We start from the raw sequence: 144179 nt of genomic DNA, 5'->3' as shown, positions 1-144179 counted from the left end.
CCCAGCACTGACTCTTCTTGATTTTGGTCTTTCATTCCTTTTATTCTTCAAATGCAACCAGAAAAATCATCCTAAGAGCTGACATGATGGCATCAGTCTCATATTTAAAACTCCTTGGTGTGGTTGTTAGATTGTTTCTCTTTATTCTTTTAGAAAAAAAAATTAAGCTCACATGGCTACAGGGCTCTTCCAGACTGATTTCCTTCTTTAACCTCATCCTTCAACTTCTGATATCCATTACTCTAGTCATATCAAGTTACCTTTATTTTTATGATGGATTATGTTCTATTTTGCTCATTTTTGTTCCTTCACAGAGAATTCTTCTCCAATAACCCATCCTCCTCCAAGACACACTTAGATGCCCTGCTAGGTACTTGGATATGATTTTCTATTTTACTACTTGGCTTACTGTATTTTAATTATTTGTCTCTTGTCTACATCTTACCCACTAGACCATAAGCAATCTGTATCCTGTTCATCTATGAATGCACAGCACCTAACATGTTATTCATTTCATACATTTCAATGCAATTTTATCTCTCATTCTCCAGCTTTCTTTTCATATTCTTTCAATAGCAATTCATGTCATAGTTTCCTTGTTTAAAGATTTTAAAATGTACTTATAGATTTATTAAGGATTTTACTGCACATGAAATATAAAATATTCAGTTCAGTCAAAAATGTAAAGATACTCTTATTATAGGGATCGAAAAGTATCTATAGTTTGTTAAAGATATTTATACATTGCTAAAAATAAGATCTTTCAAAATCTTAAAGTATTTTTAGGTTGTGCTATTTCTTTTATATTTTTGCCCCTTGGCAAGATTTTTTTTTCTATTGAACACAAAATGTAGCCACTATTAACTTGATCATATGTTTCAAATGATAAAGCTAAAAAAAGACTTTAAGAAGTTATTCTTCTTCCCCTTGACCAGGTTGTATTGAAAACTTTCTAAAGATAAATCTGTTTAAGAATAACCTCAGAATGTATGTTTTAGAAACAAGATAGCATGAGCATTAATTATAACCAATATTTATATGAATACAGAATCCAGTTAGTTCAAAAATTATATTTTGTCGATGAGTAATACTACTTAACATTACAAGATTTACAGTAGACTCCTAAATAACTTCTTTAAATACTGAAATATATTTATATATACATTCAGATAGCAAAGATAAAATATGAGTCACATTTTTCCATTTGGGAAACTTTATGTTTCTTTGAGCAATGTGATAAAAATCTCAGTTTAACAAATAGTGTAAGTTTATAGTTTATTCCCAGTTCTGTGACTTTTCCTGTTTAGTTTTTAGCTTACTTGGTTACATAACCATTGCTTTTGCTTAAAGGTCAGCCAAGAGTAAAGTTATATCTTGCTGGAGGTGAGATGTAAACAATGTCTGATCTTGCCCTGCCATTTTTCTTAAATCTGCCGCAGAGCTGGGTGAAATTGTGCCAGTATTCATAAAAGAAGATTATGTTTTAGAATCTGTATTGTATTATTCAATAAATATTTCAAGGTATCTGCAAACAGGGATTAATGGGTATTATATTTCAGGAAACCAGAAAAGTATCAACCCGAGGAATTAAATAAAACACTTATGTTTGATGCTCATATAAACTGTAACTTAAAATAAAACGTGTGTAAACTTCCTTTTCCTTTTGTTTCATTTTCCTGTCATAAGATAATACGGAATAAAGTGAAATAAGACCAAAATGAAGGGAGATTTAAAAAATCTAAATTTAACCTTCACACTGAAAAGTAAGACCTTTTTTCAATCATCAGTGTTAATAGCCAACAATAGTGTCTGCATGCAATTAAAACATCTGGATGAAAAATGAGTTTCAAAGTCTCAGTAGTATGTTTCACTGGTGCACTGCAAATCGGTGCAATTGGAGGCGTCTGGATAAGAGGGGATACTATCATAAAGTATTTCAACTGAATTTTTGGGTGTAGTATATATTAAAAAATTAAATAAATGACTGAATACTGTTGAAAAATTCTTAGTTTTAAAAAACCTATTCTGTTTGCGTTATTATTAGAAAAGAGTTTGTTATGTTGGATATTAAGTTGGATCTCCATACTTGTACTTAGGAAATTGTTAGTGATCTTAAATGAATATTTGATCTGCTGTAAAAGTCCTACAAGAGCCTATCCAAATGCCTCATACTCATGTTTTTCTCTCTGTTCCTTCTCTATAAAAGTCAGTAAAAAGGCAGCTACTATTGCTTAAAATATGTTTTAATAATTTAAAAGGTTTTTTATCCTCATTAGCCATATTTATTTTTATTTTTTAAAGTAAAAAAAAAATCAAAGGTTAACTCCTCTCCTTCAAATGTAACGTAGACCTTGAGCAGAGAAAAAAAAAAAGTGTACAATCCAAGATATCTAAGTGTTATTTTCATTGGGTTTTCTTTCCTAGAAGAGTCATATTTTTAAAAATAATCCAGGTCAAATTCTGGGAGAGGGTTAAGAGCTCCAGAGAAGACTAATTCTTCCCTATGTATTTGTATTGTATTTTTTTTATCTCCAAGCTATTTTTTAATTGAGATAAAATTGGCATATAACATTATATTAGTTTCAGGTGTACAATATAATAATTTGATATTTGTATATATTATGAAATGTTCACCACAATAAGTCTACTTAACACTCATACAAGCGATTTTTATGGAATTAAAGTTTGAGCAGTGAGGCTTAGAAAAGTGGCTCTTAGCCCAGGTTTCCATGTAGAATCTTAAGTGAGGTTTTCAGAACTATAATCATCTATGCCCTCCCTCACCACCCCTGCATAGATTCTTTCAATTGGTCTGGGTGGGAACATCAACGTTGTTTTAATTAAGAGCTCTAGGTGATTTTAAGGTGAGAGCAGGGTTTAGTATGAGTGCTCCTGTGTATATTTATGAGAATTGAGTCCAGCCTTTGAGAATTGAGTTCATGGGGAAGTAACAGGGTTTCCTCTATGAGGGTTTGGCAGGGAGGTCAGTGTAATACATGTTATCCGGGCTATAGCAGAATTTTGGGGTATCTGTGGGAAGAGAGAGCCCCTGATAATAGGGAAGAAGAAATTCAAAGTTTGGTCTCATTGTTGGACCTTGTTCCTGAGTTTCTCCTGAGACAGAGGATAGGGAAGTATGAACTTTTCTGTATTTCAACTCCCTTCTGCCTGTGGATGTGGTGGTAGCACACAAAGAATCTGTGCTGAAATCTTTAAAGTCATGTTCTCAAGATAAATTTGTGATTTATTTTTCCACATACTCTCACCTGAGGAAGAAACCCGGCAAAGGAAGAGGAAGACAGTAGGTTCACAGGTAAGTGTCGTGCCTTGTGTCAGAGGCCACATCCTCTTTTCCTCCTGAAAAACCACGGTTTTAAAATGTGCAAACATTTACTTCTGTATCTCTGGTGTTCCTGCCTAACGACTTTGATTTCAACAACTTTTTTCCCTTCTTTTCCTGTAACAGTCAAAGGTTATTCCTTTAGAACTTTTCTCTCCTATATCCCAGAGGCGTCTCTCCATTTTCTTTGTTCAGACTTTTGATATGTCTTGACCAAGTCCTAAATTAGTATCTCCCATATACCAAACATGTAACTTTTGTGACACATCAACTTGGGAAGGTGCTGATATTCAAACTTCCAATGAAGAATAAGGTGGGGTCCTGAGGTATCAACAAAAGTGGAGAGTATGTTGTCTTTATGTACTATCTGGATGTTCCATCAGCTTTGTGTAGACTAGAATTAAGAAAATGCACATTTGTAACAGGATGGCATTAATGGCCCAGAATAACTCAGATATTTCTGAAAAGGAAAAGTAATTAGAAGCAATGAGATCTTTAGAATACGAAAGAATGATACATTAGTAGAGATAACAGAATCTTAGTGCTACATTTGGCTCAACATTTAAATAAAACTTATGTCTTCATGGTTAGGTTTAAATTATGATTTACTTGTCTTTTTTTTTTCTTTTATTTTTTGGCTAATAATATCGTAGCAGTGATTATATGTCCTTCGACAAACATTAGGCACCTAATATTAATTTGCCCTGTTATAGGCACTTAACTTCATTCACTTGGTTCAAGTGCTCTCTACCAGATTTCTCCACTATCCCTCGTTGTACTTAAAAAAAATTACTCAAAAATAACCTAAAAATGTTATTCAAGGAAATAGATTAATATGGAATTTTTTAAAGATGCCACTTGTCTATGAAAAATAGAATTCTTTTTTGTGGTAAAACCATATATACATTGTGGGCTTATAATTAACTGGAAACTGTGTCCACACACTTACTCCTATATAGTTCTACACCTAAATCTTTCTCACATGTGATGACTTATTTGCTCAAAATTAGGTTCTGCTGGTAGTCAACCTTCCCATTGCTATTACCTTAAATACCTTCAGTTCAATTTTTTCACTTCTTTTAACTACATTTAAGATTTGCTAAAAGTAGTCCTCCAGGCTAGGATCTCCCAAATGTGCCTTTGGATACAGTATAAATGTGTCTTTGATAGAATCTATTAGAATTATCATCAAACTTGACACTGAAGAGACGGTCTAGGAAAAGTATCTCACGTATTTATCATTTCGGCCTGTGGATAAGAAGCAAGAAAACAAAACAAACAATTTTGAACTTGAGAAGGAGTTATTTTTGCCTACACTGATGCTTTCTCTTTCATTTCTTTTTCCTTGAAAGTGAAGTTGCTACTTTAGTGGCTAACAGTTTCCATTTATAGTTAATACAGAAATATTTGGAAATACCATCCTGATATAATAGTAATGAGAAAATCAGCAAGAAAGATTAACTGTCTCAATGCAAATTCAGAAACTTTACTGGCAATCTCCTCACCTATTGCAATAGAATTTTAACCTCCTGAGAAAGAAAGTATGTTATTTTAAAATATCATTTCTTCTCCTTTCCTATAACGATACAATTTGTGATGTTTAACTAAGCAAATGCTATACAAAAATGCAAACTACATTTTTATGCCTCTATTATCCAAGAGTGATTTACTGCATTTAGGTTCTGACAATTGGAATGAAAGGGAAAAGTGATAAGTGCAACTTCTGTGATGTTTTCTTATTGGGAGAGGACATGCCTTCTGGTTGGCTGGAATGTGGATACGGTGGCCAGAGGTGGCACAGGCACTTTGGACATTGAAATGATCTAGGCAATAGAGCAACAAGATGAAAGGAGCTTGAGTTCTTGGTATCTTGAAGTGACATAGAAAATCTGGGTCACTGACCTTTGAACTTATTTGTTTCTGAATCATATGTGTATCTGTCACCCTCATAGATAGTGATCCTCAACTTAGCTGCACATTAGAACTACCTCAAGAGCTTTTAAAATTACAATTTCCTTTCCAGATTTCAGCTTCAAAAGTGGGACTTCTGTACTAATATTATTTTTTAACTGAGATATAATTAATGTATAACATTTTATTAGCTTCAGATATATGGCATAATGATTCAATATTTTGTATATACTGTGAAATGATCAACCTAAATCTAGTTAACATCCATCACCTCAGGTAGTTACAATTCTTTTCCTTGTGATGAAAACTTTTAAGATTTACTTTCCTAGCAACTTTCAAATATGCAATAAAGTATTATGAACTATCGTCCTCATGTTATGTATTACATGACATTTATTTTATAATTGAATTTTGTACCTTTTGACCACCTTCATCCATTTTGCTGCTCACCACACCCACTTCTGACAACCACCAATCTGTTATTTGTATCAGTTTGGTTTGTTGTTTGTTTAGATTCCACATAAAAGTGAAATCATACATATCTGTCTTTCTTTGTTTGACTTGTTTCACTTAACATAATGCTTTCAAGTTCCATTCAAGTTGTCATAAATAGCCAGATCTCCTTTCTTTGTGGCTGAATAATAATATATATACATTAGTTGCTGCAGATTCGTGGTTCCGGGTAAGGGATATGAGACTCAGGCAGTTGGAAGAAAATGTGGGGAGCATAGGCAGCTGGGACATAGCTCTTTATTCTAGCCTCACAGAGTGGTAGTGTTATCCAACAAGGACATGGCACCACCTCACATGGTGGGGTGCCTTTTATACACAGGTTAAACAATAATGGCACACTACCAGATAAGCCCACACCTACATACAGGGGCACATGGTTACATAAGGGGAGAAGTGCTGAGTTTCCTCCCCTTGGAAGTTAGCTATGGGTGTGGTGGGAGGGAGCCTGACTACAGTTATCTTACTTTCTCTGCAAAGTATATCACATAATATATGTATATAAATATCACATTTTCTTCATCCATCTACTGATGGACATTTAGGTTGCTTCGATGTCTTAGCTATTGTAAATAATACTTCAGTCAACATGGGGGTGGGTATAGCTTTTCATTTCCTTCAGATAAATACACAGAAGTAGAATTGCTAGACCATAGGGTTTTTGAATCTTTGAAGAGCTGCCATACAGTTTTCCATAGTGGCTGCACTAATTTACATTCTCATCAACAGCTTTTTGTTAATAGCCATCCTAATAGGTGTGAGGTGATATCATATTTTAGTTTTGATTTGAATTTCTCTTATGATTAGCGATGATGAGCATCTTTTCATGTACCTGCTGGTCATCTGTATGTGTTTCGTAGAAATATCTATTCAAATCTTCTGACCATTTTTTAATGAGATTGTATGAGTTCTTTCTATATTTTGCATAGTGACCTGATATATGATATATGATTTGTAACAATTTTCTTCCATTTGCCTTTTGTCTTTGTTGACAATTTCATTTTTTAGATACTACTCTAGTATCCTAGTGCTGGTAACTAAACATAATACATGGAATGGAAAAAGTAATGTTATATATCCAGTTTGGTAATGATATTTAACTTAACAAAATATATTCATAAAGCTTATAATAAAATGAAAAATAGTTATTTCCATGTAAAAATATGGAATACATAATTATTATATAATAAGGCAGGAAAAAAGACAATCATTTCTTCCATGGTCTATTTGGTATTTGAAGTAATTCTCAAAATAGAATTCTTTAAACATTCCACTTCAGAATTTCTATAAAAGACTTTCTCAAATTTGTGAATTATATTCTAAAAATTCTTATGGTCACTCTAGAACTTTTTTCACTGACTACACAGAAAAACAGTTGGAATTTTATCCCTTCTGTTTAATTTGTCGACTTCCTTAAAAATTCTAGATTTGACTAACAACATTATGGAATGTTCGAATGAGTATAGTTTTTTTTCATTAATGTAAAAAATTTCAACCTGTATCTTTTTAGTAATTATCATTTATTGCAAGTTGGTACCTCTGTTCTGTTTTTGATTTATATATGTAAAACATGTTAAGTAAATTATTTGCATACATAACTATTTTGAGGGATCAAATGACAGAATTTAAAATATTAAAAATTGGTGAATTTCAACTTCGAAAAGAAAAAAATTGAATTGCCATGTTATTGTGACTATGTAATAAAAGATCTATGTTTGGGGGAAAAATACCAGAAGAATACACCAAAATATTAATAGAATAAAATCCCAGCTAAAATATTGTATATTGAAGGGTGTTAGTCAAAAACAGTGGTTACCAACTCTGTTCTTTCATTAAATAATGAAGAGTTTTCAAAAGACAGAATTGCCCAAACTCTGTCTTTTAACTATTATATTACAATCCTGTGAGCAGTGCCAGAAAATCTGTATTTTTGGAAAGTTTCCAAGGGACTTTTAAGAGCCATGGTTTTGTGTATGGGACCTTCCAGTCTAAAGAGTACAGTAACTATTGATTTTTAAAACAATATTCTAATTTGTAGAATTTCCCTAGTAGAGCCAAAACTTAACCATCCTTCACTTTTTTAAAGAATAGCTATAAGAAATGATAACATATAGAGTATTTTCGAATATTCTGCAAAATTATCACTAAGGATAGTATCAGGGGATATGCATAGGCCTGGTAAATGGTGTGAGTATCCACATGCTCCAGATATTTGTTTTTAGCCTAACTTGAAAAATGAAAGTCAACAAGAATGAAGGTCATCAAACTTAGACTTTTGACATTTTAATTTCAAAACAGTCATGAGATTTATGAATGTGCTATAAGGGTTAATTTATTGCATGTAAATATTTTAAATATATCAACAATTTTATAATCCTGCTTTCCTCTTTATTTTTAATATATTAAGGACTAAAAAATCTGATGTGGCTGACTTCTCTTGACTTTGAATGCCCCTAGATCATAAATATTTAATTTAAAACCTCATGACAAGAATTTTCTTTGAAAATCAGAGATAAAGAAAAAGTAGTCTATCATGGTAAATTGTGAGACTGGCAGAGAACACGAATGCTGATCTGAGTTTAAAGGTTGCCAACAATAACAACAGGGACCCAGTTTAAGATTACTTTCTTCTTGATGTATATCATTGACAAACCAATAGGGCAGATATTCCACGGGATCAGAGAACATACATCTCTTTGTTGTCCCTCTTCCTCTTATAGAAACCTGCACTTCAGTAGTCACCTGTGGAGAGAGAGGGATGAGTTCAGTTAGAGGAAGACAGGGCCAAAAATTTCTTCCTTTTATATATTTATATATCCCTTAAGGTCTCGCTATGCCACAGTGAGAACTTCTGAGTTTGGCCTTACTTCATATATGGACCCACAATGGGCCTGATCAAGCCTATCCCAAGGTTTTAACCCATCAATTATATCACCATGTTGCCCTTTTCCTTGGTTTCTTGGGTTGTCAGTATTACTTTTTGAGATCAATCTCAGCGCACGTGTTCCATGATGTCAGGAACTTAGTCCTGTTCATCATTGAATCTCTAGTGCTTCCAACCATGCTTGGCTGGTCCAGAGCCAGTTCAAGTACGTCCTAAAAAATGAATAAATAAGGAACTTCTCTTAAGCTTAAAAATTAACTTTTAAAATTCATAGCAGTTAATTTTTTGTGCCTTTTAAAAAACCTCCTCAAAATTTTTCTAGAGCAAATCAACCTATTTATTTTCTGAAAATTAAGTTGTACTAAGATATATACTTTAAGTTATTTAACTTTTACTTTTAATTTTTAAATCAATGATATTCACTATACATATAACACTATACTGGACACTTGGGGAAATATGAAATATATAGAAGATTTGAACTATTTGACCTATAATGAGATTTAAAAAGCCATCTACTTAGTTGCATATTCCATGGGGGAACTAAACTTTATAAAATGATAGAATCTTTATAAAAATGACTTTGCAAATAAGTATATATAGATGAATGTAAGAAGAAGATTATGTGGCTAAAATTCGATATTGGTTAAAATTATTGTAATTACCCAAATCCTAATAACATTTAAATTTTTAATTTTTCTATTACAACTGACATACAATATTGTATTAGTTTTAGGTGTGCAACATAGTAATTAGACATTTATATTCATTCCAATGTGATCACCTCAATAAATCTAGTATTAATTTTATATCATACATAGTTATTACAATATTATTGACTATATTACTTATGCTATACTTTATACCCCCACGACTACTTTGTAACTACCAATTTGTACTTCTTAATTTCTTCTTTTTAAGTTGCTCCCTTAACCCCCCTCACTTCTGGCAACTGTCAATTTGTTCTCTGCATATGATTCTATTTTGTTTGTTTTGTTTTTTTAGAATCAACTTGTACGTGAAATCATATGGTATTTGTTTTTCTCTGTCTGACTTATTTAGCATAATACCCTTCAGGTCCATTTATGTCAGTTTGAATGGGAGAATTTCATTCTTTTTTATGGCTGAGTAATATTCCAATAAATATATATACTACATATTCTTTATCCATTCAACTATCAATGGACACTTAGGTTACTTCCATATCTTGGCCTTTGTAAATAATGCTGCAATGAACATAGGAGAGCATAGACTTCATTGAATTAGTGTTTTGATTTCTTTGGATAAATATCCAGAATTGGAATTGCTGAGTCATAAGGTGGCTCTATTTTTAATTAATTAAGAAACTCCATACTGTTTTCCATAGTAGCTGCACCAATTTACAATCTCATTAACAATGGGTGAGGGTTCTCTTTTCTTCACATCCTCACCAGCACTTGTTTGTTGATCGATTGGTGATAGTTATTTTGGCAGGTGTGAGTTTATTGTGGTAGAAGAAAAAATAAAAACCATATACTTTTACTCATATACGAGATATAAAAAAGAAAGCAAGGAACAAATAAAACAAACAAAAAAGTCATAGACAGACAAAAGTAGATTTTCAGTTGGGAAGGGGTGAGAGGAGGTAGAGGAGTATAAAGAGAGTCAAATACATGAGGATGGAAGGAGACTTGACTTTGGGTGTTGAACGCACAAAGCAATAAAAAGATGATAGAGTATAGATTTACACACTTAAAATCTATTAACCAATGTCACCTCAAAGTTTAATAAAGTTTAAAAAAAGATATATGCAGTCCTGCATTTATTAAAGCATTATTTATAATAGCCAAGATATAGAAGCAACCTTCGTGTTCATTAATAAACTAATGGATAAAAAAGATGTGGTTCATAAAATATTACTCAGCCATTAAAAAATGAAATCTTGCCATCTACAACAACACAGATAGACATAGAAGGTATTATACTAAGTGAAATAAGTCAAACAGAGAAAGATAAATACCAAATGATTTCACCTATATATGGAATCTAAAAAACAAACTAAAGGAATAAACAAAACAGAAACAAACTCATAGATATGGAGAAAAAACTGATGGTTACCAGATGGGAGGGGACTGGAGGAATGGGTGAAAATAATTTAAAGCTGCACATAGAAAAGGAAGAACAAAAGGATTCTCATAGGAAGATACACTTATGTGTGTGTGTGTATGTGTGTGTATGTTTTGAGAGTTGATATTTGTTAAGATTTGAAAAGTACTTTCTATATAAAAGGCATTTTATATAGCATGTAAGCTTCGTCAATATGTAAACTAGAAATCTTATAAAGTATGTGGAACAAAACATATTAAAGAACATTTGGAGAAACCATTTTTCTCAATTAGAATTGTTATATTGAAGGCAGATCTTTTGCTCTGAGTTCTGCTCTAGCTGGTGGAATGTATCCCTGCATTGCTCTCTGGTGTAAAGCAGGAATACCTTTCTCACTATTAGCACATTTTTTTTTTTTTTTTTTTTTTTGCTAAAGAAACTTATTATGACTCAAAATTAGGCTAATATGCAAGTTTAATAATTTCTTCACATAAAATTTTTCCTAGCTCACTAATCTAGATTAGTGGACATGTTATGCTTATGTTTTGTGAATGAGAGTTAACCATTCCATTCCCTTTTGTTTCTGTGACTGGCGACCTTCTTGAGGCAGGGCCTCGGAATATTATAGTCAGTGATTATTCAAATACTTTCTTTTCTAATACTTCTCAGAAATATTCAATTTGTAAATATAAGACAGAGTGGTATGATTGTAGCAGAAGAAAAAAATGCCTATGCATAAAAGGCTGACTCCATTATAAAAACAGGATCCATTATTCACTTTGAAACTTAAAAACTTAACAATAAATTAAAAGTATCATTTGCTATTTTATTAAAGATATATAATACATTACAGATAAAGCAAATTTTATATTAAACAGTATGTCAAGAGCAAAATATTCTCAAAATTAGCACCTTGCCAATGAGGTAAGATATGATGAAATAATTAAAAACAAATTATCTTAGAAAATAAAACATTGTTTATATATACCTCTCCACCAACTGTGAAACTAGGTTAAATCAAATGAATGGTTAGTGCCAAATAAGTTAGCCATATAAAAATTAGATTAATTTATTTTGTACTAACTTTGAAATATTGAGGTAAAATTCTGAGTGAAAAAAGATATACAATAACACGTACATGTAGAAATATAAGTGGATAGAAAATGTAATGGCTGAAATACTCCTAAATTATTAACCATGTTTCTGTAGTTATCTCAGGGGAAGTGATTAGAAATAGGGAATTGGGGATAAAAGAGAAACTTCTCTGATTTACCATTTTTTTTCCTTGTATCAAATCCTTTACATTAAAACTTCTCAAGACTTTCGGGCAAGATGGTAAAGTAGGTAAATGCTGTGCTCCTCTCCTTTTAAAATCACATAAAAACTGCAATGGAATTGTGGAAAACTCACCCTTAAGAACCACCTGAGACTAACAGGACATAAATCCTATAATTAAGTATATAAAAGAGAAGCCACACCTAGAATGGTGGGAGGATAGGCAGTAACATAGAACAGGTAGGTCTCATACCCACAGTGTGGCAATTAAGAATCAGGAACAAAGGAAACTATCAACAAAACAAAAAGACAACTGACTGTTTGGGAGAAGATATTCACTAATGATACATCTAGTAAGGGGTTAATATCCAAAATTTATAAAGAACTTATACAACTCAACAGCAACAAAAAAACAAACAATCCAATTAAAAAATGGGCAGAAGACCTGAACAGATATTTCTCCAAAGAGGAAATCCAGATGACAAATAGACATATGACTAGGTGCTCAAGGTTGCTAATCATCAGATAAATGCACACATGTCAGAATGGCTATCATCAATAAATCAAAAATAGCAAGTGTTGGCAAGGATGCAGACAAAAGGGAATCCTCATACATTGTTGGTGGGATTCCAAATTGGTACAGGTGCTATCGAAAACAGTAAGGAGGTTTCTCAAAAAAAAAAAAAAATGATATAGTTTTTGACCCAGCAATTGCACTTCTGGGTATTTATTCAAAGAAAACCAAAAACAATAATTCGTAAAGATCTCTGCACTCCAATATTCATGGCAGCACAATTTACAATAGCCAAGATATGAAAGCAACCTAAACACCCATCAACAGACAATTGGATAAAGAAATTAAGATTTATATACAATTAAATATTACTCAGCCATTAAAAAAATGAAATCCTAGCATTTGCAATGACATGGATGGACCTAAAGTTTCCGCTGAGTGAAATAAGTCAGACAGAGAAAGATAAATATCATATCATTTCACTTCTATGCAGACTCTAAGGAACAAAAAGAACAAATTAAGCAAAAACAGACTCACAAATACAGTGAACAATTTGGTGACAGACAGAGGGGATGGGGGCTGAGAGAACGGTGAAGGATTAAAGAAGTACAAATTAGTAGTTGATAGTTGGTCACCGGGATGGGGAGCATGGCACAGGGAATGCAGTTAGCATTAATTTGATGGCTACGTGAAGAGCCAGGGGAGGGAGGGAGCAATTAGGGAGATCGTTTTATGAATAATATAGACGTCTAACCAATGTTCTGTAAACTTGAGACTAATTTAAATACATTTGTTTAAAAAAAAAAAGAATCAAGAGGAATATATCTACTGCAGAATTCCCATCTGAGGAATGAGTGGTCCCAGCCCCACAACTGGTTTCCCAGCCCAAACAACCAGTGCTAGGAAGAGGAGTCCCCACAACCAGCAAGGATGGTATCCGAGAATGAAGCTGCTGAAGACCTAGGTGCTGCGAGCCTTAAAGGGCTCATGCACAGATGCAGTCACTCACAAACTAACTCACTCTGGGCTCCAACATTGGAGCAGCAGCTTGAAAAGCACAAGGACATATGAGAAATAACTAAATAGATTAGCTTCAGGTTGAGGGCTGGAGGGGCAAGGGTCAAGATGGCTCTCCCCAAAGATGGAAGTGCTAGAAGGCACCATCATTTCTTTGTTGAGACCTCCTCTACCCAGCCAGTCTGACACAGCAAGGCACCAAGTCAGAGCTCTCCACTAACCAGGTTAACACTGTTTGCCTTATCTTGGTGATTCCCTGGGACCCCACCTTAACCAACTCTTGTACCCAGTCAAACATCTTTCAGTGACTCCTCCACACAAGAAGTCTTGTTCTGCTTATGCTAAAAACTTTTCCTAACTTTCTCTTTGTCCCTAACTCCCTATTTCCAAAAGCCCAAAACCCCAAACAAGCAGATGCTGGCCTCAATGTGCCCTGTACCCTTGATAAGTGGCCTCAAGGCTGGCACAAGTGGCAACCGATCTCAACTTGCATTGTAACTCCCATCAAGTAGTTCCAAGACTGTCATAAGCAGCATCCGGGCTTGGCTTGAAACATAGCCCCAACTAAGCCACAAATCCTTCAGCACAAATGGCAGCTGACTTCAGCTCACATCATGGTGCCCACCAAAGCATCCCAAGAATGATACTAGTATCAGCCAGACTCAGTTGGCAGCATAGCCTCTCCCATGCATCTCCAGGCTCTGCACAAGTGGCAACCAATAGTATATCACTTTATAGCTCCTAATAGATGGTCCAAAGCCAGGTACAAGTCATGGTCAACTACATTAGAGCCCCCTCCTAAGAACAAGCACATGTATTGGCCAGCATTAGACATCACAAGAATACAACCCAGCCAGTTAGCTCTACAAATGACATACCTAAAGGGTAGACTATGCTAGCCACTAGAACTTCGCTAAAGTGACTCCAACACTGTGGGATTAGCCCCTGCACAACAGCTTGTATACTATAGTCATAGCTAGCCCTCACAGTCAGTCAGACTGAGGGCCAATTCTTTGCACTGGTGAACCAACAGCAATCAAGGCTCAATGATAACAAGAAGGCACACACAACCCATATAAGAGCCAACACTGGTGAACTCATATCAGGTGAACAGGAACACTATCACTAGGCCTCACAGAACACCTACAGCTTAAGGTTACTCTTCCAAGACCAAGAGATGTAGCCGATCTACCTAATTATATATAGAAACAAATACAGGAAGTCAGCCAAACTGAGTGAACAAAGAAACATGTCCCAAATGAAAGAATGAGACAAAACCCCAGAAAAAAAAATAGCTAAACAAAATGGAGACGAGCAATCTACGAGGTGCTGAGTTCAAAACACTGATTGTAAGGATGCTCAAAAAAGAGAAGAATAGTTTAAGTGAGACTTCAACTCAAGGGAAGAATAGATTAAGTGAGAACTTAGAACTTTAGCAAAGAAAAAACATAATAAAGAAGATAGAAAACATAAAAGAACCAATCAGAAATGAAGAAAACTAACTGAAATGAAGAATGCATTAGGAGGAATCATCATCAAATGAGATGAGTCAAAGAATCAAATCAGCAAACTAGAAGATAAAGTAGAAGAAAACACCCAATCAGAGCAGCAAAAAGAAATAAAAATAAATGAGGAGAGTTTAAGAAACCTCTGGTACAACATCAAGTGTACCAACATTGCATCATTGGGATACCAGAAGGAGAAAAGAGAGAGCAGGGATTTAAAACCCATTGAACTGATAATGACAGAATATTTTCTTAACCTGGTTGTGAAATAGATGTACAAGTACAGGAAGCACAGAAAAACCCAAACAAGATGAACCTCAAGAGGACCACACCAAGATACATCAAAATTAAGATTCCAGATCTTAAAGACAAAGAGAGAATCTTAAAAATAGCAAAAGAAAAGCAGCTAGTTAATTACAAAGGTGCTCCATTAAGATGATCACATGACTACTCAACAGAAACTTTGCAAGACAGAAGGGAATGGCAGAAAATACTAACAGCGATTAAAGGCAAATACATATAACTAAGATTGCTCTACCCAGCAAAGATATCTTTAGGAATATAAGGAGAGATAAAGAGTTTCTTATACAAGGAAAAACTAAAGAAATCAATCACCACTAAACCAGTATTATAAAAATGTTAAATTGACTTCTGTAAGAAAAAAAAAAATATTAAAAATGTTAATAGGAAAATAAAGAAAAAATAATTCTCACTGACAAAGATGAACACTTAGTAAAAGCTGGGGATTAATCAATTATAAAGTTAGTATGAAGATAAAAGGACAGAAGTAGAAAGATCATATGTAAACATAATAATAAATTTAAAAATATACACACACACAAAAGGTAGCAAGAAATGACAAAAACATAAATGTGGAAGAGGTAAGTAAAAATTGCAGTGATTTTACCATGCATTCAAACACAAGTGATCATCAACTTAAAATAGCTACAAAAATAGTTTAATATATGTAAAGCACATAGTAACCACCAACCAAAAATCTATAAAATATGTACAAGAAATAAATAGAACAGAACCCAAACATAATATTATAGGAAATCACCAACACAAAAAAGAAAAGAGAATTAGAAAGAAACAGAACTACAAAACAATTGGAAAACAGTAAATAAAATGACAATAATAATAAGTCTATTAATAATTACTTCAAATGTAAATAGACTAACTGCTCTGATCAAAATCCATAAGGTGGTTGAATTGATAAGAAAAAAAAAAAGATCTGTACCTATTTGCTTATAGGGACCCACTTTAGACTGAAATGCACATAAGACTGAAAATAAAGGGGTAAAAATAATATTCCATGCAAATGAAAAGGAAAAAAAATTGGGATGGCAATATTTACATCTGACAAAATAGAGTTTAAAATAAATGCTGTAATGAGAGATGAACAAAGGCATTTCGCAATGATAAAGAGATCAATTCAACAACAGGATGTAACTCTCAGAAACATCTATGCCAATGTAGGAGCATGTAAATATATAAAGCAAATATTAATGGACATAAAAGGAAATATCAGCAGTAGCATGGTAATAGTAAAAAAAATTTAACATTCCATTGACATCAATACAGAGGTTATTTAGACAGAAAATCAACAAGGAAACAGAGGCTTTAAATGACACATTTGACCAGATAAATTTAATTGCAAATTTTAGAGCATTTCACCCCAAAGCAGCAAAATATACATTCTTTTCATGTGTACTTGAAATGTTTTCCAGGATAGAAGACATATTAGACCACAAAACAGTCTCAATAAATTTAAAAAGTTTGAAATCATATCAAACATCTTCTCTGACCACAATGGTATAAAACTGTAAATCAATTATAAGAAAAAATACTGAAAAATACATAAACACATGGAGGCTAAATAACATGCTACTGAATAATGGATGGATTAAAAGAGCTCAAGTAAGAAAGCAAAAGATATCTTGAGACAAATAAAAATGAAAGGACAATGTCCCCTCCCCCCAAAAAAATATATGGGACACAGCCAAAGCAGTTCTACAAGACAAATTCATAGCAATACAGGCCCACATCAAGATAAAGGAAAAAAAAAAAAAAACTTCAATAAATAACCTAACCTTACATGTAAAGGAACTAGAGAAAGAACCAACAAAACCTAAAATGAGTAGAAAGAACAGAATAAATTCCAGAGCAGAAATATCCCAATTGAAGTCTAAAAAAAAAAATTCAAAAGCTCAATAAAACCAAGAACTGATTCTTTGGAAAGATATACAAAATTAATAAACCTTTAACCAGACTCACAAAGAAGAAAAGGAGAGGACCTAGATAAACAAAATAATAAATGAAAAAGGAGAAGAAAACTGACACCACAGAAATACAAAGAATTACACCCATTCCTAAATTTACATGGATCTATTCCATATGCTTTTTTTTCACACAGAAGAAACCCATGTAATGAGTCTACCAGTACACAAAAATTTAAAAAATAATACTAAAGAAATAGACCAATATGTCATAAAAGTATTTATTTTACATAGTTTCACAAAAAAAATGCTAATGAAAATTCAGAATAAAACAAAATAAATTTTATCTGATCTTGGTGTCTGTAGCATAATCTAGAGTAATCAACCTTTTCCTTTTAATTGGCAAAAGTCACTATCTTCATCATTCGAATTATTTGAAAGTACTACTTCAGTTTCATTATTTATGTTTATGTTTTTAGCAACCCCAGCTTTTGCTAAGTTTTCATAAATACGTTGGTATTCACTGCAACATTTTAAAAAATCTTCTCAAAATTTTAAGGCTTGTTGGATGTTCAGATCTAGAATTGCAGTTTTCAGTTTTGTGGCCTATTGAACTTTGTAAATATTTTCTGCAATGAATAAAACTGGTTCATAGTTACTGCCATATTCATTGGTAGAATGGGCTTCAGATATTAAGTGAATTAATTCATTATGAGTTAATTTATGATCAATCAGTATTTCACTAATATCTACATTCAAATGGTCAGAGCCTTCTTCTTGAAATTTATTTAATAAATTAATAATGCCAATCAATCCCTCTTCAATTGTTAGAACCATATTCCCTGGTACTTCTGGCCATATTGCTTTCCAGTAAGTATTTAAAATTGACAGCTTTATATCACTCAAAGTTAAAGCAATATTCTTGACAACTTAAAATTGTGTATTCACTCCAGGCTTCTGTAAGTGTAAGTGATTTATTATCTTCAAGTTTATTAAAATATCATCAAAATTACATTTAATATAAGTAATCTTAAAGGTGGAAATAATGTATTGACATAAAGGTTGTTTCTAGGAAGTAATATGTGGAAGCAAATTTATAACTTTTATATTTGAATAGTTTAAATTGTGTGGATGACCATGTGTGTTATCTAAAAGTAAGTGTATTTTAAAAGGAATACATTTTCCTTCATATAATTTTCAGCTTCTACAACAAAATATTTGTAAAAACAATCCTGAAAAACATCAGTAGTCACCCATGCTTTTTTATTTGCCATCGAATAGCAAATAATTTTGTGTTGAAAAGTATTAGTTATTTGTATGTCGCTGAGTTAAGCTACTGACTTTTAGAAAGAATAATAATGGAAATTAAAAAGAAAGAACCTGGTAAATTGAGAATGCCTAAATGGAAACCACATATAAAAAGTCTACATAAATGGGAATATTTATCATGTATTAAAAAAACTTGCATAAAAACAGCTTTGTTTTTATGAGCATGTGTACCACAATACACAATTCCATTGAAATAGATATATCGCATTTAATAAAAACAATTTAGAATTGTTTGCTATATTTTATTGGTTTAAGAACAAAATCAATGTTTTTCCGAACAAAGCAATGACGTTTTTGTAGAAAGGAAAAGATTGTTTCAGTTTGGATTTCTTGCCAAACCAGGTAATGGTTTTGCTTTACACACAAATTGCTAAGTTTTTTTTTTTTTTTAATGGAATATAAATGCCAGTATAGAAGACATATGTCTTCGGAAAGGCTATCATAAATTAAGAGTTGAGCCAAAGAAGAGATGTCATCTGGTGTTTCCAGTTTGATATGTAAATAGCTTATGATTAAATTTATCACAGAAAAATCCATAAGCATAGAACTTTTACCTATGAGTGAAATCATACAGTTCTTGGCTTTTTCCGTCTTACTTTGCTTAGCATAATATTCTCAAGATTCATCCATGTGTTCGCAAATGGCAGTATTTCACCTTTTCTGATAGCTGAATAGTAGTCCATTGCACATATGTACCACATCTTCTTTATCCAAACCTCCATCAAAGAGCCCTTAGCTTGTTTCTATGTCTGAGCCACCGTGAGTAATGCTGCAATGTAGTCAAAATGGCCACATTACCCAAAGCAGTATATATATTTAATAAAATTCCCATCAAAATCCCAATGGTATCGTTTAAAGAAATAGAACAAAAAGCCATCAGCTTTGTAAGAAACCACAAAAAGTCTCCGGATAACCAAAGCAATCCTGAGGAAAAAAAAATACAAAGCCAGAGGATTCACACTCTCTGACTTCAATTTATACTCCAATGTGACAATAATCAAAACAGCATTGTATTGGCAGGAAAATAAACACACAGACCAATGGAACAGATCTGAGAGCCCAGAAATAAGCCTGTTTATATAAGGGCAAATAATTTTTAACAAAGGAGCCAAAAACATACAATGAGGAAAAGAAATACTCTTCAATAAAGGATACTAGGATAATTGGAAAGCCACATGTAAAAGAATGAAACTACAATACTGTTTGTCATCATACATAAAAATTAACTCAAAATGGACCAAATTCCTAAATATAAGACATGAATGATAAAATACATAGAAGAAAACATAGGTACTAAACTTATGGACCTTGGTCTTAGAGAGGATTTTATGAATTTGACCCCAAAATCAAGGGAAAGAAAAGCAAAAATAAAATGGGACTATATTAAACTAATATATGTTTAAAAACACATTTGTTTCTAATGATATATGTACCTTTATGATTTCTACGTATATCTTTTGGAATTAGTATTTTTTTATTTTTTCAGATACAAACCCCAAAGTGGAATTGCTGGGTCATGTGGTGGTTCTAATTTTTTGAGGAATCTCTATAGTGTTTTCCATAGTGGCTGCACCAATATATATTTCAAGTAAGAGTACAAAAGAATTTCCTTTACCCCACTGCCTACCAACACCTGTCATTTTATTTTATTTTTTATTTTTTTTTTTGGTAATAGCTACTCAGATGAGTGTGTAGTGATATCTCATTGTAGTTTTGATTTGAATTTCACTTATAATTAGTGATGTTAAGCACCTTTTTATGTACCTGTTGGCCAGTTGTATGTCTTTGGAGAAATATCTATTCAGATCCTCTACCCGTTTTTGAATTAGATTGATTTTTGCTATTCAGTTATATGAGTTCTACATATATTCTGCATATTAATCCCTTATCAGATGTAGAATTTGCTAATATTTTCACCTATTCTATTGGTTGCCTTTTTATTTTAATGGTTTCCTTCGTGGTGCAAACCCTTTTTAGTTTGATGTAATCTCACTTGTTTATTTTTGCTTTTGTTGTGTTTGATCTGGTGTCAAATTCAAAAAATAATAGCCAAGACCAATATCAAGGAGCTTATCACCTGTGTTTTGTCCTAGGAGATTTATGGTTTCAGGTCTTACATTCAAATGTTTAATCCATTGGGTTAATTTTTGATTATGGTGTAAGAGAGTAGTCTAATTTTATACTTTTGCATGTTGTTGTCCAGTTTTCTTAATTTCAATTTTTAAAGAGACTGTGCTTTCTCCTTTGTTTGTTCTTGGTTCTGTTGTTATAAATTAATTAACCATATATGTGTGGGTTTATTCCTGGGATCTCTCTTCCACTGATCTGTGTATCTGTTTTTACACCAATGCCATACTGTTTTGATTACCTGTAGCTTTTTAATATAGTATGAAATTAGGGAGCATGAAACCTCTATCTTTGTTCTTTCTCAAGACTGTTTTTGCTATTTGGGGTCTTTTGTATTTAAATACAAATTTTAGAACTGTTCTATTTCTATAAAAATTATATTAGAATTTTGATAGGGATTACATTGAATTTGTAATTGCTTAGAGTATTATCAACATTTTCACAATATTAATTCTTCCTGTCCGTGAGCACAGAATATCTTTCTATTTATATGTGTCTTCTTTAATTTTTCAATAATGCTTTATGGTTTTCAATAAAAAGCCATTATGTTTATGACCCTATAACATTATCTAAAGTATTTAAAATCACACAAAAACTCATAAATTGTATTGCTTTCATTTACTCAGTGACCAGAAGACCTTCAAATATTCCTCAGAAAATTAAACAACGTGTTGGATTTACATTACAAGTTTAGATTATATCTAGATTCATTTATTCAGTAAAAAGCTAGCTACCTGTGATACAATATGAATTATTCGATGTCTATAAATTTAACTTCATGTACATATTGCAGAATTGGGAGATTTTCAGATGTTTATCTAAACTGTTGCATCTACTACAAGACCTTTAAACGTAATAGCTATGAACTGAGTATAATAAAAATATATTCATTACGACTAATGCTGATGATTCTTCTACATAGACTATATTCTGTTGTTGAGGATATCAGTAGGAAGGAGCTCCTAAAAATAAAAACAACTTTTTGGTCATGTAGCCATCTGAAAACTTGGTTTTCTATTTTCTGCTACAAAATTTAGGAATAACATTTAATGAATAGTAGAATTGTAAGTAATGTTTTAAAGTAAATAGCTTTAGAATGTTATAACTTTTTAATAAATATTTTACTATGCATTCAATATGATGAGATATTATGCAAATATATTTTACTGTTAATATGCATTCATAGCATAGATGGATAATGGTTCCAAAGGATCTATAAGATATACTCTATACTTTACATTCCCATGACTATTTTGTAGCTACTAATTTGTGCTTTTTAATCCCTTCCCCTCTTTATCCACCAACCGCCCTCCCATCTGGCAACCACCAAAATATTCTTTGTATCTATGAGTTTGTTTCTGTTTTGTTTGTTTATTTTGTTCTTTAGATCCCACATATAAGTTGAATCATGGCATTTGTCTTTCTCTGTCTGACTTATTCTATTCAGCACAACACCCTCTAAGCTTATCCATGTTGTTGCAAACAGCAAGATTTCATTATTTTTTTATGGCTGAGTAGTATTTCGTATATATGTACCAACTCTTTTTCATTGTTAGTTGGACACTCAGGTTACCTCCATATCTTGGCTATTGTAAATAATGCCGCAAAGAGCATATGGATGCAGATATTACTTTCATGTATTTTGGATTCCTTTTGATGAATAACCAAAAATGGAATTATTGAGTCTTTCTTTGTCTCTTGTAGTTTTGACCTTTTTCTTCTTTTTCATCTTCTTCTTCTTAAAGAAATGCCTCTAATATTTCTTGTAATACTGGTTTATTGTTGATGAATTCTAGTTTTTTCTTGTCTGGAAAGCTCTTTATCCATTCTTTGATTCTAAATGATAGCTATGATGTATAGAATAATCTTGGTTGTAGGTCCTCGCTTTTCACCATTTAAATCAGCTGGCAGTTTTCTGGGAGCTCCCATGTAGGTAACTGACTGCTTTTCTCTTGCTGTTTTTAAGAATCTTTCTATTTAACCTTAGGCATTTTAATTATATTGTGTCTGGGTGTAGGCCTCTTTAGATTCATCCTGTTTGGAACTCTCTCACTTTCTAGGGTTGTATGTTTATTTCCTTTGCCAGGTTAGGAAAGTTTTTTGTTGTTATTTCTTTAAATAGGTTTTAAATCCCTGGCTTGCTCCCCTCTCCTTTGGGTACCCCTATGATGTGAAGGTTGTTATGCTTGATATAGTCCCAGAAGATGCTTAAAATATCCTTATTCTTTTGGATTTTTTCTCATTGCTATTATGATTGGGTGTTATCTGTTATCTTGTCTTCTAAATCAGGGATCTCCAACCCCCAGGTCATGGACTGGTACCAGTTTGTGGCCTGTTAGACACTGGGCTACGTGGCAAGTGGTGAGCAGCCGGCAAGTGAGCAAAGCTTCATCTGTATTTGCAGCTGCTTCCTACTTTTAGTTTCACTACCTCAGCTCCACCCTACATAATTAGGCATTAGGTTCTCACAGAAACACTGGTCCCTTGTGCAAAAAAGTTTGGGACAATTATTCTAAATTGCTGATTTAATCCTCTGCTTCATCTAAACTACTATTGATTCCCTCTACAAAGTCTTCATTTCTGATTATATTTTAATGTTTTTTATCTCACTGTTAAGGTCCTTATTGAGTTTCTCTACTCTTTCTCTAAGTTCATCGAACATCTTTATAACCATTGTTTTGAACTCTGCAGATGGCAGTTTGCTCGTCTCCATTTTGTTTAGTTCTTCTTCTGAAGCTTTATTCTGTTCTTTCATTTGGGACATGTTTCTTTGTCAGTCCGCTTTGTCTGCCTCCCTGTTTTTGTTTGTATTAGGTAGAGCTGTTATGTCTCTCAGTCTTAGTAGAATGACTTTCTGTAGCAGGTGTCTTGTGGAGTTCAGCAGTGCAGTCTTTCTGTCACATGGGCTGGGTGCCCCAGGTATTTCTCTTTTGTGGGTTGTGTGTGTCCTCCTGTTATAGTTGAGCCTTGACTGATGCTTGCATGTCAATAAAAGGGATTGACCCTCAGACCCATTGGTTGTTAGAACCTACTGTGACTACAGGGGAGAAGCTATTATGCATGTGCTGTCCCTACAGAACAAGATTCACTTTAGCAGAGCTCTAGTGCCTGCGGATTTTACCTTTTGGTATGTTTTTTTTTGTGGAGGTGGTTGGATGGTGCTCCGGCGTGGTCTGAAGCTGGCCTTGGTTCTTGATTCTGGGGCCTTGGTTCTGGGACCTCTTATGAAGTGTTCTGTTGTAGGTGAAGTTTAGCTGCTGCTTATGCTCTGTTCTGGGCCACTTGACATGAGCTACAAAATGATCTGCAGATGGTTGCCACTTGTGCTGTGTTCGGAGGTACCCAGGAGAGGCTAACCTACAAAGTAAGATTGGCTGTCACTAGTGCCAGTCTTGGGGCATCTTAGTCAGGTGTATGGGGCATGCCAAGGCCAGATGCTGCTTGTTTAGGGTCTGTGACTCTTTGAGAGATTCTTAGTAAAGTTTACAATATGAAACTAAGACAGGCCATTTGTATGAAAAAGCCACTGGAAGTGGCTTGGGTGGGCCTGCAAGTTGGATGGAGTGGGGATTTCAGAAAATCAGCAGGGCTGGATGACCAGTGTTAGCCAGGTTGATGGAGACTCAGTTATTGTGGCAGCCTGTGTCTCCATGCCTGGAGTGGGGAGGGCTCACAAAGAAACAGTGGATTCTACTAGCCCTTCTAAGTGTTAGTAGACAAAGCTGCCCCTCCAGCTCTCACCCTGAAGCCAGACAACTCAGTTCCTTCCCTTTATGTTCCTGGTACCTTTCAAGCTGCTGTACTAGTGCTGGAGCTCAGAGCGAGTGAGTCTGTCAGCAAGTAAGTCCATGCACAGGCACTTTAATAGGAATGCCTGGAACTCCAGCTGTCCTCCTTCTCACTCAGCCACAATATCTGCTGGTTTTCACAGCCTGAAGTTGTAGGGATTGCAGTCTGTAGCACTGGAACCCTATGATGGGGAGCCTGGTGTGGGGCCGAGACCCCTCGTTCTTCTGTGGGGAACTCCACTGCTGAGATTTACCTCCTAATTTTAAACTATCATCATATGTGGGTGTGGGGCTGGCCCATTCTGTGCTGCCACTCCTCCTACTTGTCTTGAGGTAGCTTCTTCTGTATGTCCTTAATTGTAAGACTTTTGTTTAACTAGACTTCAGGCTATTCTCAATGATGGGTATTCTATAGTTTAGTTGTAATTTTGATGTTATTGTAAAAAGAGGCAAGCATAACCTTCACCTGTTCTACCATTTTGACCATAATATTATGGTCTTTCTGGTGTATGAAATAAAAGACATCTCAAGGTAACCACTGCCATAAAAACAAAACAAAGCAAAACAAAACAAAACAAAAACAAGTAACTGTGAAAGCAAAAAAGCCAGAGAAGGATAATTCTAGATTCTGTCCATTAATTCTACCCAAGTCTCTGAATCACAAAGACCAAAAAATTAAACTGGGATTTGAGATACCATAGGTGAGGCGGAGTTTCAGTTTGAAAATCAAATCAAGTTACTTACCTGCCAAAACAAAAATATCAACACGCTTCAAAGAAATATAAAGGAATCCGGAGTCTCTATAACACTCTAAGATACAATCCTAGATAGTCTCTATCTAGGATACAATCCAAAATTACCTGATAAAGAAAGAACTAGGAAAATATGACACATTCTCAGGAAAATAATAATCAATAGACAGTGTAGTTATTTTTGTTATTGCATAGAAAATTATCACAAATTTAGCAGCATAAAACTATACATGTATTATTTCTCAGTTTCCATGGATAAGTAGTCCAGGCACAGCTTAGCTGAATTTTCTTTTCAGAGTTTTGAGGTCACAATCAAGGTTTCTGCTGGAATAAACAATCATCTGGAGGCTTTACAGAGGAATAATCTGCTTCCAAGCTCATTCAGATTGTTGTAGAATTCATTTCTTTTTACAACTACGGACCCCAACTTTTTGCTGGTTGTCAATAGGAGGCCACCTTCAGGAACTAGAGGCTACTAATAGTTCCTAGAGGCAATCTGCAGTCCATTGATATGTGGGCTTGTCCAGGGTGGCTTCTCATTTAATCAAGAATGGATAGAAGTAAAATGAGAAATAGATAATTCTACAATCATAGTAGAATATTAGGTCTGAGATTTGACTTTACTTCACTTATAAGATATTAAAATAGCCAATTACTCTTTCGTGGATGTTGTCTGAAAAAATATAAGACTCCTGGGTAAGAGAAAAAAAAAGGCGTTTATTTTTCACAGCAAGCAACATAAATGTCAGTATATCTGTATCAGTATCCTTCTTGCTCCCAAATATTATAAAGGAAACTAGGTGAGTGTTCAGTGCAGATTAGGAATATTGAAATTGAGCAATCCACTGCTTTTATAACATGCAGTAAGTGCTTCATCTCCTAAGATTACCATTGGCATTAATATCCCAGGAAATAGCCTAGGTAAAGAAGAGTCAGAATTTTGCAGTCCTGGCACACTCAGCAAAATATGTAGAAACATAAGAGGTCCAAGAATAACTGTATTTCACAAAAGAGATTTTTAATATAACTTGTAGCAATTAATAGAAAAACTAGATAAAATATTAGTAAATACATAGAGAATCTAAAAAAAACTATAAAAATAATTTAATCCAATTAATATAGTGCTCCTTGTATGTTTACCAAAATAGACTGCAAGTAGGGCAATTAAACAAGTCTCAATATATTTAAAAAAATAAAAATCATATAGAGTATGTTCTCTGACAAGAAAAAAGTTAGAAATTGATAACAATAAAATTTCCAAAGAGAATCTTTGGAAAATAACCCATTGCTAAATAATTTATGGATCATAGGAGAAATTACAAAGGAATTTAGATATTTTTAATTGAATAATATTGAAAATACAAAAATCAGACTTGGAAATATAGAGCTACAGCAACACTTAGAGAGAAAGAAAAAGGGAGAGGAACCTGAGAGACTGAAAGAGAGGGAGTAGGGGAGATTGAGAGAGGGATTATCATCACATATCCTACAGATATTAAAAGGATTACAAAAGAATATTAAGAATGACTTTCTGCTAAAAAAAATTGCTACTTAAAATATAATTTCAAAAATTAACACAGGACAAAACAGAAAATCTGTAACCTAAGTATAGGCAAGATTTCTTAGAAAACACACACACAATTATACTTCAGTAAAGTTGTTGAATAAAACACAGGGTTTGGGAGTAAATTCTTGGTATTATATATATTTTTCTAACTGTAGGGCGTCAGAGTCTTCAAATATCTGCATCAGAAAAATTTCACAGAATTTCACAGAAATGTGATGCTTAAGCACACTATGATAAGAAGCTTCAACATGGCTCCCAATGATCTCCAGTTCTTGGTATCCATTCCCCTTTGGTGTGGCATGAACCTAATAACTTGCTTTTAACTAATAGAATATGGTAAAGTGTTGGAATGTCATTTCTGTAATTACATTACAAAAGATCATGTCTTCTCTCTTGCTAACATCCTTTGTCTTGCTGGCACTTTTTCTTGCCTTCTTGCTTGCTGACTCTGATGAAGCTAGGTGCCATGCTGTGAGATATTCTATGGAGAAGCCCAAGTGGCAAGAAACTGTAGACAGTAGCTCATAAGGAACTGATATGTCAGTTTGAATTCTGTCAACAATCTCATGAGTGAGCTATGACATGATTCATTCCCAGTAGAGCCTTGAGATGAGTGTGATCTTTTGAGAGACCCAGAGCCAGAGAATCTAGTTAAATCAGTCTCAGTTTTCTAACTTACAGAAACTATTACATAATACATGTTATTTTTTTTATCTACCAAATTTTAGAGTAATTTACAACAATATTTGCAGCAATAGAGGACTAAAACACTCACCTGCCCACACACATACCTACACCTAATATATGTTAAAAATTGAAGGATAAAAGTATAAAGGAAGATAGATTTTCAATTCTGAATATTCATGAGTAGAATTAAAGAATTGGGAAATCATAATGATAGTGGTCTTTAAAATCACCACATTCATATGTATACTAAAGCCACTTCTTTTTATCCTCATGCATACTAAAGTTTTATGATTTGCCCAAAGGCATAACAGCATGTTTAATTGGGATTTCATTACCAAAGTATTACAATTGCCTAATGATGTTTCTAGTGGTTCTTCACAAATATGTGTATATTTCTTATCGATTTCACAATGTGACCCTAGCAATGTTGACTGAAGGTTTGTGATGAAAACAATGTATATGAAGATAAATATTAACATCAAGTAAAGATGAAATGTAAGCAGATACTGTTTATCTACTATATTAAGCAAGGAATCAATGGTTCAGACAAATAAATGAACAATAAATGAAGTAATATTCAGTCAGCCTGTAAATGAAAAAATGTCTTGGAAAGTTGAGAAATATGCTCATGAATTAAATTTACATTGGCATACAATCAGTATTACTATCATAAGCTGATGCTAATAAAGTGCTAAGCACTGTACCTGGCACATTGTGTTAGAGATTATTATTATTTTTAGGAATAACTAGTTTCTGTCCTTAATTTTTATTTAATACCTATACGAGACACCAATTAATGTGTAGGTGACATAAAATTATGCATCTTGGCAGTGCGTCTATGTGTACATATGTAGCCTATTTCTTTTTTCCTTTTGTCTCCTCCCCTCTCTCAATAAAGATACTTTCTGTATCTTTCCTGTACCCAGAGTAATCCATGCCGCCACCTTAAACTTATGATTTTATATTTTTATGTATATGCAGTCATATTTCAATTCCTCACATATCTATATTTACATCGATATATATACACATCCACATTCATATGTGTATTATGTCCATATCTGTTTCTATATCTATAATCAATACACAAAATACATGAACAACATGTTGTACAGCATTGTATACATGAATAATGCTCCTGGAGTTGTGTAATAATAGAGGTTAGGTAATATTATATGTTTACACATGAATGCATATTGATGTTAGAACCTAGGGAATTTTTTATTTGTTTTTGGTCTATGTTTTATAATATAGTATATTAAACATAGGTGCAGTTTGCTTTTGTAGCTCAACAGTATCTACTGGGGACTGTTTTGACTGAGCTTTAATTCTTTCTCTTTAATGATAGTATACCAGATTATAATGTGGACTGTGGAATATTATATTCAATGACTCTTTTAACAATGGGCAGTCACATTACTTACATTTTTTTTCTCTAAGCACAGTGTTGCCATAAACAACATTGCACAAGTATCATCACCTACTGGGAATTACATTTCTGTGGAATAAATTCCTAGGAGTTGCCATGGGTAAAAAAATATTTGTAATTTTTTGTTTTAATTAGAGTTGCCAGATTACTTTTTAAAAACCAATCTTTTCTCATATTACTACCAGCATTATAATTTGCAGTGTCCTCTGCAACAATGGATATTGTTGTTCCTCACCATATATATATGTGTGTATATCATTTAGATTATAATATATAAAATATAGATCATAAATATATTACATATATGTAATATATATATATATATATATGAATTCTAGTTTTTCTGTCTTGGTAAGATGTATCCCCTGTAGACATAGGTTTACTTATAGATTATATATGTAATTGCCTAGTTTCCCACAAAGATCTATAGTTTTATTTTTTACATTTATATCCATTTGAAATTGTTTGCCTGTGGTTTAAAATAAGATATGATTTTATTTTCCAAAGAGATAAATTATTATATCAGCAACTTTTATTAAATAAATTCTCTTTCTCCACTAAATTGAATACCTTTGACATATATATGCACATATATTTTATACATATGAAAAATATATTTGTCATATATGTAGGTTTTTCTAGATCTGTTCCACTAATTTCTCGGTTTATTTCTTCATCAATACCATACTGATTTGATTACTGTGACTATATAGAAATTTTTGATAACTAATAGGTAAAGTCCCTTCAGTGTTTTTCTTTGTTATATATCTGGAAGTAGAGCATGCAGGTGTTCTCAGGTATTTTTTCTTTCATAATAATTTTAAGATTATTGTACTCCCAAACAAAGAGAAAACAGAAAATATATAACTGGAATTTCAATTGGAATAACATTTAATGTATAAATTACATTTGAAACAAATGTCATAATATTAAAACTTCTTATCTAAGAATATAGGCCTTTTTTCTATTTGTTCAAATCTTCTTAGGTCTTTTAAAAGGATTTTGTATTTCATGTTGGTCATGTACTTTTTCTTGTGAAATTTATTTGTAGCAATTTCATAATCTTTTTCACTATTGGGCAAAGAATAATTATCTTATTTCTATTTCTAGTTTCTTTCTGCTTATTTAGATAAAACTTACTAAATTAAAAAAATGCTTAATTTGTATCCACTGCATTACTATTATGGTAGTTACTGTTTTTACTAGTCTCATAATTCTAGGTATACAACTGTTTTCTTTTCCCCCTAAATTTCCATAAATAAGTAATACCATGCAATATTTTCTTTCTCTGGCTTATTTCATTTAGCGTAATACCCTCAAGTTCCATCTATGTTGTCACAAATGGCAGGATTTCCTTCTTTCTCATGGTTGAGTAATATTCTATTACATATATCTTACAACTTCTTTATCCATTCATCAGTTGATGGACACTTAGGTTGTTTCCATATCTTGGCTATTGTTAATAATGCTGCAGTGAACATGGGAGTGCAGATATCTCTTTGATATCCTATTTTCATTTCCTTTGGCTATATACACAGAGTGGAATTACTGGATCATATGTAGCTCTTATAATTCTTTTAATATCTCCTCCACAGGTCTTTCTGAATCCTTTCTAATGTTGTGTGTGTGTGTGTGTGTGTGTGTGTGTGTGTATAGTATATATTTACATGTATAGAAATATATGTATATATATTTTGACTTTATTCTTGATCAAGACCATGTTGAATTTACTTATTTTATAGATTTTTTTTTAAAGATTAATCATTGGATTAGTTTATCAATTCTATCTTTTAAAAAAATAGTATCCCATTAATTAAAGCTTTATTTCTTTAAGCTATCTGTCTGATAGTTTAAAAATACTTATTATTAAAGTTTCTTAAGATAAATATTATTTTCTTATTCATCTGTTTTTTTTTAATTTTAATAATAAAGGCATTTAAGGCTACACATTTGTCTATGAATATAGCTTTTTATATCTTTTCTAGGTTTAGATTCAAAATGTTCCCCAATTCTTTGTATTATAGTGAGTAGTCTGTAATCTCAGTTTTTATTTTCTCTTTTATTTAATGATTTTTCCAAGAGTGTATTTCCTAATTGTAAGGTAGTTTAATAACTTTGGTCATTTTATTACTTTTTAAAAATATCCATAAATCAAATACATAGCTATATACTAGTAATACACAGTGGGAAATTTAAATTTTAAGATTCCATTTAAAATGCCACCTAAAACCTAAGATTGTTGGGGGACAGTTGTCTATGCATCTCTCTCATTTTGGCATGTCCTGCCAGTGCAGGCATTGCCTGTCTTTGTTCTGAATAACCTTTTCAAGGGTGCTTTTATTGCAAAAAAATATTTTTTAGAAATGTCTTCTCTGGAAGACAGAGATAGTATCTCCATACAGAGCAAAAAGTAGGCTTGCTTACCTCTTTATAAAATTTTTAGGTCTCTAAGCTTGTTTGGGGTGATGGTACATAGATGTATACAATTGTCAAAACTTATTAAACTAAACATTTATAATCTATACATTTTATTATGTATTAATATTTCAATTTTTTAAAATATCAGAATATTTGATTCTTTAAGGAGGCAGAAAAATTCACTTATTTACCCAGAGGCATGATGGAAAAAAATTCAGAACTTATCCTTTGTTCGAAGGACAACTCTTGTATTTATTTGGGTTGAGAAGCAAAGCAAAATTAATCCTCTGCTCCTGGAATATCAGGCTAAGTCCTGGGCAGGCACTAACGTAATTGCCAAGGCTTAAGCTCTCTCTTTACAGTTCTGAATGGTGTTTTATTGTATTCTGTGGATTTAGAAATAAATAAAAAAAAATTGCTAAATGATTGCACTAGTTATCTGTCTTACATTATAAATTATCCTAAAACTTAGTGGCTTAAAATTACACCTGTTTATTATCTCACGGTTTCTGTGGTTAATGAGTGTAGGTAAGACTTAACTGGATCCTCTCCATAAGGGTCTTTCTCAGGCTCAAATCAAGTGTCAGCAAGGGCTCTGATCTCATCTGAAGGATCAATTGTGGTAGGATCTGCTTCTAAATTCACTCATGTGGTTATGAGCAGCACTCAGGTTTTTGACGGCTGTTGGCTTAGTTTCTTGATATTGGGCACAGAAAGACAGCATGTTAACAAGATGGATTTCTGAGGGTTTAGCAACTCAATTATGGAAGATATATATTATCACTTTTTCCCTCTTCTGCTCATTGCAAGCAAGTCACTAGTTTCAGCTCACACTTAAGGAAAAAGACTACACATGAGGTGAAGATCATTGAAGTTTGTCTTAACAAACTGCCTACCGAGATACTTACTAATGTGCCTAAAATAGGAATATTAAGTGTCAGATACTATTTTACAGAAAGTTATACACACACACACACACACACACACACACACACACATGCATACGCATGAGCTATATTGAATAATAATAAGAAATTTACATAATAAAGAGTAAATAAAATAATTTTTAAATATACCTCTATGGTATGAAATTATAAGTACATTGACAGAAGAACAAAGGAATTTTTCAAAGTTATAAATTATTAAATTTGTCTTACAATTTGTAAAGTTAAGTACTAAAGGGAATAGAGTTTAAATAATTACTTTAATTCAATTTCTTAGACAAATGGATCATTTTAAAAAATATAAACCTGTGCATGGTATATTATAATAGTTTCTGTAATATAGTAGACATAACTTGATTGTATAGACAATTGATTATGTGTTGGCTTGATTTTTTAATGACAGAACTCATCCCAAACCATCAAAAACAATTATTTAACTTTAAAGTTGGCTTTCTAAAATAGTGATTAAAAATTTATTATGCACTTAAAACAGTTATGGAAGCTAAACAAGTTTGAAAACATTCTAATGTGAGAAGAATTTTTAGCTCTTTTACTCAATATTTTGAAATAATCATTGGGCATCTACTGAATACACTGAGCTGCATGCATATAGACAGGTTTTATGAGTCAAGTTTCTATATCATTCATAATTCTAGAAAAAAGGATTTCTTTCGTTTCATCTTGCTTACAGTGTACAATTTTTAAAAAAGTATCTGTTACCTCAGTTCAGAGGCCACAATGGAAAGTTATTTTTATTTTTATTTTTTCTTGAAATAAGCTTTTAAATTTTCTAATCTAAAGTATTCTCTTTTCCTCTTGCCCCATTGTCTACCCTGATCGGTGCGAGGAGCTAGGAGACGGATGTGGCTCTTGTACTTAAGAACTACTGAGTCTTGGGAAGCATGAGTGTAGTAGAGCCAAAAATTGGGAATGATTTTTTTCATTATACTAAACTAAAAATTAGAATCATAATTTGAGTTAAGAATCCTCCATAGCCTTGTTTTTAAGGTAGTTATTATTACTTTGGGACTTAACTCAACTTTTAAAATGGCTTTTAAAAAGCGATGCTAAGAAAATTCCAGACCTTCTCCAAGGATTGATTTAACAGGAAAAAAAAAAAAAAGTCTAGGTGGTCCTAAAAAATTGTTTCCTTCTGGTTATGAAGGCATTCACATCCTTGTAAGAAAGAAGTTTAGTGTCTGTAATGCAAAATGATCACAAGAGTGACTATCAGCTGGTATCTAAGAAAAGAGCACTCTGGGTCTCAGTACAAACAAAATGGAATATTCCAAAGTTAGTACAGCAGTTTTAAATGTTATGTGATTTTTTTTTAGTAGTTTATTTCAGCCTTATCTTTCTTATTATCTTTGGCATGAATAATTATGTTTTCTATAATTTAGGGATTTCCTTTTTTTGAAATAATTTTATAATTACACTTTTATAAACATTATTCCTTCTCTTTTGTTTAAAAATTATCTTTTGCTTATTAGCAGGTTTTCCAAATACCACTTTCTAAAAATAGAGAGACCCAGGAGGTATTCTCTGCTTGTCGGAGTCTAAAAGATAAAGGCTGTAGGATAAAAAGAGACAGATGTCACCAAGGGATTCTAACCAGTGTTATACTCCAGTAGTACTATGGGCCAACAATTTTCTAATATCGGTAGTATTGATGGTGCAATTTATAATGTAAATGCAAGCGAGCTTTCCGAACTTCTCCCTCCGTCTCTCTCTCCCTCCCTTGCCCCGCCTGCTCCCCCTCCCTTCATCAGGTAGATTTTTGCCAGTATCATGTAGCCAATAGCATCTTGGGAACATTTCACACTGATTGTTTGGTCACCAGGGGGAAATTGAATTAAAAAGTCTCATTGTTAGAGAGTAAAACACTTAGTCAGAAATCCCTCTAAAAAATTTTGAGATGAATCAAAAACTTCTGCAATGTATGAAGTTTTTTTTTTCTTGTTTTTTTTTTTTTTTTTTTTTTTTTGATATAAGCAGACACATTGTAAGAAATACAATAGTACAGGTATGAGATTTGGAGTTGTCTGAATGTGCCCACTTCTCATCTATACTTCTTCACTTGCCTTTTCTCCTTCCTCTCCCTCTTCCTGTGGTGAAGTCCTTACCCACAGTCTTTTTCAGACACATTTCATTATTCAAATTCCTCTCTCTGGGTTGATTTTGGTGCTGTCTTTTGTGTCCTGTCACAGGACACAATTTATGCTTAATAGTATAGATCATATTATATTTTAATCTTCTCTTTGCTTGATGCTTTACCTACTCTGCTGCTAATTTCTTTCAGAGCAGAGACTTGATCTCTAATTCTATGCCCCTCTTACACACTCTCACAATTCTCCATCATTTTTCTTCAATAACCACTATTCGTACTTACATAGTTATCTGTGATTACTTGACTAATGTCTACATGCCCCAAGATTCTAAAACTTTATGAAGTCCAGGGCACATTTGCTTTATTTTCTATTTTATTCCAGTGTGTAGCAGAGTAACTGATATCTTGTAGTTAAACACAATACTAGGTATATCTAGGTTCACTTTCTATGTACAAAGACAAAAATCTCCTTATTGTTTTTTGCATATGATATGCTCATTTTCATGTCTGTCATCACTCATAATGTTCTTATCTGACATATGCCACTGTATGCCTTAATATCTCCCTTCATTCAAAACACAAGCAGAAAATTACAGTGACAGCTAGAAAATACCCTGCAGGCCAGTGCTGGTAGACCATAGGAGTCAGCCAACTGAGAGCTTACAGGAAAAGGACAAGTCTGGCTAATTCAGCAACAGGAGATTTTGTGCCCAGTTCTTTTGTTACACATTTACAACAGAAAATCTTTGGTACTCCTAAATATAAGATCAAGTATGCCTTGGCTTTGCTATCTCTTAAAAATGATAGATTCATTTACATGACTTATCTGGATAACTGGAGCAAGAAGCCTAGATATAAAGAAACTTAGGCTCTTAGTGCTGGCTCAGTACTGAACTTACTAAACGACCTTTGCCAAGTCATTTAACTTCTCTGGGGCTTTCACACTCTGTGTCTTTGCAGGCATCATCTTTTCAATCTGGAATTCCCTAAGCTCTTTGACAGGCAAACTTTTACTCATCAGCTATACTCAACTTGGTATCATCTTCCCTTTGAAATATCCTCTGACTCTCCCCACCTACGCCTGCGCAGTTAGGTGCCACTTCCTTTGTACTCCTGTGCTACAGTAATTATTTGACTGTCCCTCTCCCACTCTGCTCTCTTCCCTCACCCCTAGGCTTACACACAGTATTTCCTCTGTTTTTGAAACCCTAATAATGTTCAGCAGATGATTGGACATAAACACTCAATATATGTTTGTTGAACCTAATGAAAAATTTTTGTCTTTGTATTGCTTCCTATCTTGAATGAGGGAATTTGGTAAGAGTTATAGTTTTCAAATGTTTAAAAAGTAGAAGAACTGGTTTTCTCAGTTAAAAATTTAAGGGAAGGACCACAACATTATGGAGAAAAAAGAAGATAGTGCTCCATTTGAAGTGAGAATGGAATTCTAAAACCTGTCCAACTGACCTCACCTAAGAGAGCACTGGAAGGTGGAGAAATATAGTTAAAGCAAATTACCCTAGAATTGCAATTGCTTATTTCCCTTGAAGCTTTAAAAATGTAATTCTGTGAAAGTTATTCTTTCAAGCAGCAACATTTTTTTTTATGTGGACATTTTTTTGTGGTGCAATTTTTCCTAAAATATAAGAATACTGGCTTGCTTCCTTCAAAAACAGAATGCAGTGCTGTGGTAACTGAATCTTCCCTTAATGACTCAGGCCCTCATTAGGAACACTCACTGTGCTGTTCTACTGAGCTGAATTCATGAAGGCATTGTTATGACGTGTTTATTGTCCTGTGTCTTCCCTGTCTGTCAGCTGTCATTTTTTCTGCTGTCATTTTTTTCTGACCTAATAGCTCCCTTAGCTAACCCTTTTTATCAAAGCCCCCAAACCCTAAAACAATAGAAAATAAAGTTTGTTTAGAAGGGTATGTTCACACACACACTCACACACACACACACACACACAAAATTAGTAAGATTTGAGAAAGTTGATGACCATTGTGTTGGCACTATGTAAAGGTCATGAAGGTTATTTTAGGTGTTTAGAGGCTTTGGGTTATTTCCTGGTTTCTATGTCTTGTGCACCCCCTGGGATACATGCACAGTTAAATATCTCACTTGTAGATCTCTGGTTTAGATAACTATGGCAGGAGAGTAACTTTGACTTTAGCTAGGCAGATAAGCCTCTGCCAAAGTGAAAATTAATTTAGTTTCTTTTTAGACAACTCATTTTTTTTATCACCCGAACCTAACATTTGGTCTAGCATATAGTAGGTACACAAAAGATATTTCCTGAATGTTGAATGAACGAATGATGAAGATTAAATAGTTATAAAGATGCTTTCTAAACACTTTTAATTAGTTCATTTTATCTGCTTAGCTCATGTCAGACCTCCTTCACAACAAGTTCACATATTATTATGTCATCATTAGTGTGTACATCACTAGGCAGGAATGGTTGTAAGGCACATTGGAATTTCAATGGTAGAAAGCTTTGAGCCAGGGATAGGGCATCCAGTGGAAAGCTAGCCCCCATGCAAGGTTTCCACTCATATAGATTGCTATAGTATGAACCATGACAGAATCTGGCTTAATAAATACCATAATGTAATACCCAGGAGCATCTGGATTAGTGGCTGGGACACTAGCAATAGTAGTAACTAAATAATGGTGATTCTCAAAGCCAGGCAGATAGCAGTATTATGACATTGGGAAGAGTTTGGAGAAAGGCCAGTGAGGACACATTTGAACTAAGTTTTAGGGTATAACTGTGCCTTAGGCTTTTTGCTTCTATACTACGCACTCACCTTGGGCACTCCAAACCTCCTAGCTAGTATTGCCTATGTGCTTATATTCCAGACAGTGGTCCAGCAGCCTACTGGATGCTTCCAGTTAGCTGTCTTGCAGGTATTTCAGACTATACATCATCTACAGGATTAACTCAACAGCTTTCTTCCAAACCTGCTTCTCCTAAATGTTTCCATCTCTGAAGTATTAATATCATCCACCTATGTGCAGAAATCTGGAAGTTGTCCTCGATCCTCTAGCTCTCTCATCCTTTACCTCTATCTATCTGGCTCTATTCCTTCTTCCAGTATCTTTCCTTGCATCCTAATTGGATGTCTTAGCTCTAATCTCGTACCTCCACATCATTTACACATTACACCAGAGTGGCTTTTAAAAATAGAGATTTGGATAATATATCCTCCTTGTTCAAAGAAGATAAGACTCCTTCTCTGCTTTCTCTTCAGCTTCATTCTTCATCTCTCTTCCCCTTGCATTTGTTTATCTTCTTAAGTTGAATTTATTGCAGTACTTCAAGGATGCTAGGACTCAAAACTCTGGGCTTTCACCCACACTGTCACTCTTCATGGAACAGTCTTTTTTCCTATTTTCACTTTCTCCTCCTTGTCTCAGTGGAGACGTAATTTTTTTCCAGCAAAGATTCTTTAATTCCTAGATAAGACTACATCTTTTCTAGCTATTAGTGTAGCATCCCAGAACTTCCATCACCATCTCATTCAGTGACTGTTGTTGTAAGTAGTTGTGTCCTAATTTCCTTTTAGACTGTGAGTTCCATGAGGGCAATGAATACATTGTCATCTTCACTGCTGCATTCCCAGCACTCATGACAGGCCCTCCACCTCCATACATGTTTGCTGAGTAAACAAATGAGAGGACGAAGGCCCTGAAGTGCTCATCAAGAACAAAGCTAACAGATTAGTCAGACAGATTAAACAAGTACAGCAAAGGATGGGGTAAATGGGCAGCTTGGAACACTTAGCAGCTCACACTTAATTTTTGGTGTATCAGATACCAAGCTTGTGGACTTCTAGGTCTCCCCAGAGGGGAGACCTGAGTTTAATTAGAAATTTAACTAAATCCTATAAGCATAACCCTGGCAAATTATGGATAAAGCCAATGTAAGAATCACTGAGAAAATTTGTGTAAAGTTCATGGCCTGTTTACCTAATTTTTTGATGTGATCCTTATAGTATAGTCATTATGCCATGATCAACATTACCCATCAAAATGCTTCTGCTGTGTAATAATGGTAATAGTCAATATTTTCGAGCACCTGTCCTCAAATCTGACGTTTTTCCAAATGGCATGAGAGAATTATCTAGTCCTCAAGGGATCCTATGAAGAGTTTCTCTTATTTTCACTTAATGAGACAACTGAGGCATAAAAAGGTTGACTAACTTTCCCAAATTTGCACATCTGAGCAAGAGACAGAATTTGCCTATCTTAGCGATTCTTTCATTTTTTCCTTATATTTTTATTTGAATTTTATTTCTTTTCCATTAAAAGGTATAATGTTTAAATTTAATTCAAGGATTGTTCATTGAATTACCTATTATGTGTGCCACATTAGGTATAGTGTGAATTTAAATTAAAAAATATTTGTTACTGATTATGACTTTCTTGAAGAGTGCTGTAACTTGTTGATATTCATAGGCTTTAAACATTGCGGGGAGCAAAGTTTGCCACTGTAAAATATTTATCCTTGGCATAACTTTCTTGGGATATTTATTATTTTAAGTCGATTATTTTTAAGAAACAAAAGACTCAGAAAGAACCTGTAACCTTCCCCTAAGGGTTTAAAAGAATTTAGATAGAGGACCTGCTCCAAGAAAAGAAATATCATCACAGATAACTATAGTTTAACATAAACTAAATGTGACAGGGAGGAACCTAGCAAGAACCATTTGATCAAAGTCCTCTTTGCGTCCCATTTTTGAAAAGGGTCCACCAAACGTTTATTCACCAAACATCTGCTTTTCCTTCTTCTTGTGAATTGTCTTCCTGACCTTCGAAGTCCTAAACTACTTTTCCTTTGCTCCAAAAAGTCATATAAGGCTCAACTGCCCAATGTATCCTCAGATCTCATAGTCTTATGGAAATCTCATGTGTCGTATGTGATAAATATGGTCATTTTCTCAATCTATTTCATGTTAATTTGATTATTAGTCCAGCCAGAATAACTTAGAAAGCTATGAGGAAAATTAATTTTTCCATTTCGATAATATCTTAGGAGAGTAAACAAAAAAGAGGCAAGGAAATATGTAAGAAAGGGATAAAACAGAATCTTCCAGAGTATCTACTTTCTATTTTGCTCCTTTGGGTGCAGACCGAGTTGCACTAGGCAGTAATTCATTCTCTAATGGTGGTGCTGTCCTCCTCGGAATTGATTGGCTTCCACCAAGCAGGTTCCAAATAGTACATTCCCTATACAAGTTTTCGGGAGAGTTAAGGCACTTTTATACACACTACTTCTGAAATTTCTAAATTAAAATTAAAAAGCATTTGTTAGTCATAGGTCATTGGGAAAAATGTCATTGTATTTTGGAAGTATGGTCTGAGTAATTGTCATCAGAAACTTCAAAGCTGAGTGTTTTTCAGGTTTAACTGAAAGCATGTTTGGTGGCACTAACTTTTTAATGGTAAGAAATGGATCTTCTCAATCAATTGGAATTATTTGCAATTTTTTTTTTTTGAATAAATGAAATCTCTGAGATCTTTTTAATGATATATTAATGATGGAAAGAAGATGTATCCATTGTATATTTTCCTCAATTTTGGTAACATTACTATGATTCTTCACTTGTCCTAGAGATTCAAAGAATGTGTTTGTTCTAGCTTTCTACAAATGAGTTCTGCATTTCATTCAATTAAATAAAGAGCAAAAGTTATCTGAATGTATATTTTAAGTACTTTATATCTGCAAATTATACTTGTTCTTGGCTCATCAGATTAAGCTACAATCAGAACAACTTTATAAAAGGAGAGTTGATCTGCTATTTACTTCCAACCACAAATTTATCTTGCCACACAGAAAAATCAGTCCAGGAAGACTGCAAAAGGCCTGGCTTGGGGCCTTGGACCAAGGTGTCACCCTTGCCTGCCTGGATGCTTCCAGTTCATTCATGTAACTGTAACTGATTTTACCATATCCAAAATCCTGTATGACCAAAATAAACACAAAACTGAAAAACAGATTAAAAGGAATTTCAGAGCCAGAGATTAAATATGCATCTAGGGGTCAAGGTTACAAAGCCATAATTTATTCCACCAGGAAAGTTTGATATTTTTGTATTATTATTATTATTGTTGTTGTTGTTATTATTATTTTGCATTGTCCACCCTAAAGGTTTCTTCTCTCACAGCATTCCCAGGATTTCGGTTGTTCTGGGGCTGGACCCGGGAAGAGCAGCTGGGAGGGAGGGATGGGGTGACTGGGATCCGAGAGAGGGGGAGAGCAGAATCTTAGGCAGTCAGGGACCAGCCAATTTACTCCTTTCCCCAGCCTGGAGATGAGCTCTTCTCAGCCCTATGTCTTTGGCCTCCTGACCCAGACAGAATGAGGCACAAGGGAGCGGGCAGCCAGCCAGGTCGCTGCCCCCAGCCTAGGGGCCGCGGGCCAAGAGTTTGAGTCCTCCCCAGTCCGAATATGCTGAAAAGAAGCGACAGAGGGAGAGGTGTTTCAGGAGTGTAAAAGTGGTGGAAGGGGAGAAGAGAGACAGAGGGAAAAGTCCCCTTTGGAGGAGAACTCGCTGGACTGAACTGGCTAGAAGAGGGGGCGGAGAGCACGGAGTCAGAGGAACAGCCACTACTGCAGTTGCCGCCACTGCGGTGTCTGGCTGAGCCTGAGGGAGGCGGGGAGGGACACGCTGGGGCGGCCTCCACCATCAGGCCACTGGGGCGAGATGCAACCTCTGCCGGAGCCTCACTAACTTTGCGGAAGAGGAGGAGGAGGAAAGGGCTTTGAGCGACTTGGTGGGGATGCCGAGGTAGGTAGTGGTCTTCTGGGTTGGGAGGAGGAGGGGTTTGGTCTCTTCCCTAGGGTTTCTCCCAAATCCAATCCCCTCCCGTCTTCAGTGGACCGGGCACCCCCGAGATTCGGCTGCTGTCAGCTTTCTGGGTAAACAGTTTTCCTCCCTGGTTGGTTTCAAATCAAAACTTCCCAGGGGTGGGGTTTGGGGGAGGGAAATGGAGAGACGGGGAGGGAATGTCCCACAGGGGTGGTGTGCTCTTCTCTAAAACACCCCCTTTTCCCTCTCTCCCCCACCCCCCACCCCAGAAGCAGTCACTTCCCTGCACCCAACACTTAACGGCCTTTCAGCGTCCGCCCCACGGGGCGGCCAGCTAGGCGGCAGTCGGTGAAGCAGCCCATGTCCGGCGTGAGTGAATCCTTAACTCCCGGGCCCCAGCGCGGGGCCGAGGCGGGCGATGGCCGCCTGGGCGCACCGGCCCAGGGTGAGTGCGAACTTGCAAGTTGCAAGCTTCTTTGTCATTGCTGAATTTTAAAATTTGTTCACATATTTTTCTGATGGCGGTGTGTATGTGTGAGCGTTTTTTTTGTTTTTGTTTTTGATTTTTTTAGAGGGGGGAGACGGGGGGAGGGGTGTCGGTATGGCAGGGACGTATTCCTACCTCATTGTTATGAACTTTTTGCACAGTTAGCGTTACTCAATCAAGTTCCCCAGGATTCCTGCCCTAGATCAACAACCGGATAAGAGGGCGGAATCCACTGGTGCCTCCACTCCCCTTTCCTTTGGCTGTGGAGAAACAGGATGACAGGATCGCTGCTTTTTAAAGTATATGTATGGGATGGGGTTTAAAACTCAGAATGTGTGGGTTCTAAAACACTTCTACCCTAGGTCTCTATAGTTTTTACGTGTTCTTCGGATCCAGGACTGCCTCTGTACTCTGAACAAGTATGCATTCCCTTCATCTTTCTGTTTCTTGTGGGCTACTCTCAGCTCTGGTTTATAATCTAGGTTTCTGTGACCAATTGCTTTGGAATGGCTCATACATAGGTTTTCAATAATTGTTTTGTTTCGAAATAAACATTCCTTTAAAGAAACACTTTCCAAGTGTTCTTCCAAAGTGTAAACACACACAGGCTATGAAAGAAAATATCTTGTTTCTGAGAAACTTCTGTAACAGTCTTATGAACAAGTCAGACTTTCTTCTCTTGAAGGTAACATCAGATTTCCATTGGTTACTAAGATCAAGGGCCTTACTCTTCTGCTGGGTAGGCTGGTTCTGATTTGAAGAGTTCTGATACTGTTATGAACTAATTTCCCAGGGCTCAAAAACCTACTTTATACTTTTGATTTTAAGCATTAGCTGATGGCTTTTTCCCCCTTTAACAGTACTGTAGTGGGGTTCTTCACATTCTTTTCATTAAAGGCAGCAAAAGTGGAAAAGTTAATATTTAATGCACAATAGAAAGCAGAAAACATCCATGGCTAAATCAAAATGTTCTGGCATTCAAGGCTGTTAAATCGAATTATGTCTATCATTTTTTTTCCCCCTAAACAGTTGAGTCACTTTTTTCTAAACAGAAAATAGAGAAAATCTGAAAATCAGAAAACTAGAATGATAAACATGTTTTTCCAGAAGCAAACCGTGTGCTACACATTGTACTGCCAACACAGCCATTTTCCTAGCCTTGGACATGCTCTTCGTAGTCATTGCCTCACTCTTATATGTTGTTAATCACTATTGTTAAACAATGCTTATGTCAAAATCAAAATCAAGCACACTAGAAAAACAATTGATTTGGAAATAGTTGATGTCTACAATATCCTACTGAAAAACTGCAATTTTATAATAAGCTAAAAGATCTTGGCGGTGATACTTAATGCACCTGTGCAGATATAGTGCTGTAAGGTATCACATAATCTGACTTTAAGAATGGTCTGAAAGAGAATGTTGGCTTAATACAACACAAACATTATCAGTGTGGAAACTCTTAGGTTAGATTTTACCTGAAAACTGACTTAACCTCAAAAACGAAGTTACATATTGCTTTTTTTTTAATTAGCTTGACTGACAGCATCCTTTAGATAGGTATCAATTTAATTGTAAATGGAATATTACGTTGACTTTTTAAAAAGAAAATTCTAAGGATCTTGTTAAAATATTGTGTCTCAAACTAGCAGATTTCATAAGGTGTACTGAAAGAAAAACAATTGTTAGGGCAAGTGATTAGAAAAAAAGCCTCAAGATGTAACCTCCTTGGTTAGGTTGGTTTTATTGATAAACATGTAGGAGGAGCTTTGAAAACAGGACTTATCAACTCTTGAACCCCTACTCAAGTTCTTTCATCCTTTTTTTTCTTTCCTTGAATTCTTTATCATCTTTTCTGAAGAATAGCTTAATGATTTTCTAGTAGAATGCGGCTACTGAGTTAACTGAAACTTAATTTTAAAATTAAAATAAGTGAGAAAAAATAGAATGTTTTATGAAAGCTAACAAAATTTTTTTCATGTGGATAAAGGATAAAGTTAAGTTTTTCTTGCAAACAAAGTTAAATACATAAACACGCAAAGAAATATAGTATATAACTCATATTGTGATGAGCTCTCTATAATGCTAACCAAAGGCACCAAAGGTATAGAATGTTAAAGTTGAAGGCAGTTTTAGGGGGGTCTCTTCTGAACTCCCCATCAGGTCTAGAATTGCTTTCTACATTCTTTATGGTGGTTAGTTAGAATCCTATAGTGTCATGCATTTTACAGCATTCAGAGTTATGAAATTTTTCCTTATTGGGAGCATAGCTCTGTCTCTTTAAAATGTCTACCCTTTCGCTGTGATTCTATAAGCAAAATTCTGTTGCTTTGAAACATTAAAAATCTTTTTTATGGATTTTGAAAATTGTTATAGAGCAAGGATATAAGCTCATATGCTCCAGTATGTAAGAGGGTACATCAAAAGATAGGGAGCAATGGGAGGATTGGGCGTCACTAGAGAGCTCATGGGCCAGTTCACTGTTGTCATTTGGGTTAATATCTTCCAATATTTTAGGAGACACTGGAAATATGGATTTTTATAGATCATCTCTTATTTTTTAACAGTTGGTGACTAATTACACATAATTTTTATCTAGGCCAAACAAATAACACCTGTAGGCTTGACCTCCAAGCAGCTAATTTGCAATCTCTATAAAAAATAGAAACTAAAAGTGCAATTTAAAACTATTTCCTTATATGTGACTAACTTTTGAAAAATTGAGTTGATTTGCATATCTGTTCAAAGTACCCTTGAAAGTATAGGTGAAGGATTGTTGGGGCCAGTAAATGTGGCTGTCATTTTTTTTTTTCTTTTTGATTAAGCATTTTAAAATTCATTGTGTTATCAGCACTCAAAATGTAGATATTTGAGCTTTTTTTTTGCGCTATAGTTAATAAAATCGATAGAGTCAAAAGAACCTTTTAATTAAGTGCTCCTTCATAAACCTGAGACTTATAACTAACTAGAAGGATCTTTAGAAATAATTTAATTCAACTGGCTCTCTTTTTGGAAAGAATGGCTAAAGAATTTAAGTGACTTGACCAAGGTCTCATACATAGTCAAAAATCAGTGTGGAAGCACTAATTGTAAAATATATGTCATTGTGATAAATGTGGTTGAAGCAGAGAATCACTACACATTTCCTGTGGATGGACGAATTAAAGATAAGAGGCTTTAGATATTGTGAATCACTTGAGCCTGTTCCCTTCCCTGCACCACCCTCCCCCCACCCGGCCACCTCATTGCTTTTGCCAAGATTTAGACTGTTGGACTTTGAGTGCCTGAATATACTTTAATGTGATAATGTGTGATTTAATGCACTCTTCTCTCTTGGGAGAGTCCTCTGAGACTATTAGGCGGACTTTTCATAGCAGGATGCAAAATGCCAGTGAAGTTAATTAAAAATAATTTTAAATAGAAGCTAGGGAGAAAATATTCAAGTCGAAATTACATGAGAAGAGCTTTGACTTAGAAGCTTAGCTGAGTTGTCAGGAGTTTATAGAGGCTAATCAGATTTCTTTTATGGGAAGGCTGTTTATTTCAATTTATACAATGTATGCTTGTAATATTCATATTCTTCTACTTTTATCACATTATTTTATTCTTTTGATTAAAAATGGCATTTCTCAAAGTGTGTCAGATTTGGATAGCTTCTATCTCTGGTTCTCAATTGGGGAAGATTGTGCCCTCCAGGAGGCATTTGGCAAAGTCTAGAGGCATGTTTTGTTGTCATAACAGAGTGGAATGGGTGCTCTGTACATCTAATAGGTAGAGGCTAATTATAATAGTAAACATCTTACACTGCACAGAACAGGACAGCTCCTTGCAACAAAGAATGATGTGGCCTATAATGTCAGTAGTATTGAGATACTATCCTAATCTCTCAAAGCCACTGACACTGTTGGCTCAGAATCTCTTAGTGTAAGACTAAGAATCTGCATTTTTTTCACACACTACATGTGCTCTTTATCTCTATTTGAGAGTTATTGTTTTAGAGGCTTTTATCTGTAGAAAGTATGTTACATTGATTGATTTTTAAAAAGTCTTTTCTAGAAGAAAAGCTTCAAAAAGCTTTTTAAAAAGTATCCTTTTCAAGTTCCAAACTTTAAATCATATTACTTTATGTATGTATATTTTCACCTAGTGATCTTCAGCATTTTTATCACATACCCCAATTTAAAAATTTGTCCTGAGTATTAATCCTTAAAAAAGTTTCTTTTCAAAATTCTATGCACAGAATACAAGTAGATTTTGAGCATTAGAAAAAAATACTTAAATACAAATTAAAAAGGGTGAGATAAAAATAAGCAAATAAATAGATAAGTTAGTACTTTCTTCTACCATGTTAGTAGATGTTCTTGGCCTGCCACCTTACATTTCTTTTTGGAGATCCTAGCATTATGGAACAAAGTAGTCCCTAATTTGCATATGAGTTGTATTCATGTGCGAGTCAGATTTTTGTAACCTGGATTATTTTTTCTCATAGAAACAGAGTGATAAATGACATTTAGTTCCATAATAAATCCCAAAAGATTATTAGAATTGAATTTTATTAAATTTTTTTATTCACATGTTTACAATGATAAATCATAGAGAACATGGTATTACAATGCTAGCAACCAAAAATAAATAACTTAAAACTAAAATAAATTAAGTTGAATAGAAATTGTTTTGAGACACTTGAATATAGAAGCTTGAGAAAAGGCAGACAATCAGAAAACTGTAGAAACTTATCTATATTTCAAAGAGGATTTGGGGACATTTTTCAGCACCTTAAAACTATGAGCTAATGTTCATTTTATGTTTAGTTATAGAAGTACAGGGCTTATCAGGTATGCATATTCATTTTCCTTTGGTAAGAAAAAGAATCAAATGACTAAGAAAGAACATAGCTGGGAAAAAAACTAAGAGGGGAAGGTGGGAGGAAGGAAGGAAGTGGTTAAAGAAGAAGTCTATAAATTTAAGAAAGTCTTTGGAGAAGTTGAACTGTTTGAACTGAGAACCATGAAAAAAAAGTTCTAGGGGATAGCATGGTATAAGTTGAGCTAGTGGCTGGCTAGTTAAGAAAGTAGATGATGGGGTAAAAGGTTGGGTTCGACAGGTAGCACTGCTGACCTTGAAATAGTCCCCCAAAATATTTGTGTAATAAATGATTGGGTAAATAGAGGGCTTGATTGCTGCCCAGAACAAGTGTGAGTCAGGTCAACAAATGACAATGAAAAAAAAAAAAAAACAATTTTGAGGTCAAGGTGGAAGATGTGAATAGGGAAAGCATTTATATGTGTGTCTTTGTAATTCAGGACACTGTATAGAGGTTTAATTTTAGTATTGATTTTCATCTTTACCATAGCCTTTTTGTTTCTCTTTACATTGCTTACTTCTGCCCTACTTAGATGCATCTCTCTCTCTCTCTCTCTCTGTATGTGTGTGTGTGTGTGTGTGTGTGTGTGTGTGTGTATACACACACACACACATCCCTGATATATGACAAGTGCAGAAAGAAACAAATTGATGAATGAAACACGGGGCTTCTAGGATGATGGGGGAAATACACATTAACACAAGGTAGACTTATAGGTGCTATAATGGAGGCACAAAGAAAACGAGATAGCAGAACATGGAAGAGAGAAAGCATCTCTAGCTAGGGCATTTGGAAAAACCTGAAGGAAATGTTCGATTTTAGTTGGACCAAGAAGCATGGTCACAGGACTCAGCTCCGTGGAGATAGATGGTAGAAACCAAGCCTTGGAGGGGTTTATTACAGAATGTTAAGTACTTCAGCTTTGCTAAGTAATTGTTTGGGCTGCATAAAGGAGCAGGGAATGAGGTAAAGTTGTAAAGACAGGCTAAAGTCATTTCGAGGATAACCCCATTCTCTTGCTGAGAAGTTTGCATATCCTTTTGGTAGACTTAAAAGCTCTTGAAAGAGGAAGGACAGTACCAAATTGGTGTTTTTTAGAAAAATACATCTGTGTCAATTCAAAGGATGATTTTGGAGGGAGGGGCAAGAGTGAAGACAGTGATTATCCAGAAGGATATTATAATACCCTGACAAAAGATTAGAGAGCCTAGGGCACCACCATTGGAAGTAGAATTGAGAAAATGGATTTAAGAATAGCAAAAGATAGAGCTCTTCCTAGCTGTGAGAGCCCCTTGAGGGCATTGATATTTACTTATTCATCTTGGAATCTCTTAAAACCAATCACAGTGGCCACATTTATTGAATCGATATGGTTGGGCAACACACTTAATATGGGAGATAGTGGAAAGATAGAAATTTAAGGTAATCCATAGATTCGCTTTTCAGCCTGAGTGAAAATATAGGAGGAGCTGCTGAATCTTCTTTTGATCATGTTGAGTCCATGGAACTTATACCTAGGCATGGTAGCCGTGATAGTCAGTAGGCCAATGAAAAAGAGAATTTGTAACTAAAAGAGTTGTGAGAGTTAGGCTCACAGACTAAAACTTCACAACCAGGTAGCTGATGAATGGGCACAAGAGTGAGAGAGAGGACTGAGGACCAGATTTGGGGGAATGACTGTACTTCAGTGAGAAGAAGCACTATAATGCAGAAAAAAGTCTATTAGGATTGGTCACAGAAATGTCAGATGTTTAGTGGTCATGGAAGAAGAGAAGAGCTGAGTTTGTTAAGGGAGAAACACGGTGTATAGAGGACTATTTTTGAATGCATGAACTTTTAGCATGCTCACCACATATTAATGGAAAGAAAACCAAGGATAGAAATAGATTGAAGATAAAAAGGGCATGTGCTAGAGCAATGATGTGGTAGGCATTTATAATTTAAAGAGTAAAATTCTGGGAAGGAATGAGGTAAAGAGACCAGTCTTAGGAAAGCTAAGAACGTTCCCTTTTGAGATGGGAATAGGAGAAAAGGATGAGTGATAATCTAAGAGAAAATTTGGTATAAAAAGAATATTTAAGGCCTAGATCTTCTCAGTAAAATAGATGGTAACATTTGCTGAAAGCAGATGGGGTCAGGATGAGTCAGGAAATATGAGATGTGTGGAAAAGATCTGAAGAATGAAGAATTCAAGAGGGAGTCAGTTTGGGGCAAACAAAAGGGCAGCTCAGTAACATTGAAGGCTTAGTTAATAATGAATAGCATAAAATTTTAGTGGACATGGTCAGCATGGTTGATTGCCTTTCTTAGCAAGGAGCATGCAGGAACATGGGAATAGAAGAAGATAGAATGGATTTTTAGAATTAGTACAGAATTAGAGGTTGGCAGGGTGAAAGTAGTGGGGGCAAGGTGAAGGGAGGAGGATCACACATATGTGGGAAGAATATATTTGTACTAACTGATGTTGAATTTCAGGCTGTTTGGAGAGCCAGAGAAACCAGAAGTGCAATTGGCAAGCAAACATTTCTGGCCAGCAAGAATCATGCCCTGCTGGCCTTGTTTGGTCAGTTCACATACAAGGATTTAATATACATAATTGACCTTTACAGGGCTACTGGGGAAGCTGTGGAATTTTTGGGTGTGTAAGGGCCTTTCCTGTTTCTTTGAACCTTATTTCCTAAAGATTTGAGGAAATATGGAAACATAAATTGACATAATCTAAAGTTATACCATTTGCAAATGGAAAATTAGAACAACAAAAAGAGAGAAACCAACTAAATTGTCTTTCTAAGTTACTGTGATTATTGTACTGTGTAAAGGAAGGGGGCGTATTTTTTTATGTTTTTATTTCTAAAAACATTCATTTGATTTTTATTAAGGGGACACTGATTTGGTACTGGCTAGATTCTAGATGTTTGGAAGTTTAACTTTGGTGATTTGTTAGAGCGGATTCAAGACGCTGCAACCCTTCCTGTTATCTTGATCAGCTGTGTGCCGATGCGTCAGTGTTTTGGGTACTCCTCTCTCTTTCTTTTTCCTTTTTGCTGTCTCTCTGTCTCTCTGTCTCTCTGTCTCTCTGTCTCTCTGTTCCCCTTGCTCCCTGTCTTGCCGTTAACACTTTACTGAAGTTACTTTTTTCATATATTTTTTTACATTAGCACACATATCCTGAAGAAGGTTAAGTTTTTAACCTTGAGTTTTTGAAATTGAGTTGTATTTTCTAGATTCTAATTCTAATCACTTAGGGTTCACTAAGTAGGAACTATGAAAAGAGTTATTTTAACATTAATTTCGTTTGTGGTTTCTACTTGCAGTCCACTTCTGTTTTTAGATTTACACCCTCAAGATCTGAAGTAAGATGATTCTTGTACATGTGCTTTTGTGCCTTATTTTTTAGTAGTTTCAAGAATAAAGTCTGAAATAATTTTTCATGCCAGTACATTTATATCAACATTTATTTGAAGGGGAAACCCTGTCAACAAGTATTTTTTGTGCCTATCCTGTACAAAGTCTTGTGAATATTTAAAATGTTTAATACAAAGTTTTGCCTACAAGGAATTTGTAAGCTTGGAAGATGAGGTATAAATATGTGCCAAATTAAATTGTAATCCCTGTCTAAGTATCAATTAAAGATTATCATAAATACTATATGAAAGATTAGTGTATGCTGAGTTGCCAGCTGACAGGTACTAAATGGAACATACAAAGTTAGAGGTTGAGAGGGAATCTCAGGATAGCAAAAAAAAAGTTGGTTTTGTTTGAGTTGTGCTGCTATTGGCCCCGGCTGAAGAATACATAGTTTGTAGATGTTTTTGATTTAGATTATACAGAGTTGAGCACTAAAAATAAGGAAGCTTGTGGTTGAACAGGTGACAGGCCCTCTGAAGGTAGGTTGATGGCTGAGCACAAAGAAACTAGCTTCCTCTCTTCACTTTTTCTATTCCAAGATATACTTCTACTCTTTCATAATGGATCAGCCATTGATCTTTTGGGTCTCTCTGTACATAGACCTACTTTATTCTTATTTCGTCCATTACCCAAGCAACATGCAAACTCTTTAGTTGAGATATTTTACTATTTATTTCTCGATGAGATACAAGATAAAATTTTGGAGCATGAGAAAAGCGTAGGAGTTTACAACATTAATATATGTATAATGTTAAAATAAATATATCAATTTTCATCAATATGCAAAATGAATTTAATACTTGAGCAAAAGATTAGCATATTCAATCTCTGTGTTAAGAAAAAAATTATGGCTTGAGGATGAAAAGATTAAAGGCACTGGTAATAGATATAGAAAATTAAGTACAGATTTGAGAGAAATTAGGAAGTTATAACTAGCAGGATCTGGTACTTGATTATGCTGGGGCAGGGAAAATAAAGGGCAGAGTTGAAAAATGACTCTGTGACCACCACTGACCAAAACACAGACACTATTGGAGAAACAGGCAGGGATAGAAAAAAAAAATAGAGATGAATTTTAGGAAATGTGTTTGAGTTGCTAAAGATATAATCATGTAGAGCTGAAACTTCAAATATTTAGGTCAGAGCAGGAATCAAAGCTAGAGAAATGGATTTACAAGTTATCCTCTTTCAAGTGACTGAAACTGGGAGTTAATAAGATTGCAAAGATTGAGGAGCAAGAATGGGTCGGTGTTCCCAAAAGAGAATCCAAAGAAGCATTGTCCCAGAGAGATGGTCCAGAAGGTAAGAGGCTGGGTTAGTGAGTTAAATGAGGGGCCCCTGATTTTGGCCTATAGGAAAATTACCAGTGAGGACACATCCCTTGACTTTTAATCTATATCCATGATTCTAAAGTTCAAGAAATCAATTTCAATATACTTTGAATTCTCTTATCTTATTTGTGGTTCTACCACTTTTGAAATGTTCACTTGTTTATTTCAAGACAGCTTCCAATAATATCTTTAAAATGCCTTTGCAGATTAAACAAGCATCCTTGGTTCGTTCTTTTTTTATTATTTTTTTATTTTTATTTTTACAAGAGTTTATTTGGCCAAACTGATGATATATGCCGGGGAGCAAGATCTCAAATGCTTTCACTTTGGTTCACTTTTAATTTCCATTGGCTTTCATTCTTGTTAACCAGAGAACTTGGGAAAGAAAGTGTTCTTGATAAATAACTCATTGTAACTGAGAGGTAACAGACAAATTTTAAAATTGTGGCGCTTATAACAGTGATCATGCTAAAAGGCTAAAGAAGGGTATATGTCATCATTTTTAAAAAGGAGAAAATGGTAGAGTTGTCAGTTCCTTTTAATAATAGTATTAATTGACTGCTAAGTAAGGGAACTTACTTAGCTATAGATATGGCATCTCTAGATTTCAGCAATGAGTGAGCAAACTCTCTCATGATAATTTTCTAGGCAAGAGTAAGAAGACTGTCATGCCTAGGGGAGTGAATGGAATGTGAACACTGAAAAACTATTGACTGAATTGAGGGTATTTAGTACAGGGAAGAAAAAGACAAAAACATGAGAGGTTTTCTAATATGAGACTATCACACAGAACAAAGGTTAGACTTTATTTTGTTTGATTGCAAAGAGCAACATTTGGTAAATCAGTGGAAATTATAAGGAAGTAGATCTTAGACAATTGTGAGAAAAGTCTGAATAATTAAGCAGTCCCGAAATTGAGTAAACTGTCCTCTGAGGCTGTTTTCCTATTCCTAGAAGTATTCATGCCAACTCTCCTTGGCTTATTCTAGGGAATGTTGGATATCGAATGTTTTCATATAAATTAATGCTATTAGGTTGGGCTAAGAGACCTTTAAGAGCCCATCTAACTCCAAATTTCATGAGCCTGAGAGTGGCTTAGCATGAATATACTCCTTGGTGGAAAGAGCACAATTGAACCTGTAATTGAGGAGGCTGGAGTTTACTTTGCCTCAGGGTCAGTTGTCTTGAAAAACAAAAAATATTTTGCAGATGAGGAACTTTAGATTAGATATAAAAGGTACAGGAGATAAAGAAGGCTTAGATAATGTGTCCTGGTCTTCTCCCCTATCAGCCTGCTGTCATCTAACCTCTCCAATACACTTTTGAAGTGGAAAGTATCTAATTAATCTTCTCCAATTTATTTAGAGCCCTGATTTGAGATATTATTTGAAGTATTGCAGAATTTTCATACCTATCATTTACATAGCAATTATATATGCATGTAATTTTGTAATCTTTTTCCACTTTGCTGTGTGTATAACTCATTCTTCTGTATTTACTCCCAACCTGTAAACTAGTTGAGCCCATGTCATTTTTTTCATTCTTTTAGATCCGAACACACTATAAATTTCTAAAAGCATAAGAAGCCTTTGGAAGGAATGTATTTTAGATTTTGCTCAGTCTTGTGTTTCAAAGTATTGGTAATAATTAATTGATTTAAGCATTAAATTTATGCAACAAACAATATATCTGTGATTATATAATTTTTTGTATTTATAAAGCTATGAAATTTTATGTATCTGCTTATTTATCTGTTAAAAATGGTTTGTTTATTGCAACATGTTTTTTGGAAATGAGATTTTAATCCATTTTACGACATTAAGCAAAGCAGGTAGGTTTTCTTAAAGGTCATTCAGCTTGAGGGACTTTTGTTTTTCTGGATCAGTGAAGAAGTAAAATTCCAGAGCCTCAGGTCTTCCTTATCTTTGGTTTAATAAAGGTTACATTTGGGAAGCATTTGCAGATTTCCACATTGTTCTGAGCCTCCGGGAAATACAGACTCATATTTTTTACTTTTCCCAGAGATTTTTGTCTTAGATTGCTTGAAATTTCATAAACTGGAATACAATAGATTGCCCGTATGTGATAGAAGAGTAAACTGTTTAAAGAAATTTTGTTTACAAATAAAGGAGGTTTGAATATAGATTGCATAGCAATAAGAATATACAAATTTTATGTGGATTATACTCTGTCCTAGGTTATCATCAAGTATTTAATTGAAATAGATGTGATCTGACATTGAAAAGTCTCAAAATTCAAGTAAAAAGAAATCTGCTATACCACTTCGTATAAGAAATAAATGTATTTTACACTGATTATGTTTTATGAGGTTTTATAAGATTTTATAAGGATATCTGCTAAGCTCTGTCATTTACATTAGTCTTTCATGAAGTAAGCAAATAAAGTATGGATAACAAATAGCAAATGTAATTCGATAATTAGTTTGTGCATTTACACATTTCTCTGCCTACTTCAGCAAAATATTTGAGGTGGCTTATAAGAGAACATTTTTTGAAAAAGATTAAAATGGAATTACAGAATAATGAAAATAAGTGGAGAAATCAAAATGTACAGTCAGACAGTGGAGTCAAACCCACATATTCAATTTTGTCTGTAAATTTGAATAAAAAAGAAAATGTTTTCTTTAATACAATTTTTATTGTCCATAATGAAAAAGAAATAACATACAGCTTCTCAGAGGAAGCAATAGTTTTCCTTATATTCAGCCTGGAAACAGATTTCTTGCATGGTTTTTCACTTAGGAATTAGATATTTCTCTCAACGGTCTCCCTCTGATATGTTTCTAGCAGCTTTTAAAAAGGTGCTTATTGCAATAACTCTTAACAAGTGTGACCAAGCCTTTATTGTATACTAGACACTCTGCTTTCCAGGCATGATTCCATTTCTTACCACACCCACCTTATGAGATAGGTACTGTTGTTATTCCCATTTTACAGATGAAGAATCTGACAAATATTAACTTGCCCAGGATCCACATCATTAGTAGTGGACTCGGGCACCATGATTTCAGATCTTGTGTTCTTATCCACATCTTCAGTGCAAAGTACAATTTAGGGATTGTATTTCCGTCCCAAAGACCATAATGAGAGTCTTTTTATTATCAGGAAGGATTCAAATATCTGGACTTTTAGGAACAGTATTGTTCCTATTTCTTGGAAAACCTTGGAGAATACAGACCTTTATACTGCATTTGAAAATTCATAACTCCAACAAGCTAATTCCATCCTCATGCAACATTCCTAGAGTCTCCTGTTACTCTATCTGTTAAAAGTATTTAGTTATTGAGATATTACATTGGCTTGATTACAAACTGGTGGTTTGATAGTTCGAATGGTTGTTTTTTTAGAAAAGTTTAGTCTTAATATTTCTACCTACAACAGCCAGAACTGGGAATAGTTATAAATTACCTGACAGCAAATTGATGTTCAAAACGAAGAATAATTTATTTATGAACCAAACTAACCAAGAATAAGGTGTTCTCTTTCTTTAAGATTTTGGGGAAAGGATGAGTATTGCAGTTGGGTTTTCTATATTGGGTGGGATAATAAGTTAGCTGAAATGTAAAATGTTTTCCAATTCCGAGTTTTAACATCCTATTTCCAACTGAATATCTGTCTTGAGACTCACACATTTTTCTCATCAATAAAATTAAGCTAACATTTTCTTCCTTATATTGGTTATAGTTCTGAAGATTAAATAAATATATGTTGAAGTCCTTTGAAAATTGCTAATAATGTAATTGAAAAACTTCATTAATTTTTTCAACAAAAAAAGTATTTTACTTTTTCTTTGTACTTATTTAACAACCAAATACCAGCTTGAGTTGCTACTATGTGGCACATATAATACTTTACATCTATTATTATTCAATTTACTTATTTGTAAAGCTCTTAGATTTTTCTCTTTTTAATCATCATTCAATTATTTTGTTCTCCAATTGTCAGAGATAAGTAGAACTCTCAAAGTTTTAAATTTGGATAATGCTAACTATGTAATTTTAAATTGAATGGAAATTCTATTTGCCTGAATCTTTCTCATTTTTCTTCAGCAGGGATAATCAAGATTAGAGAGAGATTACTTCTCACCATCCATGCGCTTCTTTAGAAAAATAGTAAAAATTAAAGAGTATTGATTTCTGAAAAGGACATATTGTATTTAAATTCATTGTTTAGAACTCTTTTTACCCTTTGATTCTTTTGGTTAATTCATGCTTGTCACTTTCTTTGAGAATTAACTCAAATCCAATGCCTTACAAACACTCTTCTATGATTCCTTCTACTCTGTTCTAGACACCCTTTGGTGTGGATATGAAGTTTTGGTTCTCTATTATTTAGCCCTTGTGCATGGTCAGGTTTACAGGATATTAGAGCCAAAAAGGCCTCCACAACCATCCAGCTCAATGCCTTCATTTCCCACTAAAGAGAATGAGGCCCAGACCCAGTCACACAGCTGGTCAGTCTTTGAGCCAGATGTATGATCCAGGGCGATTTTCATTACTTTCTGTTTTGTACTTGCTTGTTTATTTCATGTGTATGTTTGGTTTTCCCAGCTAGATGATTTGTTGTCAGGAACAAAGCTCTGTTTTCTTTATTCAAAGATTCTTTTGCACTTCTGTGTTCAGAGTAGGCTCATTGGAATGCCTGAGAGCTAGTCTTTTGGAAGCAAATGCCTGTGGTATAAGACTATGTCTAATGCTATTTTAAAGTGTCTTCACTTTTTATTTTAATATCTAAATCATGTTAAATGTTTATCTATTAGTACAACCGATTGGCATTATATATAATTCAGGTTTTGTATTCTCGTAGTTGTCCTGACATGGAGACAGAACTAAATACCTCTGTATTAATTAGCAATTAGATAAAATTGCTTTTTCTGATTAATTGGAGTACTGTGACAAGGTAAGGAGAAGCAAGGTATGTATCTCAATATCTGATAGGCTCTTCTAAGTTTTCTCTAAATTATTTAGTACATTAGAGCTTACTTAGAACAGTGACCCCCAACCTGGCCATATATGATAATGATATCCCTTTCCCCCCATACTGCCAAAAATGGGACCTTCGAGGTTGGTACCTGTATATCTTTATGTTTAAAGAACTTTAAAAAAAATCAAACTGAACCATTGGCTTAGAAGAACAGTGTAACTGACCATGGTGAAGTCACCCTTTTAAGAGAAAATTGCTAAGTTGGGGAGGAGTGCTTGTTGACATATATGTAGAAATCTTGTAGAAAGGTATAGATTGATTTCATGCATCACTGAAGTCACTCGATTGTCTCTGGGATGTGTCTTTCAGGCCCACAGAGTAATCACACTGTAACTACAAACCTCCATAAATTTAGAAAGGAATTGATTAAACCAGGATGACTATGGCCTCTGCTTTTGCAATTCAGAAGTGACACAGCAAACCTATAGAAATCTGCTATTAGAAACTGCTGTTTTGTCATTGTAGTGAGTTGTGGCTGATCTAACTTATTGAAAGTTGTAGTAAGGTTGGTTCTGTGTCTGGACATCGTGACGCCCATCTTACAATTGTCTATTAATTAAATCTCTTTCCATGCGTTTCTTCAATGTTAGGTGTAACTGCATCATTTATGAGGCTTCCACATAGGTGTTCTTAAATATGAAAGAGATGTTAATAAAATAATGTATACACATGAGAAAGTCATAGAACAGTCAAGTGGTCACAGAGTTTAGTTTATAGAAGTGGAGAATTGGCAACGGTCAATTTAAATTTTATACATGGATTGTGTTTTGAGTTTTGCTTTGGGCTGGGTGCTATGGATCATAGCAAAAGCCTGACACCAACTTTTAGCCAAGATATTTAGTTTTCAAAGGAGGCAAAGTTGTATAGACTAATGATTGTTTTTTAATAGTAATTACATGTCATTTATTGTTTCTTGAACATGAGAAAGAGAATGATAGTTTTCTTTTTTAATTTGAGGACTTTGGGATCATCTAATTCTAGAATTTCACAGACAAAGAAACAAAAAAATATGATAAACTGTTCTTAAAAAATATCTAGAGCAGGAATAACTTTATTTTCTTCTTAGTAGTAGATCAGTACTAAATCTGTGTATATATGGACCACATGGCAATTTCATTTATTCAATGGATTGTTGAGAGGTTCTGTGTTTAGTACTTGAATATTGGACATGATTCAAATGTGAGTCAAGTGTGTCTAGAGGCTTTATTCATATCTATTTTCTTTTAGTCAGCAATACTTCATAATGCCCTGGTTTCATGAATTAATTTTAATGGAATTAAACTTGAACAGCTCAAAATTATATAATTAATTTCATTCAGTTTCTATTAAAATTACTAATTGAATCAAGCCTACTAGCATGACACCTGGCGGCAGCCAACTACCTAACAGTAACAACAAGTAATGGACTCTGCTGATGAGAGAGCTCGTGTGTACGAGTGAGTTTGTTTAAAAATCTTTTCTGTTGAGACTCTCAGAAAGGCCTTGAGTTGACTGTAGAAGTGGAAATATTTTTGGAGTTTAAAAAAACAAAGATTTTTAATTGAAACTAACACATCTCATGAAGATAATTTTCTCTATGATAATACTAAGTAAATGTTACATAAATCTAGACCATATTGGTTTAGTGTGCTTCCAATTTATATTTTACTGCTCTCTGAATATGATTTTGCTTTCTAAAAATACTTAGCATTGAAGGCTATATATTTTTTGGAGCTCTTAGCCTCTGGATTTAGTCCTAAGTGGGTGTCCATCTATTTTCATGTGTTGAAATATGTTTCATGGCAGAACTTTTCAATTGTGAAATCCCCATGGTACATGAGAAACTTTTGCTTGTGCAGACATTTTTTTCCTTTCACAGGAAATGTTAATACAGTTGACTAAAAACTTCTGTTTGACTCTCCTTTCCTTGCTTTTATGGCTTGATATCATCTAGCTTTTCTTCCTTCTTTGATTCTTTCTAAATGTACAGACCCCATTTGATACACTTCTTTTAATACACTCACTCTTTTGTTGAGACTAGTAATTTGGATGGCTTCAGCAATCAAGTTTTGGAAGGTGACTGTTTTTAGCTATAACCTTATTTGTGACTGCAAATTAAAATATCCAACACTAAACTCATTCACTAAACTGTCAACTCCATGAAGACCTAGGCTGCGTCTCATAATTTATTGTATACCTTCTGCCTAGCCTAATGCCTAAACACATACTCTGTATAAATCTAGATAGGGTGTGTGTGTGTGTGTGTGTGTGTGTGTGTGTGTGTGTGTGTATTTGATTGATTAATAAATTATTTTCCTGGTCTCCAGGTTTTCTCAGTCAAGGCTAGACTAAAGGAACTCAGTTATTTCCAGTCCCTTCTTTTCAATTATATCTGCAAACCTCTAGTTATTTTTTCACATCATTTTCCACCTTGTTATCCAGTTGATTAAACTCCCAGCAATTTCTACCTGTACTATGCCAAGTCTCCCTTTGGTTTTTCTTGCTCTCTTCTCCGTGTTAAATATATCCATACTCCAGTGATTCTCAAGGATACAAGTGAGGTAGAGGTAGAACCACCTAAGTGCCCCTCCCCTAAATTAAAATAGAATCTTTGGTGATGAGGCCAAGAAATATATTTTTTAAAAAGCCCCCCCTCCCCAAATGAATTAAAATATAGTCAAGATTGAGAACCAATGATATGCACAAATTTATTGCCTGATTAGGCAATTCATTACAACTTTAATGATGACTTTCGCTTATTTATCTTGCTTTTTAAATTAGGTCCAGATTTCTTACCTGGGCATAAAGATATCCATTCTTTGTCTCTATTCAAACTTTACTGTCTTATTTGCTAATGTTCCTCTTAAAGTATTCTCAGTCCAGAGTTAGGACCATTATTGCCCAGTGTCTGCTTTCGAAGTTTGGCCATGCTATTCTTCCACCTGGAATGAACTCTCTCCCACCTCCACTTTTAGAATTCCCACTGATCTTTAAAGATTATCCAACATACACCTTTTTTTTTTTTAAGGCCTTTCTTAAGCTCTGAATCTTAATGAATTTTTTTCTTCTTTTGAATTTTTTTTTTGTGCTCAGACCTCTTATAATATGCATTTTACTATGTAGTTTTCTTTTTGTGAGAGTTTTGTTCCCAGTGAGATATTACTTTTCCTTACTTATTGACTTTCCTTTTGAGAACTTATAAACCCACGTATAGGTCCCTCATTCTAAACATCCTTCCTCTGTAGAATGTATAACACAATTCTTGACTCTTTCCTGAGTTTCTATGGAGATAACTCTGTATCTCTTCACTTCTCATTCAACTGCAGTCTGACTTTTATATATACCACTCACTAGAGTCTCTTCTTTTTAGTGTTTTCCCTACTACCCCCACACTCTTCATGTATGGACTAACTCACTTTCATCTTTGATATAACCTTTCCACAGTTCTGCTTCTGGCAGATTGCTTGCTGTGTTCCTGTAATGTGTTCAAATACTCTCAAAAGATTACTTTTACTGTAAATATCTCTATTTATTCAATGCTAGGCATTTAGTAGGTGCTCAGATCAATATGTATGTAGCAGTCAACAGAGATACTGTTGCCATTTTCTTAAATTATGGCAGACTTAGAAGATTTTAGAAGAAAAACCTATAAAGTGAAAAAAAGAAAGATATGTCACATTTAATGATAATAAATGTATGTTTTCTTATTCAGAAAAATGTGATAAAGAAAATACTGAGAGAGATATAACTCAAGTCACCAATAGCTGCTTTACACATGGAGAGATGCAAGACCAGTCCATTTGGGGAAATTGTTCAGATGACGAACTCATCAGAAGTAAGTATTTTTAGAGAAAATTGGAATGACTTAAAGATATGACTGCGATAATATGCTCTGAGTTAATTTTGCTGGAAATCTAGAAATCAGAGTTTTCGGAGTTTTTCTGAAAGTGTTTGTATGTGTATTTTAAAATGTAAAGTTAAAACTAAGATGTAAATAATACTTTGCTATCATTCTTTCTTTAGAAAGGAAGCATTAACCTGTAAATTTTGGACTCAGTTCTCATAGATATTTAGACAAAACTTAATTCCTTCTTGAGCAATGACTAAGTAGAAGCCAGACAATTCTCAGCATAGTAGACTGTGAAACTGAAAAGATAAAGACAGAGCTAAAAGACATTAAGTAGTACTTTGATAATGCCATCGTGGCCCCTGTCCTTTTAGCTAAACTTTGTTTTTTACCATGAATATCTTTATCACTACTTAGTTTCTTTTTATTTTCTTCCTCTGTGTTCTTGCTCTGCAGAATACATATAAAAGCTTCGGTATGTTTTCATTTCACCCTGGGAATGTCTGGGAATACCAATATCTTTTGGCTGCTATTCAGATTTCTAATTGACTGTCAGTTTCTCCTCTGGAGCTTAGGTTCTGGGTACTAAGTTTCCCCAAGTGGGTGTGAGATAAATTTACCATATAATCAATTATTCTCTGTAGTAAATATGTAAGTATAAAGATCACTGTTATGCAACACCTAGAAGAGCATAGGAGTAAATCTTTTGGAATTCTCATTCATGATAACCAAGTTACCATGTTTTCTTCTTATTCCCAGTGTGATCAGAGGAAAAGAATTTTTTAATTTAATTCAGTTTAGACAACTCTATAATAGAGACTTTTGTGTGTGTGTGTGTGTGTGTGTGTGTGTGTGTGTGTGTTACATATTACACTTACTTTGGATTTCTGAATATTTTCTTTACTCTCTAGAATGCCCAGTATCTGTCCCTAACTGAAAACCAAACTGAATAAAGCAGGAAAAAAGGGGAAAATCAATTTAGTAGAAAACATACCATAAGAATAAAAACAGCATTGAAGGAAATTTCAAGATTTCAAACAAGATCTCTAAAAGAGAGTTTGTTTTGATTTAATTTTAGAACCATTTTGGTTTTTAATACTTTATCTTGGAGAATGGAATGAAATTGGAGGAAATGAGACTCAAATTAGTGAGGAACAGAATTTATATAGCTTTTCCCAAAGAATCAAGCAATACATTATTTCAAGTAAACATTTATCCCTTAAACATATATTGGTTTTCTTCTACCCAAATGTTAACTCTACTGTTGTGAAAAATGATTTTGTGAGATACTAGCATATATTATCTGTGATTTCCTAACAACTGGAGAGTTAGAGCTAGAAAAGTTCTTAGAGGTGATTTTACCTTTACCTTTTAGGAGCACAACTGTTTTCTCATTTTTTTTTCATAGTCAGAATTTTAAGTGTGTGTGTGTGTGTGTGTGTGTGTGCGTGTGTGTGTGTGTGTGTTTCATTTAATTGATTTAGTTCTCTATTTTCCCAAGGGAACTAGGAAAAAGTTAATAAGAACTCATGACAAAAACTGAAATGTAAGCACTATTGCATAAGGATATGGAGAGTCATGTTTAATGTTTAAAAAATTTTTTGCTATTTGATCAAGCTTATTTTAGTCACAGAATTCTTACCATTAAAGGGAATAGATTTTAAATGAACTACTCTATTGTCTATATGGATTAAGTGGATAGTGATAAAAAAAATATTGTAAATTGCATGAAATCATTTCTTTATTGAGATAATGATGCAGCCTGTACCATAGGATACTGGAGCATTTGGGAACTGTCTAGTTTCTTACTAATATGCACTGAAAGAATGCAGAGAGAGATTTATGGCCCGCTTTGAGAGAGGTACTGGGAAAACTGACAGATGAATGGATATACAGAGGATAATGGCCAAAGATAGTAATGCTGCTCCTGCCCGAAACATAAGCTGACAAGAATTTCCAAATATGTGTGGGTTATAGCATGCATGGAATTCTGATAACAAATTTCAAAAATTATATGTTTGTTATTTTCCTGGTCACATTTTTCTAGACAAAAACGATTTTGTTGGGTCTACAAAAAGATTTGAAGTCTGGGTTGTCAAAATGGAACGTTTTATGTCATCTTTAAACCCAACTCAAGTCTGGATAGCATTTGAAAGTTTAATATTGTGATAGCTTCTGCTATTCTAGGTCTCTAAAACAAAAACTCTACAAAGCTGCCTGAATTTCTTTCTTTGGCCTTTCCCATAGAATCTTTGGCTCTCTTGACATAATTTAATGTTTATTAGGGAGATATATTTTCCTCTTGATTCAACATCTAGCACATTTTTGGGACCTAGTAATTTTTTTTGTAATAACAGTAGACCCTGGAAAGAAAGCTCTGGCTCAGAGATGCATGGGGGAGGACAGGAACATTTGTGGTGAGTCAGGACCCAGCTGGCTCTTGTTCCAGGAGTCCTGTGTGGCTCCCTGAGAAGAGGCAGACAGCTGCTTTCATGGAATTGCTTTTAGTGTTCCCACTATAGTGTGAGGTCGATGGGATTGAGGGATCGTCAGAAAAATGAGGCCGGCTGGGGTGTGGGAACATTTTCAAATGCACAACCCACTCTTTTTCCAAGCTTCCATGGGACAGCTCAGCTGCATATGCAAGGAGTAAAGGAGAGTGACTCTGTTTAATATGACTTCTTTTTCTCTATCTATTCTTGAGAGTGGTTAGTGAGAGCTGACAGCTAACATCTCCTTTTCCTACATAGCTATTGCCTTCTTTGTTGGACATTTAAGGCATAATTTATAGGGGACTGTTAGCTGTCAGTATGTTGAGGCTGTTTTTACTTTTCTGAGAATAACTGAGCTCTGGAAAGTCAAGGGAGTGGCTGCTTTGGAAATTGTATTCTAATTAAAGGGTGTATTCTCAGGCCTCATAAACGAGATCCAAGCTGAGAATAATTTCCAAATTATTCTGTGAACTTTAACCCTGACCTCGGTGGACCACCCACTTGTGGCTCATACTTTGTTGGTTATGCACACAGAAGTTCGAGCTTTGTTTGCCTATTTTGGTCCTTCTAGAAAACATTGCAGGTGGCAGACCTGAGGTACTGTGCTCTTAGGGCCTGGATTCCAAATTGCCCTTGAGTTGCTAACTTATAAGAGAGAATTCTTTCTGAAAGTTATAAATAAAAGAGAAGAAGTCCATATGGAATCAAACATTTCGAATAAATAGGCCACACACAATCTGGTCAGGGAATGTGCATTGTGATTCTCTTTCTTGTGAAATGTAAATTAAAAAGATGATTTAAACTACTAGTTAGTTAAAAAAAAAACTAAAATCAGTAAAGAATTAAAAAGTAAATAGAAGTTTTGTGAAAAAAATTTATATTTGGAAAGTTTTATTTCTCATTGTATGATTTTTTTTTCTTTTACAGTTTAAAAGGCTTTCACATTCTGAGAAAATATTTGGGGGTATAATTTAATTTCTGAAGTGGGGCTTAAATTGTCAAGTTCATCTTTTTATGGAAACACCAGTTAAGACTTTGGTTTTTCCCTTCTGATTATCATAAATGATACAGTATATAATTTGGAGCTATGCTTTTTTTTTTTTTTAATAATCACTGTTCCTCTGACTTAGTTAAATGAATGTTGCAATGAAGTGACAACCACAGTATTAATTTTTCTATTTAACTTATGTATAAAATATGTAAACGGATGAGAAACAATAGGCAACATTTCATGTTTTAATTAGACTAGAAAAAGGGCAGAAGTAACATTCAGTTTGTCTTTAGGGGAATTTCTAAGGTAGGCATGTGTATGTGTGTGTTTGCGTATCTTTCTTTGCTTCTACTCATAGGCATGTATAATATTTTCCTTTAATTTAGGTCAAATTCTACTATTCTAATTATTTTCTATGTAGAGAGAGCTTACATTTTCTTTGTTCCTCTTTCTAAAGTGCCTCGGGTCTCTATCTCAGATTTTTCTAGGTCTTTCTGAAAATTTTTATTTCTTAACTTTATCCTTGGATATTGCTTTTACATAAATGCTTCATAATTCTAAATGTCATTACTTAACTCCAGAAATTTTCCTTAGCTTCTCTTCTGAAATAAATTTCCCATTAAATTAAACTATTTCGTTCTGCTAATTCTCTCCTTTGTGATTTTGTAGAATTCCCATGATCTGAAGCAAAGTTAGAATGCTCTACTTAAATGGTAATCCCCATTCTATTTAACCCATTTATTCATTTTGAAGCGTTTTTAGCTCTCATAATAGTAAGCGCTAAATTGGTAGTAGAATGCAAGCCCTCTTTCTCTCATTCACACCTGCCTCCTCCTTATGGAGCTGATGCATTATGCTTTTTCACTCATCTTACTCCTTGAAACCTTTCTCTTGGCATCCTCTGATATTTGAAACACTATTCTTTTCCTAGCCTTCGCCAACTTACAACTGGTCACTCCTTAATAACATTTCATCACTGTAGAGAACTCTTCCTCTATGTAAAATACTGAAAGAAAGGCAGATACTCAGGTGTACAATTTCTATACTTAGGACATTTCTTTTTTTGATGGTAAGGAAAGAGCACTGAAAGGTTTGGATTAATTTTTTTTTTTTCAGCAGCTCTCATGTTTGAATGTACGTTATGTTAAGGATTATTTGGTTTTCTTTAGAATTCACTTTAAATAAAAGAGACTATAAATAACACTCTCACCCCTGATAAGTAACACCCAGTAAGCTGGAAGATGTACCTTTTGTGTTGCCTTTCTCAGGTAATCTTATTCTTTCCCTAATATTTCATGCTCATTCATTTTGGAAGCCCATCTTGGGAGAAAGGCATGGGACTTTCATCTTGCTAGTGTCTTTAGTCCATTTGTCTCTCAGAAAAAAAAAAAATTGTTTTTCAATATACTGACTAAACACTTACGGAGCTGCAGTTTAGATTCTTTGATTATTGCTGTTAAAGAGGAATTTTTAACGATTAATTATTCCACAATTCAACTCATGATTAGATTTCAGTGTTGGGTGGATAATCATAAGCCATTCTGATGGCTACCCATATTTATCTCACTGGTCAAAGACTGCCATTAGGCTGCATTCCAGAGTGGAGCTTAAGTCCCTGGCAGTACTTCTTCAGGGTGCTTTGTTCCATATTCATCTGGGTTCTTCCCAAGAAACTAGAGCAAACCATTGCTCATCCTTTGTTTTGAGCATCTTGTGTTCAGGGTCCTGGAGCCAATGGAAGCCAAGTGCCGGGATCCAGACCCTGGATGTGTCATGACTACTGGTGCTGGGCAAGTCACCTAACCTCTTTTAACTCCACTTTCTCATTTTTAAGATGGAGGTACTGATACTATATGCTCCATTGTGTAATTTTTGAGGATTATACAAGAAAATGCATATAGTGTGCTTACTAAGAGAGTAAACGTTCAAAGAATTTATCAGTTTTTATTTTTATTGTCTTTAGGCCAAAATATCAGTTTTAAGGCTTTGTTATTGTTTTTTTCTGCCTTTTTTTTTTTCCTCTGTGGTTCCACTGGGTTACATGTTTAGACATGCAGGGACATAGACCCGGTCTTTCTGAGACCCTTAATATTTATGTACACAACAATCAGCTTAATAAATTTTTAAGTATATTGAATTGATTAGAGGAGAGAAGAGGTGTTTTATACATGTTGCTCCTATTATTTCAGACTTTAAGGTCCTATGGTAAAGATTCTAAATCATTACATTTTTAAAAATTCCTTCTAACCCCCTTTGTACTCCCAAACCACACATGGTTCATTCATGTCATTTCAAATATTTATAGATAACTCTAATGATATTAAAGCAATCAAGACCCTAGTTTGACTGCTGTTCACCAATAAGGCTAATCTGAAGAGTTCTCAGTGAACTTATAGCAGTGCTCTGATAACATTTAGGGTCTATGGAGGTGGGTAAGAATGACACTTTATGCATGGCATTTCGCTCCCTTATTCTTTATTTTTCCTTCCTACTTATAAAAAATAAGTTGAAACTACTTTAGTTCCCTCCCTTCTTTATCCCTCATTCTCCTGCCTGCTTACTCCCTACCTTTCCACCCTCCTTACTTCTCTCTCTCTTCCTTCTTCCTTCTCCTATCTTTCTCTGCCTTTCTAAAATGGTTTTTAAATGCTTTGTATACTATAATAATGAATGTTGTTACTATTGTTCTTATTATTCTTTTAATTCGTTATTTTATTCTATAGTAGTAGTAGTGGTGGTAGTAGTAGTAGTAGTAGTAGTAGTAGTAGTAGTAGCAGCAGCAGCAGTAGTAGTAGTATTTGTTACTTTTATTCTATTTTTTTTACTTTATTCTTAACTCTTATATACCATGACCTATTCAATTTCCCATCTATATCTTATTACACTTTGTCAAAGACTTTCAGTCTCTTCATGATATTCCTAAAACTGATCGATTTTTCTTGAAAGAGTTGAGATGGTATTGAAATAACAAGTGGTGACTGAAGTCTCGGTGTGGGACCTAGATTTATTCCTTTTCCATTTGGGAATTCTTAAAACCTAGGGAAGAGCTAAGGCCTGGGAACTAGCTTTAAGATTACTCTGAAATGCTAACCACTGAAGAAATAAATAACATTTAATGATCAAGACCATAAATGCTGCAGTCTAGATAACTTTAGTTCTCAATCCTCAAACTTCCTAGAATAAACACTCTGTGAATGTACATGTAATTATTTTTTGTAGAACATGTTATTAGAATTAGGAGTCAAATGATAACTTTGAAAATAATAAAAAAATAAGTTACATTAAGAGGTAGTGCTTACAGTATGCTGACACAATGTTATGGTGGGGCTACAGTGATGAAAAATACAGGTGTTGTGTCTGCATTCAGAGTTTACAGTCTGGTGGAAGAGACAGACTGTTCATCCTGAAATGATAATGAGTGTTTTGAGTGCTATGATGGGAAGTGCAGGTGCTGTACATTCGCATTTGAGAAGCACATATCCTTGTTTGAGGGAGGAGTCAGAAAAGGCTTATATCTAAAGGAGTTAGCTAACCCAAGTCGAAATGGGAAGTGTTGGGGTTAGAGTGTTTCAAGCCAAAAGAATAATACACATATAGGTTGGAGATAAGAGAGCATCTGGCCAGTTTGAGGTGAGTTGGAGAAGTTTTGTACAAGCTGGGATATAAAATGTTAGATGAGGTTTGGAGAGAGGTGGGAAGGAAAGAATCTGTTATCAAAGGGTTAAGGGAATATGGAAGATGTTAAATTAGCAACTTAATCAAATTTATATTGTAATTTGGCTATATTTATGAAAATTACTCTTGCAATTGTTAGAAAATAAGAATGGGAAGAACTGAAGGCATTAAGATGCCAGCTGGGAGACTTGTATCAATCCAATTGAGAAAGGAAGGTATCTTGAACTGAGGTATTGGCAGTTAGGATGACAAGAAGTAGATGAATTCTGCTTTTTATGGGGTATAGTCAATAAGACATACAAGGAAAGGAAATAATAGGTGCCAGAAGGAGGTTAAGGTTTTTAGTTTGGACAAATGATAGATGTGTTGAAAGGACAATGGAGAAAGGATTTAAGAACATTGTCCAAGTTTTGTATAAACTTGCAGTGACAAGTGGTGGATGTTGGATGGGTAGAGAAGGAAGTAAAGATAGGAAGAGTCTTACAAATAAGGAAGAAAAAAAAAACAGAGAGGCTATCCATCCCTAAAGATTTCTATTTTTTAAGAAAACAAAACAGGTATGGATACAGTAAGTGAATGGGACAAGTGCAAAGAGAACATGGATTACAAGAATTGGAAATATGAATTTAAGATTTCTGAGGTGGAAAAATTCCAGGGGAAGATAAGGTCCAAGTTATGGTCATGAGATTAGGTGACAGATAGTTTATCCTAAACCTAGAAGAGCTTTTGGAGGAATTTTTATGGTCTTGGCAAATTAATCAATATATTAGTCACAAGTATGAGTAGTTTGTGTATCTATATGGAACAACTGCCAAGTGGCAGTGATTTCCTGCTTTTATCCAGCCACAGAAGGGGTAAGACCTACTCTAGCTCCAAAGGCTCAGCAGGGAATGGGAGGGGGTGTATTAGATGAGGAGTGTTGATGGAATTCCCTTTCCACTCCTTTCAGGAGCTCCATTCCCCCTTCTTCAAAGTACCACTGAGAGTCAACACTGGGACTTGCCTAGTGTTTTTTTCAAGCAGTCCTTCGGGACTTGGTGGTAAATCCATTATCCACAGACCTTTGTATAAGCTGCATTTCCCCCAAGTCCCTGAGTTTTGCAGCAAGACACACAAGTCAGGGAAGTCTCTTTTAAAACCTTCAGATACTGGTTTTAGAGGCCTTCCTAGACCTCTTAAACTAAAATGAGTTTTCTACTTCTCATAGCACCCTTTCCTTTCTAGTCATTTCCCAACTTGAAATCAATTTTTGCTATTATATGTCTAATGTCTACTGGCTTTAAGTTATATCCTTAGCAATTAGCCTCATTCTGAGACCATAGTAAACTTTCAATAAACTATTTTGGATGGTTGACTATGGAAATAAACAATGTTTTGCTTTTCCCTCCACTAATTCCTTTCATCGACTTTTGCCATAGCACAAATGTCTCTCCACCTGTCCAGTGTTTTTCCTTCTCTCAAGTTTCACTCATGTTATCTGTCTCCCCACATCTTTAGCCATATGAGCAGGCCTTCTGTGATTCCCTTGTTGCCTGGAATCGCAGTGTTTATCTTTGTCTCTCCTAAAGGACTTCTTAACTTCAAAATTATAGTGCACATAGTGATGGTCCTCTTCCCTGTCACTGTACTGAAGGGTGCTTAGAGGCAGAATTGGCATCTCGTTCAGCTTTGCAACCCTAACAGGGTATAACCCAGAGCTATGCACAGAGCTTGTTCCTAACACTTATATGTTAATTGTTGAATAAATGAAAATTTGCACCTTTCCACTACATTTAGCTTCTCCGTAGGAGACTGACAGCTTTGAATTGGTTAAGCTGTAGTAATTTGTCTTAAAATGCGGATTGACTCTCTTTGCTGCTCTTAAGGAGCTAATTTTCTCAGTCTACAGTTCATGCATATCAAAGGATGCTTTTTATTAGTGATATTAACAATGTTATTACTTATAGTTTTTTACAATTAATGAAAACTTTCAAATTAATGATATAAGTTGGCCTATCAGTAACTTCATCAGGCAGGTAGAATGAGTATTATCTGTAGATGGAACTGAGCTCAGCAAAGTCAGGCAGCTTGCCTAGGGTCACACAGCTAGTACTGTGATTATCCAGCAGTGATCCTCAAATCAAGGGTGGAATAGAGGGAAAGTTAGGGATTTTGTCATGTTTATGGTCTCCTAGAGATTGTATTAAAATCACAGGGGAGGTGGCAGTTATTACCTTATCGAAAGCCCAAATTTGTAATGCATCTCCCTAGTTGGAAATTATTGTCATTTTACCACTATTAATGTTGTGACTATATCCTGCCTTTGTGTTGGGTCAGAAAAATTTGGGAAAATTGCAACATACTCTACTCCTTCAGAATTTCATCTTTGTTGTGGTCAATTCAAGACGATTGCTGGGCTTACTATATACTTATTATCTTAGGGGAAAAAAAAGCCTTTTTTTAGTTTTCAGAACTCATTTACTCATTGCCTCCATTAGAAATTGGTCTCATTCCAAGAGAGAGACAGAGAATCTTGGCATCTGTTGTTCTTTTTGTGGTGTGAAGGTATACATTTTATTTAAGTTTTATAATATTGAAAAAAAACTATTATTATTTATATTTGTAGCCTTGTTAAATGTCACGGTGAGGATGGATGGCACGATGAAAAGACCTTAAAATCTAAAACTTGATGTAGCTATAAATAATTATTTGGTTATCTTAGAATACTTATATATTAAACTAAAATCAAGTATTATGTTAAATATGTGTCAATTTTTTTATCAATGAAAACACTTTTGCTTGTTTTTCTGAAGAATTATAAATGTCTGGTGCAGTTTTCATCTTCTTTTTGCATTATCTCCCGAGTTGGAGTAAGCTATTTCAGTTAAAAAACCTCTGGAATAAACCGCTTTCCAGTCAAGTGTTTGTAGAGATATTGGAAAGAATATCTCCGTAACTATTACAGCTAGAGTTTGTTCTTGGAGTAAGGCAAAGTCCCTTATAATAGAGATACAGTTTACCTAAGAGTCATATTAATAAGTTAAAAAAAAAAAGATCGGCTTTTTGAATAATATATGAATTCATATGTTATCAGTGGTATCTAGGCATTTGGGACAATATATAATTAGTTTCAATTCCCTTTGAGAGGGAGATGTGGATGTTAAAATAAATTGCTGATAAAGCATATGCTTTGGAGAACAGTGTATTTCAAAACTTTATGCAATATCAGCTATTTCTTTCAATGGTATGGAAATATAGCGTAAGAGTGAGAAGATTTATTAGGGGCAGTTTTAAACCATTCTTATTGTATAAAAGTTCATAGTTTGCTCACTTAGGATGAGTTATTAAAAGAAAAAGAATAACATATTTATAGGCCTGCTGGAAAATGTAAGTTCTATTCAACTTCTGGCACAATTGTTTGCAGCCAATAAACCAATAATAATTATTTGCTTATATAATAATAATTAGAATTATAATATTTAAGCTTTGGATTTGGTCATTAAGCTATTAAGAGTTATTAATTTACAAAATGATGAATAATGCATCTTCTCCTGGGATTGGCACTCAGAGTAATACTTAGAATTGTGAAATAAATATATTGCGAGAGAGGAAGGGAAAAACAGAGTTTGAAATAAATTAATTTCAGTAAGTAAAGTGAAGAAACTGCCTCTGTGGAAGGAATAACTTTTCTACTAGGAAAAAATATTCGTAACTAAATCATTCTTGCACAGTAAAATATCTAGTCATTCTTACCTTGAGGGAGTTCCTTCAAAGCTTCCAATTTTATTGTGGAAAATAGGCTATCATACATACCGTGCATGTAGTATAAAACCCTACTCAAATACAGGTTACCATCTACTCCTGGGGTTTTAAAACACAGAAAGAAAATACTATACTTTTTCTTCTTTTGCGCTCTAAAATTTGTTCAGTTTATCATTGTTGTCTTAAATGGATTCAAAAGATTCTTTTCCTGAGAAACAGAGCCCATTGCTTAGCCAAGGATTCATTGCTCCTTGTTAGTCATCTTTCTCAGGTTTGTTTATTTTGATAAACACTGGGTACACGATCAGTTCCTTGTCTCCATTAAGCCTAAAGAAAATGAGAGGTTTGTTATAACACTCACTGGGAAGAAGTCTTCAATTTAGTTTGTTTTTCTGATGACATCTATAGCGTTAAAGTAAAAATATTTAAAAGGAACAGTTCACAGAGTGCATACTTAATGTGCAAAAAGTGCAAATGTGTGGGAGTGCTCATTTTCTGCTTTTATTTTTTCTTACTAAAAACAAACAAACAAAAGCCCAACCACCACTTCTTGGACCTAAAAAACAAAATAAGATAGCTAAGCTCACAGAGTCAGAATCTACAGCTCTGGCAGCCTGAGTAGGAGCGATTATAGCTTGGTCAGTAATAATGACAGATTTTAGTGTCCATTTTAGTGTGTGAAACACTAAATTACAATGAATTGAAAAAATGAGTAGTTTATAACCCTAAAATAGGATTTCTTGAAGGGTAAGGATGACGTTAAATACTTTGGGATGGTTTTATTATTTTTCTTTTAATTGCAGGTACAGTGTCATTTTCACTTTTTTGGATATTAATACAAATGTGGGAATATTTGTGGGTGGTCTATTTGCAGAAAAGGTTCGTTATTATTTGCCTTTCCACTTTCAATATATCTCTATGATTTTTTTTTTTTTTTTTTGGTGTACGATATTTAAACTCATTCCCTTGGAATAAAGAAATTTAATTATTCCCTTGTCATAAAGGAATTTATTCAGAAACTTAATTTTTTAAGTCTTTATAAGGGCTAGTTTCACTGAGTTTCCAGTCAGACCTGATTCAATCCACTCTAGTATGCCTCACAAACTAACTGCTGAACTCTCACATGCTGTTAATGATTATACATGAAGACTTTGGAAGAACTGGAGGTGTCACTGATGAAAAGTACAGACGTTGCATGGTGCTTTTTTTGAGTAAGGGACGGTACATATGTGCCAAGCCAATTAGCTTAAATCCCATATTCTAAATAGACCACAGACACCTCCTCACCCCCCCCCCCCCAAAAGAAAGCATATAGAGGAAAAGTGAAAATGAAATAATGGCCAAAAGCTTGACTTACTTGTTAGCTTGCTCCATTTTTGATAGGAGTGAGGCTCCTGGTCAGACACACTAAAGGGGTGGCGCGCAAGACCAGTGCTTAGAGAAAGGCTCTACATATGATTTGGATTCTACTTCTGCCTGAAACTTATTAGCTGTGGAATATTGGGCAAGTCACTTTTGTCTTTCGACTTCAACTTCTGCATCTTAAGAATATAGATAGAGATACTTCCTTCTCTCACTATTTCATGAGGTTGGTAAAGTCTCAAATACAAAAATCTAAATGGAAATGTTAGATTTAAGTCTCTAGATAGGTATTAGTTTTACAAAATGATGATAACAATTACTATGTAAGTTAAAGAAAGAAGTACATGACCACTTTGAGTTATGACTTGGGAAGAATGGAACCTTTCTCTTCCTTTAATTACATTTTTAGGCTAATCCAGAGAGAACTGGCAGAGAAAAGTAGAGTGTGACCCTCTGGATTCTCTCTTTTACTATCCAGGAGTTAGGGGGTAGAGTTGAGTATGCATGTGATAGTCTCTCTTATATGATCCTGAAAATAAAAGAATAAAAAAAAACCCAAAACACATCAACAGAGTTTCCTACAAAAGTGTGAGAAAATGAACTACTGCACAGAGTAGACTCCGCTTTACTTCAAAATTATTTTTCACTTTTAAATGAAATATCTTAGATATTAAAATATATTAAAGAATATTGCAAATACCAGTGTGCCAAACACACAGATTTAACAACTGTTAACATTTTGCCAAGTTTTCTTGAGTTTTTTTTTTTTTAGAGAAATAAAACATGTTTTTCTCAACATAGCAGCTTGAACATACATATTCCACACTTTTTAGAATTCCCACTTAAATGATAGTAAATAATTTTTAAAAGACATAAATTTAAGGAGAGAAAGAATAAAAAGAAAACAACAGTATCAAGTATGTTAAGAATTTTCTGGAAGATAGAAAGTAGATGGAAAAATAATAACTGACTTTGTAGTGCTGAGAAGTCAGAACCGAAGTGCCAATGTGACACAATATGGCACTACCCTAAAAAGCTCAAAATTTGGAGGCATGCGGGTTCTTGGAAGCTGGGATGAAAATAGGAGCAGAGAAGAGTGTAGGTTGAAAGTCTAAATATGGAAGACTTAGCACATTGGTTCTCCTCCAGCCCCCAAATTGAGCAGCCTTGTTACCACCACCCCCCACCCCCACCCCAGCCCACTGGGACTCTCACAGAGTGATACTCTGGAGAATTTAAACCAGGGAGGCTCCAGACCCTCAGTGCCTGACATAGAAGAGCACGGGTATGAGTGACATATTGACCAAAGGGCACAGTGAAATCAACTGCCTGAATGTGGAGACATACATAATAGTCACACCCTCTTTTTCTCTTAAACATTGATGATTATGATCCAAATGTCACAGACCAATAGAGAAAAATATTAATTTTCATATTCTGTGTTTACTCATTTTCCAATTTTGAAAAAAAAAATGGAAAAGATTAAATCTTACCTCCTACTAGTTGACATTGTCACTAATAGCAGCCCAGAGCTCCTGACACCTGGCTAAGAGCTCTAAGAGCTGGGGGCTTGGAACCTTGTTAAATTAGTAACTGTTGGCTATAGGTGGACAGAAAAGTACTCAATCACTACAATCACACCTTCAGTATAATCTTGTTCTTGATGAATATTTTTATTTAAGATGTCATACCTTTTATCCTCTTATCCTTCTTTCTCTAGAAAAATAAAATTTTAATAATGATGTCAAACAATATTATCTAGGTTGCTTAGATTCTAAATTATAGGGACCTAATGAAGTATGTGCTTATATTTATTTTTTTTCCAGATTGTCTTCAAGATATTATGTTTTTCTACATGTCGACATTGAATTATGGACCTATTCTCTTGCAATAAAGTTAGGGAAGGTGTCTTAGAGAACAGTGTGTTTAACCTGTGCTTTTTCAGTTGACTTATTGAAGCAAAAAGAGGTAAATCATTTGTCCAAAAATACCCAGGTAGTTAGTGGCAGAAGCAGTGCAATAAGTCTTGAAAATGGTCTTTGATTATCAATGAGAATATGTAATTACCATTTGCAATTTGTAAACCACAGTGGTTTTTGTGTGTGTGTGGGATTTGAAAGACTATATTAATAGAAAATAATTACTAGAAATTAATAGGAATTTTTAAGGGCCCAGGTAGATAAAATTACTGAATTCACTGTCCAATTGCCCATTTTGTTTTCTTCTTAGAGTTTGCCTTTATGATAAAAATTGCTCTTGGTCAGCGTTCCATCCATCCGTGGTTCCAGTATTAGTGTTAAGATTCTCCAGTGGAGTGTGCAAAGCAAGAGATAGGAGAATCTCTGTAGAGGGTATATATATATTTTTTGCAATCACACAAGGTATTATTAAAGAGTGCATGTTGCTCAAATAAACCCTGGGGAGTTGGAAAAAGGGTGAGAGCTACTGGTAGAGGATAGTGTTTTAAATGAAAAATGGAATCTGACTTAGGAAACTGGAATAAAGTATGAAGACAAACACAAATCAGAATCATAGCCTCATTTCTAAAATCTGAGCAGATTCATAAGAATAGCAGCAAGATTCCTCACATCCATTCATTTTACTATTAAAGAATATCAAATTATTCATGTTATTCTTTCTAGACTCAGAACAGTTGCCATGCGATTGCAATATAAATAGATTTGTGCATTTCAGAGAAATGGTTTCCTGGAAAGTAATTAAAGGGTAAAATTTCTATAAATGTTTCTTAATATTTCAAATTGTGGTTATATTTTACACTTATATACAGTTGATGGCCTCTTTATGTAACTTCCTACGAAATCTTTTATTGGGAATGTTTTGATTCACAGTAAGTATTTAAGCCAACTTCTGGTAAGTTTTATGGAGAGTGGTCTTGTGAGTAAATGATTTATTATAATAACGACATATAGGATAAAGAAGTACACTATCTGAAAGAATATTGCCAGGAAGAGTTTATGCAAGCACATTCTGTGATTTTTCTAATATATCTGATAATGTTTATAATTTGAATTGGGCAATGAATATATGATCGTCCAGAGAACTTTGTGATATTCTCTAGCCACACTGGCTTTCCATCAGTTAAAAAAATATGTGCTGAACCAGTCCGCTTCCAGGCTTGGCAGGTGTTGTTAGCCTGGCCTGAAATCCTGTTACTCATTCTCTTTGAAGGCCCCTTTCCCCTCAGGTCTCTGTTGAAATGCTGTGCCTCGCTATCCAAACCAAAATAGTTTCCCTGGTTATTCTCTCTTAAGTAGTACTTTTCCTTTATAGCATTACCATAATTTTAAATTATATATTCTGTTTATCATTTGTTTAGTTCCATGTTTATTCACCTCTATTGTGTCTGATTCATAGTAGATGTTCAATAAATATTTTGTAAAAGAATCCATAGCACATAAAGAAAACATATTTTATATATAATGAACACTTCCACCCCCTCTTTATCTTCAAGTGCTAAGATCTCTTATAGTTTCAGGTTAATTTTTACTAGTTCCAGTTATCATTAATAAGTTTTTGTCTATTTTTGGAAAGCAGAGTGATATTCTTCTAAATATTGATGAAATTAATATGAAGCCTATTGTGATACATAACTCTTATTTTTCAATTCAGTTCAGTTAAGTTACAGATAATTACTGGCCTTATAAATTACACAATGTGTGTGGGATTGTTATTGGGGTTTGGAGAATTAAGATACTTGCTAGAGGTTCAAAAAATCATCTGGATTAAATAAAAGTCATTATCAGGGAGGTGAGGAAAAAGGCAAGTGTCGTTCTGTTTTCCTTGTTTATTTTCTACGTAAGCAATACATACTTATCAAGATTTATTTAAATGATTGAAATTTTAATTTATAGAATGATCATTACTGTTTCTTTCTATCATTCTGTCATTCTTTCATTCATTTTTCTAAGTGACTTGACCACTGTTTGAGGTGCTGGAGCAGATAATCAGAAGTGCTAGGCACTTGGATATATCACTTAAATGCTCATTGAGTGACTATAAAAATGAATGAATGGCATGTTTTTCCTACAGAGGAGCACACAGTAAGGTGGAGAGGGCAGACCTTTAAACAAATTTTGCTCTGAGGGCAGAAAGGAAGGAGCATTGGGGTCAATATGTGACTCAGTACTGACCAATAGGACGTCTTCTGGAGGCTTTCTGGAAAAAAGATTTTTGTATTCTTAAAGATACAGTTGGAAAGAACACCCTCTTTTTTCGAGGCTGTCATCTCTGGATGTGATGTTTTGAGCTATGTTGAAGAGTCCTATAACTCTGAGGGAAAGAGCCTAGTGGGAAAGTTGACAGGCTAAAGATGACAGGGAAAATATAGATCTTGCAAAATTAATAATACTATAGTTGGCATATTCTTATTATATGTGATAATAAATATCTATAAGCTTTGAGAAGGCAAGGTGTTTGTAATATTGTTCACTGTAATATCCCTTATGCATAAAACAGTGGCTGGCACTATAGTATATACTAAGCAAATATTTTATAATAACTTTAGTTTGCAGCCAAAGTACCTTGACAGATTTACTGGGTTTTAATGCAAAATTAGAGGAAGAAATGCTTGTACAAATAGTCTCATTCATGTTAATATTTAAATATGGTTACCTAGTTTGTTAGTCTGTGTTTAGGCATTTCCTGGTGTTTATGTTTAAGTAACATTCCCACGGAGGTTAAAATGGTCTTGATATATTGATGACAACAAGGATCTAAAATTCCTATTTCCCAAATTTTAAAGCAGCCCTACACGGAGACAGGAACAAAGAGGTTTCATCTTAGAAGCCAAGATGAGAATAATGATCAAATGGTGTTATTTTCACTTATTCATTTACATATTGAAAGCTTTCCACTATCATCAAGCTGTAATCTATGATTCACATATTAAAAAATAATTTAAAATACATGTGTATGAATGTATCTTCACAGGTTTAGAAAACTTTATTGCACTTTTTTTTTCGAATATTGTTATTTATGTGGGATAAGCAACTTGTTCACCAGCTCTCCAATAGGTAGGGGTCGGGCATGATAATTAAGACCATTCTAGTCTTAGAGTCAATTCTTAGAACTTTGCTTGGAGTCCTAAATTTTCAAATTATGTCAGAGAAAGCTTCATCTATAATGAGAATTTTTATTAGGATTAAAGCACAAGAGTTTCTTTGTTCCCAGGCCATATCTTAAAGGAATTTATTAAAGAATGAAAAACTATCCTAATAACAAATACTCACCAATGTACTTTGAGGGTTGTGAGATATATTAAAACTGGGGAGTTCATAACAATTCATTTGTCTTTTGATTTACATTGTATAAGCTACTGTAAATACATTTACTTTTTAAATGTTCAGTTAGCAATTCGTAGTTTCCTTTACATAATTTTATATTTTCTAAATGAGATTTCATTTGCATTTTCAATGCTCGCTAACCTCAAAGAGATACCAGTTTTACTTGTATATTAAGTTAGATTTACTTTTATTAGGGAGGGGGAAACCTTTTTATATATAAATTGGTATTGACTTTTCTTCTGCTGTTTTTAAAAAGCTCACTTAACTAGTATTTTTGATGTATTTCCCTACACATACTATGATATCTGTAACTGAAGCTTTAATTCCCTCGTTATAATAGATAATTTTTTGAATCCTTGCTCTAGTTCCACCATCCTCATATTATGCTTTTACAGCAATTCCCTAGACTCATGAAGGTGAAGGATGAAGTTTATAATGGTATTGAATATCAAACTGTTGCTTGATTTATTCAAGAAGGTTGTTATATACTGGGATCAAGTGACAGCTTAAAAGCTAGTATAATTTATCATCATCAGTTAATTTTCACTGGGTGTCCACTGGGTGCTGAACATTACACAAGGCTCTTTGTCAGCAAGTATATGCTTGATAAGGTTGATGGAACTCTAAGAAGATGGAATCTTATCCTTAAGGAGCTCACTATGTAATCAAAGGCAAGTCAGAAAATGCCTAATGTTAAGCTCTGTGTGTAAAATGTGTGTAAGTAAAAGTGGTTTATTTTTTGAAGGGTTGTTGTCAGTAAATTGAGGTCCCACTCTCATTGCCATTTATACTTCCACCAGAAAAAAGGAGGTGATGTTGGATGGACCAAGAGTTAGTGTCTCCTATGGTCCAGTTCTTGGCTAACCAGCACACTTTGTGTGTGTGTGTGTGTGTGTGTGTGTGTGTGTGTGTGTGTGTGTGTATGCATAGATACCTTTTATTCCCATACGCATAATTTCAAAATATTTCTACTGAATGGTATCTAATTTTTCTTCAAATAAAAATGTGTACTCTGCCTCTTCCTAATGAGAAACAAATAGATCAGGTCTAGATGATGCATCTAGAGCTAATATTATATGCTCATTGATTCATAGACTCTGAGTGATGTTTTTTCTTCTCTAAAATGTTTTAGAAATCTTGATCAAATTTGGATGTAGCTCCTCATGATCCTGTAACTTATCTCTTAAAACATATCTGATTGTATAATGGTGAAAGAAATATGAGATAGCTACACTGTAACTTCTCAAGTACAGTACTTATCTAGGGAATATCCATATTCCTTGGTTAAAAATAGTATAGAAAGTACTGTGGCAGAAACTTTTTATTGTGTTTCTTTCCTAATTTTGGCCTGGGTTCTGTGGTCAGTGGATGTCTGATATCCCAGGATTATCTGCTACGATTTCCCTTGTCAGGTGTTCTTTACCACCATCTCTGAGAAGACCTTTAGGAGGATTCTCTTTCAGGGGCTTTAGTAGTTCTTTTTTTTTTTTTTTTTTTTTTAAGCTATTATCACATCTCAACAGCCTATTCCTGATGTAGGTTTCTATATTAGGTCAGAGTTCTTGGTGTCTAGTCTTTTGACTTCTATGCTTCCCTTACCAGAGAGCTCTTATCAAGTGGAGGAGAGCAAATGGCATCCAAATGACGTACTGGATTCTAGGACCTGTATCAGAAAGTAATTCTGTGTCTATCTTACTATGTTTACAAGTGTATTAAGTTGAAACTTAACAGCACCATGTGCTTCTTAATGGAGAGTCTGCTTACATGCTTTGTGGTCTTTGGGTGAATTCTGAAGTTTCATATATTTGGGGTTTGCAGTGTATGTTTTTCATAGCTGTTATCCACCTATTTTCACTGTCAGTGACCTTTTTAAAAACAGCAGAAGAAAAGTCAATACCAATTTATATATAAAGTACTTAAAGTTTGTAGTTGCTGAACTTGGTTAAGTAAAGTATTTCTGACATGTTCTTTAAAAAGATAAGATTTGAGGGGGGAAAAAAGACTTAGATATGTTCTACCTGTTGTGATAGACAATCAAGGGCATTTTAGGTGATTACTTATAAAAACAAAAACTGATAATTATTTTTCATCTTTTCTTAAAACCTTATGATGAAACATTAGCAAGTTCAAAGAACTGTTTAACTCATGGTCTGAAGATTGAAGTATGAGTAATAGCTACCTGGTACTTCTTACCTTGCTATTGTTTTGAGGATTCTGAGGAAAGCATCTTTGTTGAAAGAGAACACAGTAACATTAGGACATTTCAAACTTTTGGTTGCCCAATAATTGATTCTTTAAAAAAACAAAAGTAATGCCTTTTATATCTTAAAAATATATATATATATATATATTTGTCCTGAATATGCCCATTATTACCTATTAGAAAACTCAGGTGTAATTCTTCAAAAGAACATGAAGACATCATTCCTTGTAAGCTTACAGTATTATAAAAATTTTAATATGTAAAATAGGTTTTTGGAAGATGGTTCCTTTGTGCTCTTTTTATTGAATTAATATTTTCTGTCATATAAAAACACTGTTAGGGTATTTATAGCTATAGAACATAGGTACATATATGTTCATTTAGACATACTTATTAGACAATTATAAGTAATTATAAGCAGAGGGCAACTTTGGCAGTTGAGTCAGAAAATAAAGTGATACCATAACAGACAGAAACCCCATCTTCACTATGGGAGGGCTGTATGATCTTTTAATATGTAAATAAAGCTTGCAGACAGCAATCCATAAAGAAATCTGCTAACTCAAACTGACAATATTCTGTTTTCAAATGTATGAGTGGTAGGCTCATATTATCCAGATAAGTTAACTAAAAACTATGGTGCACAATAGCTGGTTAGACCAAACTTGTCCTTCATTTGTGGATAAAAACAAGCATTAGAGTAAAGCTACACTCGGAGGAGATATAATAAAGATTTTTGTTATTCATTGGTTTATCGTCTGGGGACCTTTCAGTAATACATGCAAATCTTTAAAGAGAATGCCAATTGCTTTTCTTAATCTTTATCTTTGATTATACTTTTCTATCAAGTTGTAATTTTTCTTAAAAATGAAAGGTAATGTTTGTATATGTATTTGAAAACTGTTTATCTATAAAAAGGTTTTGGGTTGATTTATAGATAGAAAAACCTGGTACCACAGAATAAAAAATAAAAGCCAAATTGTACACCAGAAAGAAATGGGAAAATTAGGTAGGGGAGGGGAAGGAAAGGGGAAAACAATGGTATGGAACTAGGAAGTTAAACCCCCTCATACTCATGAGGATCTTTCATTTTCTCTTGTTTTGTCAGTTGTGATCCTAATGCCCAGAGAGTTGAAGTAAGTTTCTCAAGTTCACAGAACTGAGAAATACTGACTCTAGAATTCAAACTCTGGTGGGTGTTGTTCGAAGCCTAAACACTTCCCACCATCTGTGATTGCCAGTATTTTATTTGTGGAAAATAGTTGTGCACAAATTGCTTCTGATATAAAAATGACCAACTGGTTCCATTTGTCAGGGACTGTTCTGGTTCTAAAACTGAAAGTTCTACATCTCTGAGTCCTGAGCAAAGCAGGATGGTTGGCTGAGTTCCTCCCAGTCGTGGTAAGGATTGAAATTTGAGTTAGTTACGAAGTTGTCTTCAAATGGCAAAATACAGTGGGATACTCTTTCTCCAAAACTGCATGAAGCATTGTCATTCCTCAGCGATAACCACCTCCTGCATTGTAAAGCTGAGCAGCTACTTTCTGAGATCCACAACAGGCTGGATTTGGCAGTGGTCTTTCCATTGCTACTAAAATATTGTTTCTTTTTTTCTAGTGAAATGTGCTATCTTTTGGGTCATTTGGGCTAGGGTAGTTCAAGTAATTTTATATTGTATTGTATTGTATTGTATTATATTATATTATATTATATTATATTATATTATATTATATATATGTACATATATATGTATACAATTATGCACAGTTTTTAGTAGGCCTTGGTAGAAGCTATGGGTGTTCTATAACAATGGATCTCAGTATTAACCCCATGGCTAAATAAAAGTTTATTTTTTATATAACAGTATGAGGTGATCATTTGCTCAGTGAGAAGCTCTCCTTCCTTCTGCCATGCAGATTTCTTCTGTTTGGTTTCTTGACCATCCGTTAAGATATTCTCTCAGCTGTAGTCAAAGCTGGTTGCTGTCAAGTGGAAGAAAGAAAACATAGAGAGGACATACCCAAGACCTAAGACCCAGGCCCAGAAGTGGCAGAAATAATTTCTGCTCTTATTACTTCAGAGCTAACATGGATACATGGCTCAACCAACTACAAGGAAGGCTGGGAAATGGGTTAGCCAAGCACTCAGAACAATGGGAGAATGGATTTGTAAAAAAGTTAGCAGTCTCTCCCTTCAGGCTCTACTTAAAATGTTTAGTACTTTCTAAATGTTCTTTATCAATCGCAGAAAAAGATGATTCTCCAAAGAATTTTTAAACATTTATCCTCATTTTGAGAAGTACCTCTAACCCTTGTAATCCCATGATCTATTTGGCAGTAATGAAACTGAATTACTGTTGAAATGCTGTTAAATGTGCGATATCATAAGACAATCCTCTCCATCCTGCAAGTTCCCCATCATACAGTCAGAGACTTTGGGCTTTTTGAATTGATCAATGTTTCAGAAAAAGTCACAGTTTCAAAATCTGTTTCAATGTATTAGTATATACATTAAATAAAGATGGAAAATAAAATATAGTGCAAGAATTCAGAAAGTCAAGAAGTAAATAGAAAATTCCAGAAAGCCCTTGGAGGAGAACTAAGGAAATAGAGGTAGAAAATGTTAGGACCTTTCAGATTGTTTACATGTTAGGGTGCAGGGGCCACCTAGGGTCTGCACACCGAGCTGATGAACAGAGTTGTCCATTAGCACATTTATTTTAGTTGATTTTGGCCTAAATTTATAATAATAAAGTAATATAGGTTTATTATATTACTGCATATTGCAGTAACTTAAAAGCTGTATACATAGACGCATATTATATATTTAAATTATAAAACACTTTTGTTTTATATATATAAATTTATATGTATATGTAAATTCTCTACCATTGCCATGCATGCACATTGTGTGTGTGTATGTATATGTGTACATATGTACATGTGTACGTGTACGTGTACATCCATGCATGCGTTTGTTTCATAGTGACCACAGAGTAGCAGAGTTACTGGGCAACCAGTAAAAACTTTGTAACTATTCCTAGGAACAGTAATTTCAGTTTGTACCAAGTTATTTTCTCCCTTCAATATTCTATTTAGCTCATTCTGTTATTGACAATATTAAATCCTAAGTATTTAATTTTGATTTTTTTGTATATACACAACCATCATTTGAAATGACTAAGCGGCATGAGAATTCTTTTATAATTTTATTAAATCTGACTTGTGTAGAGACCAGCAACTGCAGATGATTTGCACATAGTAACAGATTATATGCTATAACAAAATGTTGCTTTATGTTGCTGCTGCAGCAGCCGCAGTTTCAAGTATAGTTATTACTAGACTACAATATCACCCAGGTCTTAAAAAAATTATCAAAAGAAGTCCATTCTATTGACTCATTACTCCCATGTTTATTATTTTTATTGAAAATCACGACACCTAATTCTGTTGGTTTCCTTCCTGATTGAAAACATTTGAACTTAGATAGAAAGCACAGCATTTCTTAAGACATTTGTAACTATTCATTAAAATTACAATCATGCTTCCTTCTATGAGCAATGATTTTTTTTAAAGTTCTTTACACATATGGTAAGCGGTGACCAGTGCTATCTAAGCTTAAAGATGCTGAGTGTTCATATAACTGGTATTTGAAATTTTGATGTGTATTGCATTTGTTACCGAATATCAAGAATACTTTTTTTTTTTTTGCTCTTATAGAGTAAGTTTAAAATGGGGTCTTTTGTAGAAGCACCCATCCTGTTTAGAATGATATAACAGATGCCTGAATGTTCACATATCAAACAAAATGCCAGCTTTCTGTAGAAAAAAGGTGTCAGAAAGTTTCTTTGTACCTTTAACACATGTGATTATGTAGTACAAAATGCAGAGTTTGTAAAATTTCTTGAATATACAGGCAAAAAAATGAATAATTCAAAACAACTTGTAAGTTCTACATTCTATTGTCCCTTTATAACGCAGGCAGAAGATAACAGTGTGCTCCCAATAGAGCTGAATTTGCACAAGTTACACCTCTGAAAATGCCAGATGGTCTATGGTCTACTTTTGAGAGCTGTCACATATGTAAAGATTTGAAAAAAGAAAGACAGCTGAATGAGAGCAGTGGATCATTAAAGGGAGAGTGAGGGTCCCTAGGCATCACTTGTGTTTTAAGGAGCATTGTGTCATTCCCATATTAACGTGCTTTTTTTTTTTTTTTTAAAGCCACACACAACTTTTACACAATAACGAAAAGAAATCTGTTCAAAGCCAGGTAGTTATGGTTAAATCAGTCAAATGTTTTTATTCTTTATTTGAGAATAAAATCATGTTTCCAACTTGGTTTTAGTTGTCTTTTTACTGTAAAATTCAAATCGTATCCATGAAAAATTATCAATTAAGTTAAAATAAATGTCTGTTGAGATAATATATCGAAGGTTTCTTCAGTTTTCATTTGACATATGCTGCATGCATCTGACAAAATCATAAAACTAAGAAAGTTTTAATGTTAAATAAAAAAAAACTGGAGTGAAGAGATGATACTTGGTTACCTGAACATAATATAACTGATAGTAGAAATAATTAGGTAACAGTGAAACAAAAATAAATGTACTATCATTTATCTGCCAACAGAAATAGATATCATTTTGAAGACTGAAATTTAGATAAATCATTAAGGATATGTTTGAATATCACTTTGCCCATCCATAGTAATTTGCAAATAGTCAACTTTGATAATAGAAAAAGGTCAGATCTGTCAGTTTTAGAATTTGATGGCAAGACATAGTTGTCTTTTACTACCTTTACTTTTATTTATTCAGAATGTTTAACTATAACATAGTAGTTTTTAATTTATCTTGTTTTAAAATGATAATTTTAAATTTGTTTTGGATATGGATTATGACAGGACATTTTTGATTGATGAGTCTCCCCAGTATTGGTCAGTGACATTTCAAAGTAATCAAGCTCTTAGATTGCTTAAATTATTCTTTTTAGAGAAAAAGTGGCCCAACACATTCCATTATTTGGTGAGATTGCTGGAAAATGCTCTGAAAAGAACACCAAATTAGGTTTAACTGTCTTCTTTGGCATCCTTTTAAATAAATATGCATAACTAGCTTTATGTTCAATAGCAGTCATTAGGATGTCATTCTAGTTGATACAAGAAGTTTCAGGAGCAGCAAATTAATCTCTAGATCAAATGAGTGCTCACCCATAAGAAATAAATCTCCTTTTGCAGATGCCTTGATTACTGATTTTAGTTATGGGAAGGGTGTATATAGCTTTTAAACAGAGAAGTAACCTTTCTTCTTTTTTTCCTTTTCATCAGAAGTTAGGAGAAAAACAAAATATTTTGATACATTTTACAGCCATTAATTCGTGGTATTCCAAAATATTTAATTTTTAGACAATTATTCTTCTATATTACTAAAGGACTGAAAAACTGTAAGAGGAGTTATATATTAGTTTTATAAATCAGGTGTAAATATTAATAGATTTGGTATGAAAGCATGCTTTTCTGAAGTCAAAAATGAATTTGTCTTTTGAAATATGTACATTCATGAGTAAAATATTTTGATACATTAAGATAGTTTTCTTCAAGAGATATAGGATATGTGAACTAGATCAGAAGTAAACAGTGTGTGCTAAAGGCATACTCAAATGCAAACTTCTTTGACAAAAATATGTATCCTTAAAACACAGGTGATATTTTTTTTTAAGTTGAAGAATTCTTACTATTCAGATTTAATTTACATTTCATAACTGTTCATAATCATAAATGGAAAATAAAACTAATTAAAACAGCAGTTTAAGCTTTTTAAATTCTAGGAAGTTATAAAATAGCAAATTTTGCCCATGGATGGTTTTTGTTGTTGCTCTTGTTTTTAACTGAAATGCTACCTATGATTGATAACTTTGCTTAGGAGCTACATAATCAAGGTAAATGTTGATTTTCATAATCTCATTACTTAATCCATGTAAACAGATAACTTTAAGGGAACAACTAGGACTCTTAGCTGCCCTAGTTGCTCCCTAAAAGTTATCCGTTTACAGAATCCATTTTGGTTAATTTAAATAGAAAATAAATTAATTTCAGGACAGAGACAAGCCCTAGAGATACACAGCCAAGGATCGTGCCTATACATTTAATGGAGCTTTTCTAATGAAAACAATGCTTCCAGGACCAACAAATGCCTTCTTCACTGTCTGGGCTTTGCGGCTCCACCTCCCTGGTGTGGATACCATATTGCGTTGATCACTTCTACATGTAAAGAACACTTCTGCCTAATAGAACTTCTGTCACATACCTGCTTCCTTACTGCAGGGGGTTCTAGGAATGGGACAGAGGAACTTACCAAAAATCTGTTAGGGTGTTCAGATGTGCTGGGCATCACAGATGATGACTAGTTATCCTGCTTGTTTTATGATTCATTATCCAAAGAATCAAATTAGTTTGACCTTCTTTAGTGTCATGCTACTAAAATAGCCTGATATTTTTCTTTTCAGCTAAAAGGTTTTGCTATTCATATATAGTCATTTAATACATTTGGAATTTATTTGTATGAGATATACATGCACTTACATTGCAAACACACATACATTTTAGGAACTTTTTCTGCTATTCCCATTGGTTTATATGTCTATGCCTGCACCAGCACCATACTGCTTTAGTTACTGTCAATTTTTTTTTCTTTTTAAATTTAATTAGTTTATTTTTTAAATTAATTTTTATGGTGACATTGGTTAATTAAATCCAGTAACTTTCAGACATACAATTTAACAATAAGGAATATCTATCTATCTATCTATCTATCTATCTATCTATCTATCACATTGTGTATTCACCTCCTATAATTAGATTTCTTTCTATCACCACATATTTGACTCTCATTTTTTAATAAGATTTTTTATTTAGTAAGTCAAATCTCACAATCCTCTTTTTCTTCCTTAAAATTTCCTTAGTGATTCTTGATTACTCTTCCTTCTGAACTTTTGAATTAGTTTGCCAAGTTCCATAAAAATGCCTGTTGGAATTTTTATGGAAATTATACTGAATAAGTAAATTGAAGAGAATTAATGTATTAGAATTAACCTTTGTACTCTCTACACTTATTAAGGCTTTCTTTTATGACTTTCAATAATGTTTTATAATTTTTGTTATAAAATCTGTGCCTAATTTTCCTAGCTTAATTTCTAGATACTTACAGGTTTGTTCCCCCTCCCTTGGCTTTTTTTTTCTTTTTTTTAAGGGTGTGGTGGGTGAGTTATTGCTGTTATTGTAAAGAGTTAATTTTTCTCTTGTATATTTGCTATTTGGTTACTCTTGGCATAAAGGAACTTTATTGTGATTTAATGTGATTAATCATATATATTTCTTGCCTAATTCTTAGTTTTTCAAGATTTATAATTTCTTAGATTATATACACATATCAAAAATGTTGTTTATTCCTTTCAAAGACTCAGACTCATTATTTCTTTTTTATGCTTATTGCTTTCATCAGAACCTCTAGTGTAATGTTCCATCAGAGGGGTGAAAGTGGGGATTCTTTTCTTGGTTCTGACCTAAATAGGAGCACATCTAAAATGTTGACATTTAATTTTGGAACATATGTTTCATCAGATTAAAAACAGACTCTTCTATTCCTAACTTTTAATAAATGGTTTATTTTAAAATCAAATTAAGGAATAAATAAAGAAAAATGTCTTCTCCAGGGTTTTAAATAGAATTAAAAAGAAAACTCTATTTCTCTAATATTAAATAGCTTTGATACCTGACATCTTTTTTCTTTTATTTCAAAAGATAATTGAGTAGTTTAAAACGTGTTATCAGGGATAGCAAGAGAACACTTCGGCGTCTCTAGCAAAAGAAGACTTGGTACATATAAAACAATCCACTTTTGCTGTTGAATGAGGATTGAATTTTTTTTCAGATTTCTAACTTAAATTTTCTTTAAAGACAAAACACTGTTTTCTCTTCTCTTTTTACATCCATTGGGTGAAGTTGCCTTTGAGGATCCCTTTTTCCATTTTTCTTTTTAGTATACTTTCTCTATATATACTTTCTCTATGTTTATTTGCTATTATTTATGTTACATTTCATGTTTATTATTATTATGTTCATTTTTATTAGTATTTTACTTTTCCTTTCCTCTTTACTTTAGTATCATGGGTGAAATCCAAAAAAAGTATGTTACTGAATGTATTTTGATTATTTTCAAATATTAATTTCTTTTTTAATCAGACAAACTTTTCCTCTTTTTTTAATGTAGCCCAACCTCAGCGCTTGCCTCAGCTTCAAACTTCAGCCCAGGAATTGAGTGAAGAAGAAATAGGCAAGATAAAAAACTGTCACAAAAGTCTGAGCAATGGAAATGGAATTCACCATGGGGCCAAATATGTATCTTCAGAAAATCAAAAACTTTCAGCACCTGTTTCGCAAAAAATGCATAGAAAAATACAATCCAGCTTGTCCGTAAACAGCGATATCAGTAAGAAGAGTAGGGTGAATGCAGTCTTTTCCCAAAAGCCAGGCTCTTCACCTGAAGGTAAGTTCAAGTTATATTCATATTTTATTTGACCAGTTGTAAAATAATTTTCACTAATAATTATGTGATCAAGCAAACATAAATGAAGAATCTTGCTCATTTGTCCGACAAACAGATTTTGGTAAAATACAACTTAACTTTCCCAAAGGAGAGCACAGTCTATGAAAGGAAATATTTGCAGTCGACATCCTTCTTTTAGATCATTATCTCCTAAAGTGAGTAGTCATTACTTTAAATGTTACTGCTATCCTTTTTTTTTAATACCACATTTAAAAATATGAATACACATTTAAAAATATAATATGAATATTATAGTGGTATATGTGTGCGAGTATTTTTTTCTTCCCAATGTAGTATGTTATTCTGTGGTTCAGAGATAAGATTACCTGCTTGTATTTTTGTCTTGCAAATTGGTTCTTAAATATGTAAAACTAAAACCACAAAAAGATTTGGTAATTTTCATGTTCTTGCCAGGGAGTGGGCTAGGTGATCTCTGTTGCTTGACTGACCAGTGTCTTCTGGCCACCAATGCTGCCACCAACTGCCCTGATACCCCGCCCTGTTCCAAGCTCACTGTGGCCTTGCCTTTAGCTCCTCATAGGAACTAGTTATTATCTCTTCAATTCTGCCTCATCCTGCCTTTGCCCGGGTTAAATAAAGTCAAGGTTACTATGAACCTGAGAAAGTTTGCTTTTATTATAACACAAATCCATGTGATGACAATGTGTTTATAACTTACAGACATTTTTTAAAATATAAAAATAGCTTGCTGTATTATATTTTAAAAAGAATAATCTCCCCTCTATATCTAAGGTCTCACATTTCTCCCAAAGTATCCTTGTTCCTCTGCTCTTCCTCTTTCTGCTTTTTAGCCATTCTTGAACATCACAACTCAAATATTCTATCTTATATACACACACACACACACACACACACACACATTTACATATATACACATATGTGTGTGTGTGTGTGTATATAAAATATATAATTGTCATGAAATCTTAAATAATGGAAATCCTATGGATGCCTCTGAAATTGGCCATGCTTATTCATAAAGATAAATTAAGTTGTAAATAGGAAATTGTATTGAGAGTTACCCGTAATGAAGGTGAGAAAGGATATTACATTTTGGCTACAGGTGTCTCAAACTCAACTAAGGTAAAGTGTTAGGTTGATCAAATGATATGATAATAAATGGTCTGCATAGATCCAGGTCAGTGACACTACTTTCCAAACTAATTAGATTGAAAGGGACATGATTGACACTTTAAAATGAGTTTGACATGTTAGCTGCATGGTCATCTCTGAAGCATAGGTAGGCTGTTAACTAAACTGGCTCTCCAAGGAGTTGGGAAGGCAATGCAATTTTCTTTAGAGGATCTTTGCTTCTAGGTGATTGGGTAAAATAATTGAATGCAATTGAATTCTACTTGTTTTATACATTTGAATTTACTTATTATGCCCCTAACCTCTTATTTTCCATTTGATATTTAATTATTGTAAAGAATAGTAACATTTGCATATCAATCCAACTTGAAATTGCTTATGGAATTTTTATAAAATTTTTCATTATTTGCTTACTTATAATATCATGTGTGAATAATGAAGCTTTATAAGCAATATATGAAGGAGAAGGAAAATCAATAGTATATAAATGAAATCTCTCTTCCTTCCCCTCTCCCTTTTCCCTTCTTCATTTTCCCCTCTTACGTACACATTCACACTTTTGGCCCACCACAAAGATATGAATAAGAGAAGTCCCTTGTAATCCTGATTTTATCACAAAAAATGTTCCTGGTTGGGTTTGGGGGGCATAAGGAATATAAAACAAAAATGAAGATAACTAAATACATTGTATAATGTTCTATCTATAACTTCACTCTTAGGCTATCGAATTTAGCCAGTTATAGGTTTATTTTGTTTTGACTGATGAAAATTCATTGTCCAAGTTCATATTTTCTCAAAGTTAGATGTCTTCATGTTTTTTTTTTTTTTTTTTTTTTTTTTTTTTTTTTTTGCTATTTAAGGTTGTGGTCTGAAATTTTCATTGTTTCTGATTTTCACTTTGAAGTTAAGTTTATTTTCTGGATTGCGCTGTAGTTAAACAAATGAACAAACAAAACAAGCACAAAACTGATAGATGACAAATTTAAAAGAAAACATTCTCAAGCTCTGCCATCAGCTGTCTGGGAGACTTGGGTTTCTCTAGGGCTTATTTTTTTTCCCCCTATAAAATGATGTGTTTTAGAAATCTTCGAAGTAAGTTTTGATTTCAAGATTCTGTGCTGCTCTCTCTACAGCAAAGCTGCTTCACTCTCAGGACAGGTCTTTTGCTGCATAGACCAAGAGGGACCCGTGGCTGAAGAGAATTCTAATACCTGAAGAATAGCATAAGGCAACAGCAGAAAGAGTTTTGATGAACAGGGATAGATAGCATCAGGATTTCAGAAGGCCTATATTTCAGAACAGTAAGTCTTGAACAGGCTCAATTTGTGAAACAAAAATGGTTAGAAATTATTTTTTAAAAAGAAATAACAATGGGGAGATTTAATAGCTCAAATTTTTTCAGTTTTGTGTTTTTCTTTTTGTTTCACATTTTTCTTAAGTTTTCATCATCTATGCCTGTTCTTTCAGCAAAATGATCAAATGAGAAGTAAAAGAATATTCACTGAAAACCTCAAAAAATATCTACCATGCCATTTGACAATTTTTTTTTCTGTATAAATGGTGCTTGTGGTTATGATATTTGTATTGCACATAAATAATATTGACAAGTAGAGGGCCATTTTTCTGGTTCAGATGATGGAATTCAATATTAAACCATTTCATAGTGTTTCATTAAGAACACTCAGTGCTTTGCTGACCAAGTTTGGAAAGGACTGCTAAGATATGGGTCTGTTGCTTATACGGAGTTGATTGTCCTAGCCACATAGTTGAGATGGTGGGTTGGTGGCATATTTTAATATGTCTTTAACTATGGGTTACCTAAAGCCTGAATGCAAAGAGACATGTGCTCCATCATACTCATTTTTTAAGCTATGTCGATTCCTGTAGTTAGTTCCATAGATTCGTTGTATATGCCAGGCATTGTTCTACCTGCTTTGCTCACAGGAACTCATTTAATTTTCCTAACAGCACTGTAATTCTATGAACTTTATGTAATTATCTGATTATACATGAGAAAACTGAGAAACAGATAGGTTAAATGAACTCACCAAAGTCAATTGTCAAATGATAAAATTGAGATTTAAACCCAGACAATTCTGGCTTCACAGTCTATGCTATTAACCACTGATATTTTGCCTTAGTAAACTCCTCTGAGTAAAAGGTAATTTATTGGCCATTCCATTACCATATTGGATGTTGGTGTTACAGTTGCAGGTGAGGCAGGGATCTTATTAGTATGGATTTGCCTTCCTACTAAAATAAAAAAAAAAAATTCTCACACCTATACCCAATGTTCCTTTTCCTTCCCTACTGGACTCTAAATTACCGAAAGCCTGGACTGTGTCTGAGTCATTTTTTTCTCCTTGTTAATTTACAGAGATGTCCCAGTACATTAGCTTCAAAGAATTTCCCAGGAATTAATAAGCAATACAATGTTTTATTCCAAACCACTTTATCCTCCTCTTTCTTGAAACAAGCAATGGAAAATAAAGTATGTGCTCATGTTCATTATAAAAATGTTCTCTTAAAAAGTTCCTTTTATAAAATAGAGGAAAAAAATACCATGTGGGGAAATATTGTACATTTTATTTAAAGGTATTTAAATTAGTAGATTTCTACTTGTTTCATTTAATTAAATATTTTCATACATACTTTAATTTTATGATTGCATCACCCAGTGTAGAGTTTAGGACTATGTTTAAGATTCTCAACCTTTGAAATAATTATAGCATAATTCAGTATCCTATAACATTCAAATTGCCAAGAGTTTTCATTAGACTTCAACATATTTTTCTTATCCTAGGAATGGCAAATCCTAACACATTTTAGGTGTTCCAGTTATAGCTGTACATTTTTGTAAAAATTAAGTTCCAACAAAGATATTTTTAGAAGAGACTTTATGCTTTTCAGCAATGTTTGATAATTTACACTTCATGTTGGTATTATAGATTTAGTTTTTATAGAGAAATGTCTATCCAAACCCAGCAGCTTATTGAACACAAATGCTGAACAAAAGAGTCGGGAGTATCATATACAAAGCAGCACCTGGAATCAGGCTTGTTTTTAATCACACAGAGGAAATATACACTAGTCATTAGAGCATAGACTGGAATTAGTCTGCTCGGATTCATATATTGGCTTTACCATTGACTTGGGTAGGTTTCTTAACCTCTTTGTGCCTCAGTGTCTTTTCTATAAAATGGGGATATTATTAATACCTACTTCATAGGATTGTTGTGAAAAGCAGTTGATACTGTATTTAGTTCAGTTAGAACACAGCCGGCCCAGATGAAATATTTGAAATGTTAGCTCTGGTTTTCATCATCATTCTTAAGGAGTACGTAAGGAGAGGTCAGGTATGTTAGCTTCCTGGAGAAGGCAATGCCTGGATGGAGATCTGAAAGATAAGGTGAGGTTAGGGAGTTGAGGGATGTATTCAAGGCTGAAGGGCCCTTATGGAATAATGCCCCTTGTGCAGTGACCCATAAACTATTTATTGTTACTAAGAAGTTGGATTAGGAGAAATGAGCCTGGAAAGGTAAGAAAGAACTAGTCCGCAGGCAGCCTCGAATGCCCTGTTCTTCTGAAGCTGTATAGCCAGATATATATGACTTCTCTGAAAGACAACATTTTATATCAATTATACTGTATATTTTTTAAACATATTTTATTTTCTCTCCAATAATGCAGAAATCCCATAGATCAATCATCTAAAACCAGGATGCCTTCTTACCTGTAATAAATACTGTACCTGCACTCTGATTTCCTTTATAGTCTTTTTATACTTTAGTCATGAACTATTATCAAAAATGAAACCAATAAATTGGGTTTAGACTTGTTGACCTTAGAAAGCTAACAAGCTCTTTAGGAAGCCCTTGGACCTGTGAAAGGACTTAAGTTCAGTCCTCCAATTTTACTGGTTCTCTCTCTTTTTTTTCCCTTTAAACTGGCCTCTTGGCTTATCCCTATGACCTTTCTCTGTCTCTATTTTTAGACCCCTTTTTCAGTGTATTTCCCCTTGTATTCCTAGTAGCAGTTTTTCAGAACATACCATAGACACAGGGCAACATACTGTTAGTAGGAGTACAGCCATGACTCTCTGGGAGACAGTCTGGGTGGGGCAGGCACAGAACCTTCAAAGGGGATATAGCACAATTGAGCAAGACAGTTTGAAACACCCACTAGGTGACTCATATATGTCCCTTCCTTCCTTGAGAATCACTAGTAAATGGTAAAAAACAAAACAAAACAAAACATTTTCCTTTGACCTTACTGCTTCCCTTTCTCTCCTCATCATCTTTAAACCCTGACCTAACTCCTTGCACTTGAAATTGTGCTGTCACTGAAATGCTTAAAAGTTCCTTCACGCATGGTTAAGTGACACAGCTGAATGCCTTTGCTTCTTTTCAGCCTGGAAAATGTTCTCATAACTTTATTTGCCTTCTTGACCTGTGCACATATTTTTCAGAACTTAACTCAGTAATTGTATCCTGATCCTCAATGTTGGGCTAATTGTCTCTTTTTTGGGTCCCCGTGGTACCCTCTCTATATATTTACAAAGTGATACTGAAGTTTTCTGTTTTCCTGTCTGTCTTCCTGCACTAAAACATAGTCTCATTGAAGGCAAAGACTCAGTCTTATTTATCCCTTGAATTCTAGCACACAGCCTAGTTCCTGGCTTATGACAAGTGTGCAGTAAATGCTAAAGCAAGTAAGAAATATAAACTGGAGAACTTTGATACTTATTCTTTAACATCTGGTAGACATTAATGGTTGAAACCTCAGGAATAGCTGAAATCCTCAAAGAGAGAATGTGGAGAGATAAAAGAGAGTGTAAATATTTGAACTAAAAGAAAGGCAAAAAGAAACTCAGCTGAGGTAAGATTGGAACTCAACTCCTGTATCCCACTCATGAAGTGTTCTCCTTATTTTATACAGTTTTCAGTTAACTACACATTCCCAAATCCTAAAACCAGAAAAATAATTAGAAAAGTAAAATTGAACTTGAATGGTTTATTCTTAGTTTTAATAGTATTGTAAAATCTTTTTTTTTTTTTCCTCCATAGAAAGTTCTCAGTTTGGGCTGTAATTGTAGAAGTACTAGTATTTTAGTGAAAGGATTGTAATAGGACTTTATAGTATGACCGTAGTGTTATAATCTGAGCTTCCAGAAACCAATTTTCTGGGACTTTGGCAAAATATGTTGCTTCATTTCTCAAAGTGGTTAATGTGCTCGGATGCTATTTTGTTCCATTTTCCCAGACACAGTGCCTTCTATCCCATGTCAGAATAATTGTGTGGGAGAAAGGTTTGGAATTCTGCTTTGTCATGCAATATTTGCCAGTTCAATGAAAAACAGGATTTTAATAAATTTTACTGCTTAGCTAACAAACTGTGGAACAACAGTAATACAAAGAGAAAGGTGTGTGTATGTGTGTGCAAAGCAGGATGATCAAAGTTGAATATGTCAAAGTATAAATCATTCTGCAGTTATAAATCATCACTTTTAATTTACTTGAAACATTTAAATAGCTGTTCTTAAAAATGACAAACAATTATCTATCTAAAATATTTTTAAGTGGTAAGTATTACTTTAGGGCTGAAAGTAAATATTTAAATACACTTTTTTAGGAAAATAGGTTAACTATATAATTTATGACTTATAGTAAATTATTTTTATACCCATCCATTTGATGAGGAGCAAAGGGAAGATTTTATGAGGTCCTGAAATACACACACACACACACACACACACACACACATACATATATATGTGTGTGTATATATATATTAACATATATATAGATATATTAACATTTGTAACATAGAAACACCTTAAATATACCTCAAATCTGAGAGCACTTCTTTTATAATAGCTGACAGCTTTACAGGCTATGTTAGAGAAGAGGTAGATGCTATCAACTGTGTATGGATTCCACCTTTGGTTTTTTCGGTTTTATAGACAAATGTTTTTTTTGGTTTTATAGGCAAACCATTTTAGGCCACTGCTCTAAGAATTTAAATTAGCTTAGCATTCACTCAGGAGATGGGTGGGGAGGAAATAAAACAATGGAGATACAGATAAATTGGCCAGGAAACTTTGCTGTGTGGGGTATCACAGTGAAGCGACTATTTAGAAACTCAGCTTCAGAATAATACTCTAAATGGAAAGAATTGAACAAATCTTATGACCCTATTAATATGCCAAAGTTTTAATTCTTTTCTTTGTACAGTGTTAAAAAGTTTAGGTGATGTTTTTTGTTAAGCCAAACAGTAATAGCTAAGTAAATAGGGCAGCCAGCTTCTCTAGGATGAAAGATTGTTTTCAACACCAAGAGCTGTGGCAAGGCAGGTAGTGGAGAACCTGAAGGTTTTTGTTAGGGTTTGAGGATTGTGTGAGGGGCCTAGGCCAAGGCTAAAGCTGAATAGAAGTGGACCAGCATTTAGACATGTAGCCTAAGCAGGGCTGTCATTAATTTTGTAGTTCCATTAGTTGTGAAAGTCAATAGAAATTAGGAAATCATGAGGAATAGCTGAATGTAGTTTGAGGCTGAGTGTAAATTGAGTTTTAGACCTGTTCAGTTTCAAATGATGGTACACAGTCCAAGATGACGTGAAAATATACACTGGAGCCTGAGAGGAGTTAGAAGCCAGCATACTAATTTACATTTGTTCTCTTAGAGAGGATATTGGAAACTAAATCTGGGTGAGTTTTCTTAAGTAGAGATTTAAGATAAAAGGTCAGATGGATGAGAACTAAGTGACTCAGGGATCACTGAATGCCAGCCAGTTTGGTGATACAGGAATGTGGGCTAGGCTCGAGTGCTTGGGAGACAATCCCATGGAATGTGCAGACTTTTCTCCAGAGGTGATGTCAGATAGAATAAATCAGAGCGAGGCCATGGCACTGATAAAATAGCCTAGGGGAGAGATTAGAGCAAAGAGAAGAGGAAGATTATCTGGCTGAGAGAAAATAATAAGGGAGAGAGAAGAAACAAATTGGAGAGGGTGGTGTCATAGAGGCTGGGGAAGGAGTGTTTTAAGGAGAGAAAGAGGACTGTGACAGATACGGTACCAGTTATTGTTGACACCTTCAGTAGGACGAGTCTTGAAATAATTCTTTTGGATTTAACAATGTGGATGTCATTTGGTGACCTAATTAAGACCCACTTTCATGGAGAAGCCAGTGTGACATGGTGCGTGGAATGTGAGGAAACAATAGCTCCAGAAAGGCCAAACTCCAGGGTAGAAGTGTGGGACAGGAAGGCCATTTTGTTTATTTTGTGTTATTTTGTTTTACTATGAGAAAGATTTGAGTATATTTACATTTCGTTGGAAAGAATTCAAGAGAAAGAGAAAGTTTGAAAATTTTAAGAAGGTGGTAATGACATTTTCTTGACAAGCCAACATATCATTTCTTTACAGTTTAGATCTAGAATTTGGTATACTGAATTAGGTGAATGCACATCTATTATAATAACAAGAGATCTGAGCAACCAGAGAAGTCTTTAGTGACTGATTAACCTAGATGACTCCACCCTGTATGGGTTGCATAGTCGATTAATCTTAGAAGCCTCTGAGTAACTTTTATGAAATGGCTTTGTATGAGGAAATGTAACCTTTCAAATAGTTTAAATGCCTATATCAAGTCCTACTCCTACCTCATTTTAAGAGCAGTAATTGCATTTGAATGTAAGGCATTGACAGGGCAGGCATTTATGATTCTGAGTTCCAATTTTGACACTTTTTGTTTTAAACCACAGGCTGATGTAAGTTGATAACTTCTTATATTTTGGTATATTAAGGCCCCTAATTGCATTTAATAATAGCTTTTACACGTAATTTAGTATTAGAAAGGTTGTAAAATGAAGCATAAACAAGTAAACAAGCAGTTAAAGCCTTAGAAGAAAAGTATAGAAAAGATGAATAAGGAAACATAATTCAGAAAAATAGAAAACAGTGGCTTAATTTTAAAATGTTAAATTTATATTTGCTTGTGAAGAGTAGGCCACATTAAAAGACTTGAGAAAGTTAAGACTTAACCTATAGTAAATTGGAATTTTGACTAATTGTGGTAGTCTTGTACACAATGATGCTGATTATTTTTGATTCATTGGCTTCTTTGAGAATCTGGCAAGTTTTTAATACAAGATGTTAATAGAATCCTTTTCCTTTTGTGTTGTTCCTAGAGGTAACCAAAGACATCAGATACATTCAGGTATCTTATTCTAATGTCAGACGGCTCTAAGAACTGAACAATGAAGCGGGGAGTAGATAATGGAGGGCCTAACAAGCTAGGGTTTTGATTTTGATCTGAGTGAACCAGGAAGCCAACAGTATGTTTTGAGCAGATAACTGACATAATTTGACTTACCATTTTTAAGTACCACCTGCCTTTTGTACTGAGAGTAGGCTACAGGTACACAAGGAACAAAGCAGGAAAGGCCTGCCCTGTGCCTCTTGCAATAATTCATATGGGAGATGATGGAGTTGGGTCTGAGTAGCAGTGGCAAGATGTTGCATATGGATATATTTTGAAGGCAAAGTAAGATTTACTAAAGGATGAAATTTTAGTGTGAAAGAAAGATAGGAGTTAAAGATGACTTTGACTTATTTGGCCTGAGCAGTTGAAAGTATGGAGCTATCATTAATGCAGATTGGAAGACTGCGAGAAGAACAGGGTTTGGTTTGGGAAGAAAGATCAGGAGTTTGAATTTCAATATGTTGGATTTAAAATACCCGTTATCTATCCAGGTGATGGTGTGAAATAGGTAGTTGGATAGAGGAGTCTGGAGTTCAGAGGAAAGGTCTGCAGGTGGAGACACGTTTTGGGAGTCACCCGAGTACAGAATGTTCAGTGGATGGGATCACCTAGGACTAGGGTCTCAACCCTGACACCCCGGGTATTTATAGTAAGAACTTCTGGTCTTTACCCCCAGAATGCAATGGAGTAGGGCCAAGGCATCAGCATCCTTTAGAAGCTCTCCACATGATTTTAATATGTATGCTGGATAAAGAACTGTCCAGAAAGTAGGTAAAGTTAAGTATTCCAAGAACTGAGCCCTGGACCACTTTAGTGTAGAGAGGTCAGAAAATAAAAGGGAACCATGAAAAAGAATGGAGATAAATAATGTAACCCATAATACGGAAGGAGCCAACAAAGAAGGACATCTTAGAAACCAAGTGAAGAATGTGTTTCAAAATGGAAGGAATGATCATGTATCAAATGCAACTGTATTTGATATCAAACGCATTCATTAATAAGATGAATGAGAAGTGACCACTGACATTGTCTTCTGAAGGTCATTGTTGGCCTTTATACTTTGGTGTAATGGAGACAAAAGTCTAATTGCATTGGGTTCCAGAGAGAATTTAAAAAGAAAAAAAAAAAAAAAGATTGCAAGTCTTGGCTACTCCATTCAAGGAGTTTTCCTGAAGGAGAATAGTAGAAGGGCTTGAGCTAAAGGGGAATGTGTTTAGAAATGGGATTTTATTTGTTAAGTGTTGTTGGTATGAGCTCATGGAGAGGAGATATTGATGATTCAGGAGAAGGATACCCTTGAGTAGATGAGAGGGGAAGAGATCCATTACAAAATACCCTATACTATAGTTATTGATTGGCATCTGTTTCTATATCTATACCAGTATTTAAATCATATCAGTTTTTAGATCATTAGAAGAAAGTAGCCATGCTTTGAGGTGATCTTTTATAGTGACTGTTTTAATACAGTCCCTATGAGGCACTTTCTATTTAGCTAACTAGGTCTTTCAAATGACCAGTAGGGTTTGGTATAATAGATTTGCAGTTTTGGAAACCTTCCATATAAGAAAATATGTTATCATTTGGAATGATGTTAAATATGCTAAAAGTTTCCATTAATTTTAGAAGGATTTCAAAAAAATCATTTCATAGTTATAATAATACTAGACACTGCATAATACTATAATTCTCCAAGGAGGAAGTTTTGGGGGAGAGAGAGGAATGTGCAGGATGTTTTGAATTTCTGATGACAAATGGATGATGACTCATGATGTCTCTTGTAGTTTATGAAGTATAGACATAGGGGAAATGGTATCAGAGTATTGTTCACTGAATATAATTTTTATCTTCAAATATTTGAGGTGACTACTTAGAATAAAACTTTATCTCAATGTTCACGATAAATCAAAACATTTTCTTTATATTTTTTATTTCATTTTAGCCTAAATTTTACCACTTTAGCTGAAGCATTTTACCTTTTAAAAAATTAGCTTCATTTTTGAGAATAGAAGAATAGAAATATTTAAATCAGCTGATACACTGAAAAAAAAAATACTGTTGTATAATCCATACCTTAATTCATGTCCAAATGCCATGTGGTCTGCCCACAGAAAATCTTGGGAAAAAAAAGAGAGAATTAAAAATTTTAAGACTAACAGTACTATATTCATGTTCCTTTGTCTTTAACTAAAACTGTTTTGATAATACTATATATTTTATTGTTGTCTTAGGTCCCTTCATAAATTTCCTATTTTTCTCCATTATTTATTACCACATTATTCCAATTCCTTCCTTTGTGTATCCCTCTTGCTATCTTTATATGCTCAAAAGATCTATTGATTTGCTGATACTAAATAGATACTAAAATGTTTAAGAAGAGAATTATAGTATTGAGAGAAACTAACTTTGAACATGGAATTTTTAAAAAAGAAGATTCTGAAGGAACGGGATCAAAAGTATGCCTTTCATGTCTAAGAATATGTCTGTCCATCTGTGGCTCTCTCTCCTCCCTTCCCCTTCTTTCCTTTATCCCTCCCCCCTTTCTCTCATTTTCTTACTTTCCCTCTCTCCTGATTCATTTCAGTCAGAAATTTTGCCTGATTTCATTAAACAATTTATTGCAATTTAGAAGGACCCAAATGGCAGTGATTCATGACATTTTCAATAGTAATGTTTTAAAACTTTTTCCAAATAGTTTTATTCTTAACTTGTATGTTGTAAGTATGGGTACATAGATTTAAAAAAAAGAAAAAAGAAAAAAAAAAGCTCCCCAAATCTCTAAGACCAAAAACTTTTTTAACAATGATTTTTTTTTTCTAGATTGTATTAGATTCTCATAGTATTTTAGTTACTTTCTTTTGGAATACATATTTGCTTTGCTATTTTTTTTTTTTTAGTTACATTCTCAAATGATGGTGCGTGTCTCCTAAAACTAATTGAAATAATGCAGAAATACTAGTTTCTCTTAGAAATGTTTTCACTAATTTTAATACTTACATATACTGTTAACTATTATACTTTTGAGAACCATATATAATTAATTTGTGCAACTCTCAACTACTAAAAATTAGGAGCTCATGATATAAAGTTGCTATATTTCTGAAAAACTCTTTCAAGGTGAAAAATGTTTTATATTGAAGGTCTTAGTATACTAGGAAGTTATTTGATTCACTTATGATCCTTCTGCTTAGGGGCTCTTAGCTTTGTGAGGGCTCCATGACTTTGATGAGAAAAAAATCAATTTAATTAACTTACATCTTTTAAATGAAATTTAATGTTTCCCTCAACTGCAAATGTAAGTAATAAACTTTGGTTGCATTTTTAGTACCTGTGACTTTGTCTCTGATACTTTAATATTATAGTTATTGCAGAAATCATGAAATATAGAATAAATATATATTAATCACTACTTTAAAATTAGAGTAGTTAGTTACCAGACTACCACTAGATCTTGTTATTAATGTGTTACAAAAGCAGCACATATTTATTCTACCTCCATTTAAAAAATTGTGATAGATATTTCAATATAATTATTTTCTTTCAAAATTGTTTTCATTTTATTTTACACATTTAAAAATATTATTTTGTGTAAATGGTACACCCACACACAAACAAGATTACCTGCTGTAGCCCCTTTAGCATCCTTTATAGTATAAATAATATCTTTTGTAATGTACCTGTTTTATAAACATATTTCTGTATGCTGTTTTCGTAACATAGAAAACAGGTTATAGCTTTTATTTTTGATCATATGAAATTGAAATAAGAGTAAAGGACATATCCAAATTTCTACCTTAAAAAAAAACTATAGTAAATATTTGTTCTCATGTTTGTATTTTAATGACATACTTTTACCAAGGCATGGATACAGAGGCATGGAGAAAATTAACTTCATGGTTTTGCGTGCCAGAATTTGGGTAATCACAATTTAACTCTCCATAAATAAGTACAGGAGAAAACAGGAAGTATATCAAAAGTCAACAACCTGGTGAAAAGTTTGTTTCGAGGCTCTCAATCAAATCTTCCAAAGGGATTTTAATTGATAAGAAACTTAGTGTGGCCTCAGGACCTATTCTCACCTCAGGACCCTGATAATTTGCACTGGCTTCCCTACTTCTTATACTCTTGACTAAAGGGGAAAAAAAAGGTGGTATACATTTTCTCAAGTGGATATAGAAGGCTGTTAGAAGGATAAACTTGAATAATTATAAAACAATTTTCTCAGGGAAATTAATCATATTCCATATTTTGAAGGGGAAAATATTCATAAAGATAAATAATAGTTGTCTCCTAGAAGATTGAGAAATCCAGGATTTTGAGGGAAATGTGAAAATAATTGAAAGAAAAGAAGAAAATGGATGAATATGCTAGTCTTCCAAAGACATATTAAACCTGCTTAAATTTCTCTTCTGACTTCTCTTGGGAAATCAAACTGGAAAAACTGGACCTCTTGGGGAATAATATCCGTATAACATAACATTATTTAAAGTTGACACTAGACGTTGAAGTTTATTTTTTTTCCTAATAATTATACTCAGTGAGGGATGCAGAAATTGCATTTTGGAATGACAGAAGAATAGTTATTTTAGAAAGAACTTTTCAACATCTATGGTAGATATCTCCTAGAAAATGTGTTCTGTGGAGTGACAGGAGAAGTTAAAGTTAAACCAAAAGTAATCTTTGCTTCAGCCATACAAATGAATTTCATCAAGTCAACAAGTACTTATTAAGGGTTTGCTATGTGCCCAGACCTGTGTACTAGATTCTGTAAAGCAGTCCTATTTTATTTTTCATCTAGCGCCTTAATTATTCTTGTTACATTTTTTTTTCTAAATATGTTTTTAGTTAGAAATAAGTATAAACATACTGGCTCTTGAACCCCAATTGACCATATATATGTATCTGCCCCCGCCCCCATACATTTTCTTCCTAATCCAAATTTGTATCTCTTGATGAATCACCTAACTTGCCTGAGACCCTGTCATTATGTCATACTTGTTTTTAAGAACCAAAAATCAAGATTGTCTTTTCAACAAGTTGCTGAGCACTACTGAAGAAACCTTGATGTTTTTTAAAATCACTGTCACTTACCCATGTGTGGTCTTGAATCTCAACTGGATTCCAAGATTCACTCACCAAATCTTCTGTGTCCCTAAATTGTTCAACAAATCATTATCAAGATTGCTCTTTGACAGGCACTCTTTTGGGTACTGGACTGAGCTGTGAACTCTGAAAACAAGCAAACCTGCCCTCTCCCATTTTCCACACTGGGTATTTCATTTTGTTGCTAACTCTCATTAAAACGAAACTCCTCAAAACTTTTTCTCAATCTCCATGAAGAGAAGAGGCCATCCAGCAATTCCTTCAGGGTCTGTCCACTTTGGGCCCCACCTACAAACTTACCTAAATTTGAACCTGCTTTTATCTTCCATTTCAGAGAGGAATGCCTCCCTTCCTGTTGCTGCAGATCCTAACATTCACTCACTCCACTGAGTAGCCCTTTTTATATTCTATTTTAACTCTTTTCCAGAGAACAGTACACATATGCAAGCCTTTCCTATCCAACAGTGTATATATTTAGAGTGTAAGTGTTTGTGCATATCTGTTTCTTGATTCTTCATCCCTTTGAAGTTTTTCCTCAGGTTTCTCTTTCCCTACACGGACTTCTTGAAAGGATCATCTGCCTTACTGGTCTGTACTTCCTCATTTTTCAATCATTCCTCACTCAATGCTATTCATTTCTGTGTCTATCACATCACTGAAATTTCTCAGGCTACACAGTGTTTGACACAATTTCCATGAACTGCTTTTCTCTCTTGGTTTCATGGCATCCCACTTTCATGGAGGTTCTACTCCCTTGTTAAATCCTCAGTTTCCTCTTCCTACTCCTCTTCCTCAGTCCTTTCTTTAAATGTTGTTGTTCCCTTCCATTCTCGTCTCTTTTCACTTAGTACATTCTCCCTGGGCAATGTAATAATTTTATTCACTACAAGAGTTTCAGCTATTTCTAACTCCCTTGCCCAAATCTATCTCCCAAGGTCCAGACTTGTGTCTCCAGCCACATCTTGGATATCTCCATTTGAGTATCCTCATACTTAACTATGTCTTATGTTCAAAATATTTTAAATGAACTGTTTTTCTTTTCATATTCCTTGGTAAATGGCTCCAGAAACCAGGGAGTGTCATATGACTGTTCTCATCACTGTCTTATTTGGTATCTTATCAATTCCTGCTAATCCTACCCCCTTTATATTCCTCAAAGCTCATCTTTCCTGACCCCACTGATACCATGTTATTACTGAAACTGTCCCCCTGCATCTTCATTTTTGAAATGGAAAATTAAATGCTTTATGTTTTTTCCTGCCCCAACAATAATGAGCTACTCTTATTTCAAACACTATCATATTCTTACCTCTGTGCCTTTGCATAGCTTCCCCACTGGCTGGAATCATCTTTGCTTTCTCTTCATCTAACCCATGCCATTTGACCATCTGCTCCTGGGGCTTAGGCTTGAAGTCATCTTGTATTTATCATTAAATAACTTTTCATTGTGTTTTGAATGTTGTGTTAAGCCAAGTAATGACTGTGTTTAAGGCCAATAAAAGATCATGAGCTAGACTTAAAATCTGTTGTTTATAGAAAGTACATTGTATCATCATAGAAACTTAGCTTGAAATGCACTTGGAGATCATTTCCCCTTTACATGCATATAGATAATGAGTGAGACTTGTTCAAGATTCTTCACCAATTAGTGGCAGAGTCAAGACTAGAAAATAGGTTTTAATTCTCTAAATCCTAATAATTGGGTTAACACTTGACTGTCTTTGCTACTTATGAAGGCAGCAGGGTGATGATGAATTGAAGCATCTTTATTTTTGTGGCCCCAAGAATGGTATTTCTCTGTTGCCAGAAGACTCATTGAAACCAAACATACAAACAGCAACATCCACCATAGGCACGAATGGGATTTCTTTTAGATGTTCTAGCATTTGCCTGCCCCAACTGCTATAGTAGGTAATAATGAGCTGCGACTCAGGAAAACCTCATTTGGGGGTGGCCCTGATGAAGTGCAGAGGAGTGGGAGACAGCTCGGTAAGAAGATTTTTATTTTTTATCTTCTTTTCCACAATTTAAAATAATATAGTTAGGAGATATATATATATATATATATATATATATATATATATATATATATATATATATATATATATCCCAGTTTATCTGCTTTAGTCAGTTTTAGAGCACTTGCAAACAACATGTTCATAGATTTTCTTGGCTCTGGAATTGTTTGTAAACTAAATTAAGGTGGAGGTATTTATACCTCATAATTTCAATGTCACACTATCCTGTCCATCTCATCTGAGTCTTGCGATAGTGCCTTAAAAAAATCAAATGATATTAATAGATAACATGGGTGGAGAGGGAGGGATGTGGAAAGAGTAGCGATGCCATGATTCACAAATTAATTCCATAAATAACAGGATTTACTTTCTGTGCACTGCTCTGAAATATGCTCTGGTGTCTCATTTTGCTGAAACATTTCACTGGGCTTGTTCCTCTTCATCTTGCCTAGAGTATATGTTAGACTGCTGTGCCTTTTTGGTTAGGGCCAGTGAGCACCTCCTGGGCCTTCTCAAGACGATGCACCTCTTGTTTGTATGAAGCCTGTACCTCCTCCTGGGCTGCTGCCCCTGCCTCCATGGGGGCCTGCAGAACAACCACACTGGGCCTCAGACCTTTGGATTGCAGAAGTGCCTTTTAGACTCTTGCTAAGGAATGCTCAAGTGCTTGGAGAATTGTTGTGTCTGACCTCAGCCCTGTGAATGCTGTCAGCTTCCTCTTAGTGTGTTTGTTTACACCCATGCTGCCACGAAGACCTCATGTCACAGGTGACCTGGCAACCTATAGGTCTCTGTAATAGGTGAATATCAGTGACTAAAAGCTTGGGCCCCCAACCCCCAGACCATAGACTGGTACAGGTGTGTGGCCTGTTAGGAACTGGGCTGCAAAACAGGAGGTGAGTCGCAGGTGAGCGAACAAAGCTTCATTGTATTTGCAGCCACTCCCCAGTGCTAGCATCATTGCCTCAGCTCCACCTCAGATCATCAGGCAGTAGATTCTCACAGGAACGCTGGTCCCTAGTGCCAAAAAGTTTGGGGACCACTGACTAAAAGCATTGGTTATGAGGAGTTCTGATTCAAGACGGCGATACGGGAAAATCCTAAACTCACCTTCTCCCACAGGCACACAAAATCTATGTATGGAGCAATTTCTTCTGAAGAAAACCTAAAAACTAGCTGGGAATCCTACATATCAAGCAAATGAGAAACACACACACACACACACACACACACACACACACACACATCAAAACCAGTAGGAGAGGCTGAGACACAACTGCACCATAAACTCCAACTTCAGTGTGGCGACCCGCAGTGGGGAAGCAGCCCAAACCTAGAGTTTCTCACTAAGGAGTGAAGTATTTGAACTATACTTTGGGAACCTTGACTTTCAAGATCAGTACCTGAGAGATGAGCCCCCAAAACATCTATCTTTGAAAAACATTGGGCTTGGGTTTTTGAGATTCACAAGGTTATACCAAACTTAGATACGGCTCTTAAAGGGCTTGTTGCATGCTTGGACTCTCCCCTGCCAGGACCTAGCACAGAGGCAGTTGATTGCGAAGTGCTCAAGACTTTATGTGAAAGAGACTTATTTTCTTATTTTAAAGCATTGGCCTGAGTGCCTGGCACCTAGGGACCTCTTGGGGTACTCTCTAAGGATGGGGACTGGCAGGTGTCATCTTTGTGCTGTCCCCTTGCCTCCCTCTTTCTCTCTCTCTCTCTCTGTCTCTCTCTCTGTCTCTTTCCCTCTCTCCCTCTCTCTCCAGCTTGCTGACTTTAATCCTCTCCAGACACCTAAGAAGGAAGGTTCTATCTATGTGTACTTTTGCCACCTTCCAGATTGCTAATATTTCCCAGAGACAAGCTTGTACATGTGTCTAGTGCCCTGAATTTGTGGCTGCTGCCCAGAGATACCACTTGATCACCGAGCTCTGGCGGCCAGGAGTGCTTGAGTTCCTGGGACTCAAACACCAGAAAAACAGTTCTTGGACAACCACCGCCCTCATGACACTGCACAGAAAACAGATTGAAACATTCTCAGTGACTCTGTGAAAGAGGCCTATTCACTTGACTTGAACTTCAAACTTTAGCAGGCTTTGAGTTTGGCACACATTTAGGGGGGCACTGGTATGCACTCTGGGGAAACAGACCAGTAGATGCCATCTCAGAGCTCTCCCTCTGCCTTACTCTATGTCACTAGATTCTCCTTGAAAAAAAAAAAAAATTGTACACTCATATGGTGCCCTGATTTTTGCAACTGCCACCATGGGACATCTCTAGATTGTCTGCTCTGGTAGCCAGAAGGATTTAGGCTTGTGGTCCCAGAGGATTGTATATATTGTATATATTTTCAAATATTGGAAGCTGCTACCTGAGAGGCTAGCTTCCAATTAATCTGATTGAGATCCTCCCCTCGGGGCAATGACAGGTCTTGCATACCCTCAAATATTGGGAGCCACTAAAAATAAAATAGGTTGTTTGGAAAATCACAAATGTTTGAGAGACAACTAAGAGCTAGGGCAGGTTTGAACAAGTATGTTTATCTCCTACATGAGGCCACTCCTTCAGACTGGAAGAGGTGGCTGTTTTATCTAATATATAGAAGCCAACACATTCAAGGAAAATGAAAAAAAAAAAGTATATGTTTTTAAAAGAAGGAACAAATTAAACCTAAAAAAGTCCTTAACCCATTTCTCATTTTCCTCAAGAATACTCGCCAGTGGTGCTTATGGCTACAGTGTTTACCCCAAGCTAACCTTCGGATTGCAGTCCTAACCTTTACTCAAAGGGGGGGCCATGAAATATCTTGCCTTTATTATTATTTTTGCATCACTCTAGTATATCAATAGCCTTTGGAAACAAATGACATCATTCTATTTATAGCATTCTGTTTTTTAGTAGTGTTATTTTCATATACAAAATATAGTAATTCTCAATCATTGAAAATGTTAAATCCTAGAAAAAGCAGCATTCCTACACATGATGTTAACATCATTCTCAAACAATTATTAGCCAAAGATTCATTTGATGCATCTGGCTTATGTATACATTTCTGTTATGTTAGGATTAGAGATAAGTTCTATTTAGAGATAACTCCAAGAACAGTTTTTATATATTATTTTCACATTGAAAACCAGTCAGATTTGCTTCAGCCTCAAAGAGTGTGTTTATGTAAAATTAAATTAACATGAGCAGCAAGCTATGCTTTTTTTTTCTAAATGTGAAATGGATTAATTAAACAGATAATAAGTGATTTGCCTGATAAAGAGTTGAAAATAATGGTCATAAAGTTGCTCACTGAACTTGGGAGAAGAATGGATAAACACAATGAAAACTTCAACAAAGAGACAGAAATATAAAAGTATCAAGCAGAAATCACAGAGCTGAAGAATACAAAACTTAATTGAAAAATACACTGGAGGGATTCAACAGCTGACTACATGAAGAAGAAAGGATCAGTGAACTTGAAAAAAAAAAAAAGGGCAATGGATCTCACCCAATCAGAGCAGCTGAAAGAAAAAAAGAACGAAAAAAAAAGTGAAGATAGCTTAAGGGGCTTATGGGACAACATTAAGTGGATCAACATTTATATTATAGGGGTCATAGAAAGAGAAGAGAAAGAGAAAAGAAAGGGAAGAAAACTTAGGAAATAATAGCTGAAAACTCCTCTTATCTGGGGAAAGAAACAGACATCTAGATCCAGGAAGCACAGAGAGTTTCAAATAAGATAAACCCAAAGAGACCTGTACCAACACATATTACAATTAAAATGTCAAAAGTTAAAGACAAGAATAGAATCATCAAAGCAGCAATACTAAAACAATTTGTTACATTCAAAAGAACCCCCATAAGACTCTGAGCAGATTTTTTCAGCAGAAACGTTGCGACCAGAAGGGAATGCTATGATGATATATTCAAAATGCTGAAAGAAAAAAATATTTAAAAAAAACCTTTCCAATCAAGAATACTCTATCCCAAAAACTATCACTCAGAAGGGCAAAACAAATAATTTTCTAGGTAAGTAATAGCTAAAGGAGTTCACTATCACTAAGCCAGCTTTAGAAGAAATGTTAAAGAAACTTCTTTAAGATGAAAAGAAAGGGGACTAATTAGTAACAGGACAACATATGAAAGTTTGTCTCATTGGTAAAGGTAAGTATACAGTAAAATTTAGAATAACCTAGTAGTTTAAATGTAGTGGATTAGTCACTTATAAAGTCAGTATCAAGGTTAAAAGACAAAAGTAGTAAAAATAGCTAGAAGTATAATAAGTAGGTAAGGGATGCACAAGATAAAAAGATGTAAACTGTGATATCAAAAACATAAAAAGCAGGGAGAGTAAAAAAGTAGAGCTTTAGAGTACATTAAAACAAGTTGTTATCAACTTAAAGTAGACTGAGTGTTAGAAATATAAGTTGTTGTATGGAAATCTTACGGTAACCAGAAAGCAGAAACCTATATATAGTAGATACATAGAAGATAAAGAGAGAGGAATCTAAACATACTACTACAGAAAATCATCAAGTCACAGTGGAAGAACGCAAGAGAAGGAAAAACAAAACAAAACAAAACAAAACAAAAACAGTGGCACTACAAAACAGCCAGAAAACAATGAACAAAATGGCAATAAGTACATATCAATCAATAAATATTTTAAGTGTAAATGGACTGAATCCTTTGATTAAAAGACAGAATGGTCAAATAGATTTAAAAAGAAAGAAAGAAAAACCCATCTATATGCTACCTACAGCAGACTTGCGTCAGCTATAAGGACACATGCAGACAGAAAGTGAAGGGAAGGAAAAAGATATTCTATTCAAATGGAAACCAAATGAAAGGTGGGATAGCTATGCCTATATCAGGCAAAGGAGGCTTTAAAACAAAGACTATAAGAAGAGACAAAGAAAGTCATTATATGATAAAGGGGTCAATCCAGTAACAGGATATAACATTTGTAAATATGTATGCATCCAACATAGAAGCATGTAAAAACATAAAGCAAATATTAACAGACTTAAAGGGAGAAATAGACAGAAATACAATAATAGTAGGGGACTTTAATACTTCACTTTAATTTATAGATAGGTCATCCAGAAAGAAAATTAATTACAAAACAAAGACCTAAACAATCAGACAGACTTAACAGATATTCACAGAATATTCCATCCAAAAGCAGCAGGATACACATTCTTCTCAACTGTACGTGGGACAATTTTTAGGAGAGATCATATGTCAGGCCACAAAGCAAGTGTTAATAAATTTAAGAAGGTTGAAATTCATATCAAGCATCTTTTCTGACGACATAGAAATCAATTACAAAAAAAATGGAAAATTCACAAATATGTGGAAATTTAAGAACATGCTACTGAACATTGTTTAACGGTCAAAGAAGAAATCAGAAGAGAGATCAAAAATACCTTGAGACAAATGAAAATGGATATACAAGATACCAAAATTTATGGGATGCAGCAAAAGCAGTTCTACAAGGGAAGCTCATAGTGATAAATACCTAGCTCAAGAAACAAGAATAATCTCAAATAAACAATCTAACTGTTCACTTCAAAGAACTAAAAGAAGATCAAGTGAAACCCAAAGTTAGTAGAAAAAAGAAAAAAACAAAAATCAAGTGAAAATAAATGAACTGGAGACTAAAAAGACAATAGAAAAGATCAGTGAAACTCAAGAGCTGCTTTCCTGAAAAGATAAACAAAATGGAAGAACCTTTAACTAGTCTCATCAAGAAAAAAAGGAGAGGATTCAAAATTAGAAGTGAAAGATGAGATGTCACAACTAATATCGCAGAAATACAAAAGATCATGAGAGATTGCTATGAACAATTATATGCCAACAACTTTGACAACCTAGAAGAAATTGGAAAATTCATAGAAATGTATAACCTACCAAGACCGAATCATGAAGAAATAGACAATCTAGACAGAACAATTATTAGTATTGCGTTTGAATCAATAATTAAAACTCCCAATAAACAAAATCAAGACCAAATGCTTTCACCGGTGAATTCTACCAAACGCTTAAAGAAGAATTACCACCAATTCTCAAACTCTTCTAAAATATAGAAGAGGAAGAAACACTTCCAAATTTATTTTACCAGGCCAGTATCACCCTGATACCAAAATTAGACAAGGATACCACAAGAAAAGTAAATTATAGGCCAATATCCCTGATGAGCATAGATGCAAAAATCCTCTGCAAAACTTTAGCAAACCAAATTCAACAATCTATTTAAAGGATCATACACCATGATCAAGTGGGATTTATTCCAGGGATTCAAGGATGATTCAGCATCTACTAATCAATCAATGTGTTATACTACATTAACAAAATGAAGAATAAAAATTATATGTTCATCTCAATAGATGCAAAAAAAAAAGCATTTGATAAAATTCAGCATCAATTTATGATTTAAAAAAAAAAAAAACACCTCTAAACAAAGTGTGTGTAGAGGGACCATACCTCACTCAACATATTGAAGGTCATATTTGATAGACCCACAGTTAATATCATACTCAATGGTGAAAAGCTGAAAGCTTTTCCCCTAAGACCAGGAAGTATACAGGATGCCCACTCTCGCCACTTTTATTCGATATAGTATTAGAAATCCTAACTAGAGCAATTAGTCAAGGAAAAGAAAAAGAAGGTGTCTGATTTGAAAGGCAGAAGTAAAACTGTCACTATTTGCAGATGACATCACATTATGTATAGAAAACCTTAAGGATTCTGTCAAAAAAATGTTAGAACTAATAAATGAATTTGGTAAAGTTGCAGGATACAAAATCAATATACAAATATATGTTGCATTTCTATGTATAAGAATGATCTACCAAAAGTAGAAATTAAGAAAACAGTCCCATTTACAATTGCATCAAAAAGAATAAAATACCTAGAAATAACTTTAATCAAGGAAGTGAAAGACCTATATTCTGAAAGCTATAAGACATTGATGAAGGAAATTGAAGGTGACATAAATGGGAAGATATTGCATACTCATGGATTGGAAAATTAATATTGTTAAAAAGTCCATACTGCCCAAAGCAATCTACAGATAGATTCAGAGCAATCCCTATTAAAATTCCAATGGCATTTTTCAAAGAAATAAAACACCTAAAATTTGTATGGATCTATTAAAGACCCCAAGTAGCCAAATCAATCTTGAGAAAAAATAGCAAAGCTGTAGGCATCACACTCCCTGAAGTCAAACTATATTATGAAGCTATAGTAATCAAAACAGCATGATATTAGAATAAAAACAGACACACAGATCAATCAAACTGAATAGAGAGCCCAGAAATAAACCCACATGTATATAGTCAATTGATTTACGAAACAGAGCAAAAATATACAATGGAGAAAGGATAGTCTTTTCAAGAAATGGTGCTGGGGAAACAGGACAGGCACATGGGCACTATCTTACCACACACACACACACACACACACACACACACACTCACACACACACAAAATAGATTAAAGACTTGAACATAAGACCTGAAACTATAAAACTTCCAGGAAAAAACATAGGTGGTAAACTCCTTGACATCAATCTTGCTGATGATATTTTAGATTTGACACCAAAATTAAAGGCAACAAAAGCAAAAATAAACAAATAGAACTACATCAAATTTAAAAAAGCTTCTGCACAGTAGAGAAAACCATCAATACAATGAAAAGGCAACCTATGAAATAAGAAAAAATATTTGCAAATCATATATCCACTAAGGGGTTATACAAAACAATTCAAACAAAAAATGCACAGAGGATCTGAATAGACGTTTTCCAAAAAAGACTCATTGATGGACAACAGGTACATGCAAAGGTGCTCAGTATCATTAATCATAAGGGAAATGCAAATCAAAACTACAATAAGGCATCCCTTCATACGTGTAAAAATGGCTATTACCAAAAGACAAGAAATAACAAGCATTGGCAGGGATGTGGAGAAAAGGGAACACTTTTGCACCGTTGATGGTAATGTAAATTGGTGTAGCCTCTTTGAGAAATAGTATGGAGGTTCATCTGAAAATTAAAAATAGAACTACCATAGGATACAGTAATTCTACTTCTCCATATTTATTTGAAGGAAATGAAAACACTAACAAAGATATGTGCCCCCCCCATGTTCATTGCAGCATTATTTACGATAACCAAGGTATAGAAGCAATCTAAATGTCCATGGATGAATGCATGAATAAAGAAGTGGTGTAAATACATACAATAGAGTGTTATTCAGGCATTAAAAAAAAAGGAAATCCTACCATTTGCAACTACATGGATAAATTCTTAGGTCATCAAGATCATTACTGAAGTAAATTAGAGAAAAACAAATACAATCTTATATATGAAATTAACAACAACAACAACAACAAACAACTGTGAGCTCATAGATGCAAAGAACCTATTGTCCATGGGAAGATGCAGGGCACGGAGGAGTATAAAATTCGTGAAGGATGTCAAAAGGTACAAACTTCCAGTTATACAATAAATGAGTAATGGGGATGGAATGTCTAGTACTGTGTGTATAGTTAATAATACTGTATCACATATTTGAAAGTTTTTTTAAGAGAGTAAATCTTAAAAGTTCTCATCACAAGAAACAAAAAATGTGTAATTACGATAACAGATGTTAACTAAACATTTTGGTGATCATTTCACAGTATGTACAAATAAATAAAAAGGATCCAATATGGCATGGATGCTATGTTATCAGCAGCAGCTTTTACAGGATTATCTCAGTGGGTACTATATAGCTTTAAAAAAAAAAAAGCTGCTTTCATTTTATAATATACCTTGCACATATTCAAGGAAGCACAATGAAGAAGTGAAACTGAAATGTGAATTGTGACATAAACACAGTTGCAAAAATAAAAATAGGAAAAATATTGAGTTAAGCTTTCGGGAGAGATTTTTTAGATCATTTTTATACAAATACATATATTCACTAAAACTAGAGGATTTACTTTCGTATATTTTGTTCTAGCTGTAGATGATATTGTGACCAACTTTAACAAACTGTTAAACATTGATTCTTCATAGGAAAATGCTTTTAAGATCTAAAGTAGATTTTGGAATCCAGAAGTAATATTCAACCTTGTTATTAAACTTTTTGGACTAAAGATATTTCAGCTGGCCAGCTTAATATAGTCAGCATTGAATAGAATGAAGTATAGTTTCACTGTTTTTGCTTTTTAGCTTCCTGACAAAATAGCTATTAATTTAAATATGGAAAAAGTTGATTATTTTTAAACCTTCTGCTATAGCCAAACACAAAATTTACTAGTTCTTTCCAGACAGATTTCTTTCTACTCTTCTGCAGATTCTCTTAGAGTTGCCTTCTTGGTTCTCTCTTATTAAGTTAAAGCCTTTTATAAACCTCTTTTTTAAAGTAGACTGGCCGTAAAAGAAACATTGGCAGGCTTCTTGTTGCTATCATAGTAATAACATTTAGTAAGTACATGATAACTTTTTTATTGAGACTGTTATATGCATTGTCTTTTTTAATCCTCACCATAACCCCGTTAAAACAGTACTGTTATTATTACCAGCTATCAAATTTGTGATCATCAAGTATTGGAAAGTTTCAATAAACTAATGTAAATATTATTTGTACTAGTGATATTTTTTAGCTTTTCTTTCCCCTCTGCTCTGCTCACATACTAACCCTGCATGTAAAATGTTTTAAATAAACATCTCTACTAACTGAACTTTTGCTCCTCTTCAGAATTCTCTGTAAAGCTCCTAGGAAATAAAAGGTATCCTGGTATATATGTTACCTTCCTAGACTTTGTAAAATGTGACTCTTTAGAAAAACTACTTGAATTAATGCTCCAGTTAAGTCATGACCAACAATTACTGGATAAAATATCTCTGCAATATTTAATGAATCGACCACAGATCAGGAAGCAGCAGGGTAATAGAATAATAGAAACAAACAAACAAAATATACTATCCACTTACTGTAATTTAAAATATGAATGCACCTCCCACAGGAGATGGATGGATTCCAGAATTCGAACACATGGTGAGAAAATTATTGAGATGGCACTTCGTGGGGTGTGGGAGAAAGGTGATTTTTTCCCCCAAAGTTCTTTTGAGTTCGTTGAGAGGAAAGATAATAGTAAAGATTATTATTGTTTCTTTAAGTGTGATCGTCTTTGTGTTGCAGTGGGAAACGTAGTTCTCTTTCTCTTAACCTTCCTACCTAACTCACTTTCTTTTCCAGTAGGAAAATGTTTTCTGTGTTCTGGCTAAGATGCAGGGCCTCACGGGGAGGACAGCAGTGTGCCAGAGGGTTCTGTGTACGAGGCACACTTCTAATTTATGCAGGCAGCAGGTCATTCCAAGGCTGTAGGCCAGATGCTGTGTGTCCTCTGGCTTGGAAACACAGAGCTACTTGGAGCTGAGCTACCATACTGTATTAGTAAGTATTTCCTGCACTCATGAACACTTGAGGAGCAGAACTCCCTGGAGATGTCTGCATCTCATTCCTCACATCTGGCTTTTCATAGAGAACAGATACTAACTTAGACATCCTGGCTGTGATTCAGGATTACCAAAACCCACTTCTAGACTGCTTTTTGACTTTGTGTTGAGAAACAACAGTCCCAAGAAAGCATTTTCTAGGAAGAGGAATGCCTTCACCCAGTCGGGCTTCCTCTGCACAATGAGTCCCCTTATACTCCTGCCAGGCAGATATGAGTCTTAGCAGCTGAAGACATGGAAATACCTGTGGGTTCTTTATAGCATTACTACCAGGTTTGATCTCAATTGCAATTTCTTAAATTATAGTTACACATAACTGACTGTTCACATTCTAATCTATGGTGCTTTTTGGCATACTGTTAACCTCTTCAAAAGGATAATGAACCTTTGTTTCTCAATATATAGTTTACGTGATAAGGGCCTGATTAAGAAAGTATTTTTTAAGCATTTTAAGTCATAGGAAGTGCTATTAGAGATTGGTCAAGATAAAACACGTGCAAATCTGCATTTGCTCAAAAAGGGGCTGTGGGTTATTCTCAGAACTCACTGCTCTTTGCCCTCCCTGTACTTCGCTGTTCAGTGTCTTTATTCCAAGAAATTCAGAGCAGCTGTCATACCACATCTTAAAAGAAGGAAACTAAAGAAATATAAGAGACTCATTTAAAATAGAGCTGAGTTTACTGTGCAAATTTTCTGATGGCTCTTAGGGTTCCTTTTACTATAAAAAACTGTTTTCCCCATATTTTCCTAGTATTTTTGGCTACATATGATTGGGGAAATCAACTGGGGATAAGTTCCTTATTAAACTAACCTGGTCTAGTAGCAACACATTTTCAGTCTCATTTTTAAGTGCAACAAAGTCTCTTGGATCTGTCACACATATTTTCATCAGTCACCTGAGATGCTGTTTAAGTAGGTTGCAGTTGTTCCCTTCATGATATTGGGAAGCTAGGTGATTTCCAGAAATGCCAGCTGCATGAGTTTAACACTGAATTTTCATAGAATGCAAAGATTTTGTTTGGTTTTGTGACCGCAGTAATTCTTTTTTTTTTTTTTTTTAATCAAATGTACTAAAGATTTCCTTTTATGCTTTCGTTCTTAGCCATTTGGCTCCTGGCGTGTTACTTTCTTTTCCTAAATTTGCAGTAGTTGTCTTGTGACACATTCTGCTCTTAGTAGTACACCAAGTTGTGCAGTCCTTGCTTAGACCAGTTTGGAACAGGCACCCATCCCAGAGCCTGGTTGTCTTCATGGAGGTTAAACACTTTTGACAAAGAATGCAAATATAGCTGAATAAAATCATAAAAACTGAAAACCTCAAGAACAGGGGCAAAAATTATTTCTGACAGTGAACTACATGGATACAAAGGACTCACTTTTTTAAAAGTTTGTTCCTCTATTTAAGTCTTCTTAGTTTGATAATTCTTTTAATTCTCTCTTTGCTTGAAATAAAACCAATATCATAATGTCTTTTATGATTCTTGATTCCTCTGGTGGGGGAAGTGGTAGTGGTAGAAACTGTAAAAGATATTCTAAGTTTATTTTCCTTAGCCCAAGTCATAATAAAGTCACTTTCTAGAACACATTTGGAAAAGAAAAATGTTTCAGTCAAGAAATGAAAATTAGATTATGAAATTGATTTGATAGTATTAGGGATTCTTTTTGTTATTGTTATCTATATTTTGTTATATCAACGTATTTCTCTACTTATAAAGTACAGGAAATGAAAGTTTCTGGTAGGCATCTCTGTAAATGCGCTCTTAGTATCACTCTAATCTCTAAAATGCAATTTGGTTTGTGGCTTTTTTAGAGGCCTCTTAATAGATTTGGTTTTTCAGAGTAGCCCAACGTGCTTTTCTAGAAAATTGTGTAGACTCTGTGTTTAAAGAAGATATCTATTTTTTGTAAGTTTTAATAGTTACATAAAGAGCTTATTCTTTTGAGACCTTTGTCATTACCATATATTTTACCACTAGAGTTCCTATGTAATCTCTACAATGCTCTTGTTTGTATAACCAGGGACCTTAATTTTTATGTTTTAAACTTACAGACTTTTTTTTTTTTTTTGATGGAGACACCATCTCTGTCTTATGTCTATTTTGACAATGAGACTGGCACTTTATCGGTCTTCCAGCTCGTAAACTTTGTTCTTGTTGAAGGTTTACATTTACTATCAACTTTCCATTAAACTGAAATTCGAAATCATCTTTAGAAAGGAAAAGAGACTAAGGCTAAAAACAGATCTGAAAGAGAAATAATTTTTAAAAATTTATTACTAATCATTCTCCCAGGAAAATGAAGCAAGTGTTAGGAGTGACCCTTCCCTGCAGTGGCAACATACACGACACGCTAAATTAGAGCATAGACCATGGACACTAACTGTGTGGGTTCTGACCCTGGCTCTGCTGCTTACTACCTCTATGACTTGGGTAAATTCCTACATTTTCTGAAAGTCTCTCTCTGTATTGGTAAAATGGAGATGATACCAGAACTTCCTCTTAGGAATGTTATTAGAAATAAATGAATTAACATTTATTAAGAGCTTAAGACAAAGTGTAGTATAAAGTAAGTTTCCTAAATAAATAGGTTTAAAAAAAAATAAAAGAGTGATTAAAACATTTCCTCTCCTGAGATAATGTAAAAAGACAACCATCTGAATGGGAAAATACATTTGCAAGCAACACATTTCTTAATTCTGACAACAGCAAATGAATATTTTTCCTTCATTAACACTACACTCCCCATTCTATATAAAATCACCTCTTATACCTATTTGTTATAGAAATCACACTGTGTTGTAGAAAATAGGCTAGAAAAGGAGAATTTTCTCTATGTAGAGCTAAGAACTTTATTTTTCCATTTTCTTTATTTACTAAAAAATACAAAGATAATTTAACCGACTTAATTTGTAGGTCTTGTTGGCTAAGAGTCGGAGTTTGGTGAGATTTTATTCTTGACTTACAGCTAATTTCTTTAGAACTGTCATTATTGTCTTAAGATCTGGAAAAGACTTTAATTCTCAAATGACTATTTCCTATGAGTGGCAATGAGTTGTTTAGTTTGGAATGCCACTCGCTATCCCTTTACATCTTGAGGGCTGTTGATTTCACACCAATCACATTCAATCTCTTCCTCTGGATTACTTAGTGATTTCTTCTAACTTTATGTATATAGGGATGGATGGACTCTTTTGTTTTGAATCAGACATTGAAACTTTTTATTTCATTGTGCTATCAAATCTTGTTAACGCCACCTCTTGTTCATCGTCACTTCACATCCTCAGCCATGTAACCCCATATCTCTGGCTAACTACAAGATTTGATTTAGATTTCTTTTCATCACTTGAAACTCTCAAGGTCCAAAAATTAGCTCATTTGTCTATTGTTATTTTAAATAAGAAAAGCCACATACTGAGAAAGGATAATGATTTCGACAAGAGGCTGGTATCTTGAGTATATGAAGAACTTCTATAAATAAATAAGAAAAAAAGTAAACTATATTTGGGTGATAGAAAAGTGAGGTGAGAACATGAACACCTTAAACAGCCATTCGAAAGAACAGGAAGCATGAATGGCCAACAAACACGTAAATAAATAAATATAAGGTAAAACCACCATGACATGCCTTTTCACATTCAACTAATTGGCATATATGAAAGTATGACAATCTTGATGATTGGTGAGGATGTGGAGTAATGAGCATTCTCGTACTTGGGTGGTGGGAGTAAATTTTGGAGCAATCACTTTGGAAACAAATTTGGTATCACCTAATAAGATTAAACATATGCACATCCTGTGACCCAACGATTTTATTGCTAGTTATTTAGTATGTGTACTCTAGGAGAAATGCACAAAACTATTTCAGACAGTCATGTTTATAATAGCAAAAACACTAGAAATGACCAAAATGTTCATAAATAGTAGGATAGATAAATAAATTACGGTATTTTGAATCAACAGAATACTATACACCTGGAAAATAGATGAACTAAAGCTACATGAATCAACTAGGATAAATCTGAAACACATAACATTGACCAAAAAATGCTACTCCCAGTAATTCATATGGTGTCATTTCCTTTCTGATAGATTATGTAGGGATGTTTACATGTTCACTGTTGTCAGGAAAAAAAAAAAGGTAAGTTTCGTTCACCATTCAAGATAGTGATTATATCTCAGGATAGGAAGAAACTTAGGAAGGGACCAAAGCAGGCTTTGAAGATATTATAATTCTCTATTTCGAAGGCTGGATGGGACGACTCTTGTTAAAATCTTTCCCCTATAAAATCAGTTAATCCATCACATACAGTTCTATGTATGTTATAGTTTATGATTAATACATAAAGAATCTAATACTTAATAACTATTCTTAGTGTTTTAAGATTAATCAGTTAAAGATTCTTCATTGTCAAATGAGTTTTTGTAAATTCTCCCTTTCAGTCTTGAAATATAAGCATTCCACAAAAGAAAAGAAAATTAAGGTCAGAAGTGTTGTTAGAATCAGTTAATATGAGTATTTGTTTGAAGGTATGTTGAATGGAACTGTCTTGCCAGTTAAACACTATTTTCTTAATAAAGCTAGTTCTTTATAACATCAAATATTTTACAAGTAATGATAATATACTCCTGGAAGAGCAGCTCTACTGTACAAAGACACATAAGACAAGTATCGGGATAAAAATTCATAGAAAGAATATGGAAAGAAGGAAATCACAGATATGCTTTAGAAACCCAGAACTTTCCAAGGCTACAGATTTGGATTCATGTAACTGCTTTCAGCTTTCTCCTGAAATGACTAGATACTACTAAAAACATTAGGGGAAGATGGAAAGCAACCTGCAGACTCTTATAACTTTATGAGCTTTTGCTAGTTGTTCCACAGATCATTGCATGTGAGGGTGGGGTTGGCACTGAGAAGAGTAGAAGGAAAGCTTGGTGTCTTCTTTTACCCTTTAATTGTACTGACAACTTTGGAGCTTTCCTTGAGTTCTTTTCGGACCCTGCCCCCTTTTGCCATCTGGCATGTAGAGTATGATCTTGTGTTTCCACATTCCTCCCTTTTACAAAGTTAGAGACTCTCTATGAAGTTAGAGAGTATAGAGAAACAGGTATGTTCAGGGAATTGGGTGGTTTATTAGAGATGGTCACACAGTTTACTGAAACTCATTAAAAGCACTCAGCTTTAAAGCCAAATACAGAAACACAAAGGGCTATGACAGTGGAATGGAGTGGGCATTGTTATGTATTATTGCTGTTGTCGAAAGCAGAATGCTTCATTAAAACTTGCATTGTACAAAATACAAAAAAAAAAAAAAGACAAAAAACCTCCACCAACCAATAACAGCAGCATAAAACCCAGAAATGATCCTGGTAAAAATTCACAAATGCTTCTGAAATTAGATGTCTTATAATGTTGGTCTTAAATGATTTTATGACATGTTCAAGCCCTCTAGAAATAGAAATTTTCTTCAACTGCTCCTCTCACTTGCTCCCAAATTCTAAAGAAAAATTTAGAATATGGAGTACTAAATTTAAAGATTGTAATCTGTTTGATTTTTCACCCCTTTATGTCAGTTCATGAAGTTTGGTAAACATTATTTTTTAGAGAGGCATTATTAGAGATGTTTTAGGAAATAATAAAAAATGTAAAGTACTTTGCCACACAGGAAGTAGGAAAGCCATGTTATTGTATCATTATTCATATTTGCTAAGGTACAAATTCTTTGTTAGAAATATACAGAAGAACTTAGATTCCAGAAACAATGGTTAGACCTGACCAGAGAGTCTATTTTTCTTTAACTCCTGCAAAATGGAAAAAAAATTGATACTATGAAATTGAGTCAGTTTCATTATAAAATAGAACATGCTGATCCCAGTTTAATAGATTTAAATTTAACTATTGATTCAATTATTCAATAATGTACCAATTATGTCATGTTTACATTTTTTTTTCCTTTTAATTTTAGAGCAGGTCAGTGGAGTTGAAAGAAATTTCTATTTCTGAAGGATTTTAATGTCATATATTCATTTTATTCTTTGTTATAGAGAGCAACCGGATATAGGGAAGATGGGTAAGAAACGTAGTAAAGTGGAACCTAGGAACAAGGACCATTGCACAGTGTGAGGGAATAATAATCTAGTCTAGATGTGCATGAGCAGGTATATACAAGTACAATATATGTTTCTCATATGGAGTATCTATCTACCTCTAAAGATTGATCATTTAAAATTTAACTTAAGTTTCTTCTTGAGCTTCTTGTCCACAAAAGACTTTTAGGACTGCTTGTCATTGGGTTTTGGATTACTTATTTTGATCAAATCATTATTCAGTTTATTGATGACATATATTTTGTGTTTCTTCTTTTTCTCACTATGTGGACTTTTCCCAATTGAAAATGAAGATTGTTGTGTCCACTGTATCCTGGCCTGCTTGTTCTGTGAATTCCTGACCCTCTGCAATATTGTCCTGGGACAAGCTTCGTGTGGCATATGCACCTCAGAAGCCTGCTGCTGTTGCTGTGGAGATGAAATGGGGGATGACTGCAACTGCCCTTGTGACATGGATTGTGGCATCATGGATGCCTGTTGTGAATCATCAGACTGTTTGGAAATCTGTATGGAGTGCTGTGGAATTTGTTTTCCTTCATAAATATTTATCTTTTGTTTGTATTAAAACTGGAGAGTGTTTCAAAATGTTTAAGAAGGAAGAAAAAGCACATGGTAAGATTCTCATGAAGCAACTCAGTATTTGCACTGTTAACTCATTTTAAGTAATCTCAGAAGGCCTTTATTCTCTAACCAAATATACATGGTTTAATATGTGAAATTTTAACTACTTTTAAACTATTTTATGGGTTACAATGACTGAGAGACATTTTGGCCACTCCCCTAGAAAAAAATGAATGTCTCCTCATTTACATGCATATTTCTATTTCTTTTAATAATTCTCAGGAGCCCCTTGCTCCAAATGTATTATTTTCAGTGGGTGTTAAAACTACACAATTTATTTTTAATGTGTATCTATTAATGGTTAACAGTAAACATTTTTTACTTTAAAATAAACTTTGGGAAACAGACCCAAACTGTAGTTGGGCACCCAGTATTGATCTCTATGATCTGTTCTCCACTTTTTCCACTTGTTCAGCAGACATTGGGTGCCTACTGTGTATAAGCTCCTGCTGAGACTCAGATACAGATGTCATTCAGTTCCCACCCAGAGGAGAATACAGTTTAGCAGAGGAAAAAGACCTATAAAGACCATTCCAGAAGGCATACTGAAGTGAGGATTATAAGAGAATAAAACTCAAAAGCCTATAGGAATACACAGGAAAAATAAAAAAAAAACAGCTAATATCTACTGGAATATTCAGGAGGCTTCAATAAGAATGTAGCATTTGAGGAAGCTTCTTAGGATGAGTGATTCATCTGCTGCTTGAATTATTTAGATTTAAGACAAAGTTATAGGTGAACAGCCTGAACTGTGTGTGCACGTAAGCAGTTAAAAATTTCTTAAGTATGTATTTTCTTTAGTCGTAGAACTACAGCTTATATTAAGAAAACTATAAAATTTAATTTCAAATATTCACTTTATCATATATAATTTAAAAATTATTAAGTTTGTCATAAAGCAATGCTTTGCCAAATAAAGACCTATATTTTATAAAGAATGTGGCATACGTTTGACAAACTGCATTCAAATTAGAAGATCTTTAATATTAAAATTCAATATTTTGATTTTGATTTATTCAAAAGCTTTATTTTTTAATTTCATAGCTGTAGGTCTTTTTTTCAGAGGGTGGGGTGTACATTTGTTTGTTTTGGATTGTTTCTTAACCAATGTTATATTTTATAAACAGTTAATCTTCAATGCAAAGCATTCGTTCTGATGCAGTGGAGGCTCAATATCCACTACTGTGACCAAATTTCGGTATTACAATTTCATGTAAAATTAAACCAATGTGGCGAGTTATAAAGAACCTTAAGTATACTGAAATAAGTCCATAACATGACTGAGTGTATAGTTATTGAGATAGAGATAAAAGGGAGAAAAAATTTTCACACTATGAGCTTTTCTACTAAGTTTGATCTTTCCACAGTTGTGGTTTTGTTTGATTTAATGTAATTCCTTGTAGAAATTTCGAAAATATACTTCGTATTGAGTTATTTTTAATTCTTCTTATTGAATATCAAATTAATAGTAAAAACAAGTATTTTTCAGGAAGCTTTTAGCAAACCTCAACTTTTAAGAGGGATTTAAACCTAAAGCATGGAAAGGGCACCTTTGGTTTTTTCTTTGAGGTGAAACCTAGTTTTTAGTTATGTCATTATTTAAAGGACTTTAAAAAGAACATACTCTTTAATTCCCCCATTTAGTGCTATTTACACACACAAATACACACACACACACCCCTTTAAAATTTCTATTTTAAATAGAATTCTAGTAAACATATGTCTTTCTCATCTTTGTCTAAAGAGCATGTTTTGTTTGTTACATCAAATATAAGAATAGCTTTATACTATTTCATAGTAACCAGAATCTGAATATTTACATATACCCAGAATTAACTTAGGCATATGTATTAGGATGTGAGAGTGTCATCTGTGTATTGACATATAAAGCCTTCTGATAACCTGGAATTGTTAAAATATTTCACTTTTTATCCTGCAGAATTTTCTAAGTGGTTTGTCTAATATTTAAATATATTCTGCTACTATTTGAGATAAAAATATTAGCACTTTTAAAGTAATGTTTCTCTATAACAGAGAACATTAATAGCAGAATTTCTTTTTTCATATTTATATTCACAGTATTTTTCCTGTAGTCTACAGTCATTCCATAAAGTACCATGTATGATTTTTTTAAAAGTGAAAAAAAAGTAGGCAAATGTGAAAATAGTTTCAATACATTTTAGAATTTCTGTATGTAAAATGTTTTGTTGATTATATGGCCATCATGACTAAGTGCTATGTTTTACAGTTATAAATCTGATATCATTTTAAATGTGGAAACTTAATCTTAAATATTTTTAAACTGGACCTGTATTATTCTGACTACATTATTTTGAAATAAAAAAAATGATTTCTCTATTGTGCTTTAGCATATATTCTATCTAATTGATACACTAATTGATGGATATTTGAACAAATTCAATTATAATTTTAAAACCTGAGGCTTTTTTAAATCTTGTTACTTCCTTTTCTGAAGATTTCCTAGTCTTCTTATGTAAGTCACATGTCTCATATACATAATGAACTAAGAAAGATTCAAATCAGTTTATACTGCAAATCGCAACTAAGATTTGATTTCAAAACATAGTGTTTTTAAAAGATTTGTAATAGGTCAAAATTTTATCTTTATTTTAGTAACTTGTTTCCATTTATTTATTTTGGAATTATCACCCAACTTATAAAAATCAAGGTAATTTTTTTAATATACTTAAACATGAAAGGTCTATGAAATTAGGTATTAGATTTAATAAATTTCACCCAAAAGTAAATCATCAGAAGCATTTTCATCTAGAGTTTGAGTTGGCACAATTTTTAAGTATTTAACCCCCAAAATATCTTTATTTAAGAAGCTTTTTATTTATAAATATAACAATTTTTTTTGTGTGTTCTTACAGTGTATCAACTATACCCATTTTTCTCACCTGAAGTAGTCAGTTTTTCTCTAAATAGTTCAATGAGTAACCAAGGGAACCTTATAAGGTAACATTCCATATACATTATATTAGTGTCCTAGATTCTAATGTTAGAAATGTCAAAGTCACTGCCTAACATAAATAAGACTCAAGTCCAGAATCTCTATGGCTTGACTTCTTGAATTCCAGTTTAAATGCTTAGATTTACCCAACCACCTAATAAATAAGTGTACTTATTAATAAGATTATTTTTTAAATTATTCAAGACCTGTATGCCCTTTCTGATTACTTGTGATTTGTAGGCCTGTAGATTTGTTACATCTAATCCAACAGGCAAGGTAAAATTTCATCAAATACTATAATATCCATTTTTCTCTTTTGTACTTTTAAAAGGCAGTTAATATGTTAATAGGGTTTATTCCACATTTACTATTTTTTTAAATCAAGTATTAGTTACTACAAGGGGAAGTCCTTTTAACCCTTCTTTCCATGCCCCCTTTTAACCTATAAATTTTTACTCAGGAGGGTCATCTAACCCTAAGGAAGTTTCAATCCAGGGAAGAAATCTGATTTTGACATTTCCCATGAGAAAAATTTTAGTTCCAATAGTGAGACTATTAATATTTACTTGCTTATTTAAGATTACTTTTAGAGATTTTGGTCAAAATGGAAGGGGTTGTGGAGAGGGCATAACATTATGATATAGCCCTAATGTGGAGGGTAGTTTTTGCAAAAGCTATCACTGATGACTAAATCCATCATGTATCTTCACACTGCAAAATTCCCAATGGCTGCTCCCTCTACGTTGAATTGTGAATCAAAATACTGTATAAATAAATTGTAATAAAGTCAATAGACAGTCTTGAGGTAAAAAGAATTATAAGCAAAGCCAGAGCCAAGCCCCATCTAGAAAACAGGATCTCTAGGCAAGCAGAAATCTACACCATTTGCATCATTTTAGATAACCATCCTTTGTGGGGTGTGTGTGTGTGTGTGTACATATGTATTATATATTATATATATTAAAGACTATATATAAAAGACATATATATTAAAGACATATATATATTAAAGACAAAGTATAGCTCTACAAGTAAGTGTTCACTTCCAGGCAGGTCTTTGTGTGGGGTTCAGTTGAGAATGTAATTATTAGGAAAATAGTGAAAAGCAAATTCAAACAAATTCTAAGTTTAACTTGAAAAATTGAAAAGGTTCTTAAGTCCTGTCTGATGCATAAAATGGTAGAAGCAAAGGAATTACATTCCAAAGCCAAGAAAGAGGGTGTACAAAAGCAGCTGATTCACTTGACATAGTTCATAGCCTTTTGCAAAGGAATAAAAGCCTGTTGAGCAGGGAACCAAAAGATCTCATTATAGGATGAAGCAAAGCCATATTAAAGCTTGTGCACTAGTAACTATGTCTAAAAACAGCCTGCTGTTTTATATTGAACCAATACATTTCTTAACTTGGTAGGTTGCAGTGTAAAAATGTACAGAGCTTGTCTGCTGGATGCTATGCCAATTGCAGATGTGGTAGAGTGGTGTCAAACACCTACAAATAGTTAGGATCTCAAGCAATCTTAGAATGAAACAAAAGAAGTTTTAAAATGTCATTTTAAAATCCAGAAAGCACAGTTCAACCTGTGTGTAATGATTATTAGAATCTTGAGATCAGCTTTGTTATATAATTTAATGTGGACATCATATGATCCCTCAATCAGAATGCACATTTCTTTCAAGGACATGAATAGTGCCTGAGAGATAAGGAGAATATCTTTCAAAAGGAACACCTTCAGATGACAGGGCATCTGTGATCAGCTCTGCAGGAACTGTTTTATTGGTGTTGAGGTGAAGGAGGAGGGAAATACCCATGAATACATTTTATATTAGATTTTGTTAGATCATCAGAAAAAATAATTGAGCATATTTACACAATTACACGTTAGTAAACTATTATGCCAGCTTAACTATAATAAATATTCTGATAAAAGTACATTAAATTGCAATCCAAAAGCAATTTGGCTGCTGAGGACATTATTTTTTACCTAATTATTCACAAATTAATGAATAAAATTAAATTCCAATCACTAAAGAAAATGAAGCAATGGTTAGAATCAGAACTACAGATTAGTTAAAGCAAAGATATGCAATGCATAACAGAATTAAAGCATTTCTTTTATTCAAACTCGGTGCTTAAAAAAGAACAAATCCATCATTTTGAAATTTGACTTGTAGCTTGACATTAAAAATAATATGAGTAGAATTTTCAGTGAGGTAAGCACAAAACTAGTTCAAGTTGTGTCACTCTCAATTACTGTACTCAGGTGGTGTGCCCATTAAAATTCCCACTTGTGGGTTTCACTCACTATGCAAATGGGGTCATTACCTGGAGAATTTAATTGGTTATGACACTGGGAGTAGGACTTTTTCTTTCAAAATAAGCCCACTTACACACATTTTCACCAGAAATTTGATGGTTATATATACTTTGGATTGTTTTGCTCTCTAAATATTTACTAAAATTAGACTGTCTTGGCTTACTTCTTACAAATAATTCAAAGTGGATCCATATTAACTTGATACTGTTTTATTTGTCTATAAAGTTAGTTGGAATAAATCTTTCGTTAAGTTGTATTGCTTATCAAAATATTACAAAAAAAAAATCTTTGTTTCTTTCACACCACAAATTAAATGTGGGTACATTTCCGGTAAAGATTTTCATCGTTTAATAGTATACATTTTCTCTTTCATAATAGTTTTAAATATTTGAGTCACTTCTCCCATTTTTCTCCTTTTTTGTCTCTTTAAAAAATGTACAGTTAAAAAGTTAAGCTGCCCTCTTGGATGTATAATATTTATAAAATTACTGAAGATTCATGTCTACAACACTTTCAAGGTCTTTATATTCACTGATGAGATGAGGGCATTAAGCTGTCAGAATTAGTTCTGAAGACACTTCCGCCAAGAACGATGAGACAACTGAATTTAAAGAGAACAAACAACTGAATTACATCAGTAAGTATTTAAATGTCTAAACACTATTTTGTACACCAGAAACCAATATAATATTGTCAATTGTAACAGAAAAATAAATTTAAAAAAATAAATAAAGAGAGCAAGCAACAAATCAGTGTAAAAGTGAGCTCTACATACACCTACCATCTGTTTTCATTGTGGTGATTTCAACTGGAGAAAACCTGAGTTTACAGCTACCCTAACAAAAATATTGATAATGACCTAAGTTTACAATGGATACTGAAATTACAGTGTGGTTTAGTGTATATAATACTAAACTGGGCAACCAGGAATTTAGTTCCTATAAACTGAATACCAGCAGTTCCTAGAGTGAACCTGAAGTATGAACAGGATTGTTATAAGTATTTATGATATAATCTCAGGAAAGCACTAACAATTCCTTGAAAGAGAAAGGCCACACAGTCTAAATTTCTATTATTGTATCAACTTGTACGACAAGTCAAGATTTTATCACTAGCTTATCTGGACCTAAATATAATATTTTTCCTTTAATGTAAAAATGAATATTCTAAAAGCAGAGAAAATTATAATTCCAAGGATGATAGAAGAAGAAATACTACAAATTCATGACTAGACCATTGGGCAGGATTTTTAACATCTGTAACTATGGGAAATTTCCCATAGAATATCAAATATGGATCCAACTCTCTGACATTCATTTTTCTATGATATTTCTAATTGTGCCCAGAGGATAAGAAGGAGTTAGCGCATCCAATAAATATAATCATTTACATGCACGAAGCTCCCTTTGAAGTTAATAGGACCTATGGAGTTATGCACCACGAAAACGGAGTTCAACAGAATCTAGTTCTTTCTTTTTAACACGCCACGGTATTGCCACCACATTGGGATTTTCTTACTGCTTATCATTCCTTTGTATGTGATGTTTAAGTTGGAGTTAAGTGAAGTGCTCCATGTGTAGAGGAAAGATAGCGAGAAAGAGAGGATGTGATGATTGGCAAACATATACTCAGGGGCCAGCTTTGTAAGATAGTATCCAAAAGTGATGGAACCTGACATTTTAGAACTTGTTTAACTTTTCAAAAGGAATCCATATCCATTTCCTCATTTGATCTTCACAACCCTATGATTTATCCCAGATATACGCTTTTACTTCCATTTTGCAAATTAAAAAAACAGGACACTTTTCTGAAGTTTATTTTCTAACACAGTTCCCGATAGACTTAAGAAACCTGGTTTCTATTCCCAGATCTTCCCATTAGATTGGTATATTTCTTAACTAATCTTACATATAACTTAATATAATAAATAGATTTAATTGCAGCTGCTCTGCTTAAAGCTGGTGTGGGGATATGGGGATCTGAAGTATTCGTCTGCTATGTCTCTTGTCTCCCATCTTTCCTACCTTTAGTAGTGTGAGCTCCAAGGGAAATGGAAAATCATAGCTGCTGTGCTACTTATCTCCTATTGAATGCATTAACCCAAAAGTCAATTAATATCTCATGGTCTTGTGTCTACTTAACAATGATTTGTTCTTTTTTGTTTCATTTTGGTTTTTCCTAGATGGATGAGGAGTCAAAAATTAGATATTCTTCCAAAGATTGTTTGCTGGTCATTTGCCATTTGTCCCTCCAGATCTGTTCACTGTTTCTACTTGCTTTGTGTCAGGCTCCCTTGTATTTTGGTTTCTAGTTAGCTTTGACTGATAACAAATGCTGACAAGAAATCAGAAGGTGGAAGGATAGAGAGAGTTCAAGGTAATAATTCCCACCCCTTCCTGCCAGGCAGTGATATTTTACAATTCCGTTTTTCTTATAAGGTGCTCCTGTGCAGCAACCCCTATCCTACAGCTACAGCGCCATGCTCTTGCACCTTCAGGCATGAAGAAGTAATGTTTCCCACTGTAACTAGTTCTTGGCACTTCAAACTCCCTTTTCGGTTACCCTACAAGTGAACATTTCTCTGTAAACAATCTCTTTTATTAAATACTCTTCAATTTAGCTCTTTGAGTGAGCCATCTGTTTCCTGCCAGTACTCTAATGAGGTAGTAAAGAAGTGTGAGTTTGTATGTATGCACACGCACACAAATCCTGAATCAAAACTTGTTATTATGTGTTTCTAAGATTTATCAAAATAATGTAAATCCTGATGGTCTCTCTCTCTCTCTCTCTCTCTCTCTCTCTCTCTCTCTCTCTCTTTAACATGGACAGTTAGTCAAATCTAATATCATGAAAATATCAGTAGACACTTCTAAAATTTACTTAGAATTTCAGGTTCAATGCTCACACATTTTCATGCTAAGATTTGACACTATAAAGAAGCTGGGAATGGGAAAGGAAAGTGCTTCTAAACAGTTTCACCTACAACCTTAAATGATTCAACCATCATTACTAATACAAACAGTCACACAATAGAAATTTTAGCCTGAAAATTAATCTCTCTGGAAATATCCTATTTGGGGACTCTATATGAACGTAACCAATAATAATAAACAAGTTATCATGATGTCTATCTACCTTCGGAGTTAAATAATTCTAAGCTAAAGTAGGTCTGATATCAACCTTAGACATCCAGTTCAAAACTAAGTTAGTAAATTGACAACATTTTAATTGATGCCTCAAATATTCAATTAGCTAGTGGAGGAGCATTTACTGGTCACCTGTTTGTGCTAGATCCTGTGCTGACACAAAGTGTTCATCATTCTCATTTGAGAGAGAGGAGGGAGAGAGAGAGAGAGAATGCACATTGTTTGATAGAATTAAAGAATTATAATAGAGACAGGCATAATTGTTATGAGAACAGAGAGGTGAGACTGACTAAAGCTCCCTAGGAAAATCAAGAGGGTTTCTCAGAAGTAAACATTTGAATTGGGATTTGGAGAAAGAGTAAGTACTTATTTATATGTTCTGAAGTCGCAACGATGTTGGAAAGGATAGAGAGTAGCAGGCAATGGGAAGAAGCAGAACTGAGTCCATCCAATAAGGCAGCACTATAAGTGCCTTGCTGATGGCTTCTGAACCTCTGACCTGTAGACAATATGAAGCCTTCTGAGGATTTTAATCAAGGTGATGGTGAGATCAAATTTATATTTTGATATAATATGATAGGAGAAGCAGTATGGATGGACTAGAGGGGATTAAGAATAAAACAGTTAAAAGATCGTACATTTATTTTTGCAAAAGATGGTGAGGACCTGAACTAAGGCACTGACTATAGGGACAGATAAAAAGAGGGAAAGTGAATTTAATACATTTCTGAAAGAGAACTGAAAGATAATGCCTGAAGAATGGACATGTCGAATGCGCCTGGTGTTTGAATAGAAAACCAGCTGTATGAATGTTAAATAAAAGTCGAGTTCACAGAAGTTTTAATGTACATTATTTCAGGCCACAAATGCCATGTTTTCATTAAGTGAGATAATAGATCTGAAAGTGCTTGTAAACAGTTTCATCAACAGCAGGAAACTTCATCAGAATTCCATTTAGGGTTTACATGGTGTGGATGGTAGTGTACGTGGGTGTTCATGTGGGCGATCTAGTAAGGTAAAGACAGAGTAAAATCTTCCAGTTCTCTAGTTTGCTAGGGAAATATGCTAATGTATGTAAGCCAAGGTATGGGGAGAAGAATTGAGAGGAAGACAGGAACAAAGAGACATAGACAAAGGATCTCTTGAATGCCTGACATATAAGAGGTGCTAATTTATATATTTGTTGAAGTAATTCATGAATATAAAAATGAATAAATATACATATATATATAGAATGAATAACAATGTGTAAAATTGGATATGTATTACAATATTAAACTGGATTGTAATGTAATTAGCATAATAAATGAGAGGAGAAATTTCACTGAACTATAAACATAGTAGTTTGTTCATTTTTAAGAAAATCAACAGATTACTAGCCAGTTACTGATTACTAATAGATTAGTTAAATTAATTATTATCTATTGACTTAGTGAGCAAATGTAGTTCGGTCATAAGTCTTAGGTAATGTATTACCCAAATCTCTTTGGTTGGCCTCCAACAGCTCTAAAATTAGTGAGTAAATCTTCTCGCGTTATATTCTTGCCAGCCTTTGCTTTTTTGAGCAACCTGATTCAGATTTTCAGCTGGGTGTGTTCCCACTTTTGTATTAGTCTGGAAGGGTGTTTACTGGCCCCAAGTGGTTACCTAATTTGTCCTAATTTCTGTGCATCACACTCTGTGTTTCCTTAGTTCCAATAAAATGACCAAATCCTGCTTTAACTATTTTATGCTTCACAAAAATTGCAAAATGATCATTGAATTAAATTGTTTTCTTAAAAAATATTTAAATTCACATTGCAAATACTAATAAAATTTCAAAGAGTTCTTTAAAATATAAATGCTCACTAAGAATAATAAGGAATAAGGGAGCTATCAGGGCAAAAGGGAGCCACTTGAGTTTTTCTTACCCCTAGTGGTAGGGGCTGGTACTTGAAGGGAATAATAATGCAGCTCCCCAGCCAGAAGCTCAATTTGTATCTGGCAACTGAAAAATAAAACATGAGCTGAGGGCTTTTATCTGTTTATGAAACTATTTAATAATTGTTGAAAGTATGGAGGACCACAATGGGAATCCAAACCATAATAATGGAAACTTAAATTGGCCAAATTTTTTTTGTTTTATATTCTGATTTCTTGAGTGTGTTTGTTCTATAACTGTGCCATAGAATAAAAGAAGTCACATGCTGAGGCTTATCATATATTATAAAGTAAAAAGGTTGCCATTCATATGGATTACATTTTCTTTTAGAAAAAAAAAAAACACTTTTAAAAGGTTCTTTGACCAAAATGTAATAATACAAATGATACAAATAATTAGGCAGAGGTTATACCCAAACTTACCTATTTAAAAAATGTGCAGTGTGGATCCTAGGCCTGGCGGGTCTCAGGTCTGACTGTGATCCAAGCCCATGGCTCGAAATAGGACCCCAGATTTAGAAGGTTACATGAGTGTAGTAGAGTGCCTGCGCCTAAAATATGTGAACATAATTTAACTTATTGTATCACACGTGTGGCTGAATACCACTATTGTACTATGATATATGTGGATCCATGTGGTTGCCTGGGGAGCATAAGGGAAGCACAAGAAGGTGAGCACAAGAAGGGGAGCAGAAGAAGGGGAGCACAAGAAGAGCAGAAGCAGAAGCACACTCCCCACAATAGAACTGCACTCCCAGCAATAAAACTGGTGCCTTCTATTTCATTCTCGTATCTGCCTCTTGTGCATTCTTCCAACTGGGCATCTCACCATCGAAACCTTCCCTTCTCGATCAGCTTGGCGCTGACATGCCGTGTTAGCGTTTTAATAATTTATTCTTTACAGATAAGTATAGTATGATTTCACTTATATGTGAAATCTAAAAAACAAATAACAAATCCAAACAAACAAAACAAGACCAGACTCAAAGACACACAGAACAAACTGATGGTTGAAAGAATAGAAGGGAGTTAGGTGAGCAAAACAGGTAAATAGTATTAAGAGGTACAAACTTCCAGTTATAAGATAAACAAGTTGTGGGGATGTAATGTATAGCACAGGGAATATAGACAATAACATTTTATTAACTTTGTACCTGATAGACAGTAAGTAGACTTTTTTATGGTGATTACTTTCTAACATATATAAATATTGAATCACTATGTTGTATAACCGAAACTAATATAATAGTGTATTGTCAATCACACCTCAATTTTCAAAAAAAAGAGCATCCACCTAAGAAAAATTACTATTTCCATGGGGAACAAAGCTAATATTTAATAAGAGAGAACATTTTACTTTTATGCTCTCTTAAATTTTAACAAGTATGATTTTGAAAAATATCAAAATTCCTGCATATCTTTGTAATGAAAAAGTTATATTCTTTTTATGTTCACTGAGAAATTCTCATTATGTTGAATTTGGAGATTGTCTTTTAAAAAGTTTTTCTAAATGAAAAAAAATAATAGGATAATACATTGCATAATTACATTTTGAGTTTGCATTAATAAAGTATACTTATAATTTTTAGAACTAGAAGTAGCACTGTGGTTGTCATATATTACAGCACACACATTTTTATTGTTACAGAGAAGACATCTGCCAAAAACATTTCAGTTTAGCATGATGAAATTACCTTAGCCCTGTCAAGAATCACATTACAATGCTAAAGTATTACTTTGACTATATGTTGAAAAACAAATAAATTTGTTGAGGTAGAGTTTCAAATCCTCTCAGTATCATGTCATTACTGGTATCGTGGCTAGGAACATGGGAGCTCTGGTTACTCCATGGGAGATTTGCTAATAGTGAATGTCTCTCATTTAATCAGGACAGCTAAAGGAAAGTTAATGTTGATTCTGGGTAATAGAAGGAGTTTACCAGCATCACAGCAAGGACTCTAGCATACTCGATTTACATAAAAATATATGTATATTTAAAACATGATCCATTTCTAAGCCATTTAAACATATTCACATGGGAAGTTATCTACAACCCCTTTTTCTGTCTAGTGTTAAACCTCTCTGAAAGATTTAACTAAACTCTAACTAAAAGAGGACATATTTGCCTCCAAATAATTAATTGTAGCCATTGTTTATTCAAATAATAGGACTTAAAATCTTCTTGTGTGTGGAGTACAAAGTTATTATAACATAGACAGCAGAAGATGCAAACAATTGGATGATTATTCCAAAACCATTCGAGAACCATTGACAAGTTCATGTCCAGTATCTCTGTGAGCCTAGGTACTTTGCTGTCTCATCTACAGCTGCTTTGGAATGCCAGGGGAAATTTTGCTCTAATTTCTAGAAAGGCCTATGAATTCTATCAAGAATTTGCTACTCATTTTGGAAAGATTTTACGGTGTAGACATGACCACATGATAGGCTTATATCCATAGCAACTTTTAAAGTCTAAGATGCAGAATAAAAACTACTACCTTAATAATACCAAAGGGCCATATCCACATAGGCAAGATTGTGTGCAAGGTTCACAGTTAAACTACCATAAAATTTAGCTGCCGCTTTCATTTGAGAAATGTGGCAGATAAAAGCAGTTTCAATATTGCACCATTGCATTAATGTAGATGTTGCACAGATATAGTATTTTTTTTCCTCTCAGCACCATGCTCCAAGAAAGTAGTAAAAGTATTATGTTTGCATGATACTGATTTGACATGTAGTCTGAGAAATATATGAAATATTATATTTTTAAAGGACTTGCCTTATGAAAAGTCATATTTGAGAGAGTGTGGAATCAATTCACAGGGATAGTTTATGGTCTAGGAACTCTTACAAGGTAATGGGAGAAACTAGTATACATATACACACACACATGTGTGTGTGTGTGTGTGTGTGTGTGTGTGTGTATAGGCAATTTGGGAGAGATGAAGAGTGATGAATGAAAATAGAGCTCTAATACACACACGCACATATAAGTTCTGACAGAAGCAATATTAATAACCTATATTGAACTTCATCATAGGAGAATAATAAAAATACAATTTCTCTGTTTATATTTGCAAGGTATCCACTTACTCTAAAACCTGTTTATATCATTTTCCAGTTTGCATTAATATCTTCCGATTGCTTCCAACTCAGTTAGATACATAAATTTCTATCACATTTAGATAAACTACACATACAAAGATAAGATTCAGTATAAAAAGATCCCAGAAAACTATGAACATTTTATGATGTATTGATAAAAATAAGATTGAATGTACCCACCTATATTATGGAAGAACATCCATAATAACTGATTTGAAGAGGTTTGCTTACACTTCTCTAGCAAAGTCTGACTATAACACATGCATCAGAATTTTTGTTGTCTACTTTTAAGAGGAGAAACACATGGAAAAATAGCCCAGTTAAATAGAAGACATGGTTAGAGAGGTAAATGTGATTATAATGTACTAAGAAAATATTGCCAATGTATCTGACAAAAAAGATTCATAGAATATCAAATTGTGGCACAAAAGACTATCATATCACTGCAGGGCCATGATAAAGAACGCTGTTCTCAAAGGTAAAAACTCTCTTTTTTATTAGAGCTATGGGAAATCCTTTTACACATGAATTTAGAAAGTTTGGCTACCATAACAGGTCTGGTACATGTCTTCTGTATTAAAATTTAAAAGGTCAAAATTTTTTTCAACTTACTTGCCCTGGTCTAGCAATAGCAATTAATACTGTAAATCAATTCCATTTCCTCTGAAGTTACTTGTAGGATGAAGCATGTCAAGTTTTTTAAATTGTGAAAGTTTCAGAGACTTTATGGCAGCTTAACACCTGCTCATGGAGCTCTATTTCTGGCACTTAAATTGGGTAAAATATGAGAAACTTGGAAACTTATATTTAACATTCTTACTTATATACAAGCCTGGAGCATCGAGAAGGAAATTGCAGTTGTAAAACATTTCAAAATAGACATTATCATCTTCATCACTTAACATTATTGTATACATGTTGCCTTTATGTGTACAATATTTTTTAAGGAATAATTTGCAATGTTAAATTAATTCTGATAATGCAGAGTTTGTATAAACAATGATAGTACTTAGAAAATTTAACACTATTAACCTGTGGAGATACACACACACACAGAGTGATATATACATAAACTATAGCAACATCCTTGAACCTGAACATCTATTCGTATCATCTCCATCTCTCTTCTCTTTGTATCTTATCTATGGACATTTTTCTTTTTATGACTTTTTGCCTTTCTTTTATATTAGAGCTCTATTTTCATTCATCACTCTTCATTTCTCCCAAATTGTCTATTTATAAATATCTTCTCCTAAGTTCATCATCCTCTTTGCCATGAGCTTTTCTTCAATGCTTAATTCCCTCTTGACATTATCAGTACCTTCCAGTTATGTTTGGCACATAGTTTTAAGTGGCTACTTTCTTCTAGGCACTGGAAGATGAGCTAAATCAGAGTTGGCTCCTGAATTTCCAAAGCACAAAGTAGACTGAGGGAAATAAAGATATGAATAAATTAGAAAAAATTCATTGTAAGAAGACTTAAAGAAATGTGAAAATTGTATGAGATTACAAAAAACTGAGGTTTATGAAAACAAAAATTATGAAGAAAATATCATTTAAGCCAGTCCTTGAAGGATAATTTTGAGTTTCCCAGTCAGGCAAGGGAGGAAAGAGAGGATAACTCAAGAAGAAGGTATAGCATCTACAAATACATGAAGGTTTGGAGAGCATACCATGTCCCAAGACCATAGAATGTACTATGTATCTAAAAAACAATTTATATGGGAGAGATAGGGTGGAAAATTAGACCGAGAATATAAATTGTGACCAAATTATATTTTTATGTCATGTCAAGCAATTCATATTTTCTTCTATGTATAATAATTTAAAGTGGGAAAAGACAGTTTCTAGTTTGTGTTTTAGAGAATTCATTTAGGTGAACAGTTATTATATATGAGGAAGAGAGTAGGGAGAAAGTGAGGTCATAAATGAGACCATCGTTTTAGAGAAGTCAATGGTTGTCTATAACTTAAGACTACCAAAGCTTTGGAAGTGGTTTCAAGAAAATTGGAACAAACTGTTTAGAAGATATATTGATGATCAAACAGGTAGGACATAGTAGTAGAATATAAGAATGAAGATAAGGAAAAAGTCAAAGATAACACCAAAATTTTTATCCTGAACTGTCTATGGTAATGTCACTAAGATAAAGAACATTAGATGAACAGAATGTGCTGAGAATGAACACACATGAAAATTAAAATATTCAGGCAGCTTGACATGAGAGATGAGTCCTCAAAAAAAGAGGTCAGGACAAAAAAGTAAACTTGAGAGCTGTTTTAGTTAGAATTCAATTGCCCTGATTATAGAGGCTGAAGCAGGAACTTGTATTTGGCTTATTTAGGAGGTGATCCAGAGAACAGGATTGAGAATTTAGAGAGAAGGAGATAGGTAAGGAGGAAAAGCTAGTTTGAAAGTGTTATTGAAGTTGTTACTGTGATATTTAGGCACAATTTTGCCAGTATCAGCTGAGAAAGGCACAGAATGCATTCCAGAAATGTGCACCTAAAAGAAGAGACAGGGACATTGATCTATGAACTCTTACTTCATTGGCTGACATTGCCCCAGAGAGTGTTAAAACCCTACACCTGTAAGCTGTACTTGCTGTAGCCAACCTCACTCCCACAGGATCTGAACATGAAACTGGTACAGAAAGCTAGTAAGGGGATTCTTGATGCCAGATTTGGTCAACATGAGATAGGTGGGCACCCACAAGGAACTATCTACTCCATTTACAGCTGAAAACAGAAGTGACACTTAGAGGATGTAAGTCAGGGCACCAGATATGTCTGCTCCAAAAGGTCACAACAAATAGACCCTAGTTGAAGCTACTCGACTTGAAGCGATCACCACTGTAAATACGTAGACAGACACATCCTGACATGGTCAGATTTCAGAGTAAACCCATTGATAATGCAGAATACGGTTGTATTTATTTTTATGTCCTTTTCTAAAAAATAAGTTCAAAGCTTTCATCAAACTCTCAAAGTGCTTCTCTTTTTGTTTTAAAAACTTAAATTTGGAGCAAGAATGGAAGTATAGAAAAGCAAAGAAAAAAAAGGATCAAAAAGGAAAAGATGGAGAAAGAAGTGTTAAGTGCACAAAATTTTAAATCATAAAGGCTTGAGTTTGATCTAGCTCTATTTGAATTGGAGCACATTGTTGCATTCTCTGAGCCTCATTTTGCTTTTCTGTGAAATAAATATACAGTAACACTTAGATCATAGGGGTGTTGTATTAAATAAAAAATGGAGGCAAAGTACATAATGGTAAAGTAAATGCTCATTAAATAATTAACTATCGGAAAAGTAGAAAAATGCCTGGAAGAAACTGTGTAATAGAATCCAAGAAAAAAATTATAAAAGAAACAAACAATAGTTTCAGTAGGCAAACATATAAGAAGATATTTAAATAATTATATTGGAATTTTGATGATTTTGTCAACAACAATCAAAGTATAATGATTGGGTAGAGAAGGATAGAAGGATAGTGGTTTGAGGAGTGAAGTATTGAATTGTTAAATCAGATTCACACAAATCAGATATGTCACCCAGCATCAAGCTTTATAAATAATTTTAAGGATACCCTCAATCAAAGCATAGATTAAACAGAGAGATCTGGGGTTTCCATGCGGCTTTCCAGGTCCCTCCTCCTACAATTAGACATGCTATCTCTGGCCCAAAATAATATATAAGGCCTTTAAATAAGGTTTTACATAGTTATCTGATATAGTCAGAAATATTTGACTTATAAAATATATCCGTCTTACACCCAAGAGAGTTCTATAATTTATGGTGCATTCTTCAAGGAGTCACCTTATAAATCCATATCATATATCCTGGGACATTCTGCTGAGAAATTTTTGTGGATAAGCTATCTTTCTCCTATCAAATATTATTAGCCTATTTATGTATAATATTAGATCAATCCATTTTTCTTTATTTTCTTTCACCCAGATATGTTCTTCACCCCCAAGGAGACTGAATGAATCATAAGTCAACTGCTTGGACTTTTTTTCCTCAGTACCCTAGTCATCGTTTCACCCACTTCTAACTCAAATGCCCAATCATACTTTTCTTTCAATAGGCAAGTAATCACTTTTTATTATTTGGTATATATACTTCCAAAATTTTCTTTAAATATTTACATACTTACTTTTATACTTTGGTTTTAGATATGGGTTTATACTGTGTGCAGTATGTGTGTATTTATATATAATTTTTTTCTTAACAGTATGTCTTGGAGATCTTCCCACATCATATCATGAAAACTTACTTCAACTTTTTAAAAATATCAACAACTCTGAAGGGGCGGAGATTTTACTCTATTTGTAAGTTAAAAGCTAGTCTGCCACAAAATCATAGATGCTGGCAGAAGACACAAGACTCCTGGGTTAGAAACAAAGAACTTTCTTACTAATATGAATGGCAATATCCAGCATTTATATCAATTTCCTGTGCTCCAGTCCACACAGGTAACACAAAGAAGGATAGGCAATGCCTGTATATACAGGTTGAGTAACCAAAGCTTAGAGAACCCAAATCTTTATTAATTGGCAATAAGCAAACATGCTTTATTTTTCTACTCTGAAGGAAGATACTGTGTTTAATAGATTGGAAGGTAAACAAACATGGCCCACGCTTCAGAAGGAGATACTATTTCTATCTTCCCAGGCTATTCGTTATACAAACTTTCTTGCAAGACATGCAGAAATGTGAGTGGTGCCATGGAGGATATTCTCCCAACAAACAAGTTTATACAATTTCATAATATGGACATTATTTAACCATTTTCTTATTAATAGTTATTTATGGTTAACATAGAACAAATTCTTTCTCAAATAATTACTGCTCAGGGTCATTTATTTAATGAGCCAAAGTTCTAAAGTCATTGTCAAATTGTTTTATTATTTTTTATTTTATGTGATGGGAACTCATTTTCTGAATTTTGGTTTTATTTGTTATCTTTAATGGCAGTTTTTCTCATGTGTTTTCAATTATTATTCTGTATCTCCCTCTTCAATGCAAGCTTATTTTTCCTTCTCTCTCAGTTTCAGATATTTTTCTTTCTACTGTCTAGGAATTGTGGAGTTGTTCCATTTGGCCCCTTTGGGCCACATTGTCAGAATCAGGTTTTGGTTGATGACCAGTTATTCCTGACTAGGAATATCTCAAATTGATTAATTGAGCCAATATCTAGATTGGGTTCAGGCTTGGTTTCAAACCTGAGTTCCCTCACTCCTGCCTCACAGGTAAATATCATCATTTAAACCATAGTCCTTAGTGATCCAAAGCAACTATTTTTATCTACTCTTAAAGTGCAGTGGGAACTGGGTACAGGGGATAAGAAACAATATCTTAGACTTTTTTTTAAGAACTGAGACTGATGTAATTTTCATTACATTGCAGTAAGTGAACTTTCTGCTATCTTAATCTAAGTCTAGAATCCAGTCATCCCATGGCCTCGGTGTCCCTTACCTCTTTGTGTACCTATTCAAGACTGTTCCATAGAGCCATTTAGTCCTCTTTTGAGCATATATAGATAGATACATAATGCAGATCTATATACAATTTTTTTTTCTATACAAAAATATATTTCTGTTTTCCACATTGCTATATGTTTCAAATAAAGGAGTACTTTAAATAATAAACTTAAAATGCTACCTTGACTAGAAGCAAATATAATATTTAAAAAGCTAATTTATAGAACTCAATAGCAAAACAAAATAACATAACAACAACGATTAAAAAGTGGGCAGAGGATCTGAATATTTTTTCAAAGAAGACATACGAAAGGCCAACAGGTACATGAAATGAAACTCAATATCACTGATAATTAGAGAAATGAAAATCAAAATCACAATGAGATATCTCACATCTGTCAGAATAGCTATTATCAACAAATTAACAAACAAGCGTTGGTGAGGATATGGAGAAAAAGGAGCACTTGTGCACTATCGAAGGGAATGTAAATTGGTACAGCCACTATGGGAAACAGTAAAGAAGTTTCTCAAAAAAAAAAAATAATGGAACTAACATATTATTTAGTAATTCCACTTTTGAATATTTATCTGAAGGAAATAAAAACTAACTCAAAAAAAAATATCTGTACTGTCATGTTCATTGCAGCATTTATAACATAAATGAAGAAAATGTGATACACACAACACACATGCAGGAATATATTCAGTTATAAAAAAAGAAGGACTTCCTGCCATTTGAGACATGGATGGGACTTGAGGTCAATGTGCTAAGTGAAATAAGCCAGAGAGAAAAAGGCAAATGCTATATGATCTCATTTACACATAAACTCTACAAAATACAACAACAAAACAACAAAAGCAAACCTGAACTCATAGATACAGAGAACAGATTGGTGGTGGCCTGAGGCAGGGTGTGGGCAAAACGGGTGAAGGTGGTCCAAAGATAAAACTTCCACATTAAAAAAAAAAAAAAAGCTAATGTACACAGAATTGTGGAAATGCATGTGACGTAAGTCTTTTGCAAGTTATAAATTGACACCTAAAGTTTAGGATTAGTTTTGAACAGGGTTCAAATTGGAGTTCTTCTACAGGAAAGCACCTATTGATTGCATTTCTAACCTCAGAACTTTCTTCCATACTCTAATAATTTGATGACCTTAAAACACAAATAAGCTTATGTTGGGCCTAAAAAAATTAACACTTTTTATCCCATTTTCTAAGTTCTTCTATCTGGGCTAAAAATCAAATTAACAGAGACAGATCAAAAGGAGAAAATCAAATTTTTTAATACACGAGCATGAGGAATTTACATATGCATGAAAATTCCAAGGACAGTGAGGCAACATCGGGCATATAAGACAGTTTGAAAGAAGGCAAAAGAAGGGAATAGGGTATTGGATTTCAAAAGTGAGAATGGGCAATTTACAGATAGTTGAGGAAGAATGGAACATACATGGCAGGTAAATTCATGCTAAACAACTCAGAAACAATGAGACACAGAGAATATCTAGCGAATAGGCTTAGAGTATTTCTGACTAATGCCAGGATGAAGGTTCTTAAGATGATTAAACTAGGGTCCCCATCTTAAAGCTAGTTTTTCTTTCTGAATCTCTTGGGCAGGAAAACTGAGAGGGTCAAATGTTCTAAGTCTTATTTCTTAAATCAGTAACCAAAAAGCAGCTTCAGGGTAGCAAAATTCGGTTCTCTTCACTTGCCATGTATAAAATATTAATATCGGGTCTACTAAATCACAATTACCCAGAATCTAGACCCAACTTTCTAGGAGGTGGAGAGAATGGAAGCAGGAGAGATGGGGAATCAGTGTACTTAGTTTTTAAGTGTATCAGTTCTAGAAATATTAAAGATAAAATATTATTTTTAGTTTAATTATAACCATGTTAGTCCAAATAAAAACATTTAGAAATAAGAAATAACATTTGAATAAAGCTCGAAATATAGTGAAAGCTTTTTATCACTTAGAATTCTAAAAATATATAAAGAAAATAATTTAACTTTCAAGAAATATGGTAACTTGAAATACAATAACACAGCCTTTCATTTCCTATTGTTATTTATAAATTGTATAAAGAATAATTTTTTTAAAAAAAAAGGTTTCAAAGTTTGAATAAATTGTTAGGCACAATTAGTAAAGGACAATGCAATCAGACCTTGAAGGACGTTTTTCTCTAATACTGTGTACTTTTTACTTAGATTGTCACTTATCTAGTGACAATGTGAATTAAAATAAGAAATATATATATTTAAAAACAGCATACCTACATATTCATATGGGGAAAATTAGATAAGCATAACCAATACATCATTTAACTACATCTTTGTCTTGGAAAAAAGACCTAGATTCTATTTCTAGCCTGTTTTTCTGTTCTACAAATAGATAAAAATAATGCCCTTTCAGAAGATAAGATTTATTGAGAGGCTTTCTGTTTTTGTTTTTTTTTACCTGATTCTTGAGAGAAGTTATCAGAATTACAAGATATAAAACTTGCTATCTCACACTAACAGTATTTAAATTAATGGTGGCATTCATTGAAATATAGTCCCATGCTGATATTTAGTAGTATATTTTTCCCTGAATCTCTCTAGAACCTTGTAATATATAGAAGTTAAAATCAAATTTTTGCATTTCTTAGACCAGTAAAATTTCCAGAATCAGTTTTGAAAATAAACATAAGATTTTAGACTATTTTATTTTGCTAAGAAAAGACTTTGAAAAAAACCCTGCTAGTTAATATCATCAGAAGATTTTAACATACAAAACTAATCAAAGTTATAATGTCAGAATAAGTTACAGGTGTTCCTCAAAAATAACGGTTGGCAGCTTCATAGCAAAACATAAATATATATTACTTACATTTCTTATTTTGAATTGAAACCATGAACAGCTCGTTGTTGACTTGTTATTCGAAACAGATTTATTGAGAGGTGACAGTATAATAGGTTCTATTCTAAATGCTGAAGAACAGCGGTGAACAAGACAAA

At 34.0% G+C, this 144179-nt stretch overlaps 1 protein-coding gene across 2 annotated transcripts; it reads left to right on the top strand.

Annotated features, from left to right (window-relative positions):
- Positions 1-40871: 40871 nt before the first annotated feature.
- MDFIC (MyoD family inhibitor domain containing) lies at positions 40872-128304 on the top strand. Of its 2 annotated transcripts, none has more exons than XM_036231022.1 (5): positions 40872-41203; positions 41497-41669; positions 60009-60131; positions 88180-88455; positions 121907-128304. In XM_036231022.1, the coding sequence occupies exons 2-5, from the start codon at positions 41585-41587 to the stop codon at positions 122152-122154; spliced, it is 732 nt and encodes a 243-aa protein (XP_036086915.1). In that variant the 5' UTR covers positions 40872-41203; positions 41497-41584; the 3' UTR covers positions 122155-128304. The 2 variants fall into 2 exon arrangements, with proteins under 2 accessions (XP_036086915.1, XP_036086914.1); XM_036231021.1 differs by having other exon boundaries at positions 41494-41669.
- The last annotated feature ends 15875 nt before the right edge of the window (positions 128305-144179 follow it).

The sequence above is a fragment of the Rousettus aegyptiacus genome, unplaced genomic scaffold, assembly GCF_014176215.1.
Source record: "Rousettus aegyptiacus isolate mRouAeg1 unplaced genomic scaffold, mRouAeg1.p scaffold_m13_p_13, whole genome shotgun sequence".
Taxonomy (NCBI): Eukaryota; Metazoa; Chordata; class Mammalia; order Chiroptera; family Pteropodidae; genus Rousettus; species Rousettus aegyptiacus.
The sequence above is the reverse complement of the archived record's forward strand: the minus strand, read 5'-3'. Positions and strand labels throughout refer to the sequence as shown.

Coding starts and splice junctions, on each gene's coding strand:
- MDFIC (XM_036231022.1), top strand. CDS start 41,585: ATGTCCGGCGTGAGTGAATCCTTAACTCCCGGGCCCCAGCGCGGGGCC. Junction 41,670..60,008: donor CCTGGGCGCACCGGCCCAGG/GTGAGTGCGAAC, acceptor TTTCTTATTCAG/AAAAATGTGATAAAGAAAAT. Junction 60,132..88,179: donor AGATGACGAACTCATCAGAA/GTAAGTATTTTT, acceptor TTTTTAATGTAG/CCCAACCTCAGCGCTTGCCT.